Source organism: Muscardinus avellanarius (genome assembly GCF_963383645.1).
Source record: "Muscardinus avellanarius genome assembly, chromosome: 21".
NCBI lineage: Eukaryota > Metazoa > Chordata > Mammalia > Rodentia > Gliridae > Muscardinus > Muscardinus avellanarius.
In genome coordinates, this window is record NC_137807.1 from 6,158,195 (window position 1) to 6,289,634 (window position 131,440).

A 131,440-nucleotide genomic window follows, 5' to 3' on the forward strand; every position below is an offset into this window, starting at 1 on the left:
GCAAGAGGGTGGGAGGATCCCCAGAGCCCTGCGATGTTCCAGTTGAAATAGCACTCAATGGGACACTGAACCAGGAAAATGTGACGCTGACCAATCAGGGCAGAGCATGAGCCAAGCCAACTACAGCACGGACCAATCAGCTTTGAGCATAGCCCAACCAGACCCAAGAACGGGCTAATCAGATTGTGGCCCAGTCAAGACGGAGCCCTGGGCCAATGAGTTTGGAGACCCAAAGCAGGTAGGCAGTGAGCCCAGCCGAGGTCCTGTTCTGGTACCACTCTCCCTAGGTTACCTTCTGTCCCTCTACCTCCAGGCACTAGTCTGGCAGAGCCAACATCGAGCCCCCACTTCTGTGTATGAGGGGACACCCAACCTGGGGCGGGGCTGTGGTGGGCAGAGGAGCAAAAGTCCTCTGTCTGTCTGTCTGTCTGCCTTCTGTGCCACCGCCCAGCAACCTCACACAACTTAAGGCATAAAGGCCAGAATCATCCTCCAGTGATCCATGCTGGACTCCTGGAGCAGCTGATTTTTACAGACACCGAGGTGATTTAAATGTGTCCCGGGAGCTGACAGTGTTACTTGGGGTGAATTAGTTTTTAATAGTCAGTTGACACTTATTGTAAAAGATGAGTACTCCCCACCGATCCTGATCTGTCGCATCCTTGAGATGGAAAGGAGGACATCACTTTTAATTGCAATTCAATGTGTGTTCCTGGAGACTTTACGACTCTGTTTTCCAGTTCATCATCTGGGGACACATTAACAGCCCTGTCTGCGGCCCTCGGATGCACCGGACTCCTTGTCAGGCTCTGGTAAGAAGAGGCCCTTGGAGAGTATGTCCAGTGCTCCAGACAGCTCCTAAGCTAGCTTGCAGCTCAGAACCTGATGTGTCCAGGAACAGGTGGGTCCGGATCCGCGTGCTACCTCCAACAGCCCTGTAGTCCTGGGGAGGTCTCCTCCCCCTGCTGGCTGTGCCCTTGTCCAGAAAAGGAAAACTGACCCATTGGGACGGCGCCTCAGAGCAGTTCTTCATCCCAGTGTTTGTAAAGCTCCCTCAAAGATCTACCCAGAATCTAGACCTGAGCTAGGGAAGATCACATGACCAGGTCATGGCCAATCAGCACATTGCCCCTCCCCTGCAGCACTCAGGGCCCAAGCCCGAGTGGGATTCTGTCAGGACCAATCAGATGCAGGGAAGGAATAGGTAAGAGACTCTGACTTTTCCCTGTGGGTGTGGCTTGAGGCGAGCCAATCAGATAGGAGGATACTTTAGGTGGGAGGCTCTGGCCTTTCACGTTGGGTGTGGCCTGAGATTGGCCAATACGATTCTGGGAGACTTAAGGGAGCGGCTCTCACAGGGTGTAGCCTGAGGTGGGCCAATCAGAATCTGGGAAACTTTTAATGGGCGGCTGTAGCCTTTTTCATAGGTATGGGCTGAGGTGAGCCAATCAGATGTGGGGAGACTTTAAATGAGTCTTTGCGAGTCACCACAGGGTACAGTCTGAGGTGGGCTTGGACATAGGACTGTCACGTAGCCCCACAGGAGGCTTGTCAGAGACTAGTCATCCTGGAGAGAGCAGAGCCCAGAGATGGACAGAAACCATGGCAGTCCGTGCCCTGCCTCAGTGCACCCACACCTGAAGCCGCCATCCTCCCACTTTGCTGGGATGAGGCGACCTTCCACTTCAGCGTTTAAGCCAGGGAAGGTTGGGCTTCCATCGCTAACATACAAGTGAGGGTAAAGTAGTGCCATTTTCAGAAAATTGCCAGAGAAACAATGTGGTAATGTACAAGCATGAGACGCTGCACGGTGGCCGGTGTGTAGCAGTTGTGCAGTAAGTGTGAGTGTTACGGGAGATGGTCACTTCGAAGGCGCCTCCTTCCACCCCGCCTAGGACAGGTGCAACTAGGTGCTCCGAGACGGACGTGCCTCTTAGGGTGAGTCCCAGGAACTCAGCCACGCAGCCCTCAGTCCTCTGGCCAGTCCTGGATGTACGGGGAAGATTCTGCCTTCTTTCCAAATGCTGCGACCACTGAAAGCCACAGCACCCTCTTCCCCTCCCTCCTCCTGAGCGGGCGGCCGCCCGAGGTTGCATTTCACTGTGGATGCCACACACTAGTCGCGCAGGCTAAATAACTGGGGACATTTTAAGTGGTTTTTGCTTTCCAAAGTAGCCAAAACAAAATGAGTATTATGCCCAAACCGGCTTGGCTTTCTAATTAACAGAGGTGGCAGTTGGCTCATGAAACAAATGTAAATAAATAGGCCATAAATATGCATGTGCACGCGGGTTCCGCAAGCAACAGCCGGAGGTGGACCGGGACCTCAGCGGTGCCAGCCGTGGGACGCCCGAGCCAAGCGTGCAGCTGGAGCAGGGAGGACGCGCACAAGCAGCTGGGGAGATGTGCAGCCATTGTCCTCCCAAAGGGGGCCCTTGGGGAGTGAACCTAGAACTTTCTGGGAGGCAGATATTTGCTGGCTTCGGGCCTACTTTTATGCTTCCGATTTGGGAGTGAATGTTTTCTTCTCTCCCCTGCCGTCCTCTGATAAAGTCTCTGACCTTCACCAGGGCCGACAGAGGTCACATGGCTCTTGAGCTCCAGCATCCCAGACCCGTAGGGCGCACCTGTGAGGTGGCCCCAGGGATGGGAGCAGTGGTCCAGAGGTGGAGGGATCCATGACGCAGGCTAAGATGTTCAGGCTGTGCCATGTATCTAGGGCAACAGGGAACTCCACCATGGTGACCTCTCAGCGGCCTTGCCTGCACTTCCTACCCTCTACTCTCTCTCTCTCCCCCTCCTCCTCCAACGTGGGTCTTCCTGGCAGTTCCCTCCAACATAGAGCAGCTCCAAAGGCCAGGGGATGTCTGGCCCTGTCCAGGGTGCTGAAATTCTCTGTCGCTTCAGGGATGGGGTGGGCTTTCTTCCCTGGTGAACAGACGCTGGAACACCTAGAAGTAAAGTTGATTCAATGTAGCAGCTTAAATGAACTAATCTGGAATGTTCTTCCTGTAAGATGCTCCCTAGAAGCTGGGAGCTGGCGCCTTCATCCTGAATGTCCTCAGAGCATCTTCAGAGTCAGACACACACATCCCCAGACATGTGCCGAGGTCTGCAGGCTGTAGGGCTGCTGACACTGGAGACGGCTCTGCGGTGACATCAGTGAGCAGCACCTGTTCATCAGACCCGTTGAACTCGACACCGTGCCAGGCACTGGGGCCCGAAGGAGGTATAAAGTGTGGCCTCCGGGTCTGGAGAGCTCACAGTTATGAGACCCAGGGCATCTCAAGAGAGAGGTAATGCCTCCGTGTTGGCATAGAGCATTGGGGGTGGGTACAGATGGAAGCACAGTTGCTACCTCGTGCAGTCCTCAGAGCAGAGGGTAAGCTTGGGATGTTGCTGTGGTCAGAAGTTGGCTTTCGAGCCAGGTGTGGTGAGATGAGAGGATGGCAGGTTCATGGCCAGCCTCAGCTAACTAGTGAGGCCCTCTTTAGTGAGACCCTGTTTCCAAAAAAAATAAAAATAGGGCTGGGAGTGTAGCTCAGAGGTAAATGCCCTTGGGTTTCATCCTCAGTCCTGCAAAAAAAAATGAGGAAGAGGAGGAGGAGGAAAGGAAGGAAGGAAGGAAGGAAGGAAGGAAGGAAGGAAGGAAGGAAGCTTTCTGAGCCCCTGTGTCATCCCTGTCTGAGTCAAGCTTCTGGCTGAGATATAGGAAGCCTTGCTGCAGGGCACAGTTCCTGCACAATCCAGGATGTCTGAATTTAATCTGCGGTTTATGTTGTTACAAGAGCACCCTGGGCTTTTGAAGGGATCATCTATGAGTTGTGTGGGTCTCAAGGGAATTATGTTAGTCAGGATCAGAAGGGAATGGGGCTGGGTCTTGATGAGGCTGGGATGGAGAGGGAGCTCAGCCCTGACTCTCTGGCTCTCCCCTCATGCTCTGTGGACATCCACAGGTAAACGCTGATCTTTCCAACCTCACACTGCCCATCCATGGCCAGACAGTAGATACATGCATGGCTGACAGAGTCACTGTCCTCCCTGAAGTCCCTGGGAAGGTGCCCTATTCAATCCAGCTTGTGGCCACAGTTTAGCCCTTGACCACTTACCTTGGCAGGAGAGGGTCTTTCAAAGGGCTTGAGCTCACAGCTAAGAGGAGCATTTCTGGAAGGAGACAGTGTCTACTTGTTCTGAGGACACTGACTGATGGACATTCGCTGCATGCAGGAACCTGTGTTGAGCCTCCCCCCATGGACCCTGTCCCAGGCTCCCATGATACCTCTTGGTTCTGAGAATATCGTTACCTCATCAGCACCATCTGGGTTGTATGGGAAGGACATGGAAATTCAAAGAGGACCTTTTCAAGCTGCCTTGCCTACAGATGACAGGGCTGGGAGTCTATTCCAGGTGTGATTCCAAATGCCATCTGCCACAATTAATTAGAAGTAGCCAATTAGAAGATGTAACACAAGTAAAGTTCCACTTAGAATAGCAGCAAGAACTTAGCATGTGAATGAGCCTCAGTAAGACGGGAGGTCTCTGAAGCTGAATGCAGCTCCCACAAGAGGTCACGATGCCCTTACAAAGGGGAGGAGAGGCTGCCACATTCCAAGGCAGGAGCCCAGGTCACACCGCCATGCGCTCTCCTCATTTTAGTCTATGCATGCGGTGAAACGTAGACCAAAATTGCAACTCATAGTTTGAGTGATGTTGACAACAGGATTATAAAATTCACCAGGAAGAAAGTGTAAGCAAGCATAGGAAAGAAAGGAGCAAAGAAGGAAGGGAGGGAGGAGGAAGCAGGGAACCATTCTCAGTCTTGGGTATATAATAGATGGACAGTGGATGAAATGGGCTGGAGTCAACACCAGTCGAGGGAATAGACCAAGGAAATACAGCAAAGTGCCTAAAACAGCCATACGTGTTTGTGAGCCTCACACACCACCAGGCAGCTAGTTCAAATCTGCATGGCACCGGTGGTGATACAGGGAACTGAGACACACATCTATTCTGCAGGAAGAAAATATAAAACTAAGCTTCGACCTCACACCAGCCCCCAAATACTTTCAGATGGATTTAAGAATAATTCAAAACAAATGTATAAAAACCTTTGGATGAATACATAAGAAAATCCAACCTGAAGACACACGGTACTTTAAACAAGACAAAAAAAATACGAAGGGTTGAAATAAGGAAGACACAAACTGACTACATCAAAACTTGGTATTTCTAAAGGGCTAAGATACTGCTGAGAGATTAGAAAGGAGTTGGAGAAAACATTTACACAATATATAACAAAGGATTTCCATCTAAGATATGTAAACACCTTCATATGATCAAATGAGGATAAACAGCTCAACAGAAATTCCGGCAAGGGCTATAAACAAACAACTCACGGGGAAAAGACTGCAAATAACCAACAAACGTGTGGAAAATGCTCAACTCAGTAGGGACAACAGGAAAGACACGTGAAAACAGGTACAGTTTTTCATGCAGCTGATTGACAAGATGGAGAAGAACACCCAGTGTTAGCAGAGGGCGTGGAGGCAGTTCTGCCCCGTGTGTGGACCTGAGGTCACCTGCCCTTTCTTGAGAGAAATCCGGACAAATCTGGTAGAAGCAACACCAGGTTCACCTGTGGCTCTCCAAGCCCACTTCTAGGATCCCTCTTCCCTTTTAGAAGCTCACTCGTGGGCAAAAGGAAGCAAGGGTTAGAATATCGACTACTGTGTGACTGAAATTGTGGGAACTTGGAGGGCAAAATGAAATCAGTGTCTACAATGGAGAGTAGGTGAAAGCAAGCAAGGTCTGCGTAGACACGGTTCCCTGGCCAGGCTCAGAAGGCCCCAGGGGTTCCTGGTTAGCCCTTTGCCTGGGATTAGAGGAGAGGACACCGGTCAGGCACCAAAGGAGCTTCTCAATTCACCATGCTGCAATGGGATGCGATCACAGAGTCCACCCATCCTGCATGGTCATGGCCACAGAGTGGGCCATTAAGCTCCAAGAGAGATTCCCCCTTCTCTCATTGACCCCAGTGGGTGGTCACTTGAGACCCCTGGGTTTGCAGAACACTCAGACTCTGGTAGAATTAGGGCTTTAACCCTTCTCGGGGGATGAGCTGGCATTTGGCTGCCAGTGTGGGTGTGGGGTGGAGGGACTGAGGCCTCGGAGCCTCTGCTCCTGGACCCCCCTAAGAGAAGCACCCAGCCCACAGGTGCCTCAGCCTCCTTCACTGATGGTCCAGCTCTCCTCCATAGCTCCTGTGTACCAAAGACATTGCTACCATCATCGTCATCACCACCATCATCATCACCAGCCTCTCCATTATCACCATCACCATCACCACCCTCACACCTCTGAGTATCGTCACATTGGGGACATGCTCTCAACACATGAGCATGGATGTCCCAAGGGTCCTCTCCCCTCATTTTGAAGCTCAGTGTCTTCCTATGCCCCTCCTGGGATTCAAATTCATTGACTTCTAATGCCTTTCCTGGTATTCAAATTCAGTCTTGATAGAAGTTTGAAACAGGGCAACAGACACATGAGAAGATGTTACCATATGGATTTGGAATGTTCCCCTAAAGGCTCATGTGTTGAGAGCATGTCCCCAATGTGACGAGACTCGGAGGCGTGAGGGTGGTAATGGTGATGTTGTTGATGAAGATGGTGATGAAAGAGACAGCCCCAATAAACCTTCCCCCCTAAGTTGTGCTTCTCAGGTATTGTGGTCACAGCGACAGAAACGCCAACTGAAAGAGGACTCTAGGTCCTCGGGTTCCTGTCTCTGCACACATTTGAAATTGTAATGTGCAGGCTTAGTGATGCGCGAGGGGTGTTTGGTATCAACGGCAGGCAGCACCCCGCTTCTAGCCAGCTCTGTGCGTTCATTACACGCATCGCCTCAATTCTGGGAAAACAACCCGGGCACCAGGTGGCACGGTGATGTGTTCTGGGGTCAAGCCACCGCCAGAACTGCTGCAGTGATTAGCTGAGAAGCCGCACAGGTCTGCCTTTGGCGGTGAGCCAGGGGCTCTGCGGAGGGCCCAGGGCCGCAGTGATGGAGGGAACGGGGACCTCCCCAGCCCCGAGCAGGAGCCTCTCACAGGGAAGGAAGCAGGGGCTGCTGGAGTCCTAGAGCCTCTCTCCTCAGACAGGGTCCCTGGACCCACAGCACCGGGATCTTCTAGGAATTCAGCCTCCCAGGCCTCCACCTGGGCTGCTCCTGTGATGAGAGTCCCCAGGGGACCAGGCGCATGGCTGCCCTGCGCAGGCTGCACACCCCCCCACCCCGTGTGACCTCAGGTGACTCAGTGGCTCGTATCCAGCCAAGGCACTGCTAGAAGAGGCCATGGGTGACTTCCTGGTCACACCTGGACAGAGGCGCGTCCCCTGCCCCTCCTGTCCAGTAGCTGAGTGAGGCCCCTTCAGCCTGGGGTCAGCACCACACCTGGGATCAGAGCAGGAGGGCTCTGGAGGTAAAGGGGTAGTGTGTGGGCTCTCAGGTCACACCCACAAGAGGTTGATTTTCTGAGCTGGTCATTTAACCTCTCATTGGATGGGCAAGAGGTCACCAGGCTCCGTGAGGATTGGCTTCTTCAGCTGTGAAACAGGGACTTTCATGATGGTGGTGATGACGGTGGTGATGATGATGGTTATGGTGGTCATGATGGTGGAGATGATGGTGGTGATGATGATGATAATGATGATGGTGATGGTAATGATGGTGATGGTAATGATGATGGTGATGGTGATGATGATGGTGATGGTAATGATGATGATGATGATGGTGATGATGATGGTGGTGGTGATGGTGGTGGTGGTGATGATGATGGTGATGTTGGTGGTGATTGTGGTGGTGGTGATGGTGGTGATGATGATGATGATGGTTATGGTGGTGGTGATGATGGTGATGATGATGGTGATGGTAATGATGGTGATGGTAATGATGATGGTGATGATGATGATGATGATGGTGTAGGTGATAGTGATGATGATGGTGATGGTGGTGGTGATGATGATGGTGGTGATGGTGGTGGTGGTTATGGTGGTGGTGATGGTGATGATGATGGTGATGATGATGATGGTGGTGATGATGGTAATGGTGATATGGTGATACTTATGATGTAATAAAGGAGATGGTGGTGATGATGATGACAATGGTTATTGATAATGCTGATTATGGTAATGAGGGAGATGGTGGTAATGGTGGTGATGATGAGGATGATGGTGATGCTGGTGATGATGAGGATGACAGTGATGGTGATGATGGTGATGAAGGAAATGGTGATGGTGATGATGGTGATGAGATGGAGATGGTGGTGGTAATTATGATGATGACAGTTGTGATGGTGACAGTCAAATAATAAGGGTGATTATTATTCTAACGATGAGGAAGATGATGGTGTTAGTGCTGATGATTGTAATGTTAGTGGCAGTGACCATGATGAAATTGATGCTGCTGCTGATTGTAGTAATAAAAAGGATTGTGATGCTGAGGATGGTGGTGGTGTCAGTGATAACAATAGTTCCTCATCGCAGGGAGAAGAGAAGGAGACCATGCAGGGCTGAGAGCAGGGCCGGCCCACCTATTGCTGTTTAAAGTGTGCCTGTTATGGTTATTACCATCATCTCACATTGCTGGGGGTGCCCAGCTACCCTGTCCAGTGGCCATCTCTCTTTTCCTGGGCTCCCTGAGCTCACCTCCCCTTCCCCAACTGCCACCTCCCTTCCTGGTTTCTCAGCAGCAGGCCCTGCAGAGGGACATGAACATCCCCATAGCAAAGCTGGGTCACAGGGCATCCCATGACCCTGCACCAAGGGCCGCCTTGCCAGCATTCTGGGAAGGCTATTCACATAACTGCCCTGTTTCCCTGCAAGAGGCCTTGACCAATAGTATTGGCACTGTGGGAGGCTGGGGGGTCCTGCAACCTGTGTCCCTGTTGTGGGACATTTCCCCAGGGCCTTTGGAGCTGCTGCTGCCAGGGAGCTGGGGCCAGACCCCAGCCTGGTGTCTGCCTTCCAAGTACATCAGCACAAGTGGGTAAGCAAATGCCGAGGTCCTGCTGTCTCCAGTGCCCATGGTTATGAGCGAGGTGGGATCTCTCCTTGAGCTGAAATGTTTCTGACTTCTTTCTCTGCCCCGCCCATTCAGAATGTCTTCCACCTTTCTGTCAGGCTTTCTCTCTGCCTGTCACTACATCCTCAAAGCTCCTTACACATTACCTGTGTCTTTCACTTCATCTCACGGTGAAGGAGACCAGGGCTCACCGGCCCAAACGCTGCAGGAGCAGAAGCATGGCTAAAGACATCTCGGCTCCTGACATCCCTCATCTGCCTGAGACCAGAGCCTCTGAGATAAGTCAGTTATCATACATTTCTCCACAGGAGCTGCTCCAACATCCCTTCAGGAGGTTGGAAGTCGGCACTCGTCAGACAGACATGGGCTCTAAGCACTGTGCCTGCCATCTGGACTCCGACGGGCCGGCTGATGGTCAGCACAGCGCACTGTTTCCACGAGGGCCCCGGCCTCCCAGCGCTGTTCAGAGGGGACTTCAGTGACCCTGGCACCTGCTTGGCTCTGTAGTGTTTTCAGGCACCTACAGTTCCACGGCTGCCACAAAGCAGGGCCCAGAAAATGCCTGTTGGATGAAAGAGTGAAGAGGCCCAGGAACAAGTGAGAGTGGCCGCCGCCCTCACGTGCCCCTCAGCACCGCCCGCTGTCACTTCCTGCCCCGCCGGACTGGGGGTCTCGTGCGTCCAGGTGGAGACCCCGGGTCAGGCTCCGGCAGATGCCGTGTCTCTGAGAGGCTCCTCCGGGTACGAGGGCTGACGCCCCGCGTGCTGCCAGGCACAGCCCCAGAGCAGGAGCCGAGCGAGGTTATCACATCAATATTTGAACAGCGCACAGGTGCCGAGGAGCCCGGTTACGACGCAAGCTCTGAAAACAGCTTTTGACTTCTGTAAAATTAAACATCTTGAGTTGAATATTAGATCTCCCAGCAGCCAGGGTGGGTGAGAGCCCGAGGCTGCTCCTTAATTAGGAGGAGGCGCCTGCGCTCCCGAGCTCTTCTCCTGGGGTCGCATCTTGAGAACTTAATTTCTCTCCATGTGACCTGGTGGCTCTGTAAACCTGGAGCAGCAGAGCTGATCGTTCCCATTTTAAAGGTCATAAAGGCGGGGCTACCACCTACCACTGGGGGTTCACGAGGGCCCCTGTGCGCAGCAGGTGCGCACAAGACAGGCGCCAGGAGGAGGAAGGTGCTCACAGAGCCACCAGGCTCCGGCCAGGGCCCAGGCACAGGGAGTCCTGTGACCTTGAGGTGGACATGCGGGTCAGTGTGGGAGCTGTGCGGCCACACGCCAAGCCCTGGCTAAGCACCGACCCGTCTCCCGAGGACAGCAGTTCTTGCCTGGCAGTGGCTCTGCCCGGCACCTCTTGGTGGATGCGCAGTGCGGGACGGGGGTCCAGGCCCTAGGGGCTGTCACGTGAGGAGACCCTGGCCAGGAGTAAAAGCCTCAGAAGAGAATAAAAGAGTAGACCAGGGAGCCCAGCCCGCTTGCCAGAGCCCCAAATGAACCAGCAAAGGCAGCAAAAGGAAAACTGGGCGTGGTGGCAGGGGGTGTAGCTTGGAGGTCGAATGCTCCTGGGTTCCATCCCCAGACCCACACAAAAAAACTTTTATTATAACACCCCCATAAAATAATGTACTAAGGAATGAATTTAGCTGAGGAGACAAAATACTCATATGCTAAAAATGACAAAGTATTGTTAGAAAAAGTTAAAGAAAATACAAGTTAGGCCGGGCGTGGTGGCGCACGCTTGTAAAACCCGCGCTTGGGAGGTGGAGACAGGAGGATTGCTCAGGTTCTAAGCCAGCCTTGCTGACTTAAGAGACCCTGTTTCTAAGTAAAAATATAAAAAATAGGTTCTGGGAGTGTAGCCCAGAGGTAGAAGGATTTCCAGGAATTCCAGTACTAAAAAAAAAAAAAAAAAGAAATAAAATACAAGTTGGCAGGAAGCTGTCCATGTTCATGGGTCAGCAGGCTTTGTATCGTGAAAACATTTGCATAACTCACAGTGATCCCTGCAATCAATGCCATCCCCATTAGCACTCCAGTGGCACTTAAGATGTACCCTAAAATGTCTCTGGTATCTCACTCCAGATGAGAGAAGCCAGTGCAGGGAGCTGAGCCAAGAAGGGGCTCCGGGAGGGCGGAGGAGCAGGGAGAGGCCGCCATCTCTGCAGCGACTCTGGACCGGCGGCTCCCCTCCAGGAGCGGGGTCCCCGTGTCCCAGGTCAGGTGGCGGCTGGCGTGGCGTCAGGTGTGGTTGAGGAAGGGATGGGGAGGACGGGGAGATGCAGAGAGACAGGAACAGGCTGAGCCCTGGCAGGTGCAGGCCGGGGAGGGGCTGGCGAGGCCTGAAGGAGGAGGAAAGAGACGAGCTTGGGAGCCGGCGCCCGGCGTGGCTGGAGGCCCAGGCGAGGGTGGTGGGCGGCAGGTGTGCCCTTGAGCTGGCCAGGCAGCGGGGCCTTGGGGCCTCGGCCTCCCCGGCCGGACCTTTGTCTCTGGTGAGCGAGTGGAGTGGACACGTAGGATAGAGTGGACGGCTGGAGCCGCGGTGACTTCAGCAGCAGCTCCGTCACCTGGGGCTCCGATGCTGTCCAGCGCTCCTGGACACTCCCGCTGCCCCTGCCCAGCCGCAGGGCTCTCCCTCCGCTCCCCAGCACGCAGGCGGCAGTTCCCCGCGCAGGAGCCGCAGCCGCGGAGCTGGGCGCAGAGCCCCGCGGACGGTGCCCTAAGTACCTCTCCATCACCCTGGGCACGCTCTACATCCCAAGAGAAAACGGCCCGGTCATCAATCCCGGATGATGAATCGCAGCAGCCACGAACAAGAGAACTAAGGCTGCCACGCGGAAGGCCTCGGGACCCGGGCTCCAGTGCCGGGGCCGGTCCCGAGCGGCAGCGGGAGTCCAGCCACCTCAGCGCCCGCCCGGGCCTGGGACCCGCGGCCTAATCTGTCACTCAGGTGGAAACCCACCGCCCCCCCCTCTTCCACCGCGTGTGCGTGATGGACGGAGTCTGATGTGCGGTGGACTCGCTCCAGGGAGCGTCTGGAATCTGACGAGCCGACCCAGAAAGGCTTGGCCAGGGCGTGAGCGGACACACGGCTCCTGGGCACGGGACGGGCGGTCTCTGTGAAGGACAGCCCGCTGCACGTGCCCGTGGCTCCCGCCCCGCGCCCCTCTGGCGCTCTTGGCCTCTCCATGGGCTCCACCCTCCCCACTTTTGGTCCTGGGATCTCCGTGGGCCTGTTCTCCTGCAGGGACGTCATGTGACCTGTACGAGAGAACAGGGGCGTGACACCCAGGGGGTGAGCCCCAGCGTCATCTGGACCAGTGAGAGCGCGGGAGGACGGCAGGATGCAGAGGCCGTGGGGAGTCCCGCGCTCCTTCCAGGAGCACTTGAGGCGGAGGAGCTGCAGCAGGATGAGGTCCAGCAGAGCCCCTGGAGCCGCCAGGGGACCCAGGTGGGGCCAGGATGGAGCCACTCAGAGGAGGGAGGCGCTGAGAGGAGGAGGAGGCCCTGGGGATGTTCCGCCACCGCCTCCCTGGTGCCCTGTTAGGGTCCTGGCCGTGACTGGGCAGATCAGTGAGGGGGACCCTTGGCCGCCCCTCTCTGCCCTGTAGGTCGCAGTATGGACACAGGGCGGGCACACAGGACCCGGGTGCCACGCGGACACCGTAACCAGGGAGGGTGCTGCCTTCGAGGGCCTGGGGTCTGTACCATCCGCCTTCCTGATGTCCTGCCTGTGAGTCACCCCTTCTTTCCTCAGGTGTCCCCCAATGACTTTGACCCGAGGTCCCAGCACCATCACCCAGCAGAGAAGCCACGGGGATCCCAGCTCAGCTCGGGGACAGTTCTGAGACCCTTCAGTGCAGCAGCCTCTATCATATAATCAAACCCATCATTCAGCCGGGGTCCCATGAGCCGGGGCGCGTCCCTCCTGGAAAAAAGCCCGCGGGTGGCGCACGGGGTGAGTCTGCGGATTCATTTTCAGCCTGGGCACACAGGAGCTCAGCTCTCCTCGGTTGCATCTAAATGAGCTCAAAATGTGCCCCACTGAGGAAGCATTTGCTTAGCTGAGGAGAAAACTACTCAGTGTTGACGAACAGCCCTGCCCCTGGAGCAGCCCAGAGGGAGAGCGCCCCAGAGACCCGCCTCCGTCCTGCTGGCTGAGAGCAGCGGTCCCCGACTGTGCTGACGTCCCTCCTGGTGACAGGCCCTCGCTGGAGTGACCAGGAGAGATTGGGAGTGGGGGGCTGCTGAGGCCAACACAGAGAGTTTCTGGGCAACTAAGCAGGGCTGAGGGTGCTCAGAGCCGGGCGGCACAGCGGGGTGAACAGGGAGAAAGTCTGGGCAGGATCCTCCTGGCACAGGGGCCTGCCTCCCCACCCGCTGGCACGCCTGCCGTGGCTCTGTGCTGGGGATGGCCCGCGGTGTGGGTGTTTCGAGGACTCAGGGTCCACAGCTCCTCAGGAACCCGACACCCTTCCACATAGTGAAGGCTGGCTTGGGACCGTGGCGCGCGGGGCCGGGGGTGCAGGAGCAGAGTCAGAGCGAGGCGCTGTCCTTCCTCCGTCTTGCTCCCCGCGAGGATGATTCGGTGCAGGACGCGACACCTCGGCCCCGGGGTGGACACTTCCTGCCATGGCCAAGACGCTTTTTAAGGGTGGTGGTGCCTGGCAGCAGGCTGAGAGGTTTGGGGGTTGTTTTCTGCTTTAAAGGCTTTCGTCTCCCCCAAATAAGACACACTCATGGTTTAACAGTGAAGGATATCAAATGGGAGGGGGAGTTTCTGTCTTTATTTTATTTTTTGTTTTTGTTTTAGTCTTGAACGGTGCTAGAGACTGAACTCAGGGGCATGCTACCTCTGAGCTACATCTCCCAGGCCCCCCATTTTTTAATTTTGAAAGTGTCTCACTGAGCTGTTGACAGACTCATCAAGCTGTTGAGGCTGGCTTTGAACCTGCAACCCTCCTGCCTCAGCCTCTCAGGACTGGGATTACAAGTGTGCACCACCACTCACAGGTTGTTTTTGTTTTTTGTGGCACTGGGAAGTGAACCCAGGGTCCTTCTACCTCCGAGTACACCTCCAGCCTATTTGAATTTGAATTTGAAACAGGGCTTGTTAGGTTGCAGAGGGCTCCCTAAGTTGCTGAGGCTGGCCGAGAACCCACAGTCCTCCTGTCTCGGTCGCTCAAGTACTGGGATTACAAGCGTGTGCCACCACACCCGGCTGCTTTGTTATTTCAACTACAAATTTCCCTGTTGGCCTCACTAGAGCCATAGTCACTCTGTTTTCAAGATTCATTGCAGATATAGTATGTAGATAAACAAGTACACACAGATATACACAAACACATACGTATCCACCACATCTACACAGCCATGAGCAAACATGCACCCACTACACGCATGCATACACAGACATGCGCACATACAGAGACAGGCACACACATATACATGGATCCACAGACATGCATGTGCAGAGTCAGGCACACACACACACACACACATGCATGCACATGGACATGGACATGCACACACATATACACATGCACACAGAGACCTGCACCCACACGTGTGCACGTGCATGCACACAGGCACACATGCACACACACGGCAGCGTGCTTTCACGTGGGTGGGAGCACACCGCACGCCTCTCGCACGCCAGTGCAGCCTCGGGCCCTGGCCGTTAGCGTCCGAGTCCCGTTGCGCAGATGCCCGTGATTCACTTGGGCACTGTGCTATCAACAGACGTTTGTCTCTGTCTTTTATTACAAGTAGCACGATAATGAGTATCATCGTTCAGATGACCTTGTGCGCATTACGGCGATATTTTTAGCGCCTGCTTGGTATGCTAGGGGAGGACTGCAGCAGCTTTGAATCACAGCCCCCGTTTCCAGCATTTAGATAGTCTCCAAAGTTCTCCGCCTTCATAAGTAACGCTGCCATGGCATGAGTCTTTGCACACTTTAAACCGCTTCCGGCCCCTCTCCTGAGGCTGAGCCGGGCCGTCCTGCACAGTGGCTCAGGTTGCCGGAAACGGAGGAGGGGCCCAACCCTGGGGAGGGGCTGTGGTCCACTCACCAAGAAACGGCTATTCCCTGGAGCAGGTGCCTTTTCTGATTTGCACAGAGCATGTGTGGCTGCTACCAGGCCCTGGCTGCGCTATCAGGAAGAAGCTGAGGTCAGAGAAGCCCACATGAGGACTCAGACACATGTGGTGTGGCTCGCCTTGCAACTGGGGGAGGCTGCCCCCCTTCTTATTCAGGCTGAGGAAGGAGAGGGGCTGATGATGCCCAAGGCCCTCCTGGTTGTTCTCTCGCAGCCCCGTTGGGACTCAGGCGTGCACCACCACACCTGGCCGCACCGCCATTATTAAGATGACATCGTACAAACCTGCAGCTGAGCAACCTTGAAGGGCACTAGCTGCTCACAGCCCCGCTTCCTAGGCTCCTAGGACGTGCTCCATCTCCCGAGAGAGTGTGCGCGATTCCAGAGTGTGGTGTCGGGGCGTGTCTCCCCAACGCCAAGCTCAGTGACCTGCTGTGCGGCTGGAAGTCAGCCCCAGGGAAGCATTTTTACTCCTGCAATGGACAAATGTCCATTTGCCTGGGCTATTTGTCCAGACCAAGATGCCAGGACTATTTTCTTTTCCTGAAGAGTATGCTGTTAAACGTCTGCACACCAGCCCTGGGCCTGGGGCGTCGGCCGGGGGTTCTGGGGGTCACTCCTCGCCCCCCCTCCACGGGCTTGGGAGCCAGCGCTGTCCCCAGAACCTGCCGTCTGGGCTGGTGTGGAGCAGATCTATCCCCTGACTAACTCAAGGCCACCCCGCCCCAGCAGGTGCGTTAGCCAAAACTGCCCGATTCCAAGTTCAGCCATGTTCTCAGGTGCTTTGGAGGCAGGAGCCCCAGCCAGGCGGAGGACGGGTCAGATCCATGGAGCAGGCTGGGGGCAGCTCTCCGTTCCCAGAACAGAGCCAGGCAGGGCTCTGCCTCTGGTTTAAAGGATGTGCTAGGTGTGTGAGAGAATGTCCCAGGATGTAGCTTGATGAGGAGGTGGGATGATGATGATGATGATGATGATGATGATGTGTGTGTGTGTGTGTGTGTGTGTGTGTGTGTGTTACTAGGAATGGAACCCAGGGCATTCTACGTCTGAACTATACCCCAGCCCTACTTTAGCCTTTCTTTTCCTTCCTTCCTTCTTTCTTTCCTTCCTCTCCTTTTTTTCTTTCTGTGGCACTGGGGATTGAGCCCAGAGGCATTCTAATCTCCAAGCTATACTCCCAGTCTGATTTTAATTTTTGTGGTACTAGGAATGAAACCCAGGGGCATTCTACCTCCGGGCTATACTCCCAGACCTCATTTTTATATTTTATTTGGAAACAGGGTCTCACTAAGTTGCTGAGAGCCTCACTAAGTAGCTGAGGCTGGCTTTGAACCTGTGTGATCCTCCTGACTCAGCCTCCCAAGTCCTGGGATTACAAGCGTGCTCCACCACACCCGGCTGATTTTATTTTGAGACAAAGTCTCACTAGGTTAATGAGAGTCTCACTACTTTTTGAAGCTGTCCTCAAATCTGAGATCCTCCTGTCTCAGCTTCTCAAGTGCTGGGATTACAAGTGTGTGTTACCACACCCAGCATTTGTGTGTGTGTGTGGTACTGGGGGTGGAACCCAGGGGCTTTTCTACCTCTGGGCTATACTCCCAGACCTATTTATTTTATACTTTATTTGGAAACAGGCTCTCACTAAGTTACTGAGAGCCTCACTGAGTAGCTGAGGCTGGCTTTGAACCTGTGCGATCCTCCTTGTCTCAGCCTCCCAAGTGCTGGGATTACAAGCGTGTGCCACCACGCCCAGCCTCTTTTTTTTTTTTAAACAGGGTCTCACTAAGTTCCAACTCGGTTCCTTTAGTGCTCATCTGTCAGAGCACAGAGAGAAGGTGAGACTCACTGGCCTGACTGTTTCACCAGCGATCACACTTGAGTGATCACACATGTGCCTGAACTAAATTCCCCAGCCACATACAAGAGCGTATGTATGCCTTGCAACAGTGCCGGGCACAGAGCAGGCACCGAGCGGAGGCTCACGGTCCTGCCCTGTCCATCCGCCCCTGACCCTCATGCCCCAGCCCAGTCTCCACCCTGACCCTCACACATTCCTCCGTCCCTTTCCCCTTCGCTAGCTCAGAGATGACAACGTTCGCCACACAGGTCAGCAACAGGGTCCCCAGGTGCGGCCCCCGCAGGAGACGTGCCCAGGGACAAAGCAACCGGCCCAGGCTGGGACACCTGGGGCGGCCTGACCGGCTGAGCTGAAGCTGCACATGTGCGCACCCGCGACCCACCTGCTCCACGGGGGCGCCCTGGCAAAGCATGCAAGCCCGTGCACCAAAAGCCATGCTCGAGGAAACGCCCAGTGCCCACAAGCAGCACAGAAGAAAAAGGAGCCGGGCATGATGGCGCACTCTTGTAAGCCCAGCATTTGGGAGGCTGAGACAGGAGATTGCAGGTTCGAGGCCAGCCTCAGCTATTTAGGTGAGGCTGTTTGCAACTCAGTGAGATCTTTTTTCAAAATAAAGAATAAAAAATAGGGCTGGGGATATAACTTGGAGGTAGAATGCCCCCTGGGTTCTATCCCCAGTACCTCAAAAAAAAAAAAAAAAGACGACAAAAAGGGCTTTGCCCCAGTGGCAACACAGTATGCGTTGACTCTTACCAACATAGCCATGAGGGAAAAACACAGGAGCTGGGGCTCAGCTCAGCGGTGGTGTGCACGCTGACTGACCCCCAACACCAAGAAAAGGGGGACACAAGAAAAGAAAATATAACACAGCCATAGAAGAGCGTACTATACAATCCAATTGTGTGTCTGTGTGTGTTACCCAAGGTCATTCTGCCTCAGAGCTACACCCCAGCCCTGTATTATATCTTAGTTTGAAACAGGGTCTCACCAGGTTGCTGAGGTGGCTTCAAACCTGCGCTCCTCCCGTCTCAGCCTCCCAAGTCCTGGATGACAGGCGTGCAACACCACACCCGACTTCATACGACGCACTCCCGCAGGATAGAAGCGCAGGCAGACTTTCTAGACCAGGATCAAAGTCAGGGCAGGTGCTGCCTCTAAGACGGAAAAAAATCAGCGCATCAGGATATATGATAAGTCTATAAAGTTTAAATAGGTGAAAGAGGCTAAGAAGCGAAAGAAGACATTGAACACTCTTATCACAGGGAAACGCAAGCTCGGGCGCTCCGGGGAGCTCGCAGAGGGAGGCTGAGCTCACCAGCCTGGGCAGCGTAGAGTAACCACGTAGGTGAGAGTCCTGTGGGCCCCTGCGGCTGTCAGAAAAATCGCCCAGACTCGGTGGCTTAAAAGGACGCACATTTATTTTCTTCCGGTCTGGAGGTCTGAGTCCAAATGAGTTTGGAAGCGGGTAAGATCAAGGGATTGGTGGGGCTGGCTCTGTCTGGAGGCTGCAGGGAGAACCTGGGTCCTGTCTGTTTCAACAGCCAGAAGTGGCCTCATCGTACCCACCTCTGCTTCCGAGACCCCAGGTCCTTCACCCAAGCCGGCCCCCCTGCCTCCACCGCAGCCGGCCCTGTGATGACGCTGGACCCCGGGACGGTCTAGGACCATCTTCCCTCTCTGCACCCTGAGCCCAGCCCATCCACACAATCCCTCTTGCCTTCCGTGGTCACAATCGGGATGGATGTGCGCCATGGCAATAAGGTGGGAGGTCCAGACCCTAGCAGACAGAAGCCAGTCCACAACCAGTGGTCGTGTAGACACAGCCCTATCCTTCCTGACTTCCATGAGCACACCTGGCCCAGAGAATGTCTGAGCCCCAGCTGCATCAGGGCAACCCACTGGGGTTAAGTGCCTCGCGGCTAACCCAAATATCACACCAAGAAGGAAGAGAAAACGTGGCTGGCAAGGAGCGAAATACTCCTCGCAATAACTTAAAAGGTGAACGTGTGCCATTGAGCAAGGAAGAAAAGAGGACTAGCTTGTCCACCAAGGCGGGAGTGGAGCTGGCCGTGGCCACGAGCCGAGCCTCGGCCAGGCAGAGAGAGGCACGAGGCCATTCCCCAAGGCTCAGCTCTCACCCCCAACACCGAACCCAAGGCGACTCCGGGAGGGCGGGTGAGAGGACTACGCCAGGCTAAGACAGCCCAGACACTGGGCAGATGAGAACTGAGCTGCTGCTTTTGTGCTTAATTTCCGTAGCTCTTTCTGAACCCAAAGAATAGCACAAGTCGGGAGAGAAGAAAGGAAAATTAGGGAGTGATTATTTGTAACGCGTGGGTCTGTTTTCTTTTTCTTTTTGGTGTTATTCTTTTTGCTGAAAAGGCTCTTTCTCTCCCCGAAGCCCTCAAAGCTCTTAGAAACAACAAAGGAGGGGGCTGGAGGGAGAGGCTGGAATAACTGTGGAGGACTGAGATGTGCTCTCGTCTCCACGACAAAACCAAGTGCCCCGTACCAAGGATGCATGCCCATTGCTTTTGTTCAGAGCCAGGGTGGAGCTGAGCCTGGGTCCCACAGCAGGCTAGAAGCTTCTGTTTTCTCTTTGTTTTGTTTTGTTTGCTGTTGATGTTTCAGGAATGTGGTGGCAGAGCCAGGCGTGGTGGCGCACGCTTGTAATCCCAGCATGTGGGAGGCTGGGACAAGAGGGTGCAGTTGAAGGCCAGCCTCGGCTACTTAGTGACACTCTGTGACTCAGTGAGACCTTGTTTCAAACTAAGAATAAAAAATAGGCTGGGGGTGTAGCTCGGAGGTAGAATGCCCCTGGGTTCCATCCCCAGTACTGCAAAGAAAGAAATGTGCTGCAGAGGTGGCCAGCCAAAGGCATACAGAATGGGGAATGTTTCTTGAAGAAATTCTTAGTGAGCCGGGCGTGGTGCGCACGCTTGTCATCCCCGCGCTTGGGAGGTGGAGACAGGAGGACCGCGCAGGTTCCAAGCCAGCCATGCGCGCTGGCTTAGGAGACCCTGTTTCCAAATAAAAATGTAAAAATAGGTCTGGAGTGTAGCCCGGAGGTAGAAGGGCTTCCAGGAACTCCAGTACCATGAAAGAAAGAAGAAAGAAAGAAAGAAAGAAAGAAAGAAAGAAAGAAAGAAAGAAAGAAAGAAAGAAAGAAAGGAAGGAAGAAAGAAAGGAAAGAAAGAAAGAAAGAAGAAAGAAAGAAAGAAAGAAAGAAAGAAAGAAAGAAAGAAAGAAATTAGTTAAACAGGGTGTGGTGGCACACAACTGGAATCCTGTACTTGGGAACCTGAGACAGGAGGATGGTAGGTTCGAGGACAACCTCAGCAAGTAGTGAGACTCTCATAAACCTAGTGAGACCTTATTTCAAAATAAAATAGGGCTGGAGGTATAGCTTGGAGGTAGAATGCCCAACATCGTGAGGAAGGAAGGAAGGGAGGGAGGGAGGGAATTCTTAGGTATATGATGTTGTGGCGTCCCAATGGATGTTATAGACATCTGTCTCCCAATCCTGACTCTGAGCGACTCAAAGTCAGGGACCATCGGCCCTCGTGCCCGGCACATGGAGCCCTCTCCACCTCAGCAGAATGGTGCAGAGCCGGGAGTTCCCACTCTGGGGCCAGCCGGCCAGGGATCTGCGACCATGGATAAGCTCCGTAGCATCCCCACGTGAAACTACCACCACATAGTGCCTCCTTCTTGATACACGTTGTACTAGGAGGATCCCTTGGCGCCCTCCCCTCTCTGCTGTGTCTTAAAGCGCTTCCCTAGGTCAGACAGTGGTGGCCCTGCCTGGGTATTGGGGTGGGGAGAGTCAGGTATTCGCCCCTCCTGGCTCCAAAGGCAGCGCCTGAGAAGCTCCTGTCTTCTCCATGGTTCCAGACCTGTCTCAACAGCCCTTCTCACTGTCTCAGTCCCAGTGAGACAGGGGCCTCCTCCAGGATTCCCGCTCAGCAGGAGCCCACTCCAGCCCTGCCAACTTACCCCCTCTTGTTCCTCCAGCACAAAGGGCCTTCTGGGGCCAGTCTTGGGGTCGCCTGCTCTCTGCCAGCTCCGCCCCAACCGCTACAGCTAGTTCCCAGCATCAACTCCACTCAGCTAAGCCACCTGCTGTTTTCCCCAATGGCAAAGTGCTCCATAAAATTAAGTATTATTTTAAAATTAAGCGTGTTCAGATTCACAGACAGCATTTATGCAATAGAGTAATTATGGGTTTACATATGTTTCCCCTTCATTTGATTATGGTTTTAAAATGAGAAGAAACAAACACATAAAGTAGAACAGATACTGCTAGTTGGCTCACCCAACACCCATTCTTCTTTTCTTTGTTAGTAAGAGGATATTCGATTCCTGAAGAGGAAAACCCCTCGGCTAAAAACACAGGAGTCTGCAGCCTACTTCTTGCCTTCAGGGGTCACCACTTTACTTACGCTGAGGAAATCCCCAGCTGACAGGCACGGCACTGATACTGACTTTTGCCGACCTGATCCTGTTCGACCACCTTTACTGCCAGAGGCTCAGCATCTCCTGGAGATGCCAGATGACTGAGCCGTGCTTCCGGTCGCCCTGGAGCTCTCTGTCCTGCGAGGTGCAGCCAGGTGCCCTGCATGTTCCAGGTGCACAGTTAAGACGGGCGACATGAGAGCTGTTCACACCCGGTGGCCTTACACTCAAATTAAGTCCCAAGTTCCAACGTCGGATCTACTTGCCCGATTCGATATTCTTAGCATCTCTCGAAAATATATAAAAATCAACCACACTTAGTTGAAAAGGATGGCACCGCAAGCCAATGAACCAGCCTGGGAATCCAGACCACACAGACTCGTTTTCTGTGACGACTAGGCTTGCTCTGTTCCAAATTTAATGCAGACATTTTAGTTGATACCAAGCGCTTCCATATTCTCAAGAGAAGGTGGTAATCAGGAACCAGATGGGGTGGCACGCGCCTGTAACCCCAGTACTTGGGAGGTGAAGACAGGTTCGAAGCCAGCCTCAGCAGCCTAGTGAGTGGGACTTAGCAGAGTGAGACCCTGTGTCCAAAAAAAATTTAAATAGGGCGGGCTTGTCATCCCAGCATTTGGGAGGCTGAGACAGGAGAATCGTGGTTTGCAGACAGCCTCAGCTACTTAGTGAGGCCCTCCACAACCTCGTGAGACCCTGTTTCAAAAAAAAAAAAGAATAAAAAATAGGGCAGGGCTGTAGCTTGGAGGTCCAATGCCCCTGGGTTCCACCCCCAGACCCGCAAAATAAAAAACAAAACCTTCTTGCTGTTCAATCTGTTAGCATTTGTCTTAGAATGTTTTCTGTTGCTATAACAAAACACCAGAGACTGGGTATTTTATTAGATATGTAGCTCAGAGTTCCGGAGGCTGGAAAGCCCAGGAGTGTGATGCCAGCCTCTGATGAGTTCCTTCTTGCTGCATAACTTGGCAGAAAACCTAACAGCAAGAAAGTGCAAGCACGCTTGAGAGACCCATTACCACAAAGCCATGTCAATAACTCAGTGAATCCATGAACAGAATAATCTACATCAGTTTAATCTGATCAGCTCCCAAAGGTTCTCTCTCCAAGTACCACTGACATTATGAATTTGAGGACTAAGTTTCCCAAACATAAAATGGGGTTGAGGGGACACTTTTGAACTATAACAACATTCATACACATGGTTTCATTTCAACATTTTTAGTAGAAAGATGTCATTATTTCATGGAGAAAGGTGACCCTCGGCACAGAGAGGAGAATACCCTTCTTACTGCGTGTCATACACCTTTCAGTTCCTACAAAAACTGGGAGATCGGATCCCTGAGTAGGAGTTTCTGCACTCCAGCCACCTTGGCCTTCTGACCTGAAACTACTGGGCCAAAATGTAGAGATGAAGCCAGGTGTGGTGGCACACCCCTGCAACCCCAGTACTTGGGAGCCTGAGACAGGAGGATCACAGGCTCAAGACCAGCCTCAGCGACTTAGCACGACTCTCAGTAACCTAGGGAGATCCTGTTTCAAAACAAAATTTTATTTTATTTTATTATTATTTTTTGTGTGTGTGGTACTGGGGTTCCTGGAAACCCTTCTACTTCCAGGCTACACCCCCAGACCTATTTTATACTTTTTTATTTGGAAACAGGGTCTCGTAAGCCAGCGCAGCGGCTGGCTTCGAACCTGCACAATCCTCCTGTCTCCGCCTCCCAAGCGCGGGGATTACAAGCCAAAACAAAACTTTAAAAGGGCTGAGGGTACCCGGGTGCGGTGGGGTGGTGCACACTTGTAATCCCAGTGCTTGGGAGGCGGAGACAGGAGGATCACAGGTTCCTGGCCAGCCTCATCTACTTAGTGAGGCCCTCTGCAACTTAGACTGTTTCAAAATAAAATAAATAAAAACAGGGCTGGTGGTGTAGCTCAGAAGTAGAATGGCTCTGGGTTCAATCCCCTGACCGCAAAAATATAAATAATAAATAAACAAATAAAGGGGCTGAGGGTAGAGCTCAAGGTGAGCTGCCTCTGGGCTCAATGCCCAGCATCACCGAGGGGGTGGGGGATACACGGGAAACTGCAGCTCAGAAGGAAACATCCTCCAAGCCACGACATGGGAGGGGGCTGGGACCGTGGCCTCCCGCCCCCGCCGAGGCCTCCCCCAGCCCCCGGGCCTCAACTCCGCCGCCCGAACGTGTTTATGGATCCCTGGCTTCTAACAGCCTCCTGGGGAACCTTCCGAGGAGAGCGGCCAGCCTGGGGCACCGGCCCGCGCCCCGCCCGCCGTCGGCGCCGGCCCAGACGCCCCCGCGCGCGCCGGCCTCCGCGGAGCGGGCGCGCGCTCCCCCGCCGCACTTTCGTCGCGCTCGCGGCGCCTCGGGAAAAATCCGAAACGAAGCCACGCTCCCTGAGAGCCGCGCCCGGGGTCGGGGCGGCGCCTCTGAGCGCGAAACCGAGGGCCCGACTATTTTCCAGCGGCCCCGACGGCCCCGCCGCGTGGCGAATCTGCCGCCGCGGCGACCGGAAGTGCGGTTCCGCCGCCGGAAGTCGCGCGTCCTCCATTTTGTGGCCTGCCATGGCGGCGGAGCTGAGGTTGCGGCCGCGGTGCGGCGCCTTTGACTGAGGGGGTAGGCCAGGAGAGGCTTCGGGGACGTCGCGCGGCCCAGCGGAGGACCGGCCCGGACGCCGGGGACGCTGTCATGTACGGCGCGGGCGGGGGCCGCGCCAAGCCGGAGAGGAAGGGCGGCGCGAAGGAGGAGGCCGGGCCCGGCGGCGCCGGCGGTGCGGGCAGCCGAGTGGAGCTGCTGGTTTTTGGCTATGCCTGCAAGCTGTTCCGGGACGACGAGCGGGCCCTGGCCCAGGAACAGGGACAGCACCTCATCCCCTGGATGGGGGACCACAAGCTCCTCATCGACAGGTCGGTTCCGCCCCCCACCCGCCGACCCTCCCCTCCCTCGCCCGCTTGATTTCGCCCGATGTTGACTAGATGGCCAGGACCACTGAAGGGGTTTGGTGGGGCCGGGGGCGCGGGGCCTCCCCGCCCCACGTGCGCCGGCGCTCGGGGAGGGGACGGTGAAACCCGCCCTAAGGCTCCGGCCGGAGCCGGCGCCGCGCCCGTCGCCGGAGGGATCGTCTGCGCCCGCAGCCCTCGACCCCGCGGGGGAAGCCGCCCAGGCCCCCCGTGCGGGAGGCAGCCCAGGAGCGCGCTTTTGTTCCTCCGAAGCGCCGCGCGCTGAGGCTTGGGCGCCTCTTGGGGACCCTGTGAGCTAGCCTGAGCCTGGCAGGACTTTTGACGCCCCCAGCGGGCAGCCCCTCCCCGGGATAACCCGACCCTTTGACAGACTTGAGGTAGCGGGTGAAGTTGGAAGCCGGTCTGCCGCCGGGCGGACCCTGACCTTGCTCTTAAGGGGTAGTGTTCCTAGGGCCGGTTTCACCGTCTCCTAAAACCGAAGGGTGGAGCTGGGCTCCCCACTTGCCCCTTTTCAAATCACACCCACTTGCGGTCATCACCCCCAGGTGTTGTGCGACTGTGGGCGGAGGGGCCGGGATGGGGTGTTTCTGAAGGTGTCTGATTTGAAAAGGATGGCATAGCATTACATGATGTCGGTTGTTTGTGCCCCCCTCTCTCGCCTTTTCGGTCCTTCTTTCCTTTCCCCCTCCTCACTGGGCTTTGGGTTTTTTTGTTTTTGTTTTGCTGGTTGGGCAACGCTTCCTCTGGGGCCGGGACTGAAAGGCTAACTGTGACCAGCCATTAATCTGTGGAATAGTCTCTCCAGTGAAGGAAGCCCATCATCCGAGACGATTAGAACTGGATTCTGCAGAGCCCTGGAACATGACTGTAGGGATGACCTCTGAGCTGGCCAGAATGGACACATTAATGACCAAATAGGCCTTTTCCATCCCTGACGTTTCTGCTTGGAGGTAGCCCTAGGAAGCAAGAACTGGAGAAGGGAGGGTTGCAGATCAGCTCAGCTCTGGGTCTGCTGGCTCCACGTGCTGCTCAGACGTCCTGTGCCTTTGAACTGCGCTCACATGGAATGACGTTGCCGGGTTATCCGGCTTGCTTTCCAGGGTGTCACCTGTGACTTGTGTTGTTGCGGTTGGGTGAGCTCTGCTGAAGTCTCAGCTCTTTACGCAGGCTCGCCACCGTCCTGTACATGCCGTGAGCTAGGTCTCCCAGAACTGGTGGGGAGCAGACACTGCACATGCGCATGGATAATACTCTAAAATGATAGTTACGTTTGTAAGTTAAGGAGGTTTACGTCAAAGTAAAACTAATTTTAAACTTTAATAAAATGCAATCATTTGGGTTCCCTGGAATTTTTGGCTTTTTTTTTTTATCCCCGTCAGCGCCCTTTTCCCCTGCTCATTTGGTCTCCATCACAGAAGCCAGCATCAGTGAAGTAGGCAGACTTTTGTTTGTCGCTCTCTATTTGTTTCTGCAACCCCGAATCAGTGCTTTAAGTCAAAATTACCAGCCGACTCACTCATCATCTGACTGTGCATTGACTGCATCTTCCTCAGTCTTTCATGTTAAAAGCATAGCAGAAAGTGCTGTTCTTATTCTCGAGTGGGTAAAGTGCCCATGGGTCCATGCAAGAGAAACATGACCTGTCTCCTGTCACTTCCTGGGATAGCAAGAGTGGAAGTGCTGACCCGCGTCTAGTGGCTTTGCCGGTTTCCAGTGAACCTCCTTAAACTGCACGTATATGTCACTGTTCCTTTGTGTGTCTCTCTACCACGTAACCCAGCACTTCTTTCCTCAGCCAGTGGCTAGGGGCGAGCCTAGCCAAGATTTTACCTCCAATGGACGCAAGTTTCTTTGATGAAGATTTCTCCTGAGAGTTCGGGACTAGCAGAAAGAAGCGAGGAAATTTCGACCGTTTGGTTCTTACGGATAGGTATTTATGTATTCAGTTTGTGTGAATGTAAGCTATGTAAGATATTTAACTTTTCAGAAAGAAAATGATTTTTTTTTTTTTTTTTGCAAGTGGTATTGAATGGTTGAGCAAACCATAGACGGTGAGAGCGGCTAGTGAAGTGGGCCACTCGTGCCTTAAAGGGTTGTCTGCCTTTAGTCATAAGTCTTACCATTGCTCTAGAAGGGAGTTTACGCTTTGTTAAGATAACTTGAGCTTAAAAGTAGGCGAGATTTGACTAGCCGAGTTAAATATAAATCTGAGAGGAGTTTTACCTTTCTTTTAATACTTTTACCTCGTTGTTTTGATTGGTAAGTATGTACCTAGAGTGCCACACGCCACCAGCCTAGGCGGTGACTTCCGTCTGCTGACCAGCGTGTTCGCATTACAGATACGATGGGCGTGGTCACCTGCATGACCTCTCTGCGTACGACGCCGAGTACGCCACTTGGAACAGAGACTACCAGCTGTCTGAAGAGGAGGCGCGGGTAGAGGCGCTGTGTGATGAAGAGAGGTATTTAGCCTTGCATACGGACTTGCTTGAGGAGGAGGCAAGGCAAGGTACTGCTCAAGAAAGACTTACTTCAGACACAACTTTTTAAAATTTTAAGTATTTAAAAATTTACTCCCATTCATTTTTTTTATACTCACTCTTTCTGATATTATCTTGACAGTACCCAGTGGATTGGAAAAACAGGCGTCTTTGCGTTCTGAGAGGACCTCAGGATAGTTTATATATAGAGCCACAAAGAACTGTCCCAGCTTTTGAGGGCAGACTGGGATTTGAAAAAACAAAAACCAAACCAAACTCTTTAACTGTTCTCCTTTAACAGTATCGTATGAACCACATTGATGTTCTTGTCTTTGCCCTAACCATCTTTAATACAGTTCTTAATCCCAACATTCCCTCAGCAGGAAGAAGCGTGCACAGAGATGTGTGTTCTGCTGTCTGGGTAAACGTGTGTGGGCAGAGGCGCAGATTGGTTGATAGGTAGAGAGTGCGTTTTTAGAAATGGTCTTGCCTCAAAACGAGGTTGGAAAGGAGCGTTGTGTGCTTTGTGGTAGCCATCCCTTTAGAAATGTGTAAGTTTCCTCAGTGGACTCCCAGTTTTGCTAACTGAAGTCGTGTTTTTATTCAAGAGGAAGAGTATAAGCGATTGAGCGAGGCGCTGGCAGAGGACGGGAGCTACAGCGCCGTGGGCTTCACGTACGGCAGCGACTATTACGACCCGTCGGAGCCGACGGAGGAGGAGGAGCCTTCAAAGCAGAGAGGTGGGCGCCTGCCGGCGAGTGCGCCGCCTTGGGGGATGAAGCCGAGAGTTACTAGACACCTGACGCTCGCCGTGCTGTGCCGGCTTCCGGACCCAAGTGTCTTGCAGAGGGGTTTTATTTTATTTATTTTTTACTTTTTACTTTTTTGGCGTGTCTGGGGATGGAACCCAGGGGGCATTCAACCTCCGAGCTACTGCCCCGCCCTATTTTTTATTCTTTATTTTGAAACCGGGTCTCACTGAGTTGCAGAGGGCCTCACTAAGTAGCTGAGGCTGTCTGTGAACCACGATCCTCCGGTCTCAGCCTCCCGAATGCTGGGATGATGAGCGTGCGCCCCCACGCCCGGCTTGCAGAGGTTTTAAAGTGCTGGAAATCTTGCAGGTTCAAGAAGTAAGTGCTCATTTTGCCAGTCTTGGTGGCACACACCCGAAATCCTAGCTCGCAGGGAGGCTGAAGCAGGAGGATCACAAGTTTGAGGCCAGCCTGAGCAACTAGCAAGACTCTGTCCTAAAAAATAAGGGGAGAGGGAGGCCAGAGATGTAACTCAGTGGTAGAAGACCCCTGGGTTCAATACCCAGTACCATAAAAAACAAAGAAGGAAGGGAGGCAGGAATAAGCACCCGTTTGTTTTTCCAGAATAGGTTATCTTCTTTAGGATTCTAGACCGTTCTGGTTTTGTTGTCTTGTCCCTGGACGGTGTATATTATTTATGCTTTAAATCCATAGCTTTGTTTTTTCTTTTTGTGGTACTAGGGATTGAACCCCGGGTCCTTCTGCCACTGAACTACATTCTTAGCCCTTTTCTCTTTCTTATTGTGGGGGTGGGGGTGGGATTGTGGTGCTAGGGATTGAACCTAGGGGCATTCTACCTCCGAGCTATACCTTCAACAGGATTTTTTATTCTTTATTTTGAAAGAGAGTCTCACTAAGTTGCAGAGGGCCTCACTAAGTAGCTGAGGCTGGCTGCAAGCCGGATCCTCCTGTCTCAGCCTCCCAAGTATTAGGATGACTAGTGTGTGCCACCACACCTGGCTAAATCCATGGCGTATTGTATCAGAACAAAGATACACGTACATTCTATCACCAGTTCACAAGTGAAGATTTGAAATACATAGAGGTCATGTGTCTGTCTCAAGATGTCAGCAGTAATCTTTAGAAAGCTCATCATCACATCGTCTTCCCGATGCTCTAGACGAGGCCTGGGCACACCAGGCCAAGGCCCAGCCGCCAGGCACACGCGGGCACGGTTTGCTGGAGCACAGCAGGGCCCTTGGCGCGGCTGCTGGGGGCCAGCGTCTCGCAGGCAGTGTTCTCTTCCTGCCCTAGATTTGGGTCGTGGCATCAGTGGTTAGTGGCCAGTTGGCTGTAAACTTGGTTACAGAGCTGAGTTTGTGACTTGGTGTGCTTTCTCTTAGCATGAAGTCTTCTCTGTATGTTACGATGTTACTCTGTTCTTTCTAACATCATGTTCTCAGACCTCTGCCTTATGTGCTGATTAACTTGTTAATGGATTTTGGGCTCATTAGAAACTTACACTTGACGTGTGTGTGTGTGTGTGTGTGTGTGTGTGTGTGTGTTATTAAGAGATTGAACCCATGGTGTTCTACCTCTGAGCTCCCGCTCTTTTAATTTTGTATTTTGAAGCAGGCTGTCACTCCATTTCTGTGGCTGGTCTCAAACCTGCAATCTGCCTGTTCCAGCCTCCCAAGTACTGTATCACCAAGTGTACACCACCACGCCCGTCTACAGCTTGACTTTTGTTTAGTTGCACTGATACAAATAAAACACCTTTCTTCTGACGGTCAAATTCAGTTTGAAATTTTTTCTTTTTAACACTGGGACTCAAACCCAGGTCACTGTACCACTGAGTAACATCTCCGCCCTTGTTTTATTTTGAGACAAGGCCTCAGAGTTTCTGAGGCCTTGGACCTGCACTCATCCTGCTTCAGTCTACCCAGGAGCTGGGACTACAAGCATGCCCATCACACTCAGCTTATCACATTATTTTAAAGTAAAATTAAGCTGGGCATGGTGGCACACACCTATAATTCTAGTACTTGGGAGACTGTGATAGAAGGATCGCAGGCTTGAGGACAGCCTCAGCAAATAGTGAGACTTTCATCAACCTAGTGAGATCCTTTTACAAAATAAAATAGGGCTGGGATGTAACTCAGAGGTAGAAATCCCCGGGGCTCAATCCCCAGTACCACAAAAATCAATAAATTGATAGGCTAATTAACTTTTTAAATCATCCACATGTCAGTATTTCTTCGTTTTGGGATTGTTGGTTTCAGCAGTTTTCAGTGCTCAAAGCCTCCGGTGCAGCTGACGGCGTGTGAGCTGCAGCCTCGCGCCTCCTCTCCTTCCTGTAGCACCGTGCTCAGTACACGGCACAGTTTTCTTCACTATATAGCCATTATTTTAATAAGAAAAGGTTATTTGGATCTGAGTTTGTTGCACTGGTCTTTATTTTATGCTTCTAACCCGGGTTTTCTATAAATTGAGGCACGTTAAGAGTAGAAAAAAATCCATGTAACCTATCTATCCCAAGCAGCCCTTTCAGTTAGAGTGCCTTTAAGCTGTTGGGAGCAGTTTAGCATTAAGGGAAGACTATTTGAGTAAATGGAGTTTTCATTACTCATTTGCTTTAGGAAAATAGTAAAAAAAAAAAAAAAAAAAAAAAAAAAAAAATGTTTGTAAACATATATCCCTGGCCTCGTTCCCAAGGAAGTTTTGTTTGCAAAAGCTTAAGTTGTTACTTGGCATTCTGCCAGTAGAAGAATCTCTGAAACGATTCCAGTACCTTCCAGTTCCGCTCTGTGATCTGGTCGCTGGGGCTGAACAACAGGGCCGCTCGTCCCAGGGTGCCCTTAGCGGCTGGGCTCTGCCTCCCTCGCCCTGCCTTAGCCGAGAGCAGGTGCACACAGAGGCTGTTCAGCATCTCCTGAGTTTGGAATCACCTGCGTCTCATCAAACTAGAATCCCCAGTTGTTGTGTACAGTGAAGCCCGCCCAGATTCCTTGAGTATAAGGATTTGTTTCTACAGTGTCACTGTTCAGAATAAAAACTGAATAGGGTGGAATCTTCTAAGATACTGTTTTTTTTAAGTTTTAGGCTGATTTTTATACGTTTTTCTATGCTAATTGGTAATCACCTGAGTTGTTGGGATGTATTTGGGTCCCTTAGAATTCAGAATGCTGGTACGTTGTGTAGCACAAAGCAGACAGATGTTTATTAAATGAGTCATTATTAACAAATTGGAATAGAATTTATATGGGAAAAGGTAGCTTGCTTAGGTGAAGAAGGCTTGAGTGTGTGTGTGTGTGAGTGTGAGGATTGAGAAACCCAAGGGCATTCTACCTCTGAGCTACACCCCCAGTCCTACTTCATGTTTTACTTTGAAACAAAGTCTCGCTAAGTTGTTGAGGGTTTTGCTGATTTTCTGGGGCTGGCTAAAAGCCCATGATCCTCCTGTCTCAGCCTGCCAAGTACTAGGATTACAGGCGTGTGCCATCACACCTGTCTGTTGGCCAATTTTGAAATTGTATTTAGAAGTAGTAACAAAGGAACTGGGGAAAGCTCCCCGCCGCTCTTCCCCCGGGTGGTGTTTCCTGCTGGTGGGCACCTTCTTCCCTAGTCACTGTTCTCAAGTTTGTAATTTTCTTTTTACAGAAAAAACTGAGGCTGAAAGTTTGGAGGAGAATGAAGAGCCTTTCATCGCCCCTGCCGGGCTGCACGTCCCCTCTGATGTGGAGCTGGTACGTGTCCTTGGTCACGGGCGCTCGGCGCCCTTACCACCACTCATTCTCACGCTCTTGCTCTGCTGTTGGGCGCACACTCTAGAGTTACTTGTGAGCTGATAGGGCAGAGGCTCGCTCCCCACAGAGGCAGCAGACACACCTGGCTCGCTGGTCAGCGGGGCCCGGGAGGCCCAGGCTGGACCACAGAGCGCTACTCAGGACAGGCGCCCAGGAGTGCCCTCAGCACACTGCCTCTCGCCACTTGCCTGCCGTGCTTTTGTGGTTACCTGACGTGTCATGTATGTTGTGGGGGCAGTTTCCTCTGCCACGATTAGTCCCTGCAGCTGAGGGGGAAGGCGTGGTGGAGTTGTGTTGTGGAGCGCCCTGTGGCCGAGTCGGGCTCAGCCTCGATCTCCCCCAGGATTCCAGCACAGGAGATCTTTTCTTTCTGAACATATGTCATAGGATTTTTACATTCTCGGCCCTGCGCTGAGCTGCTTTCTCTGTGTTTCCTCCTCGTGTACTGCTCGCTGCCTAACGCTATGGCACGGCGTCTACACACACACACTCACACACACACACACACCGCCATGAGATGGTTTAAAGTCAAATGGCAGGCTGGAACTCAGGCTTTCCGTCTTGGCTCTTCTGCCTGCTTGAGTCACTGGGCTTTTGGGGATTTTATACGTGCATTAGGATATTTAAAACGTCTCTGTTGCCGGGCGTGGTGGCGCAGGCTTGTAATCCCCGCGCTTGGGAGGCAGAGACAGGAGGATCGCGCAGGTTCGAAGCCAGCTGCGCGCGCTGGCTTAGGAGATCCTGTTTCCAAATTAAAATGTAAAAATAGGTCTGGGAGTGTAGCCCGGAGGTAGAAGGGCTTCCAGGAACCCCAGTACCACCCAAAAAAAAAAAAAAGTCTCTGTTGCTTGTACACATCGGGAGTATTCATGCTCAGCAGCGGGCTTTCCTTGGTGCGCTCCTGGCTGGCTGCAGTGCCACAGACGGGCGCCCAGCTCCTGAATCACTAGGGAGTGGTAGACGCCGCACCACTCCGGAGTCCACACGGCTTCCGGCTCACTGCTGCCGCCGCCACCCTACCACAGCACACTGCGCCTTCTTCCTGCCCTTTATTATGTGGCCAGAAGGGGCGGAAAGCAGCCCTTCCCTTCTCCCCGTCCCACCTACATGTCCTCTCCCTCATTCCTTTTTTTTTTTTTTTTTTTTTTTGCGGGTCTGGGGGTGGAACCCAGGGGCATTCGACCTCCGAGCTACACCCCCCCTGCCCTATTTTTTATTCGTTATTTTGAAACCGGGTCGCACTGAGTCGCTGAGGGTCTCACTAAGTAGCTGAGGCTGGGCGCGGACCGCGATCCTCCGGTCTTAGCCTCCCAAATGCTGGGATGACAGGCGTGCCCACCACGCCCGGCTCCCTCAGGGTTTGCCTCGTGTAGTTGCTACTTACGGTGGCTTCTCCGTTTCCAACCATTGGTCATTGTGCTATGGCTAAGACTGGAAGTATGTGAAACTCGGTATTCCAAGACTTACATTAATAAATGTTTGCTGTGTTGGCATAGGTGGTATGCTTTAGTGTTCCGGAATATACTATCCATTCTACACAAGCGGCCATCAAAGTTAAGCCTTACAAATCCACGTTTTGCTTAAGGTTGAATATGTGGAGTTTTATTTATTTATGATACAAAATAACCTTTTTAAGTGTGTGCAAATAGAAGGCAGAGGTACAATGGAATTTTGTTGCTTTAGTTTCTACCAAAATACTGAATGGTGCTTTCTTGGCCAAAGTAAGCCTCGCTCAGCTGCCTCAGAGTCTGCCGGCACCAAGAGCATTGGCCAGCCACCCAGCAGAGGGCAGGAGCCTTGCTGTGTAGCCCCGCTCCGCTGTCCCCTGGGTGCCCTGACAAGGGGCGAGTGCACCCGGAGGAAGCCATGTTTGGGTGATGTGGCCCGCGCCTTCCCCTCCCGTTATGGCGGCGTCATAATGTGTGGGAGACAGGCGGCTGCGGTGGTGGGCAGGCAGGTGTGAGCCACCGCAGGGAAGGCTGGGCGGTGCTGTCTCTAAACCACCTGTTGAGCCAGAACCTTTAGGAAGTCACGGGCAGTGGGGCGGGGCGTCTCCTCCACTGAGCTACCACAGACCCGCGCAGCCCCTGCCCGCCCAGACTTGAGCGCTTTGGCATCTGGCGTCTTTATTTTTGGCTTTTTATGATGACGCCATGCGTGCGCTCTTTGGCTTATGGCCAGCAGGGCCCGTTCTTCCTCCGTTTGTGCCATTGTGCACCATCCTGTGACCCACAGGGTGCATTTAGTCATCTGTCCCCTTCCCAGGGACCCAGGCACCTGTCTGCCCGCCTGCCTTCCTCTCCTGTGCCCCTGCCTGGCCGTGCCTGCTGTGCTGTGCAGGAGCAGCTAGGCTAGCAGGTGGGGTCTGCTACTCGGCCCCCTTCCCATCCGCCTCCTCGCCCTCCCGAGATGCTGCGGGTGGCACAGATGGCGTTCTGAGCCCAGAGGGATGTGCTCGAGCCACATGTCATGTCCTGAGCCCAGAGAGATGTGCTCGAGCCGCACGTCATGTCTGCCCAGTGCCCAGGTCCTGTGCACCTGCCTCTCCCCAGCACAGGCTGTGGTGGTGCCCAGAGGTCCTGCGAGCCAGCGGGCTGTTCCTGTATTTCTGGGGAGGCCTCTAAGGACCAAGGGAAAGGGGAAGCAGCTTGACCTCTAGTTGCTGTTGTGTAACGTCTCAGTCTCTTAGGTTAAAAATAACGAGCAGTAAGCACTTACTGCCACGTGCTCCTTGCCGTGCGCTGTGCAAAGTGCTTCTGGCTTGTTTCTCACTTCGTGCTTACAGTGACTCTGAGGCCGGTAGAGTTGTTGCCCATGTTCTAGCTGAGAATCACGTAGAGATCAGATGTTGCACTGTGCCAGCAGGTAGGGTTGGGCCTGGGTCCAGCCAGGTGGCCGCTCCTCCGTCACCCCTGGGCACTGTGGTGCGCATGGGCCCGCGGGCTGCCCTTCCCGCTGTGAGGACTGAGGAGCCTGCCCTCGTGGAGCGCGGTCCCTCAGGAGCCCCCGGCGGTGTGCTGCTGGCCTCCGCGCGCCTCTTCTTGTGGCCGCGGAGCTTCAAAGCGTACCTTGGAAGGCCTTTGCCGCTCCCATGAGATTGAAAACCTTTTCTGTGCTTCCTGCTATTGGGGTTTTGTTTTCCCATTTGAGTTGTCTTTTCCCTCTGATGGAGGAGGAGGCCTCCCCGGCTGCACCTGGGGTCCCCACTGAGGTCCCGACTTTCTTACTGTGCCACCTGCCTCCCTGCCGCCCGCCTTCAGTCTCCTGGCACTGGGCTCCTGGCTTGGGGCCTCACCCCGGCCAGCATGTGCGGTGCACGCAGAGCCTGCTGACGGAGTGAGGAGCCCCCGTTCAGCCCTCCTGGCGGCCTGTGCACACCACGTTGGCTGCTTCCCCTTGTCCTGTTGCTCTGCGGCCTGGGGACCAAGCCCAGGGCCGTGGCTTGCCGAGCGCCCTCCACACTGAGCCGTATGATCAGGCCCTGCCAGCGGTGTCTTTAAGGTGTCCTTGAGATGTTCTAAGTGGAAGGATTTGTCTAAAGCCTGCATGATAAAAATGCAAAGAGTGGCTTTATTTTTATTTTGAAACAGGGTCTTGCTAGGTTGATGGGAATCTCACTACTTGCTAAGGCTGTCCTCAAACCTGCAATCCTCCTTCCTCAGCCTCCCACCTAGCCTCCCAGTAGGATTACAGGTGTGCGTCGCCACTCCCAACCTTGCACATTGCTTTTTAACCACTGCAGTCATGGCACCTGTCATTAATGGGCCTATTTCTAGACATTTGAGAGCAGCGGGTTGACTGGTCAATAGAGCCTGCTCTGGGTGAGATCATGTTTTCCTTTAAGGAATATTATTCTGAAGTGATCATTAGTTAACATGTTTATGAAGTATATAGTTTTTTAAAAAAAAATTTGTAGGCACGGATCTGTCTGTAATTGCTGTGTGTGGGAGTTTGAGACAGGAGAATCACAGGTTTAAGGCCAGCCTCAGAAACTTAGCAAGACTCTGTCTCAAAAATATTTTTAAAAGGGGGAGAGAGAAAACACCAAGTGTTGCTTGGAGGTAGAACGCCCAGCGCCCTGGGTTCGATCTTCAGTACCAAAAAAAAAAGAACCTGTTTAACCAAAGCCAATGAAAATGCGCGTCAGAGTCCATTTTTTAATGCATAATGGGCCTTTGACATGGATTTGAAGCTGGGCGTGGTGGCACGCACTTGTAATCTCAGCATTTGGGAAGCTGAGACAGGAAGATCGAGGTTTGCAGGCCGCCTCAGCTACTTAGGCCCTGCAACTCAGTGAAACCCTGTTTCAAAATAAAGAATAAAAAATAGGGTTGGGGTATAGCTCAGAGGTAGACTGACCCTGGGTTCCATCCCTAGTGCCACCAAAAAAAAAAAGAAAGAAAGAAAATGGACTTGAATTTAGCCAGAGATCTAAATAACTTAATTAGCCAGGCTTTGTAATTAGCACACCTGTAATTCCGGTACTTGGGAGGCTGAGACAAAAGAATCTCAGGTTCAAGACCAGTATCAGCAACTTAACAAGACTCTTAGCAACCAAGTGAGACCCTGTTTCAAAATAAAATAATCTAGTTTATCTTATTGTAAAGTAAAAAGAGAGAGAGAGAGAGAGAGAGAGAGAGAGAGACACTTCATATGAGACTGCAGCGCTACTTACACTGGCAGTTTTAAAACCCTTTTCCCAGTTCATAGTCATGATGATCGCTGCCTAAACTAATTACAAAAACAGAAAAACTTACAGCCAAAAAGCTAGTTCAGTTAACTCAGATCTGTAATTCAAGTGCATTGACCACTAGAAATAAACGATGCAGGAGTGAAATCTAAAAAATAATAATATAACAGCAACAAAAAAGACTGGTTGTATAGCTCAGAGGTAGAATCCTCTGGCTTCAGTCCTCAGTGCCATAAATAAATAACTTTAATTATAGGCATTCATCCTTCTTAAGTGTGAAGGACATTATTAATGCAGAAATTAAATTTGAAAATTAAGCCATTTCTATTTTATGAAGGGTGAAGCTCTAAAATTACAGTAAGCGTCTTGAATTCTTAGCCACTTGTTGTTAATGAGAATAATTTACAGCTTATTTCCATATAATTTCCTAGCGTTTGTGTCTTTGCTGATACGAAAAGCGTCTTAGACTTGTGGCTTACAGCTTTTGGCCTGGCAGGGTGTGTGTGCGTGTGTGAGCTGGCTGTGGCGGGCGGGCACCGAGTGGGAGGTGGGCAGGTGGGGCCGCAGCCTGGCCTCCCATGGCCGCCTCTGACCGCCGGACATGCCGGGCGCAGCAGGCCGGCGCTGCCTCTTACTGAGTCGTGCGGCAAGAGGCGAGGGCGAGCTGGTGACGCGAGCCTGTGTGCTTCCGCAGCCACCGACCGCCAAGATGCACGCCATCATCGAACGCACGGCCAGCTTCGTGTGCAAGCAGGGGGCGCAGTTTGAGATCATGCTGAAGGCCAAGCAGGCGCGCAACTCCCAGTTCGACTTCTTGCGCTTCGACCACTACCTCAACCCCTACTACAAATTCATCCAGAAAGCGATGAAGGAGGGGCGCTACACAGCGCTGGCGGACAGCAGGAGCGAGGAGAAGAAGAGTACGTATGCCTGCCTGCCGCAGCAAGCGGCCTGGGGTGGGGGTGGGGTGCCTCCTCAACCTGCCGGCACCCGTGTACAGATGCTTAACATCTGCTTAAGCGTTGATGCCACCCAAGTGGCGCGTCTGGGTTGGACGGGTTTCCTCTCATTTCACCTTCTTAACATGTGGTAGAGAACAGTGGGTTTCGTACTCTGTCAGTTATCTACCAGCTTGGATGCTCACACCAGCGTTCAGCACAGTGACGTTAAATCGTGCACTCCACCGAGATGGATCTGGTTCACTTCGCCTGGATCATCTGCTGCAGCTGTTGTTTTTTATGTCTCTATTTAGAATTCTTTTGATGACGTGCGGGTGTCGTCTTTCATTGACACTTGTTCTCTTCAGCTGAAACGGGTCTTGAGTCAGTCCTATAAGATTCCCCCAGAGCTGGGCAAGCCCGGCCTGAGCCTGACTGGCCAGCAGCGCCTCCTCCGCAGATGTCCGTCCTTCCAGCACTTTTGTCTTTCCTTTTTTTGTTGTTGTTGTTTTTGTTTTTGTTTTTGTTTTTTGAACCCAGGGACACTCTGTCTCCAAGCTACACCCCCAGCCCCGTTTTTATTCTTTATTTTGAAACAGGGTTTCACTAAGTACCTGAGGCTGGCCTCAAACCTGCGATTTTCCTGTCTCTGCCTCTTGAGTACTAGGGATTAAGGGATTACAGGTGTGTGCCACCACATCCAGCCTGTTCTTTTTAAAAAAATTTCTGATGCTGTTAGTTTACTTTGATAAATCAGTAAGATTTTCACTTCTTTCTTATTATTAGTGAAAACAGATGCTTTTATAGTGCCCCCAGACTAGTCAGTGCCAGAGAGCGGTGGCAGTGCCAAGGCTTGTGTTCCTTTCTCTCTGGTTCTTAACAACTGGGGTGACCACAGGGATTCTTCCACAGGTGTGGACAGGCAGCCAAGAAACGACCATTGGTGGTTCTGCCCTTGTCTGCTTCTGAGTTTTTGCATGACCTCTTATTTGTGCTACTTTTCCTACAGTACACCAAAATCTTGTGTGAAGCTGTCCTTGAACCTTCAATCTTCCTGTCTCGGCCTCCCAGTAGGGATCATAGGCATGCGCTACGTCACCCAGGCTAATTCTTATTTTAGTTGTATGTATTTACAGAGTACAGTGTGATACCTTGTACATGTACATACAGGTGCAACAAAATCTTGAAATGTGATTTCGGTTTCAGAGCCAGGGGCAAACTCTGACAATGAAGATGAGGATGAGGAGGAAGACGGGAACTACCTGCATCCGTCTCTCTTCGCCTCCAAGAAGAGCAGCCGCCTTGAGGAGTTGATGAAGGTCTCTGTCTCGAGGTTGGCTGTGCGCTCTGCGCTGTGGCAGGATTGCTGCTAATTCCATTTGGAAAACCGAGCCTGGTGCTCCGGCACTCGTGGTTGGAACGTGGCACCGGGGTGTTTCCTGCGCGCTTGTGTTCTGTTTAGTGGCAAAGAACGTGCTTCCTTCATTTCCTGCAAATCTATGTTATCGTTCCAACAAACAAGTTGTTTCTCTTTTTTTTTTTTTTTTTTTTTTTTGGTGGGTCTGGGGTGGACCCAGGGCCATTCTACCTCCGAGCTCCACCCGTGCCACAGACACATTTTCTTTCTTAATTGGAAATGGTTTCTTGCTAAGTTTCTGAGAGCCTCGCTGCTTCAGCTGCCCAGGTACTGCGATTACAGATGTGGGCCAGCACAGCCAGCTCAGACAGCTGTCCTCATTCTGGCCTGCCTTCATCCCCACGAGGGCGCCCTGGCACGAGGCGCACTCTGCAGCAGTCTGCCTTTGGGAGGTAGAACAAATCGGTGGGATCTCAGCTTCTGGTTTTCCACAGTCTTGCAGTGTGGCTGATCTGGGGGGAATGAGTCTCGATTGATTGGCCGCTAAGAGCTGTTGATTAGACATCAGAAGCCCCTCTAAGGAGGGGCTGGAGCTTGGCCCTTAAACCTTTGCTAGGGTAGGTGGTCGTCACACTCTCTCCTTCCTACTTAGTCATGGTCAGAGCCGTCTTCTCACTCGGTGCCTCTGCGGCCTTCCCATCCACGTGCCAGCCAGGCCAGCTGCTTAGCCCCAAGATCTGACAAGATTGGGCACAGTCAGGATGGGCGTGGGCCGCAGTGAGTTGGGGCCTCCGAGGTCTGGGCTGTGGGGTGCCAGCCTGAACCGCAGGAGGGGCTAGGAGGCACTCGGGCAGGAGCAAGAGAGATGGCAGGCTGGCGGCCACTCGGGGAGTTAGGAAGACAGAGTTTCAGAGGTGAGACGAGGCTGCCAGGGGAAGTGTCCAGTGCCGCGGGGTGGGTCCAGTGGTACCCACTCACGTCAGCAGGCATGCACATTCCCTCCCCACGCCCTCACCACTGCTACATTGAGTCTCATGTGACTCCGCCAGAGAACTGGCAGCTTCCACAGCACGTGCACACACACGGGCATGTGTGCTCCGGAGGCTTCCCTAAGGCATGCCCACTGCGGTAAAGTTGGATTGCGTCTTTTTGCAACTGAGGAAATTTGTCTCATTCACAGCACAAAAATGCTGAAGCAGTGTGTCTTCTCTGTCCCCAGCCCTTGAAGGTGGTGGACCCAGACCACCCCCTGGCAGCCCTGGTCCGCAAGGCGCAGGCTGATAGCTCTGCTCCCGCCCCACAAGCCGCAGATGGCGCACCTGTGCAGCCCTCCCAAGTGGAGTACACGGCAGACTGTGAGTACGCACCGCGTGTTCGTCTGACCCGCAGGGGCATTGCTAGCGTGTGAGCGAGGCCGTCCAGCCCCCTGTGCTGGTGCTGTGAGGGCGGCGCCCAGAGATCCTCCTGTGTGTGCTGATGGCAGGACAGCTGTTCCGCCCACTGTCAACGCTGGCGCCCCTCCAGAGACCTCCCCAAGCCACACTGCCTTCTTTAACTCTGAACTGACAGCGGTGTCCCGGGGCTTCTCTACATGCAGCAGAGGCTGGGAAGTGGGACTGGGGCATGGTGCTGCCCTAATAAAACCAAGGCTCTGCAGGAGCAGCGCGGTGTGGGCTTGCAGGCTTGGGAGACATTCAGCTCTTAGGAGAAGCAGGAAGGTGGGTGCTGGCTAGACACTCCCATGGTTCTTTCTTTAAAAAGACACACAGTAACCTGGCATGGTGGTGCGTATCTGTGATGTCAGTACTTGGGAAGCTGAGATGGCAGGATTGCAGGTTCGAAGCCAGCACATGGAACTTAGCAAGATTCTGTTTCAGAATAAAAGATAAAATAGGGCTGAGGTTATAGCTCAAAGGTAGAGCATCACCCCTGGGTTCATTCCCCAGGATCCTACCCACACACACTCAGCACAACTTGGCATTTGAGTATGGCATCACTTGGTATATTAGCACAGGATTGGTTTTAGGACCTGTGGCAGATACCAAAACCTGCGTGTGCTCAAATCCCGTCCTTCTGTAGACTTTAAGACCATCTCTCTGGGGCCTTTCAGACCTAATACAGTAAGTGCTGCGGGAACAGTTGTCAGTTGTACCGTCCCACCCAAGGCTGGTTGGATTCTTGGACGTGGAGCCCGAGCACACGCACACCATGCACGGCACCCGGCGACTGCTCTCCCTTTTCCTGTGCACTGGGATGGAGCTGGGCCCTGCGGGCTCTGGGCGAGCGCGCCCCCCTGAGCTTGTTCCAGCCCTGGGCCTCTTGCTGGTGGCTGTTCTGTCATCTGTTTAGTGGCTTGAGCACTGTTAAGTCAAGGTGAGTCTGGAGCTCTTATGGGGTCAGTGAGTGTTTGGCCAAGGTCTCGTTCTGACGGCCACATGGAGAGGCTGCTTTGAGGAGAGGAGGCCCCGTGGCCCAGCGGGCCACTTCAGCTGGCTGGACAGGCTCCTGGAAAGCCGAAGCTGCTCTCGCACTCCCTAGAACTGGCACACGCTGGCTGTCATCCCACTGTGCTAGGCTCCCGTGCTTAGGGGTGAAAGTCACTCACAGCGCCCTTGCTGCACACCCCGGGAAGCCCCGCGTTGGAGCGCGGCACGCCTCCTTCAGCCATGCAGCGGGCTCGGGCACGCCTCAGAGGTCTCACGCTGCAGGACTGCGCTCACTTCAAGTCCCCAGGAGGCTCCCGACGGCAGGCAGCCAGGCAGCGCTCCGGCGACGTTCTGGAGCACGCTAGTGCTCAGCCCCGCAGTGCAGCATTCGGGATGGATCCGTGTGCGTGGGCTGCCCCGCCAGCCCACCTTGAGTTTGCTTAAGTTGAACGCACATGCACGTGTGTCCGCGAGATCCCAGCAAGCCACCGTGCAGCTCTGCAGAGAGCAGTAGCAGTCGGTGAGCCTGCCTCGTGTCACTGGAGGTTGGCGGGGCGGCGTGTGCACACCCTGGCGGCGGGCAGACTGAGCGGCGGCTCTGTGACACCACTCCCACAGCACGGTGGGAGGTGGCCCAAGCAGACTCAGACTGCACAGCGAGCCCGAGGGCTGGCCTGCAAGTGCAGCCAGCCTCCGTGTCTGGTCTGGCAGGAGCACCAGTCCTCCATCTGAAGCCCCACCCTGCATAGCAAGAGCATCAAGACTGCAGGAATGAGCGCTGAGTTGTCAGGAACTTTGGGAGGGGCGTGGACCTGGCGTTGGGCGTAAGGGCTAGGACACACTTCCACATGAGCTCTGGGTCAGAGCCCCGAGAGCGACATTCCCGGGCTCACACCACCTGCCTGCCCAGGATCCAGGAAGGCCACTGAGCGGAGGGGTAGCCTCACTGCGGCCTCCTAGCAGCCCGGAGGAGCTATAGCTGGGTCTGACTCCCAGTGAAACCTACAGGAGCCAGGAAACACCTGTGCTGGGGTCCACGGGCTCCGCAGGGCCCCTCTGAAAGCCCTGGTGTCCTCAGACAGGGGCAGCCTTGGCACACCGCCCAGCTCCGGCTCTGCTGAGTGCCCGCTCGGCCTCACCACCATGTGTGGTCTCCCAGCACGTTCGTGCCACCAGCCTGCGGTCCTGTGAGCTCAGAGTCCGCGCCTCCCATGGCCTTGCTGCTCGCTGCCCGCACGCTGTGTGGTGCCCAACTGAAGAAGCCAGGGTCCTCTGATGGGCTGAGGGCCAGGACTGACCACCGTGTGACATTTACGAGCACCTCTTTATGCGTGCAGTTCAAGGAGGGGATGGACTTGGGTTCAGTTCCCTCTGCTAGTTCATCTGTGTAATGGTGATTGGGTTGCCTTTTTGTGTGTGTGTGTGGTACTGGGGTTCCTGAAAACCCTTCTAACTCCGGGCTACACTTCCAGACACCTATTTTTTATATTTTTATTTGGAAACAGGGTCTCTTAAGCCAGCAAGGCTGGCTTTGAACCTGCGCAGTTCTCCTGCCTCTGCCTTACAAGCGTGCGCCACCACGCCCAGCAGGTTGCCTAAATATTAACAGTGCTGTCTCAACTATGTTTAGAGACAGCCAACTGGAGAGAACTGCAGAAATATTACTCAGTGCAAAGACACCTCAGAAATGACACTGGTTGTGTGCCCACACCCAGCGTACTTTACTTTTCATTATTTCTAAGTCTTCATGAGTGTGCACTGCTGCTGAAAGTGTTGATAGACCGAGTCTGATATCTGAAACACTCTGCAGATGCGCACAGGAAACCTGTGCCTTAGTCTCTGTTCCTGTCAGGCCAGGTCTGCAGTTCCCCGGGGTCCTCGGGGAGGGCAGTCCAGACAGGAGCAGAGAGGACCGCAGCACGGGGAAGCTGTGCAGAAAGAGGCCCACGCGAGCCTCCCCTGTGCCGCTGCACGGGCCCTCTTGGGAGAGGAAGGACACTTTGGCTGGAGAGGGGCCATCTGCTTGGTTTGTCATTTATTTATGGTACTGGGGTTGAACCCCAGGCCATTCTAACTGAGCTATACCCTCAGACCTACTTTTTATTTTTTATTTTGAAACGGCCTTACTAAGTAGCTGAGGCTAGCCGCCAACACGCAATCTTCCTGTCTCAGCCTCCCTAGTAGTGGGATTGTAAGCAGGTGCCATCATGCAGGGCTCAGAACCATACAGCAGTCAACACTGTCAGTTAATCGAAAAAAGCAAGGCTGGGTGCAGTGCTGCACAACTGTAGTCTCAGTGCTTGGGAGGAGGATCACAGGTTCAAGGCCAGCCTCAGCAACTTAAAATTCAGTTTCAGAATAAAAATTAAGAGCTGGAGGCATATCACAGAAATAGAATGCCCCTGGGCTTCCATTTCTAGTACCAAAAAAAGGGGGGGGGGGCAAACCTTAAGCAGGAAGCAGTGTCTTTAACATGCAGGCAGCCTTTGCAGACGGGATGGGCCGGTCAGGGCAGTCAGAGCACCAGCTGCGGTGCACATGGCGCAGGGAGGCTGTGGCCGGGGCTTCCAGGATTCACCTCGTACCACGTGGCCACTGGCCTCCACCCAGCCCGGGTGTGGGTGCGGGTGCAGGTACAGGTGGAGGGAGAACTCTGTGTTCTGGGTCCTAGGAGGAAACCAGTCTCTAGAATTTTGAAATTTTATTTCACATACCCAAATTTGGACATCTTCACGATAGAGATCAAATAAAGATGCAGATGGGAACTGCAGGGGGATAGCGCATGAAAGCTGTCAGCAGAGTAGAGAAGGCTGGCGGGCACCCTGAATCATCGGGGGATGGGTTTGCAGGCAATGTGGAGGGTGAGCCCGCAACGCAAACCAGGCTTAGTGCGAACATGCCTTTGACCCAGGCCCTCTGCTTTAACTACAGGACACATTTACAAACACACAGTGTGTGTTACAAGAGTGTCCACTGGGGCCACGGCCAGGGTGTGCTGCTCTGGTCCCAGTGCCCAGAGGCTGAAGCAAGGAGAGTCATCAGTTCAAGGCCAGCCTGGGCAACTTAGCCAGAACCTGCCTCAAAAGAAGAAAATAGAAAGGACTGAGGGTGTGGTTCAGTAGTACAGCATCCACTTCGTTCAACCCCCAGGACCTCAAAGAATAAGTCAGTAAGTGGGATGGGATGTAGTGCCCTGGGTCAAACCCAGTACTGGGGACGAGTGCGGGAGGGGTCCATCTCAAGATTTTCAATAGTAGGAAAGACTGAGGCCGCTGTGCGTCCTCACAGCTCAGGCCGGGCCTCTGGGCTCCTCGCCCTCTCTGGGAAGCAGAGCACTGGAGGGAGCTCTGGGGCAGGAGAAGTCCCGAGCCGCTCCACCCCAGGAACGGACGCAGAAGCGGAGGGCGGGCGAGGGAGGCTTGCAGCTGCCCGCTGGCTTGCCAGCCTGCTTCTGCTGTAGTGGGACTTCCTGCAGACACGCAGATGGCGTGCTGCTTCTCGAGGGCAAACGCGTGTCCAGAGTTGGTTCTTGGCGCCCTGTGGGGTCAAGACCCTTGAGCCAGTGTGGGCGAGACCCCCGCCTCAGGGCCGCTGCACCCTGCCATCTGCCCCAAGCTCCTCGGGTGTACTCAGGCCTTCCTCGTCGTTAGTTTCTGCTGATAGAGGTTTTCCTAGACTTTGGCAGCCACAAAAGAAGAGCGTTTATTTTTATTTAAAAAGAACTTTCCTAGGAGCTCTTTAAATGTACATGTGTAAACTAACAGTGCTTTCATTGGTTTGCCTGATGAGACTGTTTCATGCTTTCCATTTTTTGTTATTACTTACTTGCCTTGTGCTAGTTAGCTATGAATCCTTTAGAAGAGCAAATAAAATTAATTATGCAGGAGGCAGTAATACTGAAATACTGTCCACTATTGCAGCCAACAGTGTTTTTTGTAATGTTATAATGTTTTATTTTAGAAATAAGCAAAATTAGGCCATTTCATGTATGGCTAGATTGGATTTCTTTTTCTTCTATCGCTATTTAGCAATAATTTTATTGTTAAGTCAAGAGAAGTAGAAGAAAGGAAAAACCCACGTTAGCCTTTGCAGCACTCGGGAGCGTCGTTAACGCAGGGCGCCTCAGGTGATGGGTTCACTGGCAAGGAAAGGAAGGAGCTTGCTGGTTGAGTGCAGACTGTCTAATGCATCCTGCCTGCCGGTGTGCGGTAGCACCTGCAGTACCAATAGCTGGGAGGCCGAGGTGGAAGATGGCAAGTAAGAGCCATCCCAGCGGGGCGCCGAGCGGGCAGTTAATGCACAAGTGCTCGGGCCGGGGGTGCACAGTCATGAGAGCAGTGGAATGTAAAGCTGGGCGTGGTGGCACAACATGCCAGTCCTTGGAAGGCCGAAAGCGAAGGGACACCTTCTGCAAGGAGTGAACTCTCGTCCGCCCAGCAAGGCCCTGTTTTGAAATAAAAGTAAAATAGGGCAAGGGTTATAGCTTGAAGGCAGAATGCCCCTGAGTTCAATCCTTAGTACCAGGAAAAAAATTAAAGAGTAATGGAATTTAAAGCCATTGAGCTCAGAAAAGCCCAGGGATGCAGGTGAGCCAGGCAGTTTGGAGCCCGAGGAGGAGGCTGAGAGGTGAGGTGGCCCTGGCTCCGGGGTGGGCACCGAGGGACTGCTTCCTCACTGCTGCCAGCGTGAGTGTGCAAGCGGGTGGGGCTGCCGCCCAGGCTCCTCTCAACTAGGCCGCATGGAGGTTGTCTTAAGAGGCTGTCCGCATGTCTCCCTTCACGGCACAGACATGGGTTGCTCGGCCCTCCTGACCTGGCCCATGAGCAGATGGCCCAGGCCACTCGCAAGAAGCCCATGGAGGTGAGCAGCCGGGAAGACGGCTGGGCAGGGACTCTGTCCTCGCCAGTGCCCAGGTCCCCTGCGTGCGGCACAGGGCAGTGCGGTCGCACGCTTCGCAAAAAACGGGCACTGGTTGGATTCTTCTCCTGGGTTCGTTTTGAGTAGATGTTTGCAGTACTCATAAAAGTATAGTTTTTAGAGTAAAATACCACCTTTAACTTTTTTGTGTGTGGGGTGTGCTGGCGATGGAACCCAGGGGCATTCTACCTCCGAACTACACCCCCAGCCTTATTTTTCTTCTTTATTTTGAAACAGGATCTCACTGAGTTGCAAAGGGCCTCACTAAGTGGCTGAGGCTGTCCACAAACTGCAATTCTCCTGTCTCAGCCTCCCGAATGCTGGAATGACAAGGTGCGCCACCAAGCCTGGCGACCTTTAACTTCCTTTAAGCCAGTCCTGGCCCGGCCTGGTAGCCGGCACCTGTGTTCCCAGTGCCTTGGGCAGCTGAGGTGGGAGGGTCCCTCGAGCCCCAGAGTTCAAGGCCGGGGCAACCTAGCAAGACCCCATCTCAAAAGAAGCCAGTCCTTCTTGAGAAGTCCAGGACACGGCACTCAAAACAGCAGCAAGGGAAGAGCGCAGCACCGTGAGTCTGTGCACGCCACCATGGCTACGACGGGACCTGGGTATGGCTTTCAGCCACCAGACCTCGTTTTGTGGAGGGAGCACGTGGGGAACAGTTACTGGGGGTTGAACCCACGGGCGTTCTACCTCTGCTACATCCCAGCCCTATTCTACTTTTATTTTAAAATGGGATCCCACGAGCTGGGCATGGTGGTGCAGGCTTACAAGCACACTACTTGGGAGGCTGAGACAAGGGGATTGCAGGTTTGTGGCCAGCCGCAGCAACTTAGGCCCTCTGCAACGCACTGAGAGCCTGTTTCAAAATCAGAAAATAAAATAGGCCTGGGGATGTAGCTCAGAGGTAGAATGCTCCTGAGTTCAATCCCCAGAACCACAAAAAAGAAAGAGAGAGGTCTTCCTAAGTTGCTGAGGGCCTAGCTAAACTGCTGAGACCTTTCTGTCTCAGCTTCCTAAGTACTGGGTTATAGGCAAGCACCGCCATGCCCAGCTTGCTTTCCTTCTGTTCTTTCCTTGGTGCTCAAACTTGGTGCTCAAACAGGCGCCCGTGCCCTGGGGCCAGCTGAGGGTCGAGGTAAAGAGTGAGTTGACAAGGACCCTGCCCGGCGCTCGGCAGCAGGGTGTTTGGGTAATGCTCTCGAGCAACTACTGCGCAAGCAGTCCTAATGTTGCAGGGACCTGCCACTCGCTGTGTGCACACGGCTCGCCTCCTGAGCCCACCGAGGCAGCAGAGGCCTCCAGAGATGAGGTGTCAGGGGCGGGCCTAAGGGCTGCGGGGCAGGCCCACGGCAGAGGACCGGCTGGCAGAGGAAGGACAACCTACGCTCCTTCCTGAGCTTCCCATCTCTGAGCTGCCGCAGTGGGGATCAGAGCAGTGGCTTGAGAGCAGTGTGAGGCATTCACACTTGCTGCGGCAAGGTGACCCGGCTGCCCTAGCATGGCGTGCATGGTGCAGAGCCTGCCCGTGTCTCTGTCCCTCTCTGGCTGTGGAAACCCTGGGGGTTTTCTTGTCCCGCCTTGCGCTCTGGCCAACGCCTGTGCCCGAGGGTCATCAGCTTGGGGCCGTCTTAGCGGGAACCAACCCAGGGTTGCTCCCTTGAGCCCTCGGGGCTTGGGTTTGTCTCCTCCGTCCTCGGAGTGGCACGAATCCGTACCTCGCGGGCACTTGTGAGCTGGGCGGCCCGGCAGGCGCCGGAAGCTCATTCAGATGACAGTGGGCGCACTCGTGACTTTGAGAACGAAGCTCATTTGAAAGCATTTCCTCACTCCTCTTCCATAAAGAATGCCTTAGGTTGAAGCTGCATAAGATATGGTTAGGAGAAACTTAATCACAACCCGCTTTGTCTTATGGCTTCAGATGTCCTCTTGTGGCTACCATTTAATGCACTTGGCTTCTTAGGCAGTGGCCTGGCCGGCATGGGCTGGGGTATTCTGTCCGTCCTGCTGAGGTGGACGGCTGGCCGCAGCTGCAGCCTTCTGGTTCACTCACGCTCCCAGAACACGAGTGGCAATGGGACGAGGGCCGCTCTGCCTCCCTGTGTGGTGGCTCAGGCTGCTTGGAGAGACATGAGTGACTGGGACACCTCGTCTATAGTCAGATCCATCTGAACCGTGGGGTCTCAGGGCACGGCACTGCCGCCCCGCCCCTCCCCTCCCCTCCCCTCCCGGTCACGGCGGTGGTCTGGTCACTGCTGTCTCCAGCGGTGGAGTGCATGGGGCTGCCGTGGAGCTCGCTGAGACCAGGACCGATTCTGGAGCGCTAGATGCTGCCCTTCGAAGCTGTGTCGTGGCTGGTGTGAAGCGTGGGCTAGACTGACAGCTTGGGAGCACGCGTGTGTACTTAATAAGAAGCGAGTCGCTGGTGGCTGAGAATGTGCCTACAGCGCCCGGGAATTACTCAGCCTTTCCAGCCTGAGACGGAACGGCTGTCAGCTGGCTGGCCCTGAGGATTTTAACGTACGGTGGTGTTCGCTGTGGCGCGTGTGGATGCTGGGAAAAGCCAGGGCAAAGCAACCACGGCCAGGGCGAGGCTCTGCCTGTTGCCCACAGTGTTACCATTGGAGAGTGGACCGTGTGGAAAGCAAGGGGGCCCTTTCATCGCAGCAGCTGCTTCCTTCCTCTAATGAAGAGGACAGTAAAGGTCTGTGTCCTGCTCATCTGCAGCAGGATTAGAAATGAGAGTGCTCAGCCACGTCACTGAACCTTTGGGGCTTGTGCCAGCTTTGAGCATTTTCCAAAAAGATGGCAGGTCAACGCTCAGGACGGGGTTATTGGCGCCGTGCGCCGCAGTCTGCAGGGTCTGCATTTGTGCAGAGTGAGTAGGCGGCTGCCACGCATCACCGTTGATGACTGGGGCCCGGCAGCAGCAGGTGGGCTGGGGAGTGGCTTGCAGTGCCGGGGGACAGGCACCCGCCCGGGCAGGATGCCTTCCACGGTGGACGGGTGAGTGAAATGTGGGAGACCTTGCGCATGCTCCTGCAAGGAAAAGCACCCAGAGCAGATGCCCCGGCCCCCGCGAGGCTTGAGAACACGGCTCGTCTAGGGAAGTTCCCATCCACGCCTCGCGTGCCACGCCCACGCACTTGTCCATGCGTGCTTTTCCTGCACCTGGCTGTCCTGCCTCTCATCGGCAGAGTGCAGGAGCAGGGTGGTGGGAGCTGGGCGAGGCCCTGCTGCCTTCAGTGATGGGGTCTCTTGCTGGCAGTGGGCCAGCCTGGCACAGCCTCTCATGCCTGAAACGGGCCTTTCCACAGCGCCCGTGGCCGCCATGTACTACAGCTACTACATGCTGCCCGACGGCGCCTACTGCCTGGCACCACCCCCGCCGGGAATCGACGTGGCCACCTACTACAGCACCCTTCCTGCTGGAGTGACCGTGTCCAGCTCCCCCGGGGTGGCGGCCACTGCCCCGCCGCCCCCAACCACGGCCGAAGCCAGCAGCGGGGCCACCGCTACCCCCACCACCACCACAAGGTGCGTGCATGCCCGCAGTGCCTGTCTGTCATGTGTCTGTGTCCACCAGCCTCCGTTATTTGAGTAGGACTGCTCAGATCCCCAGGTTACAGGCGGAGACAGGAGGATTGCAGATTTGAGCCAGCCTGGGCAGTTTAGCAAGACACAGTCTCAAAGTTCTAAAGAAGTTCGTAGCACTGAGTCTGCTGCCTTGAAACGGAGTTAACATAGCACACCACCCTACCTTAGGTCCTCTTGTGGACCTGTGCGGTGGATGGGCGGAGCCTGTGGGGAGGGCAGTCCCTGCAGAGCACGTAGGCAGAGTGTGGCCCAGCGCAGCCCCAGACAAAGCGTGCTCACTCTGTCTCCTGTCTCGCTTCAGTGGAGGCCCTGGGCAGAGTTGATAGACTGCAGACAGGACCACCTGCCTGATCAGGTGGGGGAGTGGGGTGGGGTCCGTGGCAACTGTTTCTTCTGTAACAGTCGGCATGAGCGTTGTGCTTGGAGGTTCCTAGGAGCTCGCTCCTGATCGGAGGGAAGTGCTAACTAGAGGGACATGTAGGCCTCCTCTCCTCAGTTGCTTTAAATCGGCTCCCTGGTAAAGCCCTGCTCTCCCCATGGTGACCCTGGCCTGTTGGAGGACGGTGGCTTCATTGGCTGTGAAGCGCGTCGTCTGCAGAGCAAGGGCCAGTGGTGTGTGTTGTCGGCCACACCGGGCCTGGGCAGCTGCTGGGGGCCCGGGCCGCTCACCAGGCTCTCCTCCACAGTGCACTTGCTCCCGTGGCCGCCATCATCCCCCCACCCCCCGACATCCAGCCTGTGATCGACAAGCTGGCTGAGTATGTTGCCAGGAATGGCCTGAAGTTTGAGACCAGTGTCCGCGCCAAGAATGATCAGAGGTAAGGCGAGCCTCAGGCTGCAAGTTGGGCTGGCGAGTAGCAGAATGCACTGAGCCCTCTTCCATCCCAGCACTGCCAGGTCTTTGAGGATCTTTTTTTTTTTTTTTTTTTTTTTTTTTTGGTGGTACTGGAGGTGGGACCCAGAGACTTTTCTACCCCCAGGCTACACTCCAGACCTATTTTATACTTTATTTGGAAACAGGGTCTCACTAAGTTGCTGAGAGCCTCACTCAGTATCTGAGGTTGGCTTCGAACCTATGCAGTCCTCCTGTCTCAGCCTCCCAAGCGCTGGGATTACAAGCATGCGCCACCACGCCTGGCTTCTTTGAGAAAATTTTGAAAAGATTATATTTTGGCCTTTTTTTTTTTTTTTTTTTCAGTACTGGGGATGGAACCCGGGAGGCATTTGACCTCCGAGCTACACCCCCTGCTCTATTTTTTTTTCTTCTTTATTTTGAAATAGGGTCTCACTAAGTTGCAGAGGGCCTCGCTAAGGAGCCGAGGCTGGCTTCAAACCATGATACTTCTGTCTCAGCCTTCCAGATACTGGTAAAAAAGAATTTTAAACATGTTGGGTATATGGGATTGAGAGGTTTTGTTTAGCTTTTTAAAAAAAAATCTTGCCATATGGTTGGTTCCTTTATGTTTTTATTCTTTTTTGGCCCAGGTGTCTCTAGAGAAACATACTTTTGCTTATCTTGTTGAATTTTTGGAGCTACTTCCTGTGAAGTAAAAATGGTTATGCCACATAAGATGAAAGGCTAGAATCCATGTTTCTCAGGGATGGGCCTAGGAATCTAGATGCAAGCAGGCGTGGCCCACGTGTCTGGTAGTGAAGCCTGAGCCCCGAGGCTGGTTTGCCACAAGCAGGCGTGCTCCTGCACGGGCAGCTCCCGTGCCTGTCTCCCTGGTGTGGCCGCTGCACGCGCGGGGCAGGGTGCTGAGCTGCCCGTATTCTTTCTGTTCAGGTTTGAGTTCCTGCAGCCCTGGCACCAGTACAATGCCTACTACGAGTTTAAGAAGCAGTTCTTCCTCCAGAAAGAAGGGGGTGAAAGCACACAGGTATGGGTCTCACAGTGGGGAGGGGCGCCCGGTCACAGGTGCAGGGGTGGCCCGTGTGTTCTCGCTGCGTGTGGAGGGCCAGCCAGGTCTGCGCTTGGCCAGCTGCATGCCTGCAGGTGCTGTCTCCAGCTTCCCTGCCCCTGGTGGGAATTGGTGTTGATCTGGTGAGGAGGTCCCTCTCGGTCCAGCACATTCCATCCAGGCTTGGGCGCTTGGCTGGTGCAGCAGTGTCACATTCGCGCCCTGCCCCGTGGCTCTAGCACATCAGAAGCCTCCGCCCTGGCCTATGTCCTCTGCTCCTTATCCTGTCCTCGTGTCACCCCACCACCACCACCGTTTTCTTGAGCTTGTTTGGGGAGGGATGCTGAAGACTTGCTCAGCAGCAGATTTCTTGAGCCTCTGACTGCTCAGCCTGAAGAAACTCCTCGTCTCTAGGCAGTGGGCAATTTGGTATTCCAGAAGCATCCTTAGTAATCAATCTCCCGGGGACAGGTATTGAAGGCTGGCGCGCAGGACTGAGCGGCCCCAAGAAGTGCGCTTCTTCCAGGGCGACCAGCCGCCTCCCGCCTCCAGTCTGTTGTGCCAGAAAGAGCAGGCCTGGATTTGAAACGTAGAGACGCCGCTGTGTAATGAAATGCTTTGTATTTAATCCTCTGTACTTTCTCACGTAACAGTGGTAGTGATGTCTAATCTCTCCAGAGTGGGTCAGCCCCAGAAGAGGCCCCTGCAGAATCTGCTGCTGAAAAGCCGAGCGGCAGCAGGGAGGACGGAGTGCCCGAGGACAGCACCGAGGCCGGCGGGAGAGGAGGCCCAGGTGGGAAGAAGGAGGCGTCGAGCAAAAACACGGTGGACGGGAAGCTGGTGAAAGGTACGCTGCTGCCGGCGCCCGTGGCCTTGCTTGGATCTGGGGAGGGCCTCAGTGGCGGGAGAGCGAGCCCGCAGCCGCAGGACGGGCGACCGGTGCTCCTTGGGTTGCCACGGGCAGGCTTGCCCGCTGCGCCATAGCTCCATAGTGCACCACTTAGGGACCCGTTCACTTAGCGGCCTGTTCAGAGCACTTTAGAGACATGTTGTAGATTTTCAAATACTGTTGCATCCCCCTGCAGACTTGTAAAGCTATATTCCCATGCAAACTTGCATAGTGAAATCCATGTTCGTTCTTCGCCAGAGCAGGCCCCTCACTCATGCCTGTGCAGGCGGACCACGCCCCTCACTTCTAGTCCCCCTGCTCCGTCCTGGAGGAGGGCTCGTCAGCAAGGCAGGCACCTGCAGAGGGGCCACACGGCGAGGCCGGAGCAGCGGCCTTCTCAGAGCCCATGTGGCGGGACCCCAGAAGGGTGGCCCGCCTGCTGGGCTGAATGCCTGTGCTGCTCCGGGGCTGTGTACGGGGTAAGTGTCGGTGTGAACAGCCAGACGCACAGCTGTCTCGGGGCTCTGCCTGCCCTGGAGGCCGGCTGGGGTGGCCTTTTCAGTCAGTGGCTTTGTGAGGCAGAGGGATGGTGTCTGGACTTGGTGGCAGAGACCTGGACAGGGCTACAGCCGAGGCAGAAAAGGCGGCCAGTGCAGCCAGGCCAGGCAGGCCATGCTGGGGAACACCACCAGTGGAAAGCTGCTCCCCGCAGGAATGGCGATCCTTCAGAGCGGCCAGCCAGCAGGAAGTCACTGTCTTGAAAGCTCCCTGGGCGCACGCGCTTAAGCTCCTGCCCTTCCTGCCCACCTTCAGCTCGCTGCAGCAGCCAAGAACACAGACTGAGTGAGGGTAGCAGCGGCCACTCTGGGAGTTGGGGCTGTCCGTGATCAGCAAAGGCAGCTGGCCTGGGGTCAGCTTTGTGGGAAAGGAAAGGACACCTGGGCACTCAGAGGCAACAGGTCACTGTCAGCAAAAGGACGCTGGGAGCATTCTGGAAGCAGGCCCTCACAGTCCCTACAGACCAAGTAGAGAGTGGGGCGCCACGGGGCCCCGCCCGGCTGCCCGCTTGCTTCGAGTGCAGCTCCTCACAGGCCCAGGCTTGCCCTGCCACCTGCACAAGGCCACACAGAGCAGCCTTGGCCTCCCCCTGAGCCGGGAATAACTGCACAGATTCACAGTATTAGGTAAAAGCCGTCCCTGCTCAGGCCTGGCCCCTGAGCTCGGGGGCGGAGAAGCCATGGGCACACACGGGCAAGGCTCAGCCCTGTGCCCCGGGCCCTCCAAGACAGCCCCTGAGGAACAAGAGAGGGGCTCGCACTTCCAGTGTGCCTTCCACAGGCTGGAGGTGCCTGAGACTGGTGACATCTGCAAGACTGCTTAGAAATAAGCCCTGAACTTTAAAGTGGACTGAAAGCACTGGTGGTCAGACTGCACGAGAATTAGAGGAAGAGGCAGCTCCACAGAGGCGTCAGGTAGGGTGAGGCAGGCCGCGGGCCACCGGCCGGCCGTGCATCCTACTGCCCTGCGACGAGAGCATGAGGAGGGCGCACACGAGGTGTCCAGTAAACTTGCTGTGGGCGCTGCAGCCAAAGATGCAGACGGGCCGCACTCCAGCCATGAGTCCAGAAAGTAGCCACTGAGAAATTGCTTGCCCAGAGTTACTAAATGCAGCAGAACTTTATTCAAAGAAAACACATAACCGAATATGTTTATGCTGGTAAACAGTAAAAACAAAACACACAGGAACTCAAGAACCTAGGAGGTGGGCTGGGGTGCGGCCACTCAGTGGCGGGTGTGCGCTCAGCATGCAGCCGAGCACCGGGAAGAGAAGGACCCAGGAGACAGCGGGAGAGGGAGCCGGGAGACATCAGAGCAGAAGCAGTGGGAACTTGACAAAGGTCAGAAGTGCGGTGGAGATGACGCAGGGCAAGCCCGCACAGCATCGGGGCGCCGTGGGCACGTGTGGTACACGAGCGGAGGGTACATGTGTGCCTGAGGCCTGGACAGCGGAGATCCCGGCAAAGTGGTGCTCATGAAGAAAACAAACTGCTGCAGTTGTTTCAGGAAGCCACGAGGAGCCGGCCTGTCTCTGGGGCTGGAATCATTTCTGAAGTGCTGGCTGGTGACGGTCCGGCCCGGGCGGTGGGCCGGGGCAGGGTGAAGCGGGCCTGACTCCGCCCAGCGGACCTGCTCCAGGGCCCACCCTGCCGCAGCGTCCGGAGGCGCCTACACGCCGCCTCCGCCTCCGCGTGAGACCTCCCAACCAGCACTCGCTGAAGCTGGAGAAGCAAACCTCGCTTAGAGAAGTGAGACTCCCAACTCTCAGATAAATTGTGTTCAATAAAGGCAGCTCTAGGCACAGAGGGAAGTGAAGGTAACGTTTAGCATCGAAGCTGGACACGTTCCTGCCTGTCATTCCAGGACTTGGCAGGCTGAAAAAGGAGGGTCATAGGTTCAAGGTCAGCCTCAGCAATTTACATCCTCTCTAAATAAAAAGGGCTGAGGCGTGGCTCTGAGTCATGGGGTGGGGCCTGAATCTCGTTTAAAAGACATGTCAGAGTGTGTAATTGCTAATGAAAGGTAAAGAATAAATATCCTTAATATTCTTACTATAGAAAGAGCCCTTGTAAATCAATAAGGAAAGATATTACTGCCTTAGCAAAACAACAAAGGACAAAGGTTAGAAAAGAAGGAAAATGGGCGTCCAGTAAGTAGATTTTTAATGTATCCTCCCTAGCAAGATGCTGGTTTTTGCCTCTCAGATCGATTATTCAAAACACATTACTCAAGGAGGTGTGCTGGCACGAACCTGCAGTCCAGCTTCTCAGGAGACTGAGGCAGGAAGATCACATAAGCCCAGGAGTTTGAAACTAGCCTTGTCAAGACCCAGTCTCAAGAAGAAAAATAAAGGAGAAGCAGTTAGGCATGTTGCATGCCTGTAATCCTAGAACTTGGGAGGCTGGGACAGGAGGATCACAGGTTCACAGCCAGCCTCAGCAACTGAGCAAGGTAGTAAGACCTAGTAAGACCCTACTTGCACACAACCCTACGTACCACAACCTAGTAAGACCCTGCTTCAAAATAATAATTTTTTTTTTTTTCAGTACTGGAGATGGAACCCAGGGGGCATTTTACCTCCAAGCCACATCCACAGCCTAATTTATTTATCCTTTATTTTGAAACAAGTCTTCGCTAAGTAGCTGATTCTGTCTGCCAACCACAATCCTCCTGTCTCAGTCTCCCAAGTACGGGGGTTATAAGTGTGTGCCACCATGCCTGTCATAACTTTATTTTTTTTTTATTTTGAAGCAGGGCTGGGAGCATAGCTCTGAGGTAGAATGCCTTTTGGTTCAGTCCCCAAAACCAAAAAATAAAAAGAAATAGCGATAGTGATGGAGAGGCTTTGACACGGTGGCATGATGGTTGCTTTGTTTTGGTTGTACTGGTGGGGTTCCTGAAAACCCTTCTACCTCTGGGCTACACTCCCAGACACCTGTTTTTTATATTTTATTTGGAAACAGGGTCTTTTAAGCCAGCGAGGCTGGCTTCGAATCTGCACGATCTTCCTGTCTCTGCCTCCCAAGCGCGGGGACTACAAGTGTGCGCCGCCACGCCTGGCCATGCTGGTTTTAGAAGTGTACATTGATACAGCTTCTCTAGAGGTAGTCCAGCAATGTGGGCCGGATTTTAAACAGAAGGGCCCTTCTCCTAGAAATATGCTTTGCTGAAGATACTTGTCATAGGTCTTGCTCATTCTTAGACTGTTGGGAATAGTCATAGGAGGTTGGAAAATCAGTTGGAATGTCTATACTAAGAAGTCCTCCCACTGGTGGTTGAATGGTCTGTGTTGGCTGCAAGAATGTTTGCTGTGTGTGTGGAACGAGGCTGCCTATGGCGCGCACGGGAGGTTAGGACTTTGTGGGGGGGCTCCCATTTCTTTTGGCCCTGTTGGCACACTCGTGTTTAGTGGGTCTCTTACGTGTGCTGTTCATCTGCTTGGCTCATGCGTGTTTTCCCAGCTTCTCACAGGGAACACGTGTAGCTTGGAAGGTAGACCTTAGCAGTAGATGCTGTTGCTGTGGCGTGGAGGCTGCGTGAGCTGTAGGCTGGATTCTCGGCCACCCCATGGGGCATGTGGGCAGGCGTACGGGTGGGCAAGCGCTGTGCAGGTGTGAGGTATCTTGGTGGGCCGGGGCCTGACCACAGGGCTGGCCTGAGCGCCTCACAGGACCTCGCCGCTTGGAGAAGGCACCTCGGCTGGTCGGTTGTGCAGCAGGACAAAGAACGTGCTCGGAAGAGATGGAGGCCAGAGCACTGTCCAGAGCAGAACCAGCCCAGGCCTGCACTGAGCCGAGCTCCTGGGCAGGGCATCCAGCTGTGTACCACCTCCTGATGTGGAGTGGGGAGCCAGGCAGGGCTGGAGGCTGCTTGGGGGCCCTCCGCACATCGATGCACGCCTCCAACGCCTTGCATCTGGCTCTGGAACTGGCACGTGCATGCCAGCGGCATCACACTCGGTGCTGGCAAAGGATTCCTCACCCAGTGTGCTGTCTGTCGAGTGCATCCTCTTCCAGGTCAGAGGAGACGTGGTATAGCAAAAGTCGTGTTTAGGTCATTTCATACATGTTTAGTCCAGCTCCTTGAGCTCGTTAGTTAGTGCTGTGTGAAGTTTTCTTTGCTTTTAAAATGTCCCCGAGCCAGGTGTGATAGCACACACCTATAATCTTGGTACTTAAGAGGCTGAGATAAGAGGATCTCAAGTTCTTTACAAGCTTCCAAAGTAGCATGACTCTCAGCAACATTGTGAAACCCTGTTTCAAAATAAAAAATAAGCCAGGTATGGTGGCACACACTTGTAATCCCAGTATTTGGGAGGCTGAGACCAGAGGATCATTGTTCAGGACAGCCTCAGCTACTTAGTGAGGCCCTCTGCAACTTAGTGAGACCCTATTTCAAAAATAAAGAATAGCCAGGCGTAGTGGCACATACTTGTAATCCCCGCGCTTGGGAGATGGAGACAGGAGGATCGCGCATTCAAAGCCAGCCTTGCTGGCTTAAGAGACCCTGTGTCCAAATAAAAATATAAAAAATAGGTGTCTGGAAGTGTATCCCAGAGGACACACACACACACACACACACACACACACACACACACACACCTTTGTTTTCTTATGAAAAAACTTGAAACTTATTCCAGAACAGGGGGTAGTGCGCTAACCCGCACCCTCACAGCACTTGTGTGCCGCGGCCCCTGGGCTGGCCTCCCCACGTCCATCTCACCCTCTCCTTGGCTGTACCCCACAGAGCGGAGCAGAGCCTCCCGGCTTAACTCTTTGCCCACACCCACGTGCATCTTGGTGCCTCTCTAGAAGACAAGGACCCTGCAGGCCCGGGGTCAGCTCCCGGCGTGGCAGCTGTGCCTCTGGTGGTGGGCCTGGGCGACGTCGCTCAGCACACAGGTGGCTGCTGGCCTGTTCTTCTTCAGGGAGCACACTTTGTACCCCCACGTGTTCATGCCCCAGGGCTAGTCCAGGAAAGGAGGCTGGTGCCACAGACCCGGGCGCACAGCCCGGCCTCTGCCGCGCACCACACGCGGGTTTGGGACTGGAGAGCACCAGCTGACGTGGGAGGGTGCGGCTGCAGGAGTGGGGCTGCTGCGCCGAGTCCCAGGCCTGCCTGTGTTTCCCAGGGTCTGCTTTCCCCTCTGCGTCAGCTGGTGTGCAGTACACAGAAACCCCCCTTCATTGAGGCTTACCTGAGTATTCTTCAGAATGACTTGTGGTTTTTAAAACTTAAATATCTTCTGCAGCTAGCTCGGGCTTGTTAGCCTCTTGGGCATCTGAAGTGGCAGGGTGCGTGCTGGCTGAGTGGGAGGGCAGGTGGTCTCCTTCTGGGCCTTTCTATTTCTCTTAAGCTTTCCAGCTCTTCTGGAGGGAAACTGTATCACCTAAATTTTTGTTATGCCAGACTTAAGTTTTTCTCATAGGTGTAGACATGATTTCTCTCATGACTTAGGCACCCATAATTTCTTTATGTTAACTACATAAAGAAATTAATTCCATGGTTTTTGCTGTGTGAAAAAAGCTTATTTCCTTATAGTTGGGGCTTTTTTTTTTTTTTTTTTTTTTTTTGGTGGTACTGGGGTTCCTGGAAGCCCTTCTACCTTTGGGCTATTACACTCCCAGACCTATTTTTACATTTTTATTTGGAAACAGGGTCTCCTAAGCCAGCGAATGTGGCTGGCTTCGAACCTGCGCGATCCTCCTGTCTCCCAAGCGCGGGGATTACAAGCGTGCGCCACCACGCCTGGCCTATAGTTGGAACTTTTTAGAGATAATCCTTCTATAGTGGAGCCACATCATATAGCCTGCTTGTGCACATACTTAGCTGTGAAAAGACTAGTGACAGGAACTGACCATTTGAAAACGCAGGCGACCCCTCTCAACACCCAGCAAGAGTGCTACGTGGCGCCCGGTGGCCGCTGGCCCGCAGGTCACAGCACAGCCGCCCTGCAGGCCCTGGCCCTCCGCCCTGCACACGCCCCGGCCCGCTGCAGCCGCCGCCACTGCCGCCGCGGAGGTGATAGGGCCTGTGCAGTTGTGCTCTGCGCTCCGGTTCCCTAAAATGTATCGTGCTTTTCACCCTTTCTCAATAGCTTCATTTGCTCCAATAAGCTTTGCAATCAAGGCCAAAGAGAATGATCTGCTTCCCCTGGAAAAAAACCGAGTTAAGCTAGATGATGACAGTGACGATGACGAAGGAAGCCAAGAAGGCCAAGAAAGTCCTAGTAGTGCCGCCAACACTAGCCCGGCCGCCGCCCCGCCCTGTGTAGTTGTCGAGGAAAAGAAGCCCCAACTCACCCAGGAGGAGCTAGAAGCAAAGCAAGGTTTGTCGATAGCTTTTAAAGTTCTCAAAAGAAAGAAAAGGCTTGAATACGAGATCCGGCTGCTGAGCCAGAGATCCCGAGCCCGCCACCCAGAGCCCGCCGCGGGGTGGCGGTGTGCCCCAGGCGGTTCTTCTCAGCGCCGGGTGCCCTCTCAGCCGCGCTGATGGAGGCACAGCCCCAGGGTGAGGTGCTCGGCCCGACTCCCAGTGCAGGTTAACGCCCCAGGCTGGGAGCCGCCTTTGTGAGGCTGTCTGCAGGACCGTCGGCCCTTGAAGATGAGGCGTGCCGAGCAGGTCTCTTGGCCTGGGCACATCTTCACGGGCCCCCACGTGGCCCCACATGCCCCGGCGCGTGGCCAGCAGCATTCGGGAGGACACCGCATGGCCCTTCTGCCCTGCCCCAAATTATTATACTCTGCATTAAAGTAGTTAACTACTGATGACATTGTGGTTTCTATCTATTCTGACTGGTTTCCTCGCATTGCTTGTTCTGTGTGCACAGGCAGATCAAGCGGCACCTCTTAAGTAGCAGTAGGCCTTCCTGCCCGGGACTCCCAGTACTGCAGTTGCGCCCCTCACAACCACGTTCGTGTCTGAGTGCCCACACCTGCCTTGTGTGCGCGCTCGGCAGCTCACCAGGTCACTACCAGGTCCAAGACCCTCTTCATAGAGTATCCCTCCTGCTGGGAGCATCCGGGTGCCTGAGAGCCATCCTGCCCTCCCGTTGCCAGCTCCCCTAGTGTGGAGCCCCGTCAGCTGGCTGGCTTGGAGTGTAGAACTCCTGAATGCGACCTGTCCACTGCACCTGCCTGCTCTGAAGTGTGCTGTGTCCTATTTAAGTCTGCGTTGAAGCCCTTGCTGGCGTGTGAAAGCGTTGGCAACAGCCCACATGCTGCCCACTCAGACCCCTCCTGTCTGTGTTGTTCCTCAGCGAAGCAGAAGCTGGAGGACCGCCTCGCTGCCGCTGCCCGCGAGAAACTCGCCCAGGCGTCCAAGGAGTCAAAGGAGAAGCAGCTCCAGGCGGAACGGAAGAGGAAGGCTGCCTTGTTTTTACAGACCTTAAAAAATCCTCTGCCAGAAGCAGAAGCTGGAAAGACAGAGGAGAGCCCTTTCACTGTAGAGGTACATCCCGGGGCCCCTGGCCACACCCCTAGAGTGCGGCCTGCAGTGGTAGGGTGTCCCCGAGCCCTGTTCTGGGGCCCTGCCCTCACGGTCCCGCCCCTAATTCTTTCCTTTTTTTTTTTTGTGGGTCTGGAGATGGAACCCAGGGGCATTTTTATTCTTTATTTTGAAACAGGGTCTCACTGAGTTGCAGAGGGCCTCACTGAGTAGCTGAGGCTGTCCGCGAACCGCGGTCCTCCAGTCTCAGCCTCCCAAGTGCTGGGATGACAAGCGTGCGCCCCACGCCCAGCTTGCCCCTGATTCTTGGGTGTGCTGGACCTGCCGCTTCCGCCGCCTCTCCAGTTCTGTCCTCAACCTTTCCCAGAGCTCAAGCTTCTTCAGGGGTGGTGGGAAGCAGCTCGCCAGGGCCTGGTCTTCAGAGCTCACAGAGACGGCAGCCCGCCTCCAGGCCCTCGCCAAGCCAGCCCACGCCACCGGAGAAGGCCTGTGATTCCCACAGCATGGGAGCAGAAATGGGTGGTGACGGAACGTGATCAGCAGGGCAGTGTGTCCACGGGGGAATGCTTTTGACGTGCCCATGCCAACAGCAGAACTAGCTAGCTCTGCTTCGTGGCAGGAGACGCCTTAAAAGCAAGTGGGCTGTGGCCCTTGGTCCCGTCGCCTGTGCAGTGAGTGAGTGAGGTCGGAGACGCCTCTGTATGTGACGGCAGACAGCCCGCCCTCGTCCCGGCGGGGTATCTCCCCTTTCTGTTTCCCAGCCGTCGTCGTTCAGTCTGTACTCCAGGAAGTGGTGTGAATGTCCAAGTCTCTGGGCCAGCCTCCCAGGATACGTGTGTACTACAGATTACAGCCGCAAAGCTGTTTCAACAAAAATGTAATGGTAGCAGATGGCGATTACTGTCTTTAATTGCTTTAAAACAAAAATACTTGTAATTAAATCGGCAATTGTCATGAAATGGAAGTCAAACTCAAAACTGTTTTTAACCCAGGCTGGGCATAGTCGTGCATGCTTTGCAGTCCTAGCTACCAGGGAGGCTAAGCAGGAGGAACAGGAGTGGGAGGCAGGCTGGGCTGCTGAGGGAGATCCTGTCGACAGGAAAGAAAGGCTGGCTTCGTGGGAGGGAGTCTCGCCTAGGTGCTGAGGCCTGGGCTCAATCCCAGGACTGAGGGTGGGGACTGTATGTGCACATTGGCTCATTCCAAGAAAACCTCTAGAGACAAGCTACCCTTGGCTTGACTACCTTTTTTTTTTTTTTTTTTTTTTTTTTGCAGTACTGGGGATGGAACCCAGGGGCATTCTACCTCTGAGCTACACCTCCTGCCCGCCCCCCCCCCCTTTTTTTTTTTTTTGCGGTACTGGGGTTCCTGGAAACCCTTCTACCTCCGGGCTACACTCCCAGACACCTATTGTTTTTATATATATTTTTTATTTGGAAACAGGGTCTCTTAAGCCAGCATGGCTGGCTTTGAACCTGCGCAATCCTCCTGTCTCCACCTCCCAAGCACGGGGATTGCAAGTGTGCGCCACCATGCCTGGCTTATTCTTTATTTTGAAACGGTCTCGCTGAGTTGCAAAGTACCTCACTAAGTGCCTGTGGCCATCCTTGAACCCTGATCCTCCTGTTTCAATCTCTCATATGCTGAGATTACAAGTGTGCACCACCACCCCCGGCTCCTTTTTTTTTTTTTTGAAACAGGATCTCACTGAGTTGCAAAGGCCGTCATTAAGTAGCTGAGGCTGTCTGCGAACCCAGATCCTCCTGCCTCGGCCTCCCAAACGCTGAGATTACACGCACGCGCACCACGCCCAGCTTGATCATGTTCTAGTGTGCACTTTGCCTCGCTGCGCGGATGTACAGTTCCTACAGTCCAAAAGGACTCAGCCAGGCTGGCCAGGCACCCTCACGCCCCACAGAGCTGACAGCTCAGGCAGGCCCTGCAGGACAGGCCGACGCCCTCGGGTGCCTAGCGACCACACAGAGGCCCTGACGCTCCCTGGAAACAGCCCTCTGTGTGTGTTTGCGCGCTGTATGCAGGTCTTGGAGGCTCAGGTGCTGGCAGCGGCCTCTGGAGTCGAGGCCTTGTTCCACTTGTCCTCCAGGCGTGCGTGCTCAGCGCCTGGGCAGGCTGGCTGGCTCTTGGGTAAGCTCCTCCTAACAGCACTTGCCGCTGTAGCCCTTGCCTCAAGGACACTTTTCTCCCGCACAGTGCCGTGAGCACAGCACGCTGCCGCAGCCCTCGCCATCTGCCCAGCCCCAAGGAGGCCTGCGGCAGCAGTCCTTCCTGTCCGCTTCTCACGCGTGTCCACTCATTCAGGCAGTGGCAGGTAGCCATGCTGGTCATTGTGCAGTGGACGAGGCCGCTAGTGCTCTTGAGGGCGGAAGCACCTGTCTGCATCTGGGTGCACACCGCTCTCCTGGCGCCTCGAGTTGCCCGTGGTGGCTGTCTCCCCGGCTTGCGCTGCGGCTGGTGGGGTGTTGTAAGAACATCAAGGCCCAGCGTAGCCTGGCAGGCCTTCTCTAGCCTCAGGCCCCCCAGTTGCTCTGGCCCTGCCCGTGCCCCTGGTCTCCTGGGCGTCCCTGAGCACAGTCCCAGGCACATCCTTGGTGTTTTAAATTGGAGATGCTGCCAAATTGCCCTCAAAAAGGATTTTGGGAGCCGGGCGTGGTGGCGCACGCTTGTCATCCCAGCATTCGGGAGGCTGAGACCTGGAGGATCGCAGTTCGCGGACAGCCTCAGCTACTTAGTGAGGCCCTCTGCAACTCAGTGAGACCCGGTTTCAAAATAAAGAATAAAAAATAGGGCAGGGGGTGTAGCCCAGAGGTCAAATGTCCCTGGGTTCCATCCTCAGACCCGCAAAAAAAAAAAAAAAAAAAAAAGGATTTTGGCACCTTTGTTTGCCTTGCTGGCTCCTGGGGTGAAAACAGCCACGCCCTCCTGCTCCCTGGCCATCGTCTGCTGTCTTGTCTGGGAGGTAGAAGGGTGTTGTAACCGAAAGTGATGCTGAACAGTCGGCCACCTGTCGCTCAGCACTGGTGGACTTGCCCTGTGGACCACCTGTGTGGCTTCATCCATCTGTCTGTCTGTCTACTCCATGTTAGCGTTACTGTGCGTGTCCATCTGCCCTGCTTAGAGCCAGGCACACGTGCACCAGAACATGCACCTCTTCCCACCTGGCTCAGCCTCCTGCAGCACGTGCCGAGTCCCCATCTTTACCTGCCTGTGCAGCCCCAGGGGCTGTTAGAGGCGACTTGACGTATTCATCAGTGCAGTCCTAAAAGGATGTGCGTTTTCTCACACGGAACGATGTTGGCAGCACACTGAGTTTTTAACTGGTATATAAAGTAGCTAAAAGCATGTGCGTAAGTAGTGTGCATAAGCCTTCAAAATACTACCTTCATTTGAAGTGTATGTTTGTGTTCTTAACTTAAAATGAAGAGAAATCAGAAGTGGGGCCACTTCTGAGTTACCGTGCTATTTACTTAGTGGTGATGACACTTCAGGACCTATTTGAGAGTCCAGTCATTCTTATTAGGCTCTTGGTCCTGCCCGGCTTCTGAATCCAGCAAGAGTCTGGAAAAGAAAGGGGACTAAATTCAGCCTGTTTGCCAAGTCTTTGCTGGGCACAGATGCTGAGGCCCTTGGGGGTGTGAACTAACCGCGGTTGGTCAGTAAGCACGATACCACGTGCATGCAGTGGGTGTCCACACGGACACATCCGCGGACAGCCGTGAGGTGAGGCAGTGAGCTGGAAGCGTGCGGCTGGAGCCGCAGGGCGCTCCCGAGACCAGCCTGTCCACACAGACCAGGCCCGGCTGCATGTGGATCTGCTGTGGTGATGAGCCAGCCAGCACGCTCATGGCCCACGAATGAGGCCGTGCTGGATCTTCCAGTATGTATCTGTCTGTTCTTCAATATTTGTGGCCAGATACTTGGTTGTGGTGAGAGTTAATCGGCGTGACTCTCCAGTGTCACCGAGATGTGGACAGGGAGTTTGTGACGTTCTGGTAAATGACTGCTACTCAGCAGCGTCTTTGTGCTTTCTCCCCAGAACTGCTCAGCACCCACTCACCCCATGTCCAGCCATGGTTTGGGTTTTGGTTATTTTTGCTGGAATAGTGCAGTCCAGTCTGAAATAGCCCCTCCGATCCCTGGCAGACTCAGTACTAGGCAGCGTGTGCGGCTGCTGCCGCGCCGTAGGCCTCTGGAACAGCTTCTGACCGTGGCTATGTGCACAGCAGAGCCAGGCCGGCACTTGGTTTTCCTCCAGGCCATTCATGTGTGCACATTTAAATTAGTAGGACCGTGGGAATTGTTCTGGCCAAGCCAGAAGTAACCTTTCCACTTAACATAAATATCTTTTGCAGTACGCCCTGTGCAGGGTGCTCCTCACCGGCCTCACTGGCTGTGCTTGGGTTGACTGGTCCTACATGGATTTCAGAGTCCACCCCTCCCTGTCCCTGGCCGCCCCGGGCACTCAGTAAGCCTCGCGTGCTGAGTGCCTGCCTGGGCCACACAGTGGAGAGCAGTCATTTTTGCAACAAGGCTTAGAGGGAATAATTACCCTTGTGCTGATTAGCCTTTTCAGCTTTCCAGTGGTCCTGGGCTGGGCACGGTGCCTCCTGCCTGTAGGCCCAGCCACCTGGGCATCACTTGGGCCCCCAAGTGCACGTGCCCAGCTGCGTACCACCAGTGGGCTCACGTGTTGGGGTATGGCTGCCTGCGGGCCCCACAGGCCGAGGGTTGCTATCACGCTGCTTCCCACTTGGCACTTGGCCAGCTCCCAGCTCTAGATACCGTGTGCGCGCCGCACCCGGGGTCCCTGAGTGCCGAGGGGCCGTCACCCGGGCACAGCACCACCTGCGCATGGGCCTGCAGCAGCTCCATGGCTCCGTGGCTCCCGTCAGACGTCCCCGAGAAGCGCTGCTCATGCAGCCAGCTCATCTGTGTCACTAGAGAGCCGGCAGTGCCCGCTGCTCACCCAGTGCCCCCAAGGTGGACTGCCGCCTGCCACGGCAGGTCACACCCTCCACTGCGAGCTCAGCCTGTGGCCGCCCTCTCGCCACCTGAGGGTGGGGACCTGCCTTTGTGCCCAGGACCTCCCACGGGGCGGGAGACATGGGCCCGGCCAGCCCCTCCGCCAGCGCTGCCCCTCCGTGCCTCCGTTGCCTGCCATCCTGGCGCCCACTGTTGGAGAGCCAGCGAGTGCGGCAGGATGGGCTGGGGTGCTCCTGGGGGAGTGCGCCTCCGTGATGCTGCATGGCACATGGTACTTGTCACCCTTTGTTTTGTTCTCAAATCCACATCCTGGGTTTTTTTTGGGGGGGTTTTGTTGTTGTTTTGTGTGTTTGTTTGTTTGTTTGTTTGTTTTGCAGGTCTGGGGATGGAACCCAGGGGCATTCGACCTCTGAGCTATGCTCCCAGCCCTATTTTTTATTCTTTATTTTGAAACAGGGTCTCACTGAGTTGCGGAGGACCTCTCTAAGCAGCTGGGAATCGCAATCCTCCTGTCTCAGCCTCCCAAATGCTGGGATTACAAGTGTGTACCATCACGCCCGGCTACACATCCTGGGTTTTTTAGTGTCTTCTTAATACATCTAACTGAAAAAAACAGTGAGCTCAACCCAGTGAATCATCCCACTTGAGCCTGGTGAAGGCACTGTGGTTGCCAGTTTCTACCAACCAGTGAGTGTTGGCGTCACCCATGAAGCTGCAGGCCTTTTACTCATTTGTTAGGGTGTTGGCTAGTAGGCGGGAGTGGTGGCGCACATCCCGGGACCCAGGACGTGGTGGCGCACATCCCGGGACCCAGGACTTGAGGCTGAGTCTGGAGGGCTGCAGGATCCAGGACAACCTGAGCAGCATCGAGACTCAAACCTATCGAGACCTGTCTCAAAAGTTAAGGGGGAGGAGCTGGGAACATAGCTCAGAGGTAGAGTCTCCCCCCACCCATCCCATCCCCAGCGCCAAAGAGAAAAGTGCTGGTCGGGGTGTGTGCTGTGGGCAGGCCAGGGTGAGGCCTTGCCTAGGGTGAGAATGGGAGCAGCCTCTGGACGCCAGGCTGCTCTCGGCGGCTTACATGTTAGAATCGTTTCACGATAAAATGCTTTTAAGCCTGGTGTGGCAGCGCATACTTGAACTACCAGTACCTGGGAGGCTAGGATGGGAAGATTGCAGGTTTTGGGTCAGCCCCAGCAACCTGTGAGGCTCCGGGCAACTTAGTGAGACCCTGTTTCAGAATAAACAATTAAAAAAATATAACTGCCTCCCGAATGCTAGGATTACAAGGCTCCGTGCAACTCAGTGAGACCCAGTTTCAAAATAAAAAATAGGGCAGGGGCTGTAGCTCGGAAGTCTAATGCCCCTGGGTTCCATCCCCAGACCCCCCCACACACACACATACAAAATATATTTTTATATAGTTTATATATATTTATATAGTTTTTATAGTTTTATATAGTTTTTATATTTTATATATATAGTTTATATATATAAAACTGGAGGGTGTATTTCAGAGGTGGAATGCCCCGGGTTCAATCCCTAATGCCGTACAAATCAGTTTTTTTAAATAGATGAAACATCCCATTCCCTTTGCGGCTTGTTTGCAGGAAGCCAGTGCTGTGCCCTGCACTGTACTGACTGGAGGCAGACCTCTCCCCACGTTAGAAGCGAAGCCACCAGAAAGGCCTTCGAGCAGAAGCAGAGACCCGCCGAGAGAAGAAGAGAGAGAGAGGAAGAGGAAGAAGCACAGGAAGCGGTCCCGGACTCGCTCGCGCTCTCCCAAGCCCCACGCGTCCTCCAAGTCCAGGTCTAGGTCACACTCAAAAGCAAAGCACTCTCTGCCCAGTGCCTACCGGACGGTGCGGCGGTCGAGGTGGGTGTGTGGGCTGGTCGGCGCCCTCCTGTCCACGTCCACGAGCATGCTGGCCCCTGCTGCTGGGGCCGGGGGGGTGGTAGAAAGCCAACGCAGGCGCAGCTGCTGCTGCTAGGCAGGTGTGCATGCACACGCCTGTGACCTGGTCCTTTCAGATGTGTCTTTGAGCCAGGCCAGGTAGCTCACACCCGAAACCCCAGTCCTTGAGAGGCTGAGACAGAATCGGCAGCCTCTGCAGCTCAGTGAGAACTTGTTGCCAAAGTTTTAAGAAATTGTGAAGGGCTGGAGGTGAGGCTGTGGTAGAGCTTGCCTAGCACATGTGAGGCCCCAGGATCCACCCCCAGTACCAAAAAAGGAATAATGCAGCTGGGCAGGGGGCACACACTTGGACCCCCAGCACTCGGGAGTCTGAAACAGGAGGATCACGGTTCACCACCAGCCTCAGCTACTTAGTGAGGCCCTCTGCAACTCAGTGAGACCCTGTTTCAAAAAATAAAGAATAAGCCAGGCGTGGTGGCGCACGCTTGTAATCCCTGCGCTTGGGAGGCGGAGACAGGAGGATCGCGCAGGTTCAAAGCCAGCCTCGGCTGGCTTAAGAGACCCTGTTTCGGCCGGGCGTGGTGGTGCACGCTTGTAATCCCCGCGCTTGGGAGGCAGAGACAGGAGGATCGCGCAGGTTCGAAGCCAGCCGCGCGTGCTGGCTTAGGAGACCCTGTTTCCAAATATAAAACGTAAAAAGAGGTCTGGGAGTGTAGCCCGGAGGTAGAAGGGCTTCCAGGAACCCCAGTACCACCAAAAAAAAAAAGAGACCCTGTTTCCAAATAAAATATAAAATAGGTCTGGGAGTGTAGCCTGGAGGTAGAAGGCCCCTGTGTTCCATCCCCAGTACCACCAAAAAAACAAAATAAAAAATAAAGAATAAAAAATAGGAGCCGGGCGTGGTGGCGCACGCTTGTAATCCCGCACTTGGGAGGCTGAGACAGGAGGATCTCACAGGTTCGAAGCCAGCCTCAGCTACTTAAGCTCTCAGCAACTTAGTGAGAACCTCTTTCCAAATAAAGTATAAAGTAGGTCTGGGAGGTTGACTGCCCCATGGTTCCATTCCCAGTACCGCAAAAATAAATAATAATAATAATAATGCTTTTGGTCATACTTAGCTTTTAGGGTTCATCAACTACTACCAAGCTAAGTAGGGATCTGTGTAAATTCTAAGAGTCCTGGGAACCAGACCTAGCATATTTACTAAACAAAGTTTAGTAAATTCAAGGCTGGTGTTGGGGCTTTTGCTTAAATGAGGGATCTTCCCATGTTGATTTATTTTGAGTGTGTAAATTTCCAAACAGAAGAAATCTTTGCCACTGTGTGGCCAGGTTCCTGCTCAGCACCAAAGGGTGTCTGGAGAATGCAGCCGCGCTGCGCTACATTTCTCTCGTAGTCTGTGCCGGCCAGCCCCACAGGTGAGCCAGATCATGGAAAGGCAGCTTGGCATTCCTGCCAACAGGGACAGCCTGAACCATCCCAGGGCCCTGGCGCGCAGGAGGCCTTCAGGGTGTCTTACCCAGCACGCCTGGGCGTCCAGTGCACCGTGGAAGTGCAGGTGCACGTAAGCGCTGGAGAGTGCAGGTGCGCAGTGGCCTGAGCAATCCTGCAGCAGTGCTACTCAGCCCTCCAAGGCATGGCCCGGCCTGCACTTGCTCATCCTCACAGACCTGCCGCCCTTCGCGACAGGTGGGCCTGCCCTCGGCCAGCCCTTGGCCAGAAGTGCCATTGCTTCCCGCCAGCACACACACACACACACACAAGATCTCGTGTTTAAATGAATCATTGGCTGACATGCTTTTGTTTGTTTTTGTTTTCATTTTTGGTTTTTTGCAGGTCTGGGGATGAAACCCAGGGGCATTCGACCTCCGAGCTACACCCCCTGCCCTGTTTTTTACTCTTTATTTTGAAACGGTCTCACTAAGTTGCAGAGGGCCTCACTAAGTAGCTGAGGCTGTCCGCAAACCGCGATCTCCTGGTCTCAGCCTCCCGAATGCTGGGATGACAAGCGTGCCCACCACACCCGGCTTGTTGTTGTCTAATCAAGGAGTATGATTTTTTTTTTACTTGACTCAGTACTTGGGAGGCTAAGACGGGGCGATCATAGGTCCGACATCAGTCTCGGCAGCTTAGCAAGACCCTGTTTCAGAATAAAAAGATAAGGGGCTGGCTGGGCATGGTGGCACACGCTTGTAATCCCCACTCTTGGGAAGCCAAGACAGTAGGATTGCATAGGTTCAAAGCCAGCCTCTCTGGCTTAAGAGACCGATAAGAGACCCTGTTTCCAAATTTAAAAAAAAAAATTTTTTTAAATAGGTCTGGGAGTGTAGCCCAGAAATAGAAGGGTTTCCAGGAACCCCAGTACCACCAAAAAAAAAAAAAAAAAAGATTTTTTTTACACAAAATCAAGTTTGTTTGTTTTTGATTCTGGAGATTGGAGATTGAACTCAAGACAGTCTACCTCCAAGCTACACCCCCAGTCCTATCCTATTTTATTTTTATTTTGAAACAGGAGGAGCCGGGATGTAGCTCAGTGGCAAAGTGCCTGATTTGCAGGTGTTGCGCCCTGGGTTCAATCCCCAGTTCCAAAAAGACCAAAATAAAAGAACCCCTTAAAAAAAATGAGCTATGAAGCAGGGTTGCACAACATTGATGAGTCTCACCACTTGCTGAGGCTAACCTCAAACCCGCGATCCCGTCTTCACCTCCCACGTACTGGGATGACAGGTGCGCCGCGGCGCCCAGCTGAAAACAAGATTCTTTTCTCATAAAGCTGCAGTAGAGCTGCAGGCCTCCACCGGCCCCTGGCGTGTTCAGGAGCTTCTTCCTGGGGTCCTCACTCCTGGGCTCAGACGAGCAAACAGTCAATTGCATTTCAACTCTAGGCGGCCGTGAGGCCCCAGCCCTCCTCGGGGGGCTGCTCACAAGCAGGTGCTCGCCTGGCACTTCAGGTTTCTAAAGTGCAGCATCCCTTCTGTGAACTAATCTTCATGGAGTAATTCTTACTTATATACTGCTTTGTTTTTAAATGTATTTTTATTTTAGAGTAGACAGATTTAGCCAGGTATGGTGGTATATACCTGTGATCCCAGGACTTGGGAAGCTGAGACAGGAGGATCGCAGCTTCAAGGACAGCCTCAGCAAGTAGTGAGACTCTTATTAACCTAGTGAGACGCTGTTTCAAAATAAAAATGGAGCCGGGCGTGGTGGCACATGCTTGTAATCCCAGCATTTGGGAGGCTGAAACCGGAGGATCGTGGTTCGCGGACAGCCTCAGTTAGGCCCTCCGCAACTCAGTGAGACCCTGTTTCAGAATAAAGAATAAAAAATTGGGCAGGGGGTATAGCTTGGAGGTCAAATGCCTCTGGGTTACATCGCCAGACCCGCAAAAAAAATAAAAAAATAAAGCCGGGCGTGATGGCACATGCTTGTAATCCCCACACTTGGGTGGCGGAGACAGGAGTATTGCGCTGGTACGAAGTCAGCCTCGCTGGTACAAAGTCAGCCTCGCTGGCTTAAGAGACCCTGTTTCCAAATAAAAATATAAAATAGGTCTGGGAATGTAGCCCAGAGGTAGAAGGGTTTCCAGGAACCCCAGTACCACCAAAAATAAATAATAATAATAATAATAATTTAAAAAATGGAGAGCTGGGCATGGTGGCACACACTTGTAATCCCAGCATTTGGGAGGCTGAGACGGGGATCCCGAGTTCGCAGTCAGCCTCAGCTACTTAGGACCTTTGCGACTCAGTGAGACCCTATTTCAAAATAAAGAATAAAAGCCAGGTGTGGTGGCTCACGCTTGTGATCCCCGCGCTTGGGAGGCAGAGACAGGACGATCACGCAGGTTCAAAGCCAGCTGCGCTGGCTTAAGAGACTCTGTTTCCAAATTTTAAAAAAAGTATAAAATAGGTCTGGGAGTGTAGCCCGGAGGTAGAAGGGTTTCTAGAAATCCCAGTACCACCAAAAAAAAAAATAGAAAGAAAGGAAGAAAGAAAGAAAAAGAGAGATAGGGCTGGGGTGTAGCTCGGAGGTAACATGACCCTGAATTCCATACCTAGCACCGCAAAAATAAATAAATAAATAAAAATAAATGGGGAGCCAAGCATGATGGCACATGCTTGTAATCCCAGTAACTCGGGAGGCTGAGGCAGAAAGATCACAGGTGCAAAGCCAGCCTCAGCAACTTAGCGAGTCTCCGCAACCTAGTGAGACCCCGTTTCCAGATAAGAAGGAAGAAATGAGCTGGGGGTAGAACTTGGGGAGGCTGTCTCGGTCCCATCCCCAGTACCAAGTACTGGGCGATAGATGGATAGGCAGATAGAGCGGGAGTGTAGCTCAGGGTAGAATATCCCCGGATTCAATCCCCAGCACCACAAAGAAAAAATGAATAGACTTAAAGCAGGCACAGTCGCACATGCCTGTAATGCGGGTACGTGAGAGGCTGAGACGGGGGTCACCGGTTTGAGGCAAGCAACCTAGCAGTACTCTGCTTGAAAATAAAAAAAAATGTTAAAGGATTGGGGGTGTAGTTCAGACGTGGAAGGTCCCTGGGTTCGATCCCCGTACCAAAATGTTTGTGTGTACACAACAAACTAGGATTTATATATTATTTTAGACCAAGATAAAGTACTTTATATTACTTTTGTTTTCAGTGCTGACAAGCCCAAGTAGCAAAATCTTCTTAGAAATTTTTATTTACAAGAAAAACTTAAGCCTGGCATGGTGGCGCACGCTTGTCATCCCAGCATTTGAGAGGCTGAGAGCAGAGGATCGCAGTTTGAGGACAGCATCAGCTACTTAGTGAGGCCCTCTGCAACTCAGTGAGACCCGGTTTCAAAATAAAGAAAAAATAGGGCAGGGGGTGTAGCCCTGAGGTAGAATGCCCCTGGGTTCCATCCCCAGACCCGCAAAAAAAAAAAAAGAAATACTTAAGTTGGAACTTTCTGGTTATGCTCTCTATCTAAGGGCAGGCTGCCAGTTTTATCTAAGTTTGACTTGCAATGGGAATGTTTTAGTGTCAGCAGAATTGGTATTGTTACAGCTCCCAGAACCTTCAGCTCAGTGGCTGAGGTAGTATCTCTCTGACACCTTGGGCTGATTTTAGTTAAGTAACCGATTTCTCATTTCAGTCAATAATTCAGATCTTTGGTCTTTGGTTTTGGAGCTTAAATAAGCTATCAAGACAAAGTCTTATTATAAAATAAGAATGATAATATTATGAACCCAGACCTTCCAGCCACTAAGTGCCCTGCACGTTACCCCCTGAGAGCGAGGCCCGGCCACGAGCCCCTCGGTAGCTGCCATCTCCCGGGCCAGTACCCTCCTGCCGTGTCTCTGTTCTTCCTGTGGAGACCACAGTCTGTGTTCGGTAGAGTAGGCTTGTTTTTCTAAGCTGGACGCAGCCGCTGTTCAGTCCCAGTGGACCCAGGTGGATTTAAAATGGCACTGTTTGAGCCAGGCGTGGTGGCACACACTTGTAATCCCAGTACTGGGGAGGCTGAGACAGGAGGATCGCAAGTTTGAAGCCGACCTCAGCAGCTTAGTGAGGCTTTCAGCAATTTAGACCCTACTTCCAAATAAAATGTAAAATAGGTCTAGAGGTATAGTTTGGAAGTAGAATGCCCCTGGGTTCAACCCCCAGCACCACAAAAATAAATGAATAAGTAAATAAATAAATGAAGTAAAATGGTGTGGTGGCACACTTGTAATCCCAATACTTGGGAGACTGAGACAGGAGGATCACAAGTTTGTGGCCAGCCTCAGCTACTTAGTGAGGCCCTCTGCAGCTTAGTGAGACATTTCAAAATAAAGGATAAAAAACAGGGCTAGGAATATAGCCCAGAGGTAGAATTACCCTGGAGTCCATGTCCAGTACCACAAGCAAACAAATGAAAGGCACAGTTGTTGGGGTTGGAGTGGGGCTCGGTGGTGGAGCCCTGGCTGAGCTGAGCATGTGCAGTGCCCGGCCTTCCAACCCCTGCACTGCAAAAATAAAAATAGAAACAAGTACAAAGAAAACAATTGTAGACCAAACGGGAGGGATGGTGTTCTCCTCATACTTGAGTTACTAATGTGTTAAAACTAAATTTTAACTTTAAAGTACTAATGTATTGTCATAATTTTTTAACTGTCTTTTCAGATAGAATAACCCATTACAGACATAATGTCTACATGGGCCAGGCGTGGTGGTGCATGCCTATAATCCCAGTACTTGAGAGGCTGAGACAGGAGGATCATAGGTTCAAGACCAGCCTCGGCAACTTAGTGAGGCCCTGTTTCAAAGTAAAATAGCACCGGGGGTGTAGCTCAGAGGTAGAATGCCCCTGAGTTCATTCGCCAGAACCACAAAAAACAATAATGATAATACTGTGGACGTTATTGATAGGCTGGCTTGTCACAGCTCACCAGTCATTTCTGAACGACCACCGGCAGCTCACAGGTGGCTGCTGCAGGTGTCTGTGACCCTGTGTGGACAGCGCTGTGACTGAGACGTCTTTTCTCTCTTACACGGAATCACTACAACCTTCTATAAAATACAGGACAGTGCAAGCCAGGCGTGGTGGCACACACTTGTAATCCCAGCATTCGGGAGGCTGAGACAGGAGGATCGCGGTTCGCTGACAGCCTCAGCTGCTTAGTGAGGCCCTCTGCAACTCAGTGAGACCAGGTTTCAAAATAATTAAAAATAGGGCTGGAAGTGTCACTTGGAGGTAGGCCGCCAAAATACAGGACCTGAGATTGGAGCCCTTCCTGCCTGCCGCACTGTTCTGTCCGTGGGCCACTGTACAGCTGAAGCCCGCTCCTCGGCACGTGCACACGTGGTGCCTGTGGCTCTCCAGGGCCATGTATCCATAGCGAGCCTTTAGTGTCACCAAGCCCGTGTGTGGCTTCTCGAGAAGCACGCTGCTTTTCCCAGGGTGGTGCTTAGCGCCTTTTAGTGGGTGCGGATTACAGCGTAAGCCTCTCGCTTGCATTTGACCTTCTGCCGCTTGTGTTCTTAGATCACATCAGGTCCTCTGTCCTAATGGAATGAAGAGGTGCTCATGCAATTTACTTACGCCTACAACTGCAGTGAACCGTATGGTCTAGGCATCGTTACACCAACAAGGCTAAAGCCTGAAGGTGCTTTTATTCCTTAAGCCTTGGGTGAGACCCCCCAGTGCATCCAAGTGTCTGAGCCGTCTTCAGATCAGCCCAGCCTGCAGGGGCTCGGCCAGGCCCTGAGGACCTTCCCGTGGAGAGGACCTCTGTACGATACAGATGTATTTCTCAAAATTAGCTCCTTCTGCGTTTGAAGGGGGGAGGTAGTTCAGCTTCTTTAAAACAGCGTTAAAGTTCAGGGTTTAGGCAAGCAAAGTGGAGGTCATGTTTTAGTTTGAAATCTCTGATTCTTGGCTGTCCTTTTCCCCCATGATAAACTGCACAAAACCAATGATAGTGTCCCGACCCTGGTCCTAGAGGAAGAATGGGTGCTTGGAAGCCTTCCGGGGAATGGCGAAGGGCTGGCCTGCTGCGGTGTGGCCACCTGTAAAGTCGGCAGGAGGGGCAGGGCCAGTCACTCCCGCCTGCATGGCCTGCTGCCGGGTGACCTGTGAGCCAGCAGTGGAGGCAGTGGGTCAGACGCAGCTACTTATAACACAGTCCCTGTCAGTCAGATGCAATCGCTGGAATCTTACTATTGAATAAAGGCCTTTGCCTTTAGGGCAGACCATTATGATTATATAGGAAGAAATAACTTGAGTTGCATTATGTTTGAAACTTTTTAATTGAGAGGATTTTGTCGTCTTTAAGGTTTCTGGGAGCCAGGCATGGTGGTCCACTCCTGTAATCCCAGTACTTGGGAAGCTGAGACAGGATGGCAGGATTGCTGCCGGCCTCAGAAACTTAGTGAGGTCATCCCAACTTAGACGCTGTTTCCTTTTCCCAAATAAATCAAGTAGGGCTGGGATGTAGCCTGGAGGTTCAGCCCCTAGGTTCAATCCCCAACGCCACAAAAAGAGGGGTGTGCTTCTAGAAGCGAGGACCACGGTTTATATATATGCTGGGCTTCCTGCTCCTTGCATGAGGCCGTAGGCTCACCTTAAGAGCTCAATTGACCTTGAGTAGAGTGGGACCTGAAGAACCTCCTGCTAAGGCCACCGCGGCGCTGGTGGGCTGGAGGTGTGGACTCGCAGGCACTCGGGCTGGCTCTGCTGATCGCCGAGCTTGGTGTAGAGCTGTGCTGGTCCAGAGGTCTGGGCCTCGACTCAGCAGCGCTCTTCTCACGGTTCTGGTAGGGCGCAGCCCGGCACGGCGCCTTCAGAGTGCGGAGCGCGGGCCTCCGGCCACAGGCCGGCAGCCTGCCCAGGGACCCCGAGCAGCCCGGCAGCCGCGGTCCAGCAGCACAGCCTCCAGGCCACCTCGGCGCCCCGCAGACTTGACGCCCGGAGCTCTGGCCAGGGCAAGCCCGAGAACCCAGCAAGGTGTCTGCCGCCCGCCCGTCCCTGGTAGAAAGCTCCGGGAGGCCTGGGGAGCGCGCGCGAGCACACACACTACACACTGGGGGCACGTGCACACACCCAAACACAAGTTGATTCAATGGAGAGCTTTTTTTAAATGGCAAATCAAGCTGTTCTTACTGTTTTGAGCAAGTTATGGAAATAGAATAGAGAGAACCCCCCCCCACCTCTGCTCACTGCAGACTTCCCCAGCGGTCATTTCACTGGGTGGACGGGGAGCTGAAGCTTCCAAAGCCATCGCTGAGCAGCCCGCCGGAAAGACTTTGACGCCCTAAACGGGCCAGGTCTCAAGGGTCTTTGCGCCCTGTATGGCTTTTGTCAGGGCGTGGACAGATGAGTCATGTTTTGGACACAGAAGGGTGGGTAAATATTAGTGGGTGGCTGTATATCCTTGAAACCTTAAGAACTTGGTCCCAGTCTGGCGCGAGGGTGGCAGGTGGGGACCAGGCGGGTGGGCTCCGTGCTGGTGTCCCTCCTGCTCCTGCACTGGGGTTGCAGGTGCAGGCCTCCTGCCGCCAGGATCCAGATGGCAAGGGGCCTTTGTGGGCCCTCCTTCAGTGCCTCTCCTTGCTGGGACGAGAGGGAAGAGAGGCTGGCAGCTGAGACCTCCACCTGCACCTCCCTGGGGGCTCCCTAGAGTAGGCTTAGGAGAGCCTCGCTGTCAGCCCCCGCAGGCTTCGGCCCCAACAGGAGGGCGCAGGACTGAACACTGTGTCCTCTGCCCAGGTCTCGCTCGCGGTCCCCTCGGAGGAGAGCTCACTCTCCGGAGAGGCGGCGTGAGGAAAGGAGCGTCCCCACTGCCTACCGAATGAGCAGCAGCCCTGGAGCCAGCAGGAAACGGACCCGCTCCAGGTAGGTAGTGCACAGGGCCTGTTCTGGGGCCGCTAGGCAGAGCGGTGTGGTAGGTAGTGCACGGGGCATGCTTCTGGGGCCACTAGGCAGAGCAGTGTGGGGTCCGGCCCCACCGAGAGTGAGGCCCAGCACTCCATCCCGTGGCCGGGTGTAGGCAGCCTGGCTGAGCTCTGCCGTACACACACGGGCCACTGCCCGTACCTTAACGTCCTCCTAGGTCAGCAGAGGCCGTCAGGGCAAGTGCTGGGCCTCAAGACAGCCAAGGCCGCCCTCCAGCCAGCAAGCTGACCTCCCGGCACCTCCCTGCCTACCAGCAAGGACGCAGGTACCAGGCTCACCTCGTACATCAGCCAAGGAGCCAGACATGGTGGCACACCTGTAAAGCCAGTACTTAGGAAGCCACGACAGGAAGACCACAAGTGGCAGGGCAGCCTCAGCAACTTAGTGATACTGTCTCAGAAGAAAAAGCAGCTGGGGTATACGCCCGGGTTGGAGCCCTTGCCTGGCGCGCACAAGACCCTGGGTTCACTCCCCAGCAGTGCCACACAAAACACCTGTCAGGCCATCGCCTCCCCGGGGCCTGCCTCGGACCCTGCTTTTTTTTGTCGCCATAGCTAAGCACCTGAGGTCACGCGCTTTCAGAGAGGCTTGGGTGGGCTGGTGGCGCACACACGGCAGCCCACTACCTGGGAGGCCGAGGTGGGAGGCTCGGGGCTCCGGCCGCCGGTCTCCTGTGGAAAGCGGCTCAGTCGGTAGGAGCTGCAGGGCTCAGCCGTCTGACGAGGGCTCCTTACTCACTGCTGCTGCGGGATAGAGTCCGCTCCTTAAGCAGCCGATTAGCATTTGAAAGTCATCACCCCGTTAGTGTATGGAAAGGGCACAGTCTAAAATTAATTCCCTGTAGCACAAGATCTCAACAGAAGAGTTTCTGCTTTGCCCCCAAGTTAACCTTTGCATAAAGAGAGATCTGGGCAGCGGGTGGTGGTGGGCGTTAGGAGTCGCAGTGCCGCTGTAGCCAGCCACCAGATCAGGCGAGGGCTCTGAGGCCTCTGACATTGCGGCTGGAACTCTGGCCGCAGACAGGGAGGTGCATACCTGTGAGCTTGTACTTGGGAGGCTGAGACAGAGGAGGATCACGGCTCAGGCCGGCGCACAGTGACCGAGACCTGGGAGTGTAGCTCAGAGGTAGACTGGCCTTGGGCTCAATCCCGAGTTCCAGGAAACACCAGGGCGGTAGGCTCTGATCAGCTGCCCTGCTGAACAGATGGGAAGCCTGTGCAGAGCAAGCATGTGCAGCAGCCCAGGCCAGACATCACGGTACCCAGCAGCAGTCACACTGAGCCCGCGTCCTAGACCTAGGCTTCGGGGCAGCCGCTCACTGCCCAGACTCACATCCTTTCCAGCAGCAGGGAGGCGCCTGCGGGAGGTTTGAGGACAGCCAGCGGGCCCCACGGTGTGCGCTCGCCGTCCTGCCCCGCCACGCGGCGTCCCACACCCCCCGCCCACCCTGTGTGTCGGACTCTGAGCTGCCGTGCCACGAGGTCTAGAGACCGGCTCTCGTCTCCAGGGTGGAGTCTGGCTGCAGCCCCTGTGGGCGCGGTGGCTGCGTGGCGGTGCCAGGCCTTCCCAGAAGCCCTCTGCTGCCCGCGGGCCTTGTCATGGTGACTGCAGGGCAGCGACTCTGGCTCCTGCCGGCCAGCTGCAGTGCAGCCCTGCCCGGGCTCGGGGTGGCTGGCGCTCCAGCCTTGGTGCCCTCTCTGTGTGCGTGCGTGCAGCCACGCCGCTGTGTTAGTCTGCTGGGTGGGGCAGGGGCACATGTGGTCGGCGGGACGCACTCTTCACACGCCGCAGCTCCTTGGTGTCAGCCATTTCTCCGAGGACCCCAGTTCCTCTCAGGGAAGGTTTGGGATGAACACCACTGAGACTTGCCGCCCTGAGCAGCACTCCCACCGTGCCGTGGGGCGCCATGTCTTCACAGGAGCCCAATCCCATCCCAGGCGCCAGCTGGTCACGTGACCACGGCCCACGGCACCACAGCCGGCTTGTCGCTGTTGGATTCGCAGCGAGTTACTGCACATGGTGTGTGGAGAGGTCCCTGTCATCCGCCCTGCTAGTGAGGCTGGATGTCCCAGTCCTCAGAACAGCGGCTGCGAGAAGCCCTTCCAAAGCCAGGGGAGGCCACGCAGTGGCGCACATCTGTCGTCGGGAGGCTAAGACAGGAGGATCGCAGGTTCACGGACAGCCTCAGCTGCTTAGGCCCTTTGCAACTCAGTGAGACCCTGTTTCAAAGTCAAATAGGGCTGGAGCCCTATAGGGGCTCACGTCCAGATGCTTCTGTGAGCTCTCACTGTCCTGCTAGGTCCGTCACATGGAGGCCTGGCCTCCGCAGCACCGTCGTGGAAATGTGTGCGGTGCGCTCAGACCTGCGCTCTGGGTGCTCTCTGCCTCTGGACCTTGCCTGCACCACTCACAGGCTCTTCTTTCCTTGCAGAAGTCCCCACGAGAAGAAGAAGAAGAGGCGGTCACAGCCGCGCAGCAAGGCCCAGGCCCGCTCGCAGTCGGCGTCCCCCAGTAAGCAGGCGGCCCTGCGGCCCACCACCCACTCGGCCAGCATCTCTCCTGTGGAGAGCCGGGGCTCCAGCCAGGAGCGCTCCAGGTGACCCTGACCTCCGGCGAGGGTGGATGGTCCGGGTGCAGTGAGGCCACGGCTCTCTCCCAAGCACAGCTACCCAGCACAGCTCCGCCTGGTTCTCACCCTGCCTGCGTGCAGGACCAGTGCTGGGTTCTGCCCGGGAGACCCAGAACTTGTCCCACGTGTAAGCCAGGGCCAAGGCTGAGTCACTTCCCAGTCACCTGGGGTCCAAGCTGATTGATTGCCAGGGGCATGGAGCCCAGGCCGCACGGGGCCACTGGTGACGGCCGCCTGCAGGTGTCAGGGATCACGTGGCTGGTTGTGAGCCTCGGAGGCCTGAGCAGGGCACGGGGTCCCTGCGTGGGTGCAAGGCCTCAGCTGGGGTGGGCGGAGCCGTCACCTCACTCGTGGGTGGGGGCTGGCTCTGAGAGGGACAGTGCCACCTCTTGGCCTGTCTCCACCCCCGGGGTTTTATGTGAAGAGATGTTCTGAGTCAGGCTGGCTTTATAAATACTTGCGGCGTGCCCGTGAAGTGTGTCGAGGTCACGGAGCTCGGGCAGTTGTAATTCTTACCTGGGGCCGGCCCGGCTCGAAGCCGTCTGGGGGCTGGACTGTGTGCCAACCTCTTGTCCCTTCTCCATCAGGGGCGTTTCTCAGGAAAAAGACGGTCAGATCTCGTCGGCCATCGTCTCTTCCGTGCAGAGCAAGATAACTCAGGTAAACAGTGCGCGTCTCGTCCGTGGCCTCGCCGCCCCTCCTCAGTCCATCTCTGTCCCTCATTTCTCCTGCCCTGGCAGGGCGAGGCAGGGCTGGTGGCCATGAGTGCCTGGCGGGTGGGGTCCCGGGCTACAGCCACCCATCCTCCCGCCCGCGCCTGCTGAGCCACTGTGGGCTTCGCCGCGGGGACTCTGAGGCCCACGGTCCCTCTGTGTCTCGCCCTGCACAGGACCTCATGGCCAAAGTCAGAGCAATGCTCGCAGCTTCCAAAAACCTGCAGACCAGCGCCTCCTGAGGCGGGCGGGCTCACTCTGGGCAGACATGGCAGCACCGTGCGGGCCCACCTCCGGCCGACGGTCGGCAACTTTGTAAATTAACTTTGGACAACGTTTTCAGTTTAAGATTTTTGACCAGCAGTCTCTTACCTGTATATTTGTAAATAGTATCATGTTTCTGTGAAAATGTATTATCAAATAAAATGGGAAGAAACCCCTTTTTTAGCTAGCAGCCTGGGGCGTGTCGTCCTTGCTTGTGGGCGCATTCTTACCTTGCTCTCCGCAGTTGACAATGAAAAGGGCTGCGGTGTGGCTTGGAGCTGGACTGCCTCTGGCTAGTGCCACATGAAGAAGAGCCTGCTGCCCAGCAAGGCAGATGGCTCCACAGTGCAGGGCGGGCGGGAGCCCTCTGGCTGTCCTCGGAGCGCCCTGCAGCAATGGGGTGGACCCAGCTCGCCCCTTGGTCTGCTGGGTCCAGGGCTCCAGTTCCAGGGTTCCAGGAGATGATGTTGGCGGCTGAGAGCGGCCCACTCCCTGTCCTGACCAGGGGCCGGGGCCGCCACCCACGGGGCATGGAGCCCACGGCTCTGCCCGCTGGCGCAGAGGAGGGCGACTGCACAGCAGTAAGGGGGAGAGCTCTGTGGCTGGCGAGTGCACCCAGCCCAGATCCTACACGAAGGCCATACTCGAGGTCCCCCAAAGGGCAGCCCACGCGCCCCCACATTAAGAGTCGCTTAAATTACAAGTTCATGAAGTGCTCAGCAGGAGCAGCTCAGGGAGGGGGCACGCCGCGCTGGGATGGAGGCTGAGGAGCTGCTTCAGGGTCCCTGCACATCTGGCTGCCAGGCCCGCAGGGCGGGGCCTTGTCCTCCAGCCCCACCGAGCAAGCAGCTACGAGGTCGCCCCTCCGAGCACAGCAGGCCCTCCCAGCCCAAGAAGGCAGCAGAAGAGACAGGTTCGCCCAAAGGCCTGCCCCTTCAGACCTCACTCTGCCAGGAGAGCAGAGAGCCGCTCCTCCAGCCCCAGAGGCCGAGCGTCCTTGCCCAGCTCACTGCGGGGGAATTAGCAGCAGAAAACAAGGATGGGCCAGCCGTAACTCTCAGGTCTGGATGGCTGGAGAGCGGTGCTGACACGTCCGCGCCATTGGGAGAGGAAAGCCCAGTGGCAGCAGGTCCCAGGGCGGCTGGGGACAGGCTGAGAGCAGCGAAGAGCCACTGCAGGGCGTGACAGCCAGGCCGCCTGGGGCCCTGGTAGGAGCTGGTCGCCTGCTCAGACTTCATTGAGCCCCTGGGGCAGTAAGACACCCAGCTGCTGGCTCCTTGGCGTGGTTGGCTCCCGGGCTGGGAGGGCACACCCTTGGTGAGCCTGGAGCACCTGCAGTGACAGCAGGTCAGAACTACCGGGCGTGGTGGCGCGCGCTTGTAATCCCTGCTCTCGGGAAGCTGAGACAGGAGGATCACACAGGTTCAAAGCCAGCCTCAGCTACTTAGGCTCTCAGCAACTTAGTGAGACCCTGTTTCCAAATAAAGTATGAAATAGGTCTGGGAGTAGAAAAAGCCCTTGGGCCGGGCGTGGTGGCGCACACTTGTAATCCCCGCACTTGGGAAGCGGAGACAGGAGGATTGCACAGGTTCGAGGCCAGTCTCTCTGGCTTAAGAGACCCTGTTTCACCAGGCGTAGTGGTGCACACTTGTAATCTCCGCGCTTGGGAGGCAGAGATAGGATCGCGCTGGTTTGAAGCCAGCCGTGCTGGCTTAAAAGACCCTGTTCCAAAAATATAAAATAGGTCTGGGAGTGTAGCCCGGAGGTAGAAGGGCTTCCAGGAACCCCAGTACCACCACACAAAAAAAAAGAGACCCTGTTTCCAAATAAAAATATATATACGTAAAATAGATCTGGGAGTGTTTCCTGGAGGTAAAAGGGTTCCATCCCCAGTACTACCAAAAATTTTTAATAAAAAGAGGGCTGGGTGTGTAGCTTGGAGGTAGAATAGCTCTAGGTTCCATCCCCAGTACAAAAGGAGGAGGAAAAGTAGTAGTATTTTATTTTTATCCAGGCATAACATCATGTGCCTACAATGCAATCCTAGCCATCCAGAGGCTGGGGCAGGAGATCGCAAGTTCAAGGCCAGCCTTGGCAACTTAGTGAAATCCTCTCAAAATTGAAAGGGGCGGGGTGTGCAGCTGCAGGGTGGACGGCTTGCCTAGTGTGCCGAGGCCCTGGGTTTGTCTTCAGCACCACGAGAATTGTACTGTAAAATCCAACAAGCCAGGCATGGTGGCGCCGGCCTATAAGGTTCAATCCTCAGTGCCACCAAAAAAAAAAAAATAGCAGACGGCGCCTCCGGAAGCCTGGGTCCCGGCCACACCTGCCTCCCCTGTACGAGGTAGGGCGTTCCTGAGCCGGCCCACCTCCTCGGCAGCCTGGCTGTGACCCGAGGCCCCCAGAATTCCAGGGGCGCACGGGAGGGCAGCCGCGGAGACACTGGGGCCTTGGTTAACAGGCAGGGTGTCCACGTGTGGCCCACGGATCTCGTAGGGCACAGTCCAGCACTCTGTCCCGAGGCCCCCAAGATCAGGCTCAAAGCACTTTTTTTTTTTCAGTATTGGAGATGGAACCCAGGGGCATTTGACCTCAGAGCTGCACCCCCTGCCCTATTTTTATTCTTTATTTTGAAACAGGGTCTCCCTGAGTTGCCGAGGGCCTCACTAAGTAGCTGAGGCTGGCCGCGAACCGCGATCCTCCGGCCTCAGCCTCCCGAGCGCTGGGATGACGAGTGTGCGCCGCAAGGCCCAGCTTCAAAGCTCATTTTTCACAATGATGCATGAATTGATACTCAATTATTTCCTCCAAAACAAATAACTGGAACTGGGGAATTGAAAATGTACAAAGGCAATATGTGTTAATTTTAACAAAGTTGAGATGTAGAGATTTCTTTTCTCTTCTCATTATTGATCGGAGTAAGCACTTCGGAGATAGAGACGCATTACGTACGCTGCTCTAAAAGACATAAACAATGACGCCCACGCTCTGACTCGGGCTGGTGGGTCGAGAGCGCTGCCCGCCTGACGCCGACCAGGGGAGGGAGGACCCAGCCAGCCCACGGCTGAGCCAGAGGGGCGGGAGGGGACGGGCTGGCGGTACTGCAGCTGGGGGGGGGCCAGATCCTGGAGGACTGCGGAAACCCTGGGAGCCTATGGGTATCAAGGAAGGGGTAGGAAGCGCTTCCAAGGGAATGGCCACAAGAGGAGAAGGGTCCCACGGCACATTCCCAAGTGCCACCAACCCACACACACGTCACAGGTGTGCTGCTGAACAAAATGTGGTCCATCACAGTGGAAAACTATACAGCCATAGAAAAGGAAGGCAGTCTCTGTGTGTGTGGGTATGGAACCTGGGGACTTTCTGCTTCTGAACTATACCCCCAGCCCTATCTTATTCTTTTATTTTGAAACGGACTTGGCTATGTTTTGGAGGCTGGCTGTGTTGCACCCCTGCAGTTCTCCTGTCTCAGCCTCCCAATACTGGGATTACAAGCCTGTGCCCCACACCTGGCTACAATTTTTTTTTAAGTACTGGGGATGGAACCCAGGGACATTCTACTTCTGAGCTACATCCCCAGCCCTATTTTTTATTCTTTATTTTGAAACGGTCTCACTGAGTTGCAAAGAGCCTCACTAAGTAGCTGAGGCTATCTGCGAACCCAGCCATTTTTTTTATTCTTTATTTTTGAAATGGGGTCCCACTAAGTTGCAGAGGACCTCACTAAATAGCTGAGACTGGCCGCGAACTTGCTATCCTCCTGTCTCAGCCTCCCAAGTACTGGGATCCCAAGTGCGCACCACTACGCCTGGAGAGACCCTATTTGAAAATAAAAACTAAAGTAGGCTGGGGGTGTAGCTCAGAGATAGAACTACACTAGTACCAGGGGAAAAAAGGGGGGGCTGGGCACGGTTCAGTGCAGAGGGGGCCACGAGGAGGGGCTCCAAGGGGGACAGTGGCCAGCGGCTGAGTCGGGTCAGCCCAGCATGGACAGGACAGCCCCTGGAGACCCAGGAGAGGAGGCCAGGACAGGGCCGGGCAGGACCCCGCGGCCAGGGCCAGGAACTTGCCTCCTCTGGCTGTCAAGCGCAAGGGAGACCTCTGCGGGGTCTGAAGCAGGAGGAGGGTCCAAAGGAGTTCTCCTTTGGAAGAGCCAGCCCAGCCTCGGCGGGATCAGCCTGGTGGGCCCAGAGTGGAGACAGAGGCAGCCAGGGGGGTCTTCAGGCCCTGGGCAGCCGCGCCAACACGCCACAAGCCGTTGGCTGGAAAGAGCGGAGACTCCACTCTCATCTCATGCTGGACGCGAGACGGAGGCGTGGACTGGCAGCTCCCAGGCCAGGGGTCCCATTTGCAGAGGGCCTCACTAAGTAGCTGAGGCTGTCCGCGAACCGTGATCCTCCGCCTCAGCCTCCCGAACGCTGGGATTACAAGCGTGCGCCACCATGCCTGGCTTTGTTTCTGACTTTCCTGCCTGTACAATCGCTAGCTGTCTTGGTGGCACCGTGGTCCACCCAGCCCCTGGAGTGACAAGGCCCCCGTCCACTGCTGACCAGCCCTGCCGCCCGAGCTCGCAGCCCACCACTGCCGCAGCCAGGGCCTCCTCTCAGTCTCAAAGGTGGGAAGAGCTCGTTACCCAGCGGGTGGGCCACCCCATCCTGCCTTGCCTGCCGTCCACTGCCCCGCACCGACTTCAGCACCTCCAGCGCCTTTAGGAAGTCCGCTTAGGACTTTAGGAAGGCAGCCTAGCTCACCCCCTGCGCCCCCCCAGGGCAGGCACTAGCCCTCCCCACCCAGAGGGTAACAGCCCCGAGAAGCCAGGCGCTCCCCTGGCTGTCTGCTGATTCAAGGGCCGCAGAGACCCGGTGGCAAGCCCGCGAAGGGCCGAGGGGCAGCTCAGGGGCCCCGCGCCGCCTAGCACAGGGAGGCTCCGCAAAAACAAAGACGTGGGCCCAAAGGAGAGGTCTGTGAGGCCTGCAAAGCGGCTCCTCAGTCCCTGCGTCCGCGAGCGCGCAGTGGCCGAGCGCGGGCCGGGCCCGGGGCCCCGGGCCCCTTCCCGGAGGGCAGAGGAGGCACGCCTGCCCAGGCCGGCCAGAGCCGGGCCTCCGCACTGCACTCGGGCCCTCCCTCGCGCTGCTCTCTCGGACCCCATCCTCTCTGGACACCCCAGGCTCTCGGGCTCTCCCCCCACACTCTCTCGAAAGCTCCCTCCCGCCTCTGGGACCCCCGGGCTCTGGATCTCCCCACACACTAGCAGGCCCCCCCACCACGCTCTGGACACCCGCAGGCTCTCGGAGGCCCCCACTCTCTAGGACTCCCGCGGCTCTCCGCCCCCCCAGCCGTCAGCTCCGCGGCCCGCGGGCGCCCCCACGCGCGGGTCCTGCACAGCGACTGCCTCCAGCTCCCCAGCGACGGCAAATGGGGTGGGCAAGCAGGGTCCGCTCCCCGAGGGCGGCTAGGACCCCGGGCCCCGGCGGGCGTCTCGGATCCTCGGGGAGCCCCCGCCTTCAGCGCCGAGGGCCGGGGGCGGTGGGAGTCAAGGCGCGGGCCCTTTAAGGCGGCGGGCGTGGCTAATGGTCATTAGCGTATATTAGCATGGCCCCGCCCCGGAGGCGGGCGGGGGCAAGACTGGCCGGGCGGAGCCGAGCGCGGAGCGGACGCGGCGATCGCCGCGCGGGCCCTTTAAGGCGGTGGGCGGGGCGTCCTCTCATTAGCGTATATTAGCATGGCCCCGCCCCGGAGGCGGGCGCGCGCGGAGTCTGCGGAGCGGAGCTGAGCGGGGCAGCGCGGCTGCGGCGGGCGGACCCTCGCCAGCGCCCACCGGCCGAGCATGGGGCGCCGCGCCGCCCGCGGGCCCGGCCCGCCCCGGCCGTGGCCGCCGCTGCTGCTGCTGCTCGCGCTGGCGGCCCGCGGGGGCAGCGCCGCGCCCGCGCCCCGCGCCGAGGACCTCAGCCGCGGGGTGGTGAGTGCGCGGGTCCGCGGGCGCGCGCCACCTGTGCGCCCGGGCTTCGCGGCGGGGAAACTGAGGCCGCGCGGGCGCGGGCGGGCCGCCAGCGCGCAGGGTCCGGCCGGCCCGCGAGCTTCCCGGCGGGCAGGGCCGTGGTCCGGAGCGCGCCCCCGGCCCGGCCCCGCGCGCGGGCTCGGCGTCCCGTGCCCACCCGGGGCTGCGCTCCAGCCGGCGCCCCGCGCTCGGCCGTGGGGTCCGGAGCCCCCGGCCCCTCCCGGCCCCTCCCGGCCCCTCCCGGACCCCCCTGCCCTGCGCACGCCGGGGGTCCCCGTCCCACCCCGAGGCGCTCCGCCGCGGGCCTGCGAGGCCGGGCGGCCTCGGTCCTGGGAGGCAGGCCCCGCCCGCCCGGCGCTGGCCGCTGCCCGGCCCGCAGGCAATCTCCTAATGGGGTCCTGGCAGCCCCTCCGCAGCCGCTGGCTGGCGCCTAGCGCTCCCTCCCCAGCCTCGGGTCCAGCAAGGGTGGGCGCCAGGGACCTCGGGAGGGAGCGCTCGGGTGGACCGCAGCCTCTCCGTTGCAGGACTTGCTCCCGGGCCTGACCCCACCCCCACACCAGGCAGCGTCCCTGCTGCCCACTTCCGCCCCTCCGTGCGCGGGGGCACCTGTAAGTCCAGGGACCCCGGCCTGGCTTCCGCTCGCCCGTGCGGCTTCTGAACTCTGTGCGCTCACATCCACTCCGCGCCTCTGGCGGGGCTCCCTGCGGAGCTGCGTCCCAGCGCCCGATGGGCGACAGTACCAGGCCCTGCTGTCCAGCGCTCAGGGTGCTGCAGCAGGAGCCCCCGATTAGCTAATGGGGCTGTTGTTGGCAGCGGAGGGACTGGCCCAGCCAAGTGGGTTGATAAGTTGGTTGGTCAGTTGTTCCATTGGGAAGTTTCCAGCTGGCTGGCCAGAGTGATCAGATGGGGCCCCTCCCCAGGTTGGCACCTGTGCCCTCCAGGGTCCACCCAACACCCGGCCGGGGGTCGGTCATCCTCCCACTCCCACCCTGAGGACCTCGCTGAGCAGGGGAGATGGCCTAACCTGGAGCCCAGGGGGTGCAGAGGGAGGGTGGAGTGGGCAGCCGCTGCCTGAGTCGCCCCAACCCCCTGGACAGAGGGGCCCTCCCTGGTGTGGGAAGCCACCCTCCTGCTGCTGGGATGGTGGTGGGGGGCGCCATCTGGTGGCCCTTATGGGGATGGCACCAGAGAGCCTCTTGGACCCAAAAGCAAGGAGACTGGGGTGGAGGGAGGCTGGGCAGCCTCAAGGGGGTTCCTGAGCCCTCCAGGCTGCCCTCTGGGGGGCACCCACTGGGTTGTCAGGTCTGGAGCCTTTGCTCAGGAGCCGCGCTCTGCCTGATTGCCCCGTATCCAGGGCCCAGGCGGGGCCCCCCAGCCCCACCGGGCCTGTGCACAGAGCTGGGATTGAGGTGGACCCGAGTAGGCAGAAGAGCGAGCTGTCCCTCCCAGGCTGGTCACTCTGTCCTCTGAGTGTGGGGTGTGGGGGTGCCCAAAATGTCCTGCAGAGCTACCTCCTGAGGACCTTCCCGGACAGCAGCTGAGCACACCAGGGCCGAGCGTGTGGCCTCCACCCTGTCTTGGAGAAGGTTCTGTACACTGGCTGGCTGTGCCCGGCTCTCCCTGTCACCCCTGCATCTCTGCACCGACAGCACGTCTCCCGTCCAGGCCCGGCAGGGACGTGTGGGCTGGTCTCACCGTGCCACCATCAGAGGGACCCACACCTGGAGGAGCTGCCCCAGTGTCCACCCACAAGGACTGGCTTTGGCCAAGGGCCCTCCAAAGTTCCTAGGTGGATTTCTGCCCGCTGCTGTGAGGTCTGGCTCCGTCCCCTGTCAGCCATCTGCAGAGGGTGGGATTGTAAGGACTGTCACTGGGTCGGTGAGGGTGGCGGGGGACAAGCAGAGGCCCCTGGCGAGCCAAGGTGGCCAGGCCACACATGAGCCTGTGTCCCTGCCCCGGCTCAGCCACCCCTGGTGCTAACCGCAGCCAGGGGCCTCTGGGACCCTCATCACCCAGGGAGCCCAGGGCTCGGGTGCACCTTCAAGTACTGTGTCCTTAGCCAGGCATGGGGGTGTGCGTGCTTGTGATCTCAGGACTTGGGAGGCTGAGTCAGGAGGATGTCAGGTTTGCAGCCAGCCTCAGCTACCTAGTGAGGCCCTTCACAACTTGGTAAGATCCTGTTTCAAAATAAAAAATAAAATAGGGCCAGGGGTGTGGTTCAGAGGTAGAATGCCCCTGAGTTCAATCTCCAGTACCACAAAAAGTACTGTGTCCTTGCCCTAATTTGGGGTCCAGGGATGTCCCTTTTCACCCCACAGCGTGCTCTGAGGACTTTAGCCGTAGACCCTGGGTCTGAACCGAGAGAGACAGGGATGGTTGAACAGCGCAGGCGAGGACCGGGGCACAGCGCAGTGGTGCTCACACCCAGCATGTGCCAGGCTGTCTGCAGCTCTAAAATACAGCGCCATGCAGAAGTGCCCTCCTGTCTCTGCTCCACGGCCCCTCCAATGGCCGCCAGGAGGCGTTTCTCTGAGTACCCCTGACCTGTGACGGTCCTCTTACTCAAGGGGGGCGTCGCAGCGGCACGAGCCAGCACTGGGTGCACACGGGCGTCCTGTCTGGGCTGTGAGCCGCTGGCCCTTCTTGGCTCTATCTAGCAGCTCCCAGCAGGCACGAGATGGGTGTGGGGTGGGGTGGTGCAGCAGGGTGCAGACTTCCAGTCAGTCGGCTCCTCGCCCAGCCCAGGGCCTTGCACTGCCAGACCTGCCTGCTGCCACCCTTTCTGGGGTGGAGTCTGGCTCCTTTGGGCTCCCTGGGCTCCGCAGGTCCTTTCCACTCGCGGCTGCCACTGGCTGACAGTCTTCCCAGGACGGGCCTCCGGCCAGCCCAGTGTCACCCAGGACGACCCCCCCAGTACCCACTTTTTTTTCTTTCTTCCTTCCTTCCCCTCTTTTTTGCCGTACTGGGAATTGAACCAAGGGGCATTCTACCTCCAAGCTACACACCTAGCCCTATTTTTTATTTTATATATATATATATATATATATATATATATATTTTTTTTTTTTTTGGTGGTACTGGGGTTCCTGGAAGCCCTTCTACCTCTGGGCTACACTCCCAGACCTATTTTTTTTACATTTTTATTTGGAAACAGGGTCTCCTAAGCCAGCGCACGTGGCTGGCTTCGAACCTGCGCGATCCTCCTGTCTCCACCTCCCAAGCGTGGGGATTACAAGCGTGCGCCACCATGCCCGGCTATTTTTTATATTTTGAAACAGGATCTTACTAGGTTGCAGAGAACCTCACTAAGTAGCTGAGGCTGGCCGTGAACCTGCAATCCTCCTGTCTCAGCCTCCCAAGTCCTGGGATTACAAGCGTGCGCCCCATGCCCGGCTCCTGAGTACCCACTTAATTGGCCCCCCATCATGTCCCAGCTCATAGCACGGTGGCGGCCAGGCGAGCCCCAGCCTGGTGAGTGTTGGGTCCAGCTCTGCCTGCCGGCCGTGTGGCCACGGACCAGTGTCCTGGCCCCTCATCTGTGAAATGGAGGTGGCACCTGTGCCCACTTGGTAAGGTTGACTCACAGCTCCCCACCGAGCCTGCTCTGTGCCAAGCGCGTCATGGGATAGAACAGCCCTGGCCTCCAGGGCTGCGGGCAGCTTGGCCATTTCCCTAGTAGAAGGCGCCGCCCAGCCATCGGCCGTTAGGATGGCCTGCAGCAGCTACCACCAGGTCAGCCTTGCTCTTGCCCGCCGTCTGCCCCGGGCAGCCGGCAGGCAGGGTCTGCCCTGTCTCTGCAGGACGCAGATACTTAGGCCAGTCGGGGATGCCAGGGTGTCATCACCCCAGCGCTAGCTTAGGTTAGCCCCCGAGGCCTGGCAGTGCCCTTGTTGGCCGAAGGCCCGAAGCCAGGCACGGTGGCACCTGCCTGCCATTCCAGTGCTTGAGAGGCTGAGACGGGACGATCGCAAGTTCATGGCCACCCTCAACAAGTAGCGAGACTCTCTTCAACTGAGGGAGACCCTACTTCAAAACAGAAATAAAATAGGGCTGGAAGTGAGCGGGCGTGGGGCACACACCTGTAATCCCAGCGCTTGGGAGGCTGAGACAGGAGGGTGGCAGGTTCACAGCCAGCCTCAGCTCTTCAGTGAGGCTCTCTGCAAATTAGTGAGACCTTGTTTCAAAATAAAGAAAAGTAGGACTGAAGTGTAGCTCAGAGGTATAATGCCCCTGGGTTCCATCCCAGTACTGCAAAAAAAAAAAAAAAAAAAAAAAAAATAGGACTGGGTGTATATGGGTATGGGGGTGTAGTCATTAGTCATTTAGAGGTCGAATGCCCCTGGCTTCAATTCCTAATAGCGCATGCACGCACACACACGCACACACACACACACACACACACACACACACACGAGACTGAGTGGGGCAGACGTGCATGCCGGATGCTGTAGCCAGGCCATACTTGGTCATTTAATCACATGCTGTGTGGCCCTGGGCGGGCCGCCCTACCTCTCTGGGCCTGTTTCCTTGCCTGCAGGTGGAGGTCATGCTGGCTTTACCCTCACAGAGACGCAGGGGCCCTGAGGAGCCGGGTGGGAGTCTGGGGGAGTGGGTGAGGCGGCGCCTGCCTGCCTCCTGTGTGGGCGTCTCACCTCAGCCGGGCCCCCACACCTAGGTTCCCTGGTCTGTGAGGTCCAGTGAACCGGGGTGGCTCAGGGGCCCCAGGTTGCTGTGCGGTGCCTGGGTACCTCAGAGGGGTGTGTTCTCTATAAATTTGCTAAAATTAAGGAAGGGAATTTTATACTGTGTACATTATGCCTCGTTAGAGCTGTAAAAAGATACACGTTGTGTCAAATGGTGATAAATGTTACCAGGAGGGGCGGCCAGCAGCAGGCAGGACTGCGTCTCCAGGCTGCGGTGTAGACAACTCTGCAGGGCAGGGCACGCCGTCCCCTCCAGCCTCGGGCCTCAGTGGCCCTGTCTGTAGCAATGGCCTCATCTGCGGGGGCGGGGGAGAGCAGCAGGGAGGGGCCCCTGTCCTGGGAAGGGTTGCAGTGGTCACAGACTCGGGGTGAGTCCTGTCCCCTTCCCTCCATCCGACACCCGCCCCCTCCCCAGTGGCCTTCTGGAAGGTTCACCCCACCGCTGCCTGTGCAGAGGCCCGCCTGCTGCAGCTTCCGTTGCCCTGGAGACAGCGGCCCGTCTCCGTGGCGACAGCTGAGGGAAGACCAGGCAGGCGGGAGGCGGCAGCCCAGGACAGCCTGCGATGCTCCAACTCTGTGGGTACTGGGCAGGGCCGGGCGGGCACATCAGGAGGGCGGGAGGTCCAGCCTCCATCCCTGGCCATCCTGCACAAGGTCCACAGCTGGGGCAGGGGCTCGGGCAGCCGCTGGGTCAGCCATTGGGCAGGCACCTGGAAAGGGGTGGGCAGGGCCCCAGCCTTGGGTGGCTTTGCTCAGCCTGGCCAGCCCTAGTCCCTTGGCCAGCTGCCATCTTGCCCTGTTAACGTTGTTTGACATTGTAAATGTGCTCGCCACCCAGCTGAAATAGCAAAATAAGCCCCGGGTGTTTGGGGTTCACCCTTGCCCGGAGCCTGGGAGGAGCTGCCCGGGCCCTGTCGGCCGTTCCTCCCCTGGCCAGCCCCCCAGCTGATGTCCCAACATACAGGCCACTCTTCCAGAGGGTGAGTGGTCCTCCCAGGGGGTCTGACCCCCTGCTCCAGCCGGATGGAGGAGGCACTCGCCTCTCTATGCTCCCCTGTAACAGGAGGTGCTCGCCACCATCCAGCAACTGCATAGACTGTCAGCCCTGCAGCGCCAGCCTGAGAGTCTACAGCGTGTGTGTGTGTGTGTGTGTGTGTGCACGCGCATGTGGGTGTGCGCGCGCGTGAGCACGTGTTTTTCTGGCATTTGAAAACTGCAGAGTCAGAACTTTAAAATATTTGGCAAACTTAACACACACACACACACACACACGTACACACACACACGTACACACACACACACACACACACACACACGTGGAGCCAACCTGAGCGCATGACATGGGGCGGAGGGCCCTTGGTCTCGGGCTGGGCAGGGACCAGCCGCCAGGTGCAGTCTGCATTTCTGGTAGATGGTGGGTGCTTTAATGTGTATGGAGTGGTGTTAATATCATGGGGGCAGAGCCAAGATGGGACCTGGGCAGTGTGACCTTGGCGGCCCCTCCTGGATCCTCACTCCCCGGCCCCCGGGACGCTGTCGCCCCTCCATGCGGGCCGCTAGCAGGGGCCTGCCTGATGGCCTCTGGGGCCCCATTAAGGCTGCAGGGATAGGGCTGGGGAGGGAGGAAGGGACAGAGGGAGGACCCCAGAGACCACACTGTGATCTGAAGGGGCGGGTCTTGCTGGCTCTCTGCAAGTGCATGCAAATTACATGCAAATCATCAAGGCCGCCCTCCGGTCAGTGGCTTTTCCCTGATTGAGACCAGGAGGGGCTGGGGACGGAGGAGCCCTGATCCCACATACCCCGAGTGGCAGTGCCGCAAGCCTTGGGGGCCTGGAAGGTGATATAAATGAAATGCTAAGATGTTTTTAACATCCCTCAGAAGGAGAGAGGTCTGGCTGGGCATGGCGGCACACACGGGGAATCCCAGGACAGGAGCCTGAGGAAGAGCACAGGCTCTGGGACAGCCTCGGCAACACAGCAGGACTCTCGGCAAGGGAAAATAAGAGGACGTGGGAGGCTGACAGGAGGGTCACAGGTCTGAGGACAGCTCCAGCAAGTAGTGAGACTTTCATCAACCTAGGGAGACTGTGTTTCAAAATAAAAATTAAAAACAGGGCTGGGACCGGGTGTGGTGGCGCACGCTTGGAATCCTAGCATTCGGGAGGCTGAGACTGGAGGATCGTGGTTCGCCGCCAGCCTCAGCTACTTAGTGAGGCCCTCTGCAACTCAGTGAGACCCGGTTTCAAAATAAAGAATTAAAAATAGGACAGGGGGTGTAGCTCAGAGGTCGAATGACGCTGGGTTCAATCCCCAATTCGAAAGAAAGGAAGAAAGGGAGGAAGAGAGAAAGGGAAGAGGAGGTATAGCTGGGCATGGCGGCACACACCTGTAATCCCAGAGGCTCAGGAGGCTGAGGCAGGAGGATTGTGGGTTCTAGGCCACCCCAAGCAATCTAGCAAGACTCTGTCTCAAAGTGAAATAAAATGAAAAGGGTTGGGATGAGCTCAGCCGCAGAGCACCTTGCCTCATTTGTGCCTGACACCCTGGAGCTTATCCCCATTATTGTAAGAAAGAAAAGAAGGAAGGAAAGGAGAGAGAAAAAAGAGAAAGATGGAGTCCAACCTGCAGGTTGGCCTGACGTATCTCCTGGGTCATAACCAGTTATTTTTATATTTATTTATTTTTGCAGTATTAGGGATGGACCCAGGGACATTCTACCTTTGAGCTCCACCCCTAGCCCTATTCTTAATTCTTTATTTTGAAACAGGGTCTCACTGAATTGCAAAAGGCCTCACTAAGTAGCTGAGGCTGGCTGCAAACCACGATCCTCCTGTCTCAGCCTCCCGAATGCTGGGATTACAAGCGTGCGCCACCACGCCAGCACAAAACCAATTTTTTTTGGTGGTACTGGGGTTCCTGGAAACCCTTCTACCTCCGGGTTACACTCCCAGACCCATTTTTATATTTTTATTTGAAACAGGGTCTCCTAAGCCAGTGCGGCTGGCTTCGAACCTGCACGATCCTCCTGTCTCCGCCTCCTAAGCGCGGGGATGACAAGCGTGCCCACCGCGCCCGGCTGCATAACCAATTTTTGAAGCGGGTCCCAGATGAATCCCAGAACCATCCTTACCCCACCTGTGGGTCCTCCCTGGCTGGTGGAAACGAGCCAGTCCAGGTTCTGTATGCACACACACACACACACACACACACACACACACACACACACCTTACGGGACTGTCAGAAGAGCCTTGTGCGGTCACCAGCGCCATCTGGTGGCTGAAGGAAGCAAAACTGGATGGAGGCGCCTCCCGGTCCTGGGTGCAGATTGCACAGGGACCTTCCTGTCCCAGGACCAGCTGGCATCGGGGCCTCCCCATCCCAGGCCCCAGTGGCAGAGGTCACAGATTTATCTGCATGCTTTCTCGTCCGTCTCAGGGCCGTGTGCCCTCCGCCCACCCTGCTGGCCGCACCTTTAGCGGAGGAGCACCTGTCCCTGTGCAGCGCCTGGGACTGGTGCTAGTGTGAGCCTTAGCCCCTGGACGCAGGACGCAGGTTTCTCTGGGGAGAGAACGGCCCAGAGGGTTGGTTTATTTCCCCAAGCTGCACAGCAAGAGGCCTGTGCAGCTGCCCCTCCTGGAAGGTATAGCTCTCTCCCTTCCTAGCCAAGGTTGCAGCCGGGGGCCTGCATCCAGCACCAGCCGAGCTAAAGATCCTTCTGGTTTAAGTGTCGCCTGGGCATTTGCTGCCTCGGGAAGAAGGAGGTGGGGCAGGGCTGCTATCGGCAATGGTACAGGCTGGGTGCTGCTCCAGCTCACCCGATCTAGGAGGCCTTGACTTTGTGACCATCTATAAACTGACTTGAGGAAGGTGCCGGGAGGGACGGTGTCCCCTGCAGCAGTGCTGGGCCAGGCAGCCTCCTGTGGGTGTAGCACTGTGCCCTGGCCGCCCCTCACCAGGCTCTCTGCCCCCTAGGAATGGCTGAGCAAGTTCGGCTACCTGCCCCCGGCGGACCCCGCGGCAGGACGGCTGCAGACGCAGGAGGAGCTATCCAAGGCCATCATGGCCATGCAGCAGTTTGGCGGCCTGGAGGCCACCGGCATCCTGGGTCAGTTCTGCGGATGGCAGGCCTGCACGGGTCGCGTGGTCCTTCGCGGGCAGGGGACTCATCCCCACAGACCTGAAGGGGGCAGAGGGGCTCCTGGGAACCCGGGCTGGGGGAGGAGTGGGCTGGGCGGCTGCTCACCTGCACCCCGCCCCTGCAGACGAGGCCACTCTGGCCCTGATGAGGACCCCACGCTGCTCCGTCCCGGACCTGCCCCCGTTGGCCTGGGCTCGCAGACGGCGCCAGGTTCCCGCCCCGACCAAGTGGAACAAAAGGAACCTGTCCTGGAGGTGGGTGGCCAGGGCAGGGGCCAGGGCAGGAGCCTGGCGCCCCTGGCCTGCCGTCTGGGCGTCTTAGTGTTCTGTGCCTGTTTGGACAAATGCCACCAACCCCAGGACTGGGACTCCCGGGATTCATCCTCCGTGTCCAGGGCTGGGGGAAGGGGCCTAGGAGCCAGGCCTCCGCCATCACCCCGCCCCTCTCTCTGGGTCTCTGTGTACATCTCCATCTCTTAGAGAGATGCTGGTCAGGTTTAGGGCCCACCCTAATTCGATATGGCCACCAGTTCCTCCCTTGATTACACCTGCAGAGAACCTCTTCCCAACGCAGCCATCTCTGAGGCTTTGAAGAGGCGAGTTAAGAAGACTGCTAGTTTACTCTTCTGTCTGCTGGGCTCAGAGCTGGATGGGGGCCCCGGCTGGTGTGTGAGCTGGTGGGCAGAGAGGCCTGTGGTGGAGCAGGGGGTCCAGGCCATCAGGACACAGACTGCCAAGGAGCCGGGGCTCCTGGAAGCTGGTGCCCACCTGCTGGTCCAGGCGTCCTGGCTCACTACAGCTCTCCTTTCCTCCCTCTCCTTCTCCCGATGGGTGAACTCCTGGAAGGTTTTTTCTCTCCTTGTGGTACTGGGGATTGAACCCAATGTAATTCTACCTCCAAGCTACACCCTCAGCCCGATTTTATTTCTTATTTGGAAACAGGGTCTCACTAGATTGCTGAGGGCCTCGCTAAATTGTCCAGGCTGGCTTTGAACCTGCAATCCTTCTGTCTCAGCCTCTCAAGTACTAGAATTACAGGTCTACACCACCATGCCTGGCTTTATTTTGTATTTTGAAACAGGGTCTCACTAAGTTGCTGAGGCTGGCTGCAAATCTGCAATCCTCTTCTTCCATGGACTAGGAGGATTACAGGGGGCTCAGCCCCAGGATCTTAGCGGGGGCCTCAGTCAGGCCCCCCCGGGGGAGGGACAGGCAGGGGTCCCGGGGAGGGCCCTCATGCTCACAGCGCTGCCCCATCCACAGGGTCCGCACCTTCCCGCGGGGCTCGGCCCTGGGCCGGGACACAGTGCGGGCGCTCATGTACTACGCCCTCAAAGTCTGGAGTGACATCGCACCCCTGAACTTCCACGAGGTGGCCGGCAGCACTGCGGACATCCAGATCGACTTCTCCAAGGCCGACCACGACGACAGCTACCCGTTCGACGGCCCAGGAGGCACCGTGGCCCACGCCTTCTTCCCCGGGGACCACCACGCGGCAGGGGACACCCACTTTGACGACGACGAGGCCTGGACCTTCCGCTCCTCAGGTAGGTTGGGGCCTCGAGCCTGAGCAGCCCCTGCACACCCTGCAGATTCCACGGGGCTACGGGAGCTGCCCACCCTGAAAGGCAAAGCATTGCACGCCGAGTCGCCAGCCCCTGAGCCGTGTGAGGCCTTCCTACCGTGGCAGGTAACGCCGGGCACCTGTGACCAGCTGGCCGCCTTCACTGACCCTCACATGACCCTTGAATTTTTTTCTGTGTGTGGTACTAGGGATAGAACCAGAAGCACTCTACCTCCGAGCTACCCCTAGCCCTATTTTAATTTTATATTTGTTTGTTTGTTTGTTTGTTTGTTTATTGTGGTACTGGGGATGGAACCCAAGGGCATTCTACCTCCAAGCTACACCCCCAGCCCAATTTTTTTATTTTATCCTATTTTATTTTGTGTGGTACTGGTGGTGGAACCCAGAGGCTCTTCTACTTCTGGGCTCTACTCCCAGACCTAGTTTATCCTTTACTTGGAAACAGGGTCTCACTAAGTTGCTGAGAGCCTAAGTAGCTGAGGCTGGCTTCGAACCTGTGTGATCCTCCTGTCTTAGCCTCCCAAGCACGGGGATTACAAGCGTGCGCCACCACGCCTGGCTCTTTTCTTTATTTTGAAACACGGTCTCACTGAGTTACAGAGAGCCTCACTACGTAGCTGAGTCTGGCTGTGAACCTGTGATCCTCCTGTCTCAGCCTCCCAAGTATCCCATGCCACCACACCCAGCTGATCATAATTGATTGATCAAGGTACTGTCGCTGGAACCCAGGATCTTTCTATCTCTGGGCTACACCCCCAGGCCTGTTTTACTTTTTTATTTGGAAACAGGGTCTCACTAAGCTGCTGAGAGCCTCCCTATGTTGCTAAGGCTGGCCACAAAGCTGGGATCCTCCTGTCTCAGCCTCCTGAGTACTAGATTACAAGCGTGTGCCACCACGCCCAGTCTCCCCTCCTGATGAATCTACCTGGTGATGAGGGGCAGGCCCCACTGTCTGGGGTCTGGGTACTCATTGGACACAGGATCATTGCAGGCAAGAGGCTTAAACATCCAATGAAAGCCGGGTGTGGTAGCACACATGCGCCCATAATCTCAGTACCTGGGAGGCTGAGACAGGAGGATCACGCTAGTTTGAAGCCAGCCTCCGCTACTTAGTGAGGCTCTCGGCAACTTAGTGAGACCCTGTTTCTAATAAAATATAAAATAGGTCTGGGAGTGTAGCCCAGAGGTAGAAAGCCCCTGGGTTCCATCTCTAGTACCAATAAATAAATAAACTAACTAACAAACGCCCAGTGTGGTGGCACAAGCTTGTGATCACAGCATTTGGAAGGCTGAGACTGGAGGATCGCGGTTTGTGGACAACTTCAGCTATTTAGTGAGGCCCTCTGCAACTTAGTGAGACCCTGTTTCAAAATGAAGAATAAGCCGGGCGTGGTGGCGCATGCTTGTAATCCCCCCACTTGGGAGGCTGAGACAAGAGGATCACACGGGTTCGAAGCCAGCCTCAGCTACTTAGTGAGGCTCTCGGCAACTTAGTGAGACCCTGTTTCTAATAAAATATAAAATAGGTCTGGGATTATAGCCCGGAGGTAGAAAGCCTCTGGGTTTCACTCCCTGTGCTACAGAAAGAGAAAGAAAGAAAGAAAGAAAGAAAGAAAGAAAGAAAGAAAGAAAGAAAGAAAGAAGGAAAGAAAGAAAGAAAGAGAGAAAGAGAAAGAAAGAAAGAAAGTCAGGCCAGGTGCACACTTGTAATCCCAGCAGTTGGGGGGCTGAGACAGGAGGATCGCAGTTCATAGACAGCCTCAGCTACTACTTAGTGAGGCCCTTTGCAACTCACAGACCCTGTTTCAAAATAAACAATAAAAAATAGGGCTGGGGGTGCAGCTCAGAGGTGGAACACCCCGGGTTCAATCCAGAAAAATACCAAAAATAATAAACCTCACCCACTGAGGCCTTGCACAGAAAAGCACATTTCCCCTTGAGGGTGCAATGGACCCCCAGAGAAGCCCCGCAGATCCCGAGTGCCTCAGTGGCAGCGAGCAAGACGCTGGCAGCCCTGCAGAACCCAGCTGGCAGGCCCAGCGCAGGTGCACACAGGCCCTGACCGGCTCTGTGTCCTCAGATGCTCACGGGATGGACCTGTTCGCAGTGGCTGTCCACGAGTTCGGCCATGCCATCGGGCTGAGCCACGTGGCCGCTCCACACTCTATCATGCAGCCGTACTACCAGGGCCCCGTGGGCGACCCGCTGCGCTATGGGCTCCCGTACGAGGACCGGGTGCGCGTCTGGCAGCTGTACGGTGAGTGTCCCGGGGCCTCAGATGCCACGCACCCAGAGGCTCATAGCTCATGTCCTCAACAGCCACCGTGGCCACGGCCGAGCAGAGCCACAGGCAGCAGGCGGGGCATGGGCAGTGGCCAGCCTCTCAGAGCGTGCCCCTGGGACCCCCGGAGCCCCAGGGATGCCATGTCTGTCCCCAAGATGGTCTGGGAGACCTCCAGCAGGGACAGGAAACCCGAGGCTCCTAGGGGCAGGTGGCTGTCTGGAAGTGAGGACGGGTGGCCTGCCTGCATCCCACACCATCTCCTTGTCTCCCACAGGTGTGCGGGACTCGGTGTCCCCCACGGCGCAGCCAGATACCCCAGAGTCGGAGGAACCGCCCCCCCTGCCTGAGCCCTCCAGCAACCGGTCCAGTACCCCGTAAGCCATGGTCCTGATAGCACAGAGGCCCTCCCCCCCCATCCAGGGCTGCTCCTCCCAGACAGCACCTGGCCCAGTGAGGCCCCAAAGACCACTGTGTCTGGGCGCAGTGGCGCACATCTGCAATTCCAGCACTCGGGAGCCGAGGCAGGAGGATCTTAGTGAGCCTCTCAGTACCCTAGCAAGACCCTGTTTCAAAAAGAAAATAGGGCTGTGGGTATCGCTGAGAGGTAGAAAGCCCCTGGGTTCCATCCCTAATCACACACACACACACACACACACACACACACACACACACACGTGCGCGCGCACACGCAGCACTGCCATGTGGGCTGACTCGGCTTTGGCTCATGTTCCTTGATTTTATTTTTGTCTGGCTTTATTTATTTATTTTATGATACTTGGAATCAAACCCAAGGCCTTAGAGATGGTAAGCAAGTGCCATGCACTGAGCTGCAGCCCCAGACAGCACGGGAACCAGTAGAGATGTCAAGTCTCTGGGTGAATGTGTGTGTGTATGTGTGTTAGGAGACAGACAGACAGACGAGGGATGGAACCCAGGTGCATTCTACTCCGAGCTACGCTCCCAGACCTATTTTTTAGTTTTATTTGAAACAAGGCCTCACTATGCTGATGAGCATCTCCCTACTTGCTGAGGCTGGCCTTGAACCTGTGACCCTCCCATATCAGCCTCCCAGGCAGGGTGGGGTTACAGGCCTGCGCCACTGCACCCTACTCCCGGTGTGATTTCCTCTTGCCCTTCTTTCTGCATGCCCTGCCGGCTAACGCAGCCCACCCAGTGCCCACCCACTGTCTGATCCCATGGATTCAGAGCGGCTGGCCTCCACACCCCAGTGGCCTTGGCTGAGAACGCAGACCAGGGCGTCTGGACCCCGTGTCAGAGCCAGGCCAGGCTGGCTCAGGGCAGGAGTCAGCCAGACGGTCCCCCGTGCCCACGTGTGTGGGCCTGGGCGAGGTGGCAGCTAGGCGCCCAGAGCCTCAGGAGCTGGCACTGCCCCAGACCTGGCCCGGCTCTGCCAGCCTGGGGCTCAGTAGCCAGCCGCAGCGCAGGCCAGGGCAGGCGCAGACCCTGCCTCTCCGGAGCCGTCCCCGCCCCGTGGTCTCCTCTGTGGCCTCCCCTCTGTGGCTTCCTGCAGCTCGGTTGTGGCTTCCAGCGTGGCTGTCCTAGGCTTGCCTTGCTGAGCCGTACGCCGTGAACTCCATTGCTGGCAAAACACGCCGCTTGGCTGTTTCTGTTGTTCTTCCCGTCACTTGCTTTTTATTTTATTTTATTTTATTTTATTTTATTTTATTTTATTTTATTGTGGTAATGGGGGTGGAACCCAGAGGCTCTCTACCTCCGGGCTCTACTTCCAGACCTGTTTTCTATTTTATTTGGAAACAGGGTCTCACCGAGTTGCTGAGAGCCTCACTAAGTAGCTGAGGCTGGCTTTGAACCCGTGCGATCCTCCTGTCTAGGTTTCCCAAGCGCGGGGCTTACAAGCGTGCGCCACCACGCCCAGTTCCCCTCTATTTCTTAAATTTGGCCGATGACCCATCTTGCACTTTTATCTGTAAGGTTGCCATGGATACACAATCTGTAGGGCCACATCCTGGAACCAGAACTGGGGTTCCGGCTTGCAGGGTTACCCCTGAGATGGACAGGGAGCACCCGGCCGGCCCCTTGGGTGGACGCTGGTCCCCCATTCACAGTCTGACCCTGCGTGCTCCGAGGTTAGGCCTTTCCCAGCCTGGGAGATGCAAAACCACCCTCATGTAATTCACTTTCCTCTCCTGACCCGCTAACTCTGCACCTGTGCCAGCCTGGTGATGTGCGCTCCCTGGAGCAGTGCTGTCACCCCGGCCTGGGGGCCTGCCTCCCGCCCACCCGGCTCTCTACCCTACAGGCCCGGGAAGGACGTGCCTCACAGGTGTGACGCCCACTTTGACGCGGTGGCCCAGATCCGTGGGGAAGCCTTCTTCTTCAAAGGTGAGCCCAGGGCCCAGCCAGCCATGGTGTGTAGAAGTGCGCGGCCCACCGGCCCCGACCCACTCTCTCCTCTGTCCCCCAGGCAAGTACTTCTGGCGACTGACGCGGGACCGGCACCTGGTGTCCCTGCAGCCGGCACAGATGCACCGCTTCTGGCGGGGCCTACCGCTGCAGCTGGACAGCGTGGACGCCGTGTATGAGCGCACCAGCGACCACAAGATCGTCTTCTTCAAAGGTGGGTGGCCTCTGCCCGCCTCCCCGCCTGCTGGCCTCCTCACTTGACCTCCCATCTGCCAGCTAGCTGGTCCTTGACTTGGCATCACTCTCCTGTGCACTTGCAGATGTGTATTAAGCACCTACTGTATGCCCAGCCTGTGCTAGGCACTCGGGTGCCCAGTGGGTAAACAAACAAAAGCCCCTCCCTTCTCCTTGCGTGGAGGGAGAAGCCGAGCGTGGTGGCGCACACCTGCAGCCCCAGTACTTGGGGGCTGAAACAGGAGGGTCTCAAGTTCAAGGCCAGCACAGCAAAGAGTGAGACTTATCCCACAAGACCTGCTTCAAAACACAAATAAAAGCCAGGCATGGTGGCACGATCGCAATCCCGGTACTTAGGAGGTCGAGACAACAGGAGTGCAGGTTCAAGGACAGCCTCAGCAGTTTAGTGAGGCCCTCTGCAAATTGGTGAGACCCTGTTTCAAAACAAGAAATAGCCGGGCGTGGTGGCACACGCTTGTAATCCCAGCATTTGGGAGGCTGAGATCGGAGGATCGCGGTTTGCAGACAGCCTCAGCTACTTAGTGAGGCCCTCTGCAACTTAGTGAGACCCTGTTTTAAAATAAAGAATAAAAAATTGGGCAGGGGGTGTAGCTTGGAGCTTAACTGCCTCTAGGTTCCATCCCCAGACCCGCAAAAAATAAAAATAAAAATAAAAAAGCCGGGCGTGGTGGTGCATGTTTGTAATTCCAGTACTTGGGAGGCTGAGACTGGAGGATCCGGGTTCACAGCCAGCCTCAGCTACTTAGTGAAGCCCTCTGCAACTTAGTAACACCCTGTTTTGAAATAAAGAATGAAAGCCGGGGCGTGATGGCTCATGCTTGTAATCCCAGCATTTGGGAGGCTGAGACCAGAGGATCACAGTTCGCGGACAGCCTCAGCTACTCAGTGAGGTCCTCTGCAACTCAGTGAGACCCGGTTTCAAAATAAAGAATAAAAAATAGGGCTGGGAGTATAGCTCGGAGGTCGAATGCCCCTGGGTTCCATCCCCAGATCCGATAGATAGATGATAGATAGATAGATAGATAGATAGATAGATAGATAGATAGATAGATGGATGGATGGATGGATAGATGGAATGAAAAATCAGGCTGGGGTGTAGCTCAGAGGTAGAATGCCCCTGAGTCCAACCCCTAGTACAAAAGAATGGAGAGAGCCGACTTACAGTGGGGCTCAGCGTGACGAGGGATAAGAAAGACAGAAGAGGCCACCCAAAGCGGGGACCCAGGGCACAGAGTTCAGGCCGGGGAACTGGCAGTGCTGGGGCCCTGGGCAGAGTCGGTCCGGCCTAGGGCAGAAAAGCTCACCGCTATGAGTGGAAGACGGGAACCTACAATACATAAATAGCCTCGTCGGCGGTTGAATCTTTCTCTGGGGAATCTGGCTTGCGGGATGCTTACAGCGATGCCACAGGCCAGTTACAGGCCCTGCTCCGCTCCTGGACGCCAGGCGGAGCTGCAGAGGAGCTCAGGGTGGAACTGCATCAGGGCCGGACGCTGCCTTCGGGCGCGGGCTTGGCGGCCGTCTTCGCTGGTGTGCCCGGGACGCAGGGCCTCCTCCTGTGCAGGACCCACTCAGGGTCCTCCCGGCACTCTGCTGTGTCTCTGGCCTCTTGTCTGGAATGTTCCTCCGGCCCCTTCCCTACACCCTGGGCTGTGTCCAGGCCGTGTCCCTCGGGAGTCTGGTGTCCCTTCTATTTTCTTTCTTTTTTTTTTTTTTTTTTTTTTTTTTTTGCGGGTTTGGGGATGGAACCCAGGGGCATTTGACCTCCGAGCTACACCCCCTGCCCTATTTTTTATTCTTTATTTTGAAACAGGGGCTCACTAAGTTGCAGAGGGGCTCACTAAGTAGCTGAGGCTGTCCGCGAACCGCAATCCTCCAGTCTCAGCTTCCCGAATGCTGAATTACAAATGTGCGCCACCACGCCCGGCTCTAGTGTCCCTTCTAGACGCCATCCTGAGTCTCCCCTGATAGGAACATCATCCAGAGGGTGTCCTGGGCCTGGGCCTTCCTGGCCAGTGATACTCACCGTGGCCATTGGAGAAGGCCAGTTTGCAGGGTGTGTGTGTGTGTGTGTGTGTGTGTGTGTTGTTATTATTATTATTGTAGATGGAACCCAGGGGCATTCTACCTCCGAGGCATGCCTCCAGCCCTATTGATTTTTATTTTAAAACGGGTCTTGCTAGGTGGCTGATAGTGTCACTCCTTGCCGAGAGTGCCCTCCAACCCGTGACTATCCCCCTCAGCCTTCCCAGGCCAGGGTCACAGGTGTGCACCACCTCCCGGGTCCTGTCTTGATCTCAGCAAGCTTTGCACAGTATGAGAATGACTGGGTAGGAGGCCTGTGCTCCCTGGCCCCAAGGCTGGAAAGGCGTTCAGGGTGCTGCCTCCTCCTGACTCGGCCCCACCTCTCAGTGGTGCAGAGCAGGCCTGGGACCGGGGCTGCATGACTGGCCCAGGCCAGGCATACAGTAGGTGCTCAATAACTATTTGTAGCCGGGCGTAGTGGCGCACGCTTTTGGGAGGCTGAGACAGGAGGATCGCGGTTCACAGACAGCCTCAGCTACTTAGTGAGGCCCTTTGCAACTCAGTAAGACCCTGTTTCAAAATAAAGAATAAAAAATAGGGCCGAAGCCAGGCGTGGTGGTACAGCTTGTAATCCCCACCCTTGGGAGGCGGAGACAGGAGGATCGCGCAGGTTGGAAGCCAGCCACGCTGGCTTAAGAGACCCTGTTTTCAAATAAAATAGGTCTGGGAGTGTAGCCCAGAGGTAGAAGGGCTTCCAGAAACCCCAGTACCACCAAAAAAAAAAAAAAAAATAGGTCTGGGAGTGTAGCTCAGAGGTAGAATGCCCTGGGTTCCATCCCCGGTACACACACACACACACACACACACACACACACACACACACACACACTATTTGTTATTTGTGAAGACTGCTGGGCACCGAGGCTCAGGCAGGCCGGGCAGGCGGAGCCCCTCGCCCCGCCCCATGCCCACGGCTCTTTGTCTCGCCCCCAGGAGACAGATACTGGGTGTTCAAGGACAATCACGCAGAGGAAGGATACCCGCGGCCCATCTCGGACTTCAGCCTCCCGCCGGGCGGCGTGGACGCGGTCTTCTCCTGGCCACACAATGACAGGACTTATTTCTTTAAGGACCAGCTGTACTGGCGCTACGATGACCACACTCGGCGCATGGACCCCGGCTCCCCGGCCCAGGGGCCCCCGTGGAGGGGCGTGCCCAGCACGCTGGACGACGCCATGCGCTGGTCTGACGGTGAGCGCCGGGCGGGGCAAGGCTGTCCAGCCTCGGTTTCCCCTTGCAGAAGCCGGGTCATCGCAGGCTGCCTGGGGGCACTCCTGGAGCCAGTGCAGCCACGTGTGCTCCAAGGGGCCTTGGCCCGGCAGACCTTCCCCCCAACTCCACGGCCAGGCCCACCACGGCCCACCCGCCCTGGTCACGCTGCCTCTCCCCCTGCCCTGCGGGCCCTGCTTACTCCCTCCATCGGTAGCAATCCCCTGCAGCTTCTCACACCTCACAAACACTGGACTCCAGGGCCTTTGTACATGCACCCACAGACACCCACGCAACCTTCCTGCAAGTGCACCACGGGGGTCCTCCTGCGCATCACCCAGGAAGGGCTGGCAGTGCAGTTCACCTGAGCGCCAGCCCACCAAACAGGATGTGTCTTCTGCCCCTGGAGCTACATTCCCAACACCTAGAATAGCCAGGCACAGGGCAGACCCTGATAAAAGCCCAGTCAGGACCCAGGCGTGGTGGCGCACACTTGTAATCCCGGTTCTTGGGAGGCTGAGGCAGGAGGATCGCAGACTCCAGGCCAGCCTCAGCTACTTAATGAGTCATTCAGCAACTCAGCGAGACTGTTTTAAAACTTAAAAAAAGGGCTGGGGGTGTAGCTCAGAGGCAGAACACCTCTGGGTTCAATCTCCAGTTTAAAAAAAAAAAAAAAAAACTTGTCAGAGCTGTGTGTAGTGGTGCACATTTGTAATCCCAGTACTTGGGAGGCTGAGACAAGAGGATCACAAGTTCAATGACAGCCTCAGCTACTTAGGCCCTCCACAACTTAGTGAGACCCTGTTTCAAAATAGAATAAGCCGGGCGTGGTGGTGCACACTTGTAATCCCCGCGCTTGGGAGGCTGAGACAGGAGGATCGCGCAGGTTCAAAGCCAGCCTCAGCTGGTTTAAGAGACCCTGTTTCCAAATAAAATATAAAATAGGTCTGGGAGTGTAGCCCGGAGGTAGAAAAGCCCCTGGGTTCCATCCCCAGTACCACCAAAAAATAAAAATTTAGAAAAGAATAAAAAATAGAGATAGGGATGTAGCTTGGAGGTAGAAGGCCCTGGGTTCTATCCTCAGTACCGCAAAAAAGAGAGAAAGAAATCTTAGAGGTAGCGTGATCTGCCCACTCTGCCTCCGGGCCCTCCCGAGCAGTCCAGGCCTGTCCAGCCGCAGTGGACACTGCTAGGCAGGACGCTCCGGCGAGGGGCCCTGAGCTCTGCAGCCCCCGCTCAGCCCCTCCTGCTCTCCCCAGGTGCCTCCTACTTCTTCCGCGGCCAGGAGTACTGGAAGGTGCAGGACGGCGAGATGGAGGTGGCGCCCGGGTACCCGCAGTCCACGGCGCGGGACTGGCTGGTCTGTGGGGAGCCGCCGGAGGGGGAGGACAGCGGGGCCTCGGCGCGCGCGGGGCCCGGGCCGCAGGGCCGCTCGCAGGATGGCTTCGCCGTGTGCTCCTGTTCCTCCGCCGCTCACACGCCCGCGCTGGCCGCCGCCTGGCCTCTGCTGCTGCTGGGCGCGCTGGGCGCCGTGGCCCGGGCGCCATAGGCTTCATGCCTGGGGGACAGAGGCGCCGAGGGTGAGGACGTGCAACCCGCCGTGAGGAGGGGCCAGCGGACAGCCCGAGCGCTTCCCGGTGACCTGGGCCTGCTTGGCAGGGCATGGGGGACTCGCACCTGGCGTCGGGCTGGCAGGAGGTCTTCGTTGCCCCACGTGGCTCCACGGACCCTCCGTCCCGAGAGTCACAGCGTGGGATTCACCGACGCCAGCGAGCGGGGAAACCCGGAGCGCGGGTCTGGAGCTTCACGGACCGCTCTCACGCCCCAGCACCTCCCCAGCGCCACCGGGGCAGAACGCCCTGCACACGCGGGGATGGGGTGCGTGTCCACGATGGGGTGCCGCTCGGGGCCTTGCTGCACCCAGAGGGGGCGTGGGGCAGGTCGGCGTGGCCAGGGTTGCTCACGCCGGGCTCCATGTCCACCAGCCTGTCCCTCCAGCCAGACAGATAATGGGAGATGTCATCCCTGTGGGAGCTGTTGGTGGGCGCCCTGCTGGAGACCCTGGACACCCCCGGGCCTGCCCACTAAGGCCCCTCACCCCACAGCTGATGCCTTCTGGCTTAGACTCCTCAACGGCTGCTCCCGCGGGCCTTCTATGCCCGGAGTGCGAGTGGGGTCCAGTTAGAAAAGGGGCGTCGGGGGTGAGCATCAGGCAGAAACAGCAGTGCGGTCACCTCCCACACCGTCCTGGACCTGGGGAAGCAGGAGCTGTGCAGAGCCCCCCCCCCCCCAGAACGGCAGGTGCTTGGCAATAGGAGAGCAGGACCCCGTGGTGAGGCGCCCGGCTTGGCCCTTCCCCGGGTGCACAGGCACCTGAGCCGCTGTCCCCACGCGGGGGACCCCTCGCCCTGCGGGTGAGCCCGCCCAGCCTGGCCACATCCACGTCCATCCACCCACCCTGCCCCGGGGGCTGCCTGTCAGACCAGACAGCACGGCCTGGGGGGCTCTAGGGAGGCCCCACCCCTGAGCGAAGGCTCCCTGCACCAAGCTCTTCCTCACTTCTGTGCCCCCGGCAGCCTGCAGGGGGCACCACCCCATCCCTAAGTCCTGCAAGGGCGCGGCCGAGCAAGGGCCCTGAGGTCCTCCCTCCTGCCGGGCTGGGCCTTCAACTGCTGTGGGAGTCCACTGTTGTTTGAAAGCCCGAACTCTAATAAAACTTTTCTACACTGGGTGGGACGTAGCTCCGTGGCCGAGCACGGGCCTAGCGTGTGCGTGATTCTGGGTTTGATTCCTAGCACCCCAGAAACACTTCCCAGCCCTTCTGTGTGAGGTGAAGAGGAAGACACAGTACAGCAGGGCTTCTCGCAACCCCCTCCCCACGTCTCTCTCCCGCTGCTGCAGGAGCAGCCAGCTGGGCGGCCAGTGGCTGGGTGGCCTGTGGGCAGAGAGGACCGTGGGTGCGCTTTGCTAAACATGCCACCATTTGCACACAGATATATGTTTTCTAGGGGTTCGGTTTGGGTTTAGAACTGAGGATGGAACCCAGAGGCATTCTACCTCTGAGGTACATCCCAGCCTATTTCATTTTTTATTATTATTATTTTGTGTGTGAGGGTGCTGGGGATTGAGCCCAGGGGCATTCTATCTCTGAGCTAATCCCAGCCCTTTTTATTTTTTTTTTTGGGGGGGGGATGGAACCCAGGGGCATTTGACCTCCGAGCTACACCCCCTGCCCTATTTTTTATTCTTTATTTTGAAACAGGGTCTCACTGAGTTGCAGAGGGCCTCACTAAGTAGCTGAAGCTGTCTGCAAACTGCGATCCTCTGGTCTCGGCCTCCCCAATGCTGGGATTACAAGCAGCGTGCCCACCACGCCCGGCTTTTTTATTTCTTACCTGGAAATGATCTCAGTAAATTGCTGAGAGCCTAAGTTGCTCAGGCTTGCTTCGAACCTGAGATCTTAATGTCTCAGCCTCCCAAATACTGGGATTATAAGTATGCATGACAACACCAGGTTCTTTTATTTGTTATTTGGAAACAGGGTCTCTCGCTGAATTGCTGAGGGCATCACCAACTTGCTGAGGCTGGCTCTGAATCTGTGATCCTCTTATCTCAGCCTCCCAAGAACTGGGGTTATAGGTATACCCACCATGCCCAACCTTATCTTTTAGTTTTATGTATGTATTTATTTATTTTGTGTGTGTGTGTGTGGGTCTGGGGATGGAACCCAGGGACATTCTACCTCCGAGCTACACCCACAGCCCAATTTTTTATTCTTTTTTTTTTTTTTTTTTTTTTTGCGGGTCTGAGGATGGAACCCAGGGGCATTTGACCTCTGAGCTACACCCCCTGCCCTATTTTTTGTTCTTTATTTTGAAACCGGGTCTCACTGAGTTGCAGAGGGCCTCACTAAGTAGCTGAGGCTGTCTGTGAACCGCAATCCTCCAGGTCTCAGCCTCCCAAATGCTGGGATTACAAGCGTGCGCCACCATGCCCAGCTTATTCTTAATTTTGAAACAGGGTCTCACTAAGTAGCTGAGGCTGGCCACAACCTGTAATACTCCTGTCTCAGCCTCCCAAATGCTGGGATTACACGCATGTGACATCACGCCTGGCTTTTATTTTTTATTTTGAAACAGGGTCTTGTCCAGTGTGGTGGCACATGCTTGTAATCCCAGTACTTGGGAGGCTGAGACAGGAGGATCACAGATTCCAGGACAGCATCAGCAAGTAATGAGATCTCATCAACCTACAGAGACCCTGTTTCAAAATAAAAATAAAATAAGGCTGGAGGGTGTAGCTCAGAGGTAGAAGTCCCCTAGGCTCAATTCCCAGCACCACAAAATTTATTTATTTATTTATTTATTTATTTATTTATTTATTTATTTTTGGTGGTACTGGGGGTGGAACCCAGAGGCTTTCTACCTCCGGGCTATACTCCCAGACCTTTTTTATATTTTATTTGGAAACAGGGTCTCACTAAGTTGAGTAGCTGAGGCTGGCTTCGAACCCGTGCGATCCTCCTGTCTCAGCCTCCCAAGTGCGGGGATTACAAGCGTGAGCCACCATGCCCGGCAGCACCACAAAATTTAAAAAATGTAAAAAAAGAAACAGGACCTAAGTAGCTGAGGCTGTCCTCAAACCTACAATCGTCCTATCTCTGCCTCCCAAGTACTGAGATTACAGGCAGGAGCAACTGTGCCCAAGCCTTTTTTCTTTTTTTTTTCTGGTGGTACTAGGGGTAGAACCCAGAGGCTTTCTACCCGGGCTATACTCTTCGGGTCTGGCGATGGAACCCAGGAGCATTCCACCTCTGAGCTACACCCCCTGCCCAATTTTTTATTCTTCATTTTGAAACCGGGTTCCATTGAGTTGCAAAGGGCCTCACTAAGTAGCTGAGGCTGTCTACTAACTGCAATCCTCCGGTCTCAGTCTCCCAAATGCTGGGATTATAAGCGTGCGCCACCACGCCCGGCTCCTTGGCCTATTTTTTTATATTTTATTTGAAAACGGGGTCTCACTAAGTTGCTGAGGCGGGCTTCGAACTTGTGCAATCCTCCCATCTCAGCTTCCCGAGCACGGAGATTACAAGCGTGCGCCACCACGCCCGGCCCAAGCCTATTTTTTATTTTGAAAAATAAGCCAACTTGCTGCAGGTTTCACTAAAGTGCTGAGGCTGGCCTCAAACCTGTAATCCTCCTGTCTCTGCCTCCCAAGTACTAGGATCACAAGTATGCACTGCCAGGCCCTGCTTATTTTTTATTTTAACACCATCTTGAGTACAGCGAACATGCACGTAGAGGATGAGAACCTCTCTGAGTCACTCGGGGCACGTTGGCGACCACCTGGCACCGTTCTGTGTCCTCTGCGAGCCAGGACTTTCTCCCCAGGCTGGCCCGCTCCCGGCCCAGCGGTGGCTCGGCTGAGGTTACTCCTCCACCTGTCCTGACCCCTGCGCCCTCGTCACTGGCAAAGGTCCCGATGTCACAGCGCTATGAGCGCACAGTCACGCGTGCCTGGTGAGTCACCAGTAAACACCCGAGGTCTCCGTAGAGATGCTGGGTCCTCTGTCTCCGCGTGGGCCCCGCCCGGGCCGCTCCACGTGACCCGGACAAGCGGCATCTACAGGTACAGCGGTGAGGAGGCCTCGGGAGGAGGTCAGAGGCCTCGGGCCACCCAGGGAGAGGCCAGGACCCTGGTGAGGCTGGCTGGCTGACCTCAGCCTGGCCCAACCTCAGAACACAGTGAACCCTGTGGGCGAGGGCACCGACCGACGTGGGTGACCTCGGGCCAGAGAGCACCCATCCCAGCCTTGTTTTCCAAGTGGGGAAACTGAGGCGCAGGGAGCTAACCACAGACACGGTGGCTAGACCACAGGCAGCTGTTCCCCTGGTCGTGTAGGCCTGCATCGCCCTGGCCCACAGAGGGCTACCTGCACACCATGCACTCCAGGGCTGAGGGGGGCCTCTGGGCCCTTCATGGCCTCCACCTTGCGCCTCAGCTGGTCCTCAGCCCCGTCGAGTGTCCCTGCCGGCCAGCACCACCATGTTGGGGCTGGGGTGCCCACATATGATCTTGGGGGACACGATTCAGCCAGGATGCACGGAAGGGGATCACAGCACCAAGCTGCCCAGCAAATACCTCGGGGAAGGGACTGAGGCTGCGGCCAGCCTCCAACCGCTCCCCACCACCTTCCCTGGGACTCAGGCCACCGCAAAGAAGCCCAGAGCCGGCCATGGTGGCCCGCACCTGGAATCCCTGTACTCAGGGGGCTGAGACAGGAGGATCATGGGTTTGAGGCCAGCCTCAGCAGCTTGGCAAGACTCTCGGCAACCTAATGAGACTCTGTTTCAAAAGAAGAAAAAAAAAATATATATATATATATATATGTATGTATGTTTTTTTGTGGTGGTACTGGGGTTCCTGGAATCCCTTCTACCTCTGGGCTACACTCCCAGACACCTATTTTTTATGTTTTTATTTGGAAACAGGGTCTCTTAAGCCAGCAAGGTGGCTTCGAACCTGTGCGATCCTCCTGTCTCCGCTTCTCAAGCGGGGATTACAAGAGTGCGCCACCATGCCCGGCAAAAAAAAAAAATTTTAAAGGGCTGAGGGTGTAGGTCAGAGGTCAAATGCCCCAGGATTCAATCCTCTGTCCCCCCAAAAGAGAAGAAAATAGGTGCCCCCAGGCCAGCTACTCCTGGGGACTTTTCAAAGATAGCTCCCAGACTCCCCAACAACCCCAGGAGAGGGAGGTGCCTACTTCTGTTTTGTTTTCTCTTCTTTATTTTTTAGTTTTTTTTGTTTTTGTTTTTGTTTTTGTTTTTGTTTTCTTTTTTTTTTTCGGTATCTGGGATGGAGCCCAGGGACATTCTACCTTCGAGCAACACCCCCAGCCCTATTTTTTTTCTTTTTCTTTTTTGCAGGTCTGGGGATGCAACACAGGGGCATTCAGCCTCTGAGTTACACCCATGTCCTATGTTTTATTCTTTATTTTGAAACGAGGTCTCACTGAATTGCGAAGGGCCCAGTAGCTCCCAGACCACGAATGCTGGGATTACAAGCATGCACCACCACGGCGGGCTCCTACTTCTGTTTCTCTGAGGAGCAGGGAACCCACAGGATCCCTTTCCTTTTATTGAGGGTTGTTGATTGTGGTCCTGGAGATGAACCTGGCAGTTCCCTCAGAGCTACACTTCCAGCCCTGCTTTATTTTCCATTTGGAAACAACAGGGCCTCACTAAGTAGCTGAGGCTGGCTGTGAACCCACGCTCCTCCTGTCTCAGCCTCCCAAGGACTGGGATTCCAAGCCTGCACTAGCACGCCCGGCTGGGAACTGGCTTTCCTGAGTAACGGGCTGTGAGGGACGCCCACCATCAGGCCGGAAAGCCATCCAGACAGATGGGCCCTGCCCTGGCGGGTGATGGGTGCAGGACAGTCCTGGGGCGCCCACACAGCCAGAGCGCAGGCTTGGAATCCCAGGACTTGAGAGGCTGAGACAGGAGGATGGCAGGTTCGCAGCCAGCCTCAGATACCTAGTGAGGCCCCTGCAACTTAGACCTTATTTCAAAATAAAGGATGAAAAATAGGGCTGGGCCCGGGTGTAGTGGTGCAAGCTTGTAATCTCAGCATTTGGGAGGCTGAGACTGGAGGATTGCAGTTTACAGACAGCCTCAGCTACTTAGTGAGGCCCTTTGCAACTCAGTGAAACCCTGTTTCAAAATAAAGAATAAAAAAATAGGTCTTGGAGTATAGCCGAGAGGTAGAAAAGACCCTGGGTACCACCCCCAGTACCACCAAAAATAAATAAATAAGTAAATAAATAAATAAAAATAGGGCTGGGGGTTGGGGGTATAGCTCTGAGGTAGAATGTCCCCGAGTTCCATCCCTAGTACCACAAAAAAAAAACAAAACAGCAGATACCCAGGCCCAATGCAGACCCTCCCCCTGGTTCTACCCACTATAAAGACTATAAGGTGAGCACCCAGAACCACGGGGCACAGCAACAGCCGCCCTCTGCTCTCTCTGTCCCTGTCCTGCTCCATCTTCTCTCTTGAGTTTCCGGAACATGGACTCAGAGGGCGCCAGGGCTGGCACTCTGGGCTCCTGTGTGCCCTTGGCGCTGGCTCTGGGCTGCCCACGTGGCCTGGGCCTCCTTCCAGTTGGCAGCCAGTGCCACGGACAGGTGCCCGAGTACACCCACGGAATCCCTGGCACTCCATCATTGCTCAGCCACACTCTGGAAGTCAGCCTCGGCCGGTGGGGCTGCCCTGAACCCAAGAGACCAAATCCTTAGTCTTGAGAAGACGGTAAAGCCTTAGACCCCAGTGGGGAGGAGGAGCAGCCAACAGACTTGAGAATATAGTGCGTGAGCCGGACACGGGCACACACCTCTGACCCTAGCAGCTGGGGAGGCTGAGGCGGAGCATCTCAGGTTTCAAGGCCAGCCTAAACCACGTGGCAGGACCCTATCTCAAAACAAGCCGGGCGTGGTGGTGGTGCGGGCCTGTAATCCCCGTGCTTGGGAAGCTGAGACGGGAGGATCGTGTAGGTTCGAAGCCAGCCTCAGCTACTTAGGCTCTCAGCAACTTAGCAAGACCCTGTTTCCAAATAAAATATAAAATAGGTCTGGGAGTATAGCCCAGGCGTAGAAAACCCCTGGGTTCCACCCCCAGTACAACAAAAATAAATAAATAAATAAATAAATGGGCTGGGGGTGTGGCTCAGTGGTAGACAGCCCTGGCTTTGATCCCCAGTACAGGGGTTGGGGAGAATATATTGTGTGTAGATTGACTCTCTCTTTTATTTGTGTGTGTGGTACTGGGAAGGAACCCAGGGGCATTCCACCTCCAAGCAACATCCCCTGCCCTATATTTTACTCTTTGCTTTGAAACAGGGTCTCACTGAGTTGCAGAGGGCCTCACTAAGTAGCTGAGGCTGTCCCTGAACCGGGGTCCTCCTGTGTCAGCCTCCCCAATGCTGGGATGACAAGCGAGCGCCACCACGGCCGGCTTGTGAATTGACTATGTAACACCTCACGTGGCTCTAAAGAAAATAAGGCAAGAAATGGGTCTGGGGGAGCTGGAGAGAAGGTGGCCTTGGCCGACCCGAGGGACCTGGGTGGGCGACGGGAGTGCGCTGGGTATTCCAGGAGGCACAGGGGCTTTTTCTGAGGGTCACAGGGAGCCACTAAGGGTTTCCTTTCTTTCTTTTTTCTTTCTTTCTTTCTTTCTTTCTTTCTTTTTTTTTTTTTTTTGTGTGTGTGGCACTGCGGATGGAACCCAGGGGCATTCTACCTCTGAGTGACACCCTCAGCCCTATTTTTTATTCGTTTTTACTTTGAAACAGGGTCTCACTGATTGCAAAGGGCCTCACTAAGTATCTGAGGCTGTCCTCCAACTGCAGTCCTCCAGTCTTAGCCTCCCAAGCGTGGGATGACAGGCGTGCACCTCCATGCCCGCTCACTGTGGGGTTCTGAGCAAGGCAGGGGCTGAAGTTTTAGGGCCTTTTGCAGGAGACCCTGGCAGTGTATGCAGAGCAGAGGGCCAGGAGGGTATAGAGGAGCATCCGGAGGGAGGCTGCCGGAACATTCCAGGAGAGAGGACGGGTCGTGTTTGGGAGAGATGAGGTCTCCTGTGGGTGTGCAGGAGTGCCAGGTGCCAGGTGCGGTGGGGTGGATGGGATCCCAGGGGAAGAGGTCATTTCGGAGGCGAGGGCGGTTTGGGGCAAGGTGTTGCCCGGTGGCGTTGGAGACGCGTCTGGGTGGGTTCCCGTGAGGAGCCCTGGAGTCCCGCGGAAGGTGACCGTCCTGGGCGCAGAGTAGGGCCTCCCAGGGGTGGCGGCCGGAGACTGGCTGGGGCGATCCTGGGGACGGGCAGAGGGGCCAGGAGGGTGGACCACTCTCAGGCTGGCCCTCCGGCAGCCGTGGTCTGGGAGCACAGACAGGCCCCAAAGACAAGTATCTCAGTGCGATCTATGGGCTGGGTGGGCATGGGGGAGGTGTGAGCAGGGAAGGGCGGCCAGGAACTCACACACCTCACCCCCAGATCTGGATGTGGGGCTGTGCTGGGGCCGCACAGGGTACAGTCTGACCCACCATGGTGGGGCCGGGCGGCCTTGGGCCCAGGTTGCATCACCAGGCCTGGCTCCCAGCTAAGACCCTGATGCAATCGGCCCCCAGCTTGCAGCAGCCTGCCCGGCCGCATGGACTCTGCCCCAGCTCATCCTGCCCGCCCCAGGCTTGCGGGGCAGGGCCCAGGAAGCAGATCCCGGTCAACAGCCTCCTGGGTTTGGGAAACTAGGTGTGTCTGTCTGTCTGTCTGTCTGTCTGTCTCTCTCTCTCTCTCTCTCTCTCTCTCTCTCTCTCTCTCTCTCTGATACTGGGCATTGAACCAACAGGTGCTCTACCACCAAGCTACATCCCCAGCTCTTTATTATTTTACTTTTTAAATTGTTTTTATTATTATTATTGTCATTATTTTTGTGGTCTGGGAATAGAACCCAGGGTCATTCTACCTCCGAGCTACACCCCCAGCCCTAGTTTTTTTTTTTTTTTTTTTTTTGTGTGTGTGTGTGTGTGTGTGTGTGTGTGTGTGGTACAGGGGATGGAACCCGGAGGCTTTCTACCTCCAGGCTATACTCCCAGACCTATTTAATATTTTATTTGGAAACAGGGTCTCACTTAGTTGCTGAGAGCCTCACTAAGTAGCTGAGGCTGGCCGCAAACCTGCGATCCTCCTATCTCAGCCTCCCAGATGCTGGGATTCCAAGCATACGTCACCATGCCCTAGTTTTTATTCTTTTTTTTTCTTTTCTTTTTTTTTTGGCGGGTCTGGGATGGAACCCAGGGGCATTCAACCTTCAAGCTACACCCCTACCCTGTTTTTTATTCTTTATTTTGAAACAGGGTCTCACTGAGTTGTGAAGGGCCTCACTAAGTAGCTGAGGCTGTCCGTGAACCGTGAGCCTCCTGTCTCAGCCTCCCCAATGCTGGGATGACGAGCGTGCACCACCACGCCCGGCTTTTATTCTTTATTTTGAAACCAGGTCTCACTGAGTTGCAAAGGGCCTCACTAAGTAGCTAAGGCTGTCCAGGAACCGTGATCCTCCTGTATCTGCTGGGATTACAAACTTGCACCACCACGCCTGGCTCAGGATCAGCTTTTTATGGTGGAATTATAGTCTGGCGTGTGGGTGAAACTCATGTTGTTTATCTGTTCTTGCTGAGCACATGCCCCTTCCCACCTTTTTAGTATTGTAAATATCCGTGCTCTGAGCATCTGTGGACATGGTTTTTGATGCTAAATTGATAGGCTTTTTTTTTTCTTTACTAGTACTAGGAATTGAACTGAAGGGGTATTCTGTCTCCAAGCAAAACTCCCAGCCCTTTTTATTTTTATTTGGAAACAGGACTTTGCTAAATTGCTGAAAGTCTTACTAAGTTCCCCACGCTGGCTTTGAACCTGTGATCCCCCCCCCCCCCGCCTCGTCTTCCCAAGTGCTGAGATTACAGGCCTGCACCACCACACCCAATGACGGACTAGTTTTCTATTTTATTTATTTATTTGTTTACTTATTTATTATTTATTTATATTTACTTATTTCTGCAGAAATAGGAATTGAACCCAGGGGTATTCTACTTTCAAGCTACACCTCCAGCCCTATGTTTATATTCTTTATTTTGAAGCATGATCCCACTAAGTTGCAAAGGCCGTATTAAGAAGCTGAGGCCAGCCGGCGTGGCGGCGCACGCTTGTAATCCCAGCGCTTGGGAGGCGGAGACAGGAGGATCGCGCAGGTTCGGAGCCAGCCGTGCTGGCTTAAGAGACCATTTCCAAATAAAAAAGTATAAAAATAGGTACTGGAAGTGTAGCCCGGAAGTAGTAAGGTTTCCAGGAACCCCAGTACTACCAAAAAAAAAAAAAAGAAGCTGAGGCCACCACACCCGCCCAATTTTTTTTATTTATGTGTTTGTCTTTGTGGACCTGGAGATCCTACCCAGGGGCATTCAACCTCCAAGCTACACTCTCAGCCCTATTTTATTTTTATTTAGAAACAGGGTCTCCCTAGGTTGCTAAGAGTCTCATTACTTGCTGAAACTATTCTTGAACTCGTGATCCTCCTGTCTCAGCTTTGCAAGTACTAGGATGACAGGCTTGTGCCACCATGCTGGGCTCCTATTATTTTATATTATTTATTTTTGGTGGGTCTGGGGATGGAACCCAGGGGCATTCTACCTCCGAGCTACACCCTCAGCCCTAATTTTTATTCTTTATTTTCAAACTGGGTTCACTGAGTAGCTGAGGCTGTCCGCGAACTGTGATCCTCCAGTCTCAGCCTCCCGAATGCTGGGATGACAAGCGTGCGCCCCCATGTCCAGCCCTATTATTTTATTTTGATAAGGGTCTAGCTAAGTTGCTAAAGCTGTCCTCAAATCTGCGAATCTGATGATCCCTCAGTCTCAGTTTAGACTTCGTTTATGTGTTTTGCAGTATTGGGAATGGAACCCAAGTGCATTCTACCTCCAAGTTATACCTCCAGCCCTATTTTTGTTGTCGTTGTTTGCAGGTTTGGGGATGAAACCCAGGGGCATTTGACCTCCGAGCTGTACCCCCTGCCCTACTTTTTATCCTTTATTTTGAAACAGGGTCTCACTAAGTTGCAGAGGGCCTCACTAAGTAGCTGAGGCTGGTCATGAACCGCGATCCTCCTGTCTCAGCCTCCCAAATGCTGGGATTACAAGCGTGCGCCACCACGCCCGGCTTGGTCCAGCCCTATTTTTTATGCTTTTATTTTGAAACTGCAGAGTAGTTGAGGATGGCTGCAAACCGGGGATCCTCCTGTCTCAGCTTTCCAAGTGCTGGGATTCCAGGCACACACTACCCTCCCCAGCTTAGACTTTATTTTATTTTATTATTTATTTATTTAGGTACTGGGGATGGAACCCAGGGGACATTCTATCTCCGAGCTACACCCCCTGCCCTATTTTTTATTTTTTATTTAGAAATACAGTCTCACTGAGTTGCAGAGGGCCTCACTAAGTAGCTGAGGCTGTCTGCAATCCTCCTGTCTCAGCCTCCGGAATGCTGGGATGACAAGCCTGCGCCACCACGCCCGGCTGATAGATTTTCTAATAATCTGTTGTTAATAATCATGTGCCTGGCTCATGGACAGAGCGTTAAATCAACTAGAAGGGAGAAGCCAGGCGTGGTGGCGCACGTTTGTAGTCCCCACACTTGGGAGTCTGAGACAGGAGGATCGCACAGGTTCGAAGCCAGCCTTAGCTACTTAGTGAGGCTCTCAGCAACTTAGTGAGACCCTGTTTCCAAAATTATATGTGTGTAAAATGGGTCTGGGAGTATAGCCCTACCTGAAAGCCTCTGGGTTCCACCCCCAGTACCACAAATTAAAAAATGAATAAATAAATAAATAAATAAATAAAGTAGAACGGAGAGACGTTCTAGATAGCGGCTAGGCCAGGTGGTCAGGACGTCTTGCGACGTCTGGGCTGGATCCTCACGGACAGGAAAAGCCAGCCAGGCAGAGTTCCAGGGCCCGCTTGGGGCAGCAGTGCCCGGCCCGGCCCAGGTCCCGAGGCTCTGAGGTGGAGCCTGAAGGCCAGCGTGGGTGGGGCTGGCAGCTGGTAAGATGGTTGGGAGTTAAGTCAGAGGCACACACTGGAGTCAGATGCTGAGTGTCTGATGAGCAGGCCAAGAGCCGCTCTGCCGGGCGTTCCGGCTGGCTGCCTTAGCCTGGAGTCACCAGGGGGCGTTTGCTATGTGCGGGGCCTCCTCCCGGGCTCTTCTGTGCTGGGCCCAGCCCGGGTGGGTCGCCCTGGGTGGATCTGTCAGAGGAGGCTCTGCTGTGCCCATTAACACACAAGCTTGAAGCCGGGCGTGAAGGCCCATGCTTGGTGGAACCCAGACCTATTTTATACTTTATTTGGAAAGTTGCTGAGAGCCTCACTAAGTAGCTGAGGCTGGCTTCGACCTGTGCGATCCTCCTGTCTCAGCCTCCCAAGCGCTGGGATTACAAGCGTGCACCACCACGCTGGCTCTCCCAGACCTATTTTATACTTTTTTTTGAAATGGGATTTCACTAAGTTGTGGAAAGCCTCACTAAGTAGCTGTGTTTGGCCTCGAACCTGTGCCATCCTCCTGTCTCAGCCTCCCAAGAGTTGGGATTACAAGCATGTTCTACCATGCCTGGCTATATATTTACTTATTTTGGTATTGGAGATTGAACCCAGGGACATTCTACCTCCAAGCTATACCTCTAGCCCTATTTTTAATTAATTAATTAATTAATTTTGCATTCCTGGGGATTGAACCCAGGGGCAGTCTACCTCTGAGCTACACCCCCGCCCTATTTTTTATACTTTATTTCAAAACTAAGTTGCGGAGGACCTCACTAAGTAGCTGAGGCTGGCTGTGAACTTGCGATCCTCCTGTCTCTAGGGTTCAATCCTCCGTACCACCGAAATGCAAACAAAACAAAAAACAAAAGAATCCACTGGGCGTATCCAGCAGGATCCAGTTGGGCGAGGCCGGAGTGACTCCCTTTTGAAGATGCATCTGGGAGGAGGCCAGCCAGCTGCGGCCAGGTGTGGTCCTGAGCCCCGCCCTGCCCAGTCAGTGCCTTCGACTGGGAGTTTAGCCAGGTCTTTGGGGCTGGAATCAGCCTGCGCAGCCCCCGAGGCTGGGAGGAACCCAGGCCGGGTGGACCCCAGTGCCTGGAGGTGGCTTCCTGTGCAGAAAGGGAAGCTGGTGTGGCAGCAAGGTCGGCGAGTTGCTCTCCCTGCCTCCTTCCCTCCCCCTTCAGCAAGGGACCTGCCCCTTCTCTGCCCCCAGAGAACTCAGGAGAGGGCTTGGTTCCTGGAAAAGTATGGCTACGCTGCATCTGGTTAAGATTTTTTTTTTTTTTTACGGGTCTGGGGATGGAACCCAGGGGCATTTGACCTCTGAGCTATACCCCCCGCCCTATTTTTTATTCTTTATTTTGAAACCAGGTCTCACTGAGTTGCAAAGGGCCTCACTAAGTAGCTGAGGCTGGCCAAAAACCTGTGATCTCTCTCAGCCTCTCAAGTGCTGGCATTACAAACCTGTGCCACCACATTCAACTTAATCCCTACTACTTCAAGAAAAAAAAAATCATAGTTACTTCTTGGTAAGGCAGAGAGAGCAATAGAAGTGGTTAAGATTAGGCCCACTGGTAATCCCAGCATTCGGGAGGCTGAGACAGGAGCATCTGGGTTCACAGCCAGCCTCAGCAACTTAGTGAGGCCCTTTGCAACTCAGGCCCTGTTTCAAAATAAAGAATAAAAAATTGGTTGGAGTTGTTGCTCTGAGGTAGAATGCCCCAGGTTCCATTCCCAGTACTGAAAAAAAAAAGATTAAGCCATCTTCCTAAGAATTACAAAAGTAAAGACCGAGGCCCAGAAGCTTCATTACCCTTGTGGCAGGTGGGGGCGGGTCTGTGTGGGGAATCTGACCCTAATCTCCCTACTCTTATTTCTAGGGAGATGGGTTTCCACGTGGCTGCCTGAACTGGCTCCTTTAGCCTGTTCTGAGGGGGCCTGGTTCGGAGCAGTGGCCTCCAGGGTCGTGTTTTTGTATTTTGTTTGTGTCCAAGGATGGGGTGGAGCCCAGGCTCTGGTGTCCCTTGCGAGCACTCTGTTCCTGGGCCATAGCCCCGATGCTTTGTATTTTATTTAGAGAGAGGATCTCCCCAAATTGTTTAGATTTCTGATCCTCCTTTTTCAGCCTCCTAAGTAGCTGGGATGACAGGTGTGTGTTGCAGCATCCAGCCAGAGAGAGAGAGAGAGAGAGAGAGAGAGAGAGAGAGAGAGAGAGAGAGAGAGAGAGAGAGAGAGAGAGAGAGAGAGAGAGAGAGAGAGAGAGAGAGATGCTAGAGGTGGAATCCAAGGACCCAAGGGCATTCTCCCCCCAGGTTAAACCCCCAGCCCTCTTTCTGTCTGTCTGTCTGTCTTCCTCTCTTTCTTTCTTTCTTTCTTTCTCTGTCTTCTTTCTCTCTTGTGCTATTGGGGATTGAACTCAGAGACATTCTACCCCACGCTACACCCCCAGCCTGGGTTTATTTATTTGGAGACAAGGTCTGGCTGGTGACTAGGTTGATGAGAGACTCACTACTTCCTGGGGCTGTCTTTGAACCTGTGATCCTCCTGTCTTTGCTTCCCAAATGCTGGGATTACATGCGTGAGCCACCACGCCTGCCTCTTTTTTTTTAATTAAAAAAAGAAGGGCCTCACTTAAATTGCAGAGGGCCGCACTAAGTTGCCAAATGCTGGCCATGAACCTGCAATCCTCCTGTCTCAATGTCCCAAATTCAGGAATCAAAAGCATGTGCCCCCTTCCATTGATGCTTTTTTTTGTGTGTGTGGTACTGGGGGTGGAACCGAGGCTTTCTACCTCCGGGCTATACTCCCAGACCCATTTTATATTATATTTGGAAACAGGGTCTCACTAAGTTGCTGAGAGCCTCACTAAGTAGCTGAGGCTGGCTTCGAACCTGCGTGATCCTCCTGTCTCAGCCTCCAAAGCGTGGGGATTACAAGAGGGCGCCACCACGCCTGGCTCCAGTGATGCTTTTGTGCTGGTGCAGGTTGGCATCCTGAAAGAGTCTTGGAGATCGATGGTCACGACAGCTATACAACCCTGTGAATTTGCTTAACACCACTGAACCATACTTTTTTTTTCCTTAATGGTACTGGGGATTGAACCCAGGGGCATTTTACCTTTGACCTACACTCCCAGCCCAATGTTTTTCCTTTTTTTTTTTCAATACTGAGGATTAAAGCCTGGCATGGTGGCACATGCTCGTAATCCCAGTACTTGGGAGGCTGAGACAGGAGGATCCAAGAAGATGTGGTTCAAGGCCAGCGTCAGGTACTTAGTGAGTCCCTCTGCAACTTAGTGAGACCTTGTTTCAAAATAAAGAATAAAAAATAGGACGGGAGTGGGTGTGGTGGTGAATGCTTGTAATCCCAGCATTTGGGAGGCTGAGACAGGAGGATCTCAGTTTGTGGACAGCCTCAGCTACTTTTATTTTATTTTATTTTGTGGGCCAGGGGCATTCAACCTCCGAGCTACCCCCCTGCCCTATTTTTTATTATTTTTTTATTTTGAAACAAGGTCTCACTAAGTTGCATAGGGCCTCACTAAGTAGCTGAGGCTGTCCACGCACTGAGATACTCTGGTTTCAGCCTCCCGAAAGCTGGGATTATAAGCGTGCGCCACCATGCCTGGCTAAAGGTCTACTTTTGAGAAAGTTTTCTGGAATGTCAGTAGTACAGCAGCCCATGCCCAAATAAAACATTAAAAGGGCTAGGGAGAGCCTGGCGTGGAGGCACACACTTGTCATCCCAGCATTCGGGAGGCGGAGACCTGAGGATCGCGGTTCCTGGACAGCCTTGGCTACTTAGTTAGGCCCTTCGCAACTCAGTGAAAGCCTGTTTAAAAAAAAAAAAAAAAGACTAAAAATGAGGGCTGGGGTGTAGCTTAGAGGTAGAATGCCCTGGGTTCCATCCCTGGCACTGCAGGAAAAAAAAAAGGCTGGGAAGTAATGCTTGGTCATAGATGCCCCTGGGTTGATGCCCCTTGGTTGAGTCCCCAGTACCAGGAAGAGAGGAGTTGCTTGGGCCAGAGTGCGTGCACATGGAGGAAGGAGCGGGAAGAGGCCGGTGGCCGGGCGGGATGTGGCACGTCCTGGCCTCAGGGGACAGTGCTGCCACCGCCACAAGAGAGCAGGTGGCGGCTGGGGGACCTGGGGTGGGCGCTGCAGGGCCGGGGCCCAGAGCTGTCCGGAGCTCCGGGGTGGCCCGGCCCAGGCCCTTGCTGCTGCTACCTAGGCTCTGCATGCCTTCAGGGTGTCTTACCTGGCTGGAGACTGTCCAGCGAGGCTGAGTCACTGACAAGAGGCCTGGGGCCCCCCTCAGGAGCTCTGCAGAGACAACCCGGCCAGCAGGAGCCACTCAGGATGCAAGCCGCCTGCCTGCACCGTGCTGGGGCCCACAGCCCTGCAGCTCCTTGGGCCCTCGTCCATGCCACTCAAGGCCAGAGGCGCTCAGCCAAAGCCACTTTCCCAGACACGTCCAGAGTGCTGTCACCTTCCCGCTTCTTCCCCTTGTTAATGAGGTGAGATTCACAGGACATAAATTAACCGGGTGAAAGTCACCATGCCCTGAAGCCCTCAGGCACCCTCCACAGCACCCCGTCCCCACCCCAGGAGCCGGGGCCCCCTTCCCAAGCCATGGCTGGCCTGTTGGGGTCCATGTGAATGAAGCTACGTGCTAGGCATCCTTTGGTGTCCATGTTCAGGGGGTCCCTCTCCTTTCTTTTCTTTCATTTTTGTGGTACTGGGGACTGAACCTAGGGGCACTTCTTTATTTTTTGGTCCTGGGGATTGAACCCAGGGGCTTTTGACCTCTGAGCTACACCACCAGCCCTATTTTATTTTTATTTGGAAACAGAGTCTTGCTAGGTTGATGTGAGTCTCACTACTTGCTGAAAACTGTCCTCAAACCTGTGGTCCTCCTGCCTCAGCCTCTCAAGTGCTGGGATTACAAGCTTGCGCCACCACACCCAGCTCAGCCCTTTTTATTTCGAAACGGGGTCTCACTAAATTACTGAGGCTGGCATTGAATCTGCAATCCTCGTATCTCATATTCCCAAGTGCTGGGATTACAGGCATGCACCACCACACTATTATTTATTATTGTTGTTATTGTTGTTGTTATTTTGGTACTGGGGTTTGAATCCAGGGGCTTTCTACCTCTGAAACTACACCGCAGCACTTTTTATTTTGCAAAGGGTCAGGCTAGCTGGGTGTGGTGGTGCAAATTTACAATCCCAGCTTTTGGGAGGCTGAGACAGGAGGCTCCTGGTTCAGCTCATGATCAGACTGACAGCCTCGGCTACTTAGTGAAGCCCTAAGCAACTAAATGAGACCCTGTTTCCAAATAAAGTATAAAATAGGTCTAAACCGGGCGTGGCAACACACGCTTGTAATCTCAGCATTCGCTTGTAATCCCAGCATTTGGGAGACTGAGACCGGAGGATTGCGGTTCGTGGACAGCCTCAGCTACTTAAGGAGACCCTTTGCCACTCAATGAGACCTAGTTTCAAAATAAAGAATAAAAAATAGGGCAGGGGGTATAGCTCGGAGGCCAAATGCCCCTGGGTTCCATTCCCAGATCCGCAAAAAATAAAATAAAATAATAAAATAGGTCTAAGACGGACGTGGCGACACACACTTGTAATCCCAGCATTCGGGAGGCTGAGACCTGAGGATCATGGTTCACAGACAGCCTCAGCTACTTAGTGAGGCTCTTTGCAACTCAGTGAGACCTGGTTTCAAATAAAGAATAAAAAATAGGACAGGGGGTGTAGGTCGGAGTTCGAAAACCCCTGGGTTCCATGCCCAGACCTGCAAAAAATAAAATATAATAGACCTGGGAGTATAGCTTGGAGGTAGAAAAGCCCCTGGGTTCCATCCCCAGCACTGAAAAAAAAAGAAAGAAAGAAAAAAAAAGGCCTGGCTAAATTGCTGAGGTTGTCCTGGCCATCTGTGATTTCTGTGCGACACAGGCCCTAATGCTGGGATTATAGGCGGGCGTCACCACGCCCAGCCGTTGTTTTTATTTTTCAGTGATGAGGGCTGGCCAGTTTTGATCTTTCCAGGTTGCCTGCAGAGCCTTACCTAGGGCCTCTCCCCTCCCATCACCTGCCTGGAGCTATTCCACTTCCTTTGCCTAAGAGGCCCACCCTCCTTTCACTTTCAAAGTGGCTTGAAGCCCTTAGGTACAGCCTGAGGCTCTGAGGCTCCCTGCAGGAAGACTCCAGAGGGGGGAAGGTTTCCAGGAAAGAGCTCAGGACTCAGAAAGTCTTCCTGGAAAGAGATCAGGACTTGGATTTAGTAGTTCTCCCAGAGGGCTGGGCTGGGGTTGAAAGGAGCTCTGGAAGAGGTCGCAGGGTGTGGTGTGTGCTGTGATTTGCTAAGATTCCTCCCACAGAAACCCCGTGCTGTTTTACTTAATCCTCTGAGATGTTTGGTTAGCACCTGTTATCCAGGTGTCTTAACAGAGGCAGCTCACACCACCCAGCTCTCTGCAGACACCACTCAGCCATGGAGGGGGCGTGGCCGTAGGTGGTACCAGGAGGGGGGCAGGGATGGGCACCAGGGCCTGCCCCTTACCTGAGTTACACCTCTAGCCCTAATTAGTGTGTGTGTGTATGTGTATGTGTGTATGTGTGTGTATGTGTGTGTGTGTGTGTGTGTGTGTGTGTGTTACTGAGCACTGAACTCAGAGACAGTCTGCATCCCAGCTCCAGCCCTATTTTTAGGTTATATTGTGAAACAGGGCCTCATGAGGTTGCCGAGGCTGGCCTAGAACCTGTGATCTCTTGTCTCAGCCTCCCAACTAACGGGACCACAAGCAGGAGCCACCACGCCAGCTTCATTCTTTTTTTGGGGGGGGGGTTTCTGGGGATGGAACTCAGGGGCATTCTACCTCCAAGCTACACTCCCACCCTATTTTTTATTCTTCTTTTTGAAACAGGGTCTCACCGAGTTGCTGAGAGCCTCACTCAGTAGCTGAGGCTGGCAGAGAACCTGCGCTCCTTCTGTCTCAGCCTCCTGAATGCTGGGATGACAAGCGTCCGCACCACCACACCCAGCTCACTGTTATCTTTGAAACTGGGTCTCTCTAGGTACTTGCTGAGGTTGTCCTTGAACTTGCAATCCTCCTGCCTTAGCCTCCCAAGCACTAGCCTGCAGTGGCTTTGAGGAAGCAGACCCGCCTGTGTCTCTGACACCACAGGCAGGGCTGCTGTGGAGGGAAGGAGGGCCACTCCCAGGAAGATTGGGGGAAAATAGCCCAGAATGTGTGAAACGAGTCCTGGAGTCTTGGGTACAGGCCCACAGGGCATGCTCAGCAGCCTGGGAAAGCCTCAGCTTCGTGGGCCCCAGGGACTCGGGGTCCCTCCAGAACCCCAGGTGACCAGAAACAAGCAAGAGGGCGAGCTCTGCTTATTAAAGCTGGCAGTTAGCTGAGTGTGCAATGGGGAGGCTGTGACAGGAGGATCACGGTTCGTGGCCCGCCTCAGCTACTTATCAAGGCCCTTTGCAACTCAATGAGACCCTGTTTCAAAATAAAGAAAAAAATAAAATAGGGCTGGGAGTGTAGAAAAAGAAAAATAGCTAGCAGTTAGTATCTGGCTAGTTGAACACCCCCCCACCCCGCACATCAATAAGAGAAAACACAACCTGACCAAGAAATGGGCGCAGCACTTGAGTGAACGGATGGATGGGTGTCTGAGTAAGACATCCAAATGGCCAATAAAACGTGGAAAGATGCACCCCGGTATTAGTCAGAGAAATGTAAATCAAAACCTGGGGTGAGCCGGATGTGGTGGCGGAGCAGGCTTGTCATCCCCGTGCTTGGGAGGTGGAGACAGGAGGATCGTGCTGGTTCAGAACCAGCCTCACTGGTTTAAGAGACCCTGTTTCCAAATAAAAAAGTTTAAAAAATAGGTCTGGGAGTGTATCCCGGAGGTAGAAGGGCTTCCAGGAACCCCAGTATCACCAAAAAAACAAAACAAAACAAAAAAAAAAAACCCTGGGGAGAGCTGGGAGGGCGTGGTGGTGCATGCCTCCGCCGGTAAATCCCTGCTCCCGGGAGAGGCTGGGACTGGGGGATTGCGAGGAGGCAGGGCTGCCTCAGTGGCACAGGGCCTCTAGGTTGGATCCCCAGTGCTCGGCCGGGTGGGCCTAATGAGATGCCACTTAAAATCTAGGGCTATGGATTTGCTTTACTTTCTTCATTTTCTTTTTTATTTATTTGGTACTAGGGATGGAACCCAGGGGCACTCTACCTCTGACCTACACCGCCTGCCCTAATTTTTTATTCTTTATTTTGAAACAGGGTCTCACTGAGTTGCAAAGGGCCTTGCTAAGTAGCTGAGGCTGTCCTCAACCACGATCCTTCTGTCTCAGCGTCCCAAAGCTGGGATGACAAGTGTGCACCACCACGCCCAATTTTTTAGAAACAAGGTCTCACTAGGTCAGTGAGAGTCTTGCTAAGTTTTTGAGGCTGTTCTTGAACCTGTGATCCTCCTATCTTGACCTGTCATACTGAGATTACAAGCGTGCACCACCACGCTCAGCCCTATTTTATTTTTTATTTTGAAACAGGATTTTGCCAGGTTGATGAGAGTCTATTTCTGAGGCTGTCCTTGAACTTGCAATTCTTAGCCTTTCAAGTACTGGGATTAAAGGTCTTTTGCCACACCCAGCTTTATTTGTTTATTTTTGTGGTACTGGGGATTATCTCTGGCATTTGTGTCTGAGCTACGCCCCCAGCTCAGTTTTTTTTTCTCAATATGGGGGATGAAACCCAGGGACATTCTACCTCCAAGATACACCCCCATCCTATTTTATTATTTTTATTTGGAAACAGGGCCTCACTAAGTAGCTGAGGCTGTTCTCGAACCTCGATCCTCCTGTCTTAGCCTCCCAAATACTGGGATTACAAGCCTGCATCATAACACCTGGCTCAAATATATATATTTTCTTGAAACAGGGTCTCAAGCCAGGCATTCAGGAGGCTGAGACAGGAGGATCGCGGTTCCCGGACAGCCTCAGCTACTTAATGAGACCCTGTTTCAAAAAATAAAGAAACTGGGCATGGTGGTGCACACTTGTAATCCCAGTGTTTGGGAGGCTGAGACAGGAGGATCGCACAGGTTCGAAGCCAGCCTCAGCTACTTAGTGAGGCTCTCACCAACTTAGTGAGACGCTGTTTCCAAATAAAGTATAAAAATAGGTCTGGGAGTGTAGCCTGGAGGTAGAAAAGCCCCTGGGTTCCACCCTCAGTACCACACACACAAAAAAAATTGGGCTGGGGGTGTAACTCTGAGGTAGCAATGCTCCTGGGTTCCATTCCCAGTACCCCCCCCCCCACACACACACACGTCTCACTAAGTTCCAGAGGGCCTTATAAAATTGCTGAGGCTGGCTATGAACCTGAAATCCTCCTCAGCCCTCGGCGTAGAGTGCTGGGATTGCAGGTGTGCATGGGCCCCTGCACCTGGGTTCTTTTACTTTTTTTAAGGTGCTGGCGATAAAATTCAGGGTTGTTGTGCCACCGGGCTTCATTCTCAGACTCTTATTTTTTATTTTGGGACTGGGTCTGGCTAAATTGCCCAGGGTGGCCTTGAATTTGCAATCCTCCTGCCTCAGCCTTAGGAGTCCCAAGGATCACAGGCATGGACCATGGAGGCCGGCTGGATAGGGCCTTTATAGAGAAGGGGGGGGGGCAACGGAACAATGTGGAGGAAGTTATACCCTAGGTGGGGTCTTCCAGGAAGTTATACCCTAGGTGGGGTCTTCCTCTACTGAGCCGGCGCCAGCCAGTCTCCAAAGCCTCTTCTTCTTGACCAAAGCTGGGTCAGCATCTGAGTTTTCTTTTCAGAGGGAAACACTACTTTTTTTTTTTTCAATTCACTTACTCTAAAGAAAGATGACATTCAGAGTTCCCTTTATAAAATTTAGAATACTAGGTGAAAGCTTGGCCCAGGCTGAAGTCACAGTACTTGGGAGGCTGAGGCAGGGGGATCACAGGCTTATTTATTTTTATTTTTATTTTTTATTTTGTGGTACTGGTGATGGAACCCAGGGCATTCTACTTCCAAGTGACACTCCAAGCCCTATTTTTTTTTTTTTATTCTTTATTTTGAAACAGGGTCTGAGTTGCAGAAGGCCTCACTAAGTATCTGAAGCTGTCTTGGAACCACGATCCTCCAGTCTCAGCCTCCTGAATGCTGGGATTACAAGTGTGTGCCACCATGCCCAGCAGGATCAAAGTTTTAAACCCAGCCTTAGCAATTTAGTGATGCCCCTCAGCAACTCAGAGATCCTGTTTCCAAATAAAAAATAAAATTGGTTTGTATACACACACACACACACACACACACACACACACACACACACACACACACACAGAGGGAGCGAAAGTAATTCTGCTAAAGAGAGTTTCTGGAGACAGCTGTTCAGTTATAGCTCCTCAAAAAAATTAAGCTGGAGCTGGACGTGGTGGCACACACCCGAAGTCCTAGTATTTAGCCCGGCAACTTAGTGAGACCTTGTTTCAAAATGAAAGAGTTCTGGAGATCTTACTGGTGGTAGCTGCCCTTAATACCACTGAATGGTGCAATTAAAAATTGTGAAAATGACTCAGTGTGGTGGCACATGCCTCTAATCCTAGTTCACTGGGAGACTGACACAGGAGGATTCCAAATTTGAGGTCAGCTTCTGAAACTTTGCCTGAGATTCAGTTTTTCTGTTTTAAAATTTTAAAATAGTCCAGTGTGCTGGGCATGGTGGCACACGCTTGTAATCCTAGTGTTCGGGAGGCTGAAACAGGAGGACTGCAGTTCGCCGACAGCCTCGGCTACTTAGTGAGGACTCTGTTTCAAAATAAAGAATAGCTGGGCGCGGTGGTGCACGCTTGTAATCCCAGCATTCAAGAGGCTGAGACAGGAGGATCGCGAACAGCCTCAGTTACTTAGTGAGGCCCTTTGCAACTCAGTGAGACCCTGCTTCAAAATAAAGAATACAAAATAGGGCTGGAGATGTAGCTCGGGAGTAGAATGCCCCTGGGTTTCATCCCCAGTACCAAAAAAAAAAAAAAAAAAAAGACAAAAAAAATAATAAAGACTGAAAAATAGGGCTGAGGCTGTAGCTCGGAGGTAGAATTCCCCTAGGTTCCATCCCCAGTACCGCAAATAAATAAATAAATAAATAAATAATAAATAAAATAAAATAGGTCCAGGAGGGTAGCTCAGAGGTAGAATTCCTCTGGATTCAATCCCCAGCACCAATAAACAAACAAACAAACAAACAAACAGATAAATGAATGAATGGAGCCCTGTGTGGTGGCACACACTTACTATCCCAGTACTTTGGAGGGTAAGACTGAACAGTTCCGAGCAGGTCTCAGCAAGTAGTGAGACCCGTTTCCAAATAAGAAATAAAATCGGGCTGGGGGTAAGCTAGAAGGTAGAATGCCTCTGAGTTCAATTCCCAGTGACACATACAAATAAATAAATAAATAAATAAATAAATAAAAATAAATAAGCTGGGGTGGAGTTCAATGGTAGAGTATTCCTGGGTTCAATTGCTAGTAAAGCAAACACAGACAGACAGACACACACACACACATGGACCTTGCGGCCCTATTTTTTCTGGTCTCTGATGTGGCTTGGATCCCATATTTGACCGTCCGGGGCTCCGTTTTGTGAAAGTAACTCCATGCCAACCTGCAGCCGTTTGACAAGCAGAGAGCAAAGGATTTCTCTGACGGGAAAGAATCAGAGGTTCAGATTTTCCCTGAAGACAATGGCTGGTTTTATATCTGACCTAGCAATCTTCCGGCATTCTTCCCAATTCTCTGTCAGTAATGATTCCTCAGATTCTACTCGGAACCATCTTCTCTGTCTTGGAAATGAGTTAATATACCCCTAGCCCTTGTCCTTATGTTTGTATGAGAGGCTTTTTGTTGTTTTGTTTCCTATACTGGGAATTGAACCCAGGGCGTTCCACCTCCAAGCTATACCCCCAGTGCTTCTTTTTCTTTCTTTCTTTTTTTTTGCAGTACTGGGGATGGAACTCAGGGACATTCTACTTCCCTACACCCCAGCCCTATTTTTTATTCTTTATTTGCGTAATTAATTAACGAATATATTTATTTTTTGGTGGTACTGGGGACGGAACCCTTCTACCTATGGGCTACACTCTCAGACCTATTTTTATCCCTTTTCTTTTTTTGTGGGTCTGGGGATGGAACCCAGGGGCATTTGACCTCTAAGCTATACCCCCTGACCTATTTTTTATTTCTTATTTTGAAACCGGGTCTCACTGAGTTGCAAAGGGCCTCACTAAGTAGTTGAGGCTGTCCCCGAACCACGATCCTCAGGTCTCAGCCTCCCAAATGCTGAGATTACAAGCATGCGCCACCACGCCCGGCTTCTCAGACCTATTTTTATATTTTATTTGGAAACAGGGTCTCTTAAGTCAGCAAGGCTGGTTTCGAACCTGCGTGATCCTCCTGTCTCTGCCTCCCAAGTACCGGGATTGCAACCATGCGCCACCACACCCCGCTTATTCTTTATTTTGAAAAAAGGTCTCACTAAATTGCAGAAGGCCTTACTAAGTAGCTGAGGCTGTCTGAGAACAGTGATCCTCCCATCTCAGCCTTCCAAGTACTGGGATTACATGTTCCTGGTCCCAGAGCTTTTTATTATTATCAAGCAATTAATTAATTTTTTTGGTGTGGTCCTGGGGATGGAACCCAGAGGCATTCTACCTCCAGGCTACATCCCAGCCCACCATGCCTACTTTATGTCTGGCTTTTATTTTTTAAGTCTTTGTGTATGTGTGGTACTGGAGGTGAAACCCTGGGGCTTTTCTACCGCCGAGCTATACTCCCAGACCCATATTTTATTTGGAAACAGGGTCTCACTGAGTTGTTGATCGTCCTGTCTCAGCCTCCCAAGTTCTGGGATTACAAGCGTGCGCCATGCCTAGTTTATGTCTGT

General features: G+C 54.7%; 2 protein-coding genes across 4 annotated transcripts; both read left to right on the top strand.

Annotated features, from left to right (window-relative positions):
• Nucleotides 1-24,222: 24,222 nt before the first annotated feature.
• SFSWAP (splicing factor SWAP) lies at nucleotides 24,223-80,161 on the top strand (the record flags this gene model as incomplete). 3 transcript variants are annotated; one of them, XM_080717720.1, is made up of 18 exons in its annotated part: nucleotides 24,223-24,440; nucleotides 26,834-27,003; nucleotides 27,583-27,714; nucleotides 31,387-31,472; nucleotides 36,917-37,142; nucleotides 38,367-38,479; nucleotides 39,737-39,872; nucleotides 49,175-49,394; nucleotides 50,141-50,272; nucleotides 51,241-51,334; nucleotides 52,034-52,202; nucleotides 58,900-59,130; nucleotides 60,061-60,251; nucleotides 66,860-67,131; nucleotides 76,392-76,517; nucleotides 79,009-79,173; nucleotides 79,794-79,866; nucleotides 80,096-80,161. In XM_080717720.1, 18 exons carry the CDS (start codon nucleotides 24,223-24,225, stop codon nucleotides 80,159-80,161), a joined length of 2,820 nt encoding a protein of 939 aa, XP_080573846.1. The 3 variants fall into 3 exon arrangements, with proteins under 3 accessions (XP_080573846.1, XP_080573847.1, XP_080573848.1); XM_080717721.1 differs by having other exon boundaries at nucleotides 66,860-67,125; XM_080717722.1 differs by having other exon boundaries at nucleotides 66,860-67,119.
• A 5,849-nt stretch (nucleotides 80,162-86,010) lies between these two features.
• MMP17 (matrix metallopeptidase 17) lies at nucleotides 86,011-106,377 on the top strand (the record flags this gene model as incomplete). The annotated part of the gene is made up of 10 exons (XM_080717750.1): nucleotides 86,011-86,142; nucleotides 94,861-94,993; nucleotides 95,151-95,280; nucleotides 96,289-96,572; nucleotides 98,691-98,867; nucleotides 99,169-99,268; nucleotides 101,176-101,258; nucleotides 101,341-101,493; nucleotides 104,553-104,810; nucleotides 106,088-106,377. 10 exons carry the CDS (start codon nucleotides 86,011-86,013, stop codon nucleotides 106,375-106,377), a joined length of 1,740 nt encoding a protein of 579 aa, XP_080573876.1.
• Nucleotides 106,378-131,440: the final 25,063 nt, after the last annotated feature.